The 136,124-nt window shown below is 58.0% G+C and overlaps 5 protein-coding genes and 1 long non-coding RNA gene across 32 annotated transcripts in view; 4 read left to right on the plus strand and 2 right to left on the minus strand.

The window, feature by feature from the left end:
- Positions 1-3,560, minus strand: part of CKAP2L (cytoskeleton associated protein 2 like) — a 6,892-nt gene extending 3,332 nt beyond the window's left edge. For 2 of the 3 annotated variants that reach the window (XR_012657392.1, XM_075074626.1), the window contains exons 1-4: positions 3,469-3,560; positions 2,436-2,502; positions 1,118-1,184; positions 1-794 (exon numbers count right to left, since the gene is read on the minus strand). The exon at positions 1-794 is cut by the window's left edge and continues 339 nt beyond it. Coding sequence is in view for 2 of the 3 variants with exons in the window: in XM_075074626.1 (XP_074930727.1) it covers positions 1-794; positions 1,118-1,184; positions 2,436-2,502; positions 3,469-3,496 (956 nt within the window). In the remaining variant the exon portion in view is untranslated. The remainder of the gene's footprint in view (positions 795-1,117; positions 1,185-2,435; positions 2,503-3,468) is intronic. The other variant, XM_075074627.1, reaches the window with a different exon arrangement.
- Positions 3,561-13,157: 9,597 nt separating this feature from the next.
- On the minus strand, positions 13,158-22,279 carry LOC142048066 (interleukin-1 receptor antagonist protein-like). Of its 7 annotated transcripts, none has more exons than XM_075074592.1 (8): positions 22,164-22,277; positions 17,042-17,110; positions 15,288-15,528; positions 15,146-15,194; positions 14,875-15,064; positions 14,609-14,779; positions 13,770-13,915; positions 13,158-13,683 (listed from the first exon to the last, which is right to left on the minus strand). In XM_075074592.1, exons 3-8 carry the CDS (start codon positions 15,326-15,328, stop codon positions 13,471-13,473), a joined length of 810 nt encoding a protein of 269 aa, XP_074930693.1. In that variant the 5' UTR covers positions 15,329-15,528; positions 17,042-17,110; positions 22,164-22,277; the 3' UTR covers positions 13,158-13,470. The 7 variants fall into 7 exon arrangements, with proteins under 7 accessions (XP_074930693.1, XP_074930694.1, XP_074930696.1 ...); XM_075074593.1 differs by having other exon boundaries at positions 15,288-15,473; positions 22,164-22,257; XM_075074595.1 differs by having other exon boundaries at positions 15,288-15,336; positions 22,164-22,248.
- Positions 22,280-23,870: 1,591 nt separating this feature from the next.
- Positions 23,871-59,407, plus strand: OGDH (oxoglutarate dehydrogenase). 18 transcript variants are annotated; one of them, XM_075074610.1, is made up of 25 exons: positions 23,926-24,024; positions 25,199-25,370; positions 27,230-27,478; positions 34,264-34,452; positions 40,108-40,198; positions 45,382-45,426; positions 47,619-47,734; positions 48,936-49,090; positions 49,525-49,671; positions 50,169-50,259; positions 51,245-51,424; positions 52,542-52,670; positions 53,176-53,355; positions 53,708-53,860; positions 54,558-54,660; positions 54,878-55,006; positions 55,921-56,071; positions 56,167-56,294; positions 56,381-56,559; positions 56,740-56,811; positions 57,283-57,405; positions 57,973-58,045; positions 58,657-58,820; positions 58,930-59,084; positions 59,177-59,407. In XM_075074610.1, the coding sequence occupies exons 3-25, from the start codon at positions 27,257-27,259 to the stop codon at positions 59,295-59,297; spliced, it is 3,096 nt and encodes a 1,031-aa protein (XP_074930711.1). In that variant the 5' UTR covers positions 23,926-24,024; positions 25,199-25,370; positions 27,230-27,256; the 3' UTR covers positions 59,298-59,407. The 18 variants fall into 18 exon arrangements, with proteins under 18 accessions (XP_074930714.1, XP_074930701.1, XP_074930706.1 ...); XM_075074613.1 differs by lacking the exon at positions 45,382-45,426 and having other exon boundaries at positions 23,871-24,001; XM_075074600.1 differs by lacking the exons at positions 25,199-25,370; positions 40,108-40,198 and adding an exon at positions 40,328-40,430 and having other exon boundaries at positions 23,900-24,001.
- An 898-nt stretch (positions 59,408-60,305) lies between these two features.
- On the plus strand, positions 60,306-66,896 carry ZMIZ2 (zinc finger MIZ-type containing 2). 2 transcript variants are annotated; one of them, XM_075074618.1, is made up of 19 exons: positions 60,306-60,424; positions 61,263-61,387; positions 61,485-61,599; positions 61,700-61,902; positions 61,989-62,181; positions 62,262-62,516; positions 62,600-62,773; positions 62,867-62,932; positions 63,009-63,180; positions 63,853-63,997; positions 64,269-64,479; positions 64,567-64,672; positions 64,849-65,006; positions 65,103-65,170; positions 65,259-65,327; positions 65,420-65,637; positions 65,746-65,921; positions 66,021-66,239; positions 66,357-66,896. In XM_075074618.1, the coding sequence occupies exons 2-19, from the start codon at positions 61,347-61,349 to the stop codon at positions 66,462-66,464; spliced, it is 2,697 nt and encodes an 898-aa protein (XP_074930719.1). In that variant the 5' UTR covers positions 60,306-60,424; positions 61,263-61,346; the 3' UTR covers positions 66,465-66,896. The 2 variants fall into 2 exon arrangements, with proteins under 2 accessions (XP_074930719.1, XP_074930718.1); XM_075074617.1 differs by having other exon boundaries at positions 65,420-65,664; positions 66,357-66,615.
- Positions 66,897-67,474: 578 nt separating this feature from the next.
- On the plus strand, positions 67,475-69,705 carry PPIA (peptidylprolyl isomerase A). Its single transcript, XM_075074620.1, has 5 exons — positions 67,475-67,686; positions 68,668-68,698; positions 68,806-68,894; positions 69,090-69,262; positions 69,388-69,705. The coding sequence occupies exons 1-5, from the start codon at positions 67,618-67,620 to the stop codon at positions 69,521-69,523; spliced, it is 498 nt and encodes a 165-aa protein (XP_074930721.1). The 5' UTR covers positions 67,475-67,617; the 3' UTR covers positions 69,524-69,705.
- A 7,331-nt stretch (positions 69,706-77,036) lies between these two features.
- LOC142048012 (uncharacterized) lies at positions 77,037-80,589 on the plus strand. The gene is made up of 3 exons (XR_012657362.1): positions 77,037-77,483; positions 77,938-79,199; positions 80,453-80,589. It is a non-coding gene; the product is annotated as an uncharacterized LOC142048012 (long non-coding RNA).
- The last annotated feature ends 55,535 nt before the right edge of the window (positions 80,590-136,124 follow it).

Below are 136,124 nucleotides of genomic sequence, written 5' to 3' on the forward strand. Positions count from 1 at the left end.
GGGGGTCTGCTGTGGTGCTTCAGACCTCCCATGGGCAGTACGCCGAGTGGCTTTCCTACAGGCTCCCTTGTCTTATTAGTTTTTTCCTGGTTTGCCCCTGGTTTTTTATGTAGCAAATTAGTAGAACCAGTAAGTAACCGAGGGGGCTGCCATGGCTGGGTTTTGACACTTGGTTTTTGAGACGCAATCTTTGAGACTGGCAGGGTTTTCCTGAATTTATCATGAATCGGCTCTTCTTTAGCCTGGTGGCTTTTAGTTCTGTCCTTTGGACCCATGATGGTTCTTGACAACGTGGCCGAGCTTTGCAGGTGAGCCAAGACTCTCTTGTTCCTGAGACTGTTTCCATCAGACTGAAAAGGTCTGTTCAGCACAGGGTGCGTGGTGGCTTGTGCTTGGACGTTCTCTTTGTTGCAGACCAACCTGTCCTGCAGGTCCTCATCCAGGGAGCGAGGTGCCCCAGGAGGGGGGTGGTCACTTCCAGACCGAGGTGCTGCAGTGGTGACAGTCTCCTGTCCAGGTTCCTTGTTCGATTCTGCATTTAGGTGACCAGAGTTTGAAGTTGGCAGCATCCCTCTGGCCTGCATAGAGTGGCTCATCCTTGGCACAAGCCCCACGGGAAGCTTTGCCCTCTTCTTCGGCTCCTCTGAATGCACCACAGCTGCTCTCTGGGACGTCTTTGAAGCCTTCTGCTGAGCAGCGTGGCCAGTGTGCTGTGTGGATTTGGCACCAAGCTTGCCATCCCTCTGAGCACCCTTCACCACGTTTCCAAGAACATCCTTCTTGTTCCTGTCAACCTGGAGAGACAAAGCGAACCCCAGCCCCGCGGAGAGCTCAGCTCAGTCAAACCCTGACAACTCGCTCCTGCTCCAGCGCCACTAGCACAGGGGACGTGCATAGTGACAAAGCAGTTGTCAAGAGAGCAATAACACAAGACACACCAACGCATGGGCAGAAGAGGAGTCTCCCACACTAAGTTCCTCTGAAAAATAATTTGTTGACTTATTGCCAGCTATTTAGCAGGGGTCAGGAACTCACTGCCCTGATCTGGGTACCCTGTTCTGCCCAGACTCGCTTCAAGCGTGAAATACAAAGCTAGATTCAAAAGATTTCTACTTACATGCTGTAGTTTAGAAACTGGTTCTGAGTGTGGATTCAGGCGATTCATCTGGTCCTTTAAAAGGGGTCTGCAGGAAGCCAAAAAAAGTATCAGGTTATTTAACAGCTGTTGCAGAAAAGGTTAAATATCTGAACTGCTGCTGGGTGTCTCAGTCACAGGGGCTTACAAGTCTTTGGAAAAAAGCTGTCAAGGAAGTACAATGTAGTATCCTTTTTCTTTTGCGTGGCAAGGGAAAAAATTGATACCCAAGGTTGTTACAAGACCTACGGCTTCCACTGACAGCAAAAGTAACCAAAATGAATGAAACGAATCAAAATGTTGTCTGTGGGCAGGGGGGCCTGGCAGGCAAGAGACCACAATAGGTTTGGAGGCTCCTGGGGCTGCTGCCCCCGGCTGGCATCCCAGTTTGCCCCACGTGCTGCAGACAGCTGAGGTGCATCAGAGTCAGCCGCTGCTGTGCTGCCAGTCTCAGCGGCATCTCAGAGTGCTTTGGCCAGGGTTCACTCTGCCGCGGGGAGCCACGGCGCTGCGGTGGCTGATTCACGAGCCCCTCAGCTGCCCAGGCGCTGGCAGCGAAGCAGGGAGGTGGGGCAGCAGCACGAATCTTCTCTCCTTGTTTCTATTATATTAGTCTTTCGAGTGTTTGGGTTTGCCAAGCACATCAGTGATTTTGATTAAAAGCTTTGCAGAAAGGTGCCTCGCTACCCGCAGCCTGTGCTCACAGCAGCACGGCCGCATGCAGCCTGGCTCCAGAGGAACCGAGCAAGGCAGCGAAGGGGTCCCAGAGCCAGGTAACTCATTTAACAGGTGGTTGTATCTATTTCCTTTGAAATGCACTGAAAATGCCCCTTGCTAATATTAACCTGTCCCGGAAGGCCACTAAAAGCTGCCATTAAAAAGCAGTGGTGAGACTTGAATCACCCTTTCTTCAAGGCCCAGTTACAAAGCTGAGCTGCTGGTGAAAAGCCCTGTTCTGTCAGACCCGAGACCCGAGATGAGAAAGTTTTGTGGAGACTCAGAAAATAGCCAGAAGAAACAATATAAAGCAGCAGGAAACGTCACCACTCAAACCATCCCTTTGCTCCTGCTGCCAGTAACCCTGCAGAGTGCTGCTCGGGCAGAGCCGTCCCCAGTCGCTGCCCTGACATCGAGGCACTGGGAGGAGGTGATTCATTGTACACTGGGGAATCGCTACGGAGAGAAGGCAGACACTAGGAAGCTGGGAAGGCAGCTTTACCTCAGAGAATCACCGAGTGATTTGGGTCAGAAGGGACCTTTACAGATCATCTAGTCCAAGCCCAACATCCTCCTGACTTACTTTGCACTCAGGCATTTCAGCTTTTCTTTGGCCGCTAGGCACTCCTGGAACTGTCTCCTCTGCTGCTCTGCAAAGAGATAGTAGGAAAATGCAGCGCCTGCACTGCAACCTCGGTGTTGGCAGGATTTCTTTTGCATTCACAGCATTACTGTGCGGGTCCCCCACACTCCCTGCCCAAGCCCTGCAAGGCTGGTCCCAGAAGTCCCCAGAGCGTTTCCATGCAGGTGATATTGCCCAGAGACTCGCCGGCCCATAAAGCTCAGAGCTCTCCGGCGCTTGGGGCGTGATACCACCCAAAACCCCGGCTGTGCGGCGCTTAGTCAACGTGCAGAAGGCAAGGGGAGATGCCGCCGATGGCCCTGCTTCGGCCACGTATCCCATAAGCCGGACCCAGCTGCGGCCAAGCCCTCTGCTAACGCAGGCAGGCGGGAAAGCGAGGAGCATCTCAGCAGCGGGGCAGGCGATACCCCTGACACCCCCGGTTTGGCTGAGGGCTGGGGGAACGGGGGCACCCTATGGCGGGGCAGCCCGTCCCCAGGCCCTCGCCCCGTCTCTAGAGCTGTCCCAGCCCCACCTGACAGCCCACACGCCCGGGGCTCTGAGGGCCCCCCCGCCAGCCGCCTGCCCCCCAAGGCTTCCGCAGAGCCCCCAGAGAAGCGTGGCACCCCCGGGCGCCCCCCGCCTCCCCAGCGCTCCAAGGCACCCCCAGACCCTGCCCGCCCTCCCAAACCACGGAGCCGCGCCCGTTTCACGGGGACCCCCCGCTCACCCTTTGGGGTACGCAACACCCTCACCCCCAAACCGCCCTCCGGGTCACCCCCGAGACCCCCACCCCACGGGCGCTCGCGATCGCCTCTGTCACCGCAGGGTCCCCCCGGATCGCTCCCCGCTCCTGCCCGGCGGTGTGCCCCTCCCCTCACCGACCGACCCACCGCAGGGCGCCTGCCGCGTCCCTGCACACAGGGTTCTCCGACCGCCCGCAGCCCTCCGAGGGACCCCGGGACCCCTGTGCCCGCCGCCCCCGGCCCCTCACCCCGCGGGGCCGCCCCGGCCCGCTCCATGCCGGGCGCTCGCCTCAGCGCAGCCAACGGCCCACCCGCTGCCGCCAGCAGCCGCGCCGCACTCTTCAAAACGACCAATGGAGAGCGCGAAGCCGGCGGGGGGGAGGGGGCTGGGGGAGAGAAGAGATGTGATTGGCTAGAGGGGGCAGGGGGGCGGTGACAACGCGTACCCTCCGCCAGCCCCACTTACTGGGGGCGGGGCGGGGGGCGGGGCGGGGGGCGGGGCCAGCGCTGCCCCCTCAGTCAGACCCGGTTTCCCGCAGCGAGCGTGCGGCGCGGCGCGCTGTGGGGGAAGGGGCGCTCGGGGGGAAGGGCCACTGGGTATGTCTGGGTAGTGCCAGTCTAGGCTCCCTTCTTTTTGATCCAGCCCGGTTTCATGTTTCAATATTTAACCTGTGCTTAGGGGTGGGGCACCTTGGCCATCAGCGATTATCCATTTAATCAAGGACAAGTGTTCCTTTTGGAAGCAAATTAAGAAGAGTTGGCAAGAGAAAATAGCCTTAAATTGTCCTGGGGTGCCACGCGACCAGATATGGGTGAAAAGGGTTGGGGTACTTCATCTGTAAAGACCCCTGAGGACCCTGAATCGAGGAAGGCATGCGCAAGAGGATCTGAAGCAGAGCGGAGTGACTTAATGCTGTTATGCAACCTATGTAGATTAGAATGCATATGTATTAGATAGGCAGATGGACTTACTGTATAAATATAATGAGGTAGCCGGCTTCGGGGTGCTTGATTTGTGGAAAACCACCGAGCACCCAGGCTCATGCAACCCTGAAATAATTCAGCATAATCCCGAGTGTGTGATTACGAGCTCATGGCACAGCAGGCGACGGATTTGCTTTTTGGACAGCAGTTTTTGGCGAGCCAGGTGGGATGGCTGTGAAGCCCTGCCCGGATTGTCTTGCCAGCGGCTGGTGGGGAGAAGCTGCTCCTTGGACCCCAAGCGCGCACCGACCTGTCATTCGGAGGACACCGTGAGTGGCCGCCCCATCAGAGCGGGCAAGAGACTCAAAGGTGCAACGTGTGATAAAGAGGCATTGCGTGGGGTAACAATGGGTGAAGGTAGAAGTGTTTGTATGCCCTGTGCACGTGTGGACAGTGATGACCGGAGTGCGTGAAACTGTGGTTGGTAGAAACGTTCTTTTTGGATAACGTCATGGGAGCAGGACAATCTGCGGAGGTTTCCCCTTGCTCTCCATTAGGATGCATCCTGAAACATTGGGATAAGTTTGGTGGGGATCCCCTAACAAAAAGGAAAATAAAAGAATATTGCACTCAGTGGTGGCTGAAGTATAAATTGGAGGATGAGGAAAAATGGCCAGAAATGAGGTCTTAGAATTATAATACAATCTTACAACCTATGTTGTTTTGCAAAAGGCAGGATAAATGGGCTGAAATCCCACGTGTGGATTCATTCTCTACTTTAAGAAAGCATCATGAAACAAGGAAGGAATGTAAATTGTTGATATGTGATTCGACTGTATTAATGATGATGGATGACATGAACAAAAGCCTTCGCTATGTTGTTCTGCCTGTAGCATAGGAGCAAGATCAGTGTGCTCTTTGCAAGGAAAAGGGACACTGAAAAATTGCACGTCCGAAAGGACAGCCTGACAGGGCTCCCACCCCAGCTAAGACCCCTGCACCTGGGGAGTTGATCGGGACCGTGGGAGAGGATTCAGACTCATGGGGACTGGGGGTTGAGGAAATGAAATCCCCAGCTGAGCCCCTGGTTGCTGTTAAGCTGGGGAATGATGTAGTTAAATTTCTAGTTGACACAGGAGCAATGTGCTCTGTACCGAATAGTTGCAAAGGACCCATGAGGAAATATTCCATGGCTGTGGTTGGTGCAACAGGAAAGCGGGAGGTTAGACCCTTTTTCCAACCGACTGAATGTAAAATTGGCAACAAGGTGTTTGAACATGAATTTTTATACACACCAGAAGGCCCAATAGCTCTAATGGGAAGGGACTTGTTAAATAAATTAGGTGCTCAGACAGCCTATGATGAAAACAAAATAAGAGCCTGTATCCTGAAAAATAATGCCTGGAAAGCACAAATATATGTATTACAGGAATTAGAATCATAGAATCATTAAGGTTGGAAAAGACCTTTAGGATCATCAAGTCCAACTGTCAACCCAAAATATATGTATTACAGGAATTACTTGAGACAGTGGAAGACAAGGGGAAGGAAGGACTGAGCAACTCCTTTTTGGAGATGGATGACACTGTAACCCATTTTGTGTGGGCAACCGAGAGTCCTGGAAGAGCCAAACCAGCTGAACCAGTAAAAATAGAATTAAAGCAGGGAGCTAAACCAGGAAGACGAAAACATTATCTCATAAAAATGGAGGCCCATATTGGACTGGAGCCTATGATTAATAACTTTCTAAAATATGTACTGTTACAAGGATGTGAATCAGAATATAACACCCAAATTTTGCCTGTTAAAAAGCCACATTCACAGGAATACCATTTAGTACAAGATCTAAGAGCTATTAATCAAATAGTGACTGATGTATACCCGGTGGTACCCAACCCTTATCCTTCGTTAACGATAGTTGATTCAAATGTCTGTTTGACTGTTTTGGACTTAAAGGACGCCTTCTTTTGCATTCCATTCAAAGAACAATGTCAGAAGCCATTTGCCTTCGACTGGGAAAGCCCAACAAGAGGAGGCAAGATGCAGTTGTGCCGGACGGTGCTCCCCCAAGGCTTCAAGGACAGCCCCACGATTTTTGGTACTTGTGAGAGAGCCGGGACAACAACAAGGTGAAGGAACTGACATTGCCTTGTTACAGTATGTGGATGATATACTGCCGGGGCGGACACAGCTGAGGAGTGCAAGGAAGCCACCATAAGCTTATTGAACTTTTTTGGATTGGCAGGACATAGAGCATCAAGGAAAAAGGCACGAGTTGTTCAGACAAATGTGATGTGTCTGAGGTTTGAGCTTTCCCAGGGAGGGAGAAAGCTAGGGACCAAAAGGGAAGCAGCGATATGCCACATTGCACCCCCTGATCAAAGAGAGAACTTAGAACATTTTTAGGAACGGCTGGGTGGTGTCATTTGCGGATTCCAAATTTCGGATTAATGGCCAAGCCTTTATACGAAGCTGTTAAAGGGCCAGGAGAGCTGCTAGAATGAAGTCCAGACTGCCGGAAGGGGTTTGATGCTATGAAAGTTGCTCTCATGAGTGCCCTGGCTTTAGGTCTTTCAAACCTAACAAAGCCCTTTCAGCTTCGTGTGCATCAGAGAGAACATCACGCACTGGGAGTACTTGTGCAGCTTTTGGGGAGCTGGAGAAGGCCGGTGGCTTACTTTTCAAAACAACTAGCTAAAGTACTCACCGGGTGGCCCGGATGCCTGAGGGCAGTGGCAGCCACTCTATTGCCGATCCAGGAGGCACGGAGCCTGACTTTGGGGCAGAAACTCACCATTTATGTGCCACAGGCTGTTAGAGCAGTGTTGGAACAGAGGGACACCACTGGCTGTCCCTGAGCAGAACGGTACAGTATCAGGCGACACTGCTCGAACAAGAAGATGTAATAATGAGAGTGTTTAGTGCCTTAAATCCGGCACCTCTATTGCCTTTACATGAAGAAGGTCGGCTCATGGCTGCTTATGGACTTATGGACTTACAGGAGGAGTGCTCCAGCGTGCAGACCTGAGAGATGTCCCCTGACAGGACCCTGCCTGGGAATTGCTCACTGATGGGAGCAGTTTTGTCACCAAAGCTGGACATGCTGCTGTCACTTTGGAGAAGGAAATAGAGGCAGCATCACTGCCAGTGAACACTTCTGCACAAAAAGCTGAATTAATTGCATTGATTTGAGCCTTGGAAATATCGGAAGGAAAGCGAGCTAACATCTATAAGGACTCAAAATAGGCATTTTGGGGTAAAACGTGCACATTTACAAGGAGAGAGGCCTTAGTCCCTGAAAGAACTTTTGATATTAATGTTCCTGAATATACAGGGAAGGAAAATCAACTGGCTGAGTTTCTAAATTTTATCAAGACCCCTAAAGGATGGTGGAAAACTCCAGGTGGACAATGTGTAGTTACTCATCAAATAATGAGAGAATTTATGAAAAAAACCACATGGTGCCACTCATGTGGGCACTGAGGCATTAGTAGAAGGGACAAAACCACGTGCAATAGACATCAATATGCTAAAAATCGATGAAGGTATTAAAAAAGGATGTGAGACTTGTTTAAGGAATAATCCAAAAATTCAAAAGAGACCCTTACCAGGAGAGATAAAAAGAGGCTCTGTACCTGGGAGTTACTGGCAAATTGATTGTTCAGAATTACTGAAGTGCAAAGGATTTAAGTATTTATTGGTAACTGTCAACCCCTTTCAGGCTGGCCAGAGGCTTTCCCGTGTCACACCAACAAAGCCAGAGAGTAAAAGTGCTTTTAACAGAAATAATACCTAGCTTAGGAGTCCCTGAGGGATTTTCATCAGACATGGGACCCCATTTTGCAGCAGAAATTATCTGAGAAATTTCAAAATTTTTGCAGATTAAATGGGATTTAGACACTCCGTGGAGACCGCAGTCTAGTGGGAAAGTGGAAAGGATGAATCAACAAATTAGAAAATTATGTCAAGAAACCCAGATGAAATGGACCAAGGTTTTGCCCTTGGCATTACTTAGAATCAGAATAATGCTGTGAATGGAAGAAAAAGTTAGCCCATTGGAGCACCTCGTAGAGTTTCACACCAAAGGGACTCTTGAAATTAAAGGTAAATCGTATTCAGTGTTGCATTATTTGAATAAGATTGTATCCAGGGAAAATAGTTTTGTATGATATTGGATAATTATTTGTGAAACTAATAATGAAATGGTTGATTGTTGTAGGTGTTCTGATAAAGTGGATGGGAAAAAGTGGTTCACAGATTATGCTGCTGCAATAGAACAGAAATAAAAATCTATGGGAATTACTAGCCTGAGAGGTAACCAATAGACCCCAGGTTTTAATATGTAACCTAAGCTTAGGGATGGAATATATTGGTGTCGTGGTTTAGCCCTAGTCAGCAACCAAGCCCCACGCATCTGCTTGCTCACTCCCCCGCACCCCGGTGGGACAGGGGAGAGAATCAGAAGGGCAAAAGTTAGAAAACTCGTGGGTTGAGATAAGAACAGTTTAATAATTAAAATAAAGTGGTAATAGTAATTATAATAATAACAACAGTAAGAATATAAGGAAAAGGATAATAATGAGAGAGAGAGAGAGAGAGGTGAAACCTGGAGAGGTTTTGGACTGACGCCACCCATCCCCAAGCCACTATCGCTGCTTCCCCCGGCCAGCTCCCCCCAGTTAACATACTGGGCATGACGTTACATGATATGGAATATCCCTTTGGCCAGTTTGAATCTGCTCTCTTGGCTGTGTCCCCTCCCTTCCCAGCTTCTTGTGCCCCCGGCAGAGCATGGGAGGCTAGAAAAGTCCTTTACTAATACAAGCACTGCCCAGCAACAGCTAAAACATCGGTGTGTTATCAGCATTATTTTCATACTGAATCCAAAGCACAGCACTAGGCCAGCTGCAGTGAAGAAAATTAACTCTATCCCAGCTAAAACCATGACACCTCCTTAGGCTCACTTTGGCCTCTGTCACAAATACAGATTTGTGGATCTGGCTGACTATGCCAAAATTGTCGTGAATTCAACCTTGTGTATCAGCCGACTACACCAAATGGTCAGGAATATGACTGGTTACACAGCTTTGGTTAGCAATTTAAGATTTATTAATATTTTTGAGATAGATCACAGCATTAGGTTGTATAATTCTTACCAGCATCAGACAATTTAAAACAGCAGTTTGATGGAATTTTTTACAATCAACATAGCGATTTAGTTAAGATTTGAGAATGGCAAAGTTCACTCTGTTACTTATATGGAAGAAGTGCACAAAGAAAAATTCAGTTATGCTCAAGTTAGAATGATTCAGAGGGATTGCAGATGCAGGGGATAGGGAGGACCCTCCCGTTGAGTCACGAGATTCAGAATAGAACACCTTGCTTTCTAAACTTCTTTCAGAGAGGAGTCTAGGGATGGCTGGATCCGATCTTAGTCTCAGATTTGGCCAACAGTTTATGTGAATAGGGATAATATATGTATGTATATAGTCAAATTGCACACACGCACACAGACACCAAGGTTAACCTGTGAATAAAATTTCCCTTTTTGTGAGTTTTATAAATTACTCACTTTTTTGTGCTGGCATTCATCAGTGCATGGCTGGTGAACCTCACAAAATCAGGCCTTTGAGTCCTTGCAAAATTGTCAGCTGATGATCCTTCAATCCTTGTGAAATCTGCCCTGAGAGGCGTCCCAGCCCAGGGGGAGATACAGTCTCACACAGTGTGCTGCAGTCCTGGAGAGCTCAAAGGGTCTCTCTCTTGGATCGCTAGTTATAGGATCAGGATGATTGGCTTTGGTCAATAACTTACATTCTGACCACAGTTCTGGTACACAAGTCAGGGAGCAGATGGCCCAGCGGTGGACAGAGATTGCCTGAGGCCCAAGTCACCATGACGAAGATAACGGCACAGCAGGGCTCATCCTGGGATCCCAGAGTGGCCCGGGGGGGCTGCACGACCGCAGCCTCCAATACAGTTAGCTCTTGGGATCCCCCTGAACCTCTCAATCACACCCCCCACCGTTGGTGCCTCATCATCTTTCCAGGCCAGTACCACGAATGAGTGTACATGGGACAATGTCATGCTCCGTACAAGCTTCTGTCACATGGCTCGTGTGCACTGGGCTTCATCTGGACCTTTGGGTGTCTGTTCATTGTCCAGGTCACCGTATATCACCTCAAGCACTGCTAATTCCCTCAGGTACTGGATACCTTTCTCCATGGTCACACCAACCCCAGGCAACGCTCCAGGCCTGGGGCAGAGGGGCTGGGAAGTGCCCGGTGGAGAAGGCCCTGGGGGTGCTGGCTGACAGCCGGCTGGGCATGAGCCAGCAGTGCCCGGGTGGCCAAGGAGGCCACCAGCCCCCGGGCTTGTGTCAGCGCTGGTGTGGCCAGCAGGAGGCGGGCAGGGATGGGGCCCCTGTGCTCGGCCCTGGGGAGGCCCCACCTCAAATGCTGGGCTCAGGTTTGGGCCCCTCGGGACAAGAAGGCCCCTGAGGGGCTGGAGCGTGTCCAGAGAAGGGCAGCGGGGCTGGGGCAGGGTCTGGAGCACAAGTGTGCTGGGGGGCGGCTGAGGGGGCTGGAGGGGTTTAGCCTGGAGAAGAGGAGGCTGAGGGGAGACTGTATCTCTTTCTACAACTACCTGAAAGGAGGTTGTAGTGAGGTGGGGTTAGTCTCTTCTCCCAAGTAACAAACAACGGAATGAGACGAAACAGCCTCAAGCTGCATCAGGGGAGGTTTAGATTGGATATTAGGAAATTTTTTTTTCCTGACAGAGTGGCCAGCCACTGGCACAGGCTGCCCAGAGAGGTGGGGGGGGTCACCATCCCTGGGGGTATTTAGAAGACATGTAGACATGGCACTTCAGGGTATGGTTTAGGAGACATGGGGTTGTTGGGTTGATGGTTGGACTTGATCATCCTGGAGGTCTTTTCCAACCTTATTGATTCTATGATTCTGTGATTCTATGGTTGTCCGTTTTCCTGGGCGATATATAACATCTTCCTTGAAGGGGTACCTTTCTCTCACTCCGGACAGGAGTTGCCTCCAAAGGCTGAGGGCTTATGTCCCTTTTCCAATAACTTTGTCAATGTCACCTTCCTCAGAAAGGGATCCCAGTTGCTTGGCTTCCTTCCCCTCTAATTCCAGGGTACTGGCCCTGTTGTCCCAGCATCAGAGCAGCCAGGTGGCAATGTGCTCACCTAGATGATGGCCGACATTTTTTTGCATATCTCGCAGCTCCCTGAATGACAGGGATCGGGTGGTTTCCATCTTGTTTATGAGTTCTTCCTCTTCCTCCTCCTCTCCTCATGATTGTTACAAATCTGTAGGAGGAAAAACTCATCTACACAGTGTAGGTGAGCAGGCACTTCTTTATTCCAGCACTGGGATACGGGGGAAAAGCTCACACAGGTCCAACTTTGCATAAAAATTCACTAGTTTTAATCCCCTTTTTCTGTCAAGTAACTATTGCATAATTTTTTTAACATAACAATGCATACTATGTTTGCTATTAAATTTAACCTTTACATTGACTGGTTGCTTCGATTAGATCACTTCATCAATATTCATATCCCAAAATAATCATTGGTCACCTCTACTAATGTCCACTAATTGGAATGCTTGATATTCAAATCAAGGTGGGAAGGGTAAGGGGATTTCCAAGCAGTATCACTGGTGCCTAACAGGTTTCTAGAGCAAGTTTCCTTGGTTTTACAAGACTTAACAAATATAACAACTAATAAATATGGTTCCTAGAGTTACAGGATTCAAATGAAACTCCTCTATTCAGTTCTTCATTGTTTCACCTGGTTTCTATTATTTTCGTAATACAAAACAGTAAGTACCTTGTGAGGCTTCTATGCTTACAAATTTCAAAGCACACAATATTCTAACATTCTATTTCTACCATAATAAAATCTGGCGATTTTTGCAACATGGTGGCCCTGCTCTTCCGTCATCTCTTTCTAAACGACTTTTGCTTCCAAGATTTATTCTTGTGGATAGGGGCAACTGACACCGGCACGGGTTGGTTCTCTGGTTTAGCCACAGTGCCTGTTGTGGGGGTTTGAGTGGCCGCAGAGCCTGCTGCGGGGTGCCAAAGACAGCAGCCAAGTCTGCTGATCCAAACTGGCCAAAGGGATATTCCATATCATATGATGTCATGCCCAGTATATTAACTGGGGGCAGCTGGCCCAGGGAAGGAGCGATCATGGCTCTGGGACTGGCAGTGTCTGTCAGCAGGTGGTGAGCAGTTGCAGCACTTGTGTTTTTTTTTTTCTCTTCCCCCGGGTTTCATTTCTCCCTCTTGTTATTTTCCTTTTCATTATATTATCATTATTACTATTAACATAATCATTATTATCATTACCATTATTACTATTTCTATTTTATTTTCAGTATTAAACTGTTCTTATCTCAACCCATGAATTTTCTTGCTTTTGCTCTTCTGATTTTCTCCCCCATCCCACTGGGGTGGGGGGAGTGAGCAAGTGGCTGCGTGGGGCTCCGGTGCTGTCTGGGGCTAAAACATGATACATGCCATGCCATGCAATGCCATGCCACACCACACCACGCCACACCATGCCATGACATGCAACGCCACACCATGTTGCACCATGTCAGTCCATGCCATGCCACACCACCTGATGTCATGCCATGCTACGGTCCACCACGCTCAGTGGTGGGTGGTGGCAGTGGCTGGGGCAGAGGTGGCAGCCCTGGGTGGCTGCCAGGGGTTGTGGGTGACCCTCACCCATGGAATGCCCACCCCAGCCACCTCCCCGGCTGTGGGCTGGGCATGGGGACGGGGTGGCCAAGGGTCCTGCATGGGGCTGGCCAAGCCCTGGGTTGTGGGGTGGCCCCTGGGCTGTGGGGTGGCCCACCACCCCCTGGGCTTTGAGCCTAGGCCTGGAAAGCCCCCAAAAGCAGCTGAAAGAGCAGGATTTTCCCATCCATAAACCACCCCACATCATTTAACCCCTGTGAAAGCAATGAGCCGAGCAACACCATCCTGGGAAACCCTTTATTTCCACCTCCATCACTAACAAATACACCAACTCCTGATAACAAAACCACAAGATTTCCAATAAAATGTACAGAAGTTAAAAGCAAGAGGTGGACACAATAAATTAGTATAAAAACATGGGACAAACGCAATAAATATGTATAAATTGCAGTGTCTCAGGCCCATGGGGCCCAGAGCTCCTATTTCACCTGAAATAGATGGGGGGGATGGGGGTCCCAGCTAGGAGGGTTTGTACTTGGTACATACAGCCTGAAAACCGGTGACTGCCGGTTGGGTTGGGTTGGGAGCAGGGCTCCTCAGCGCCCACTCAGCTTGTAGGTAGCAATGTTGACCTGGTCAGGATGTTTGGTAATGCTAACAGGCTGCCGAGGCTGCAAGGAGTTGCAGATGAACCAGCCGGGGAAGGCGGCTGACTCGAAGCGGGTGGTGTCGTCAGCTGGGCTGTCCAGGCGGTAGAAGATAAAGCGGGTCAGCTCCGTGCTCTCAATGTCCCTCCTGATGTCAGCTTCCTACAACCAAGGGGGTGAAATGAGGTTCAGGGTAGGATGGAGCCCCCAGCCCCAAGGGGATGAATCCAGCGGGACCCCCTGCTCACCTCCAGCTGAAGCATGGGCTCAGCTCCACTCATCACGCATGACATGTAGAGTTGGTAGCCCTTGATGCCCAGTGCCACTGGCACCCTCCCAGTGCCCAAGCCACCCTGTGGTGACCGGGGACGATACAGAGCAATGTTGAGCTTCACTGCAGAGAGAGGAATGGGTTAATGGGTGGTCAGCCATGTCCTGGGGTACATCAAGCCCTGCATTGCAGCCAGGCGAGGGAGGGGATTGTCCCGCTCTGCTCCATGCTCATGTGGCCTCATCTCAAGTGCTGGGAGCAGTTTTGGGCACCACAGGACATGAAGGGTATAAAGCTACTGGAGAGTGTCCAGAGGGGGCCACAGAGCTGGGGAAGGGTTAGAGGGGAAACCGTACGAGGAGCGGCTGAAGTCCCTGGGTTTGTTCAGCTGGAGCAGAGGAGGCCGAGGGCAGCCCTCATGGCGCTCTGCAGCTCCCTCCCGAGGGCAGGAGGAGGGGCAGGGCTGGTCTCTGCTCTCTGGTGACCAACGCCAGGCCCCGAGGGAATGGCAGGGAGATGTGCCAGGGGAGGGTTAGGCTGGGCATTAGGAGAAGGTTCTTCCCCCAGAGGGTGGTGGAGCCCTGGAACAGGCTCCCCAGGGAGGCATCACGGCACCAGCCTGGCGATATTCAGCAAGTGCTTGGACAAGGCTCTCAGAGACACGGTGTGAATTTGGGGTGTCCTGTGCAGGGACGGGAGCTGGACTCGATGGTCCTTGTGGGTCCCTTCCAGCTCAGGACATTCTATGATTCTATGATTCCTGGGTGGTCCCAGGGATGGGGATGGGGACATTGGGTCGGGACTGTGTCCCCTCACCTTTCTGACTGGCAGAGGGTCCCTGCAAGTGCAGGGCCACCAGCTGGGTGGGCGACTCCAGTACGAAGCACCTGTGGGCAATGTCGAGGATGTCGAAGGACTGGGAGCGGGTGTAGCGGTAGATGGGCGCCCCGGAATAGCTCTCCTCAACCCGCTGGAAGGGGATGGGCTCTGCAGGGAGGGAGATGGTCAGGAAGATGCTGATGCACCTGGGTCCAAGAGAATCTGCCAGCTGGGGTGACACCCCTGATACCACCCTCCCATACCGAAAATTTCATCCAAGAAGCCACCAAGGTCACCGTCGGCAAAGTCCTCATGCATCGGCTGCTCCAGGAGCTTGGTCACAGTCACCACACGGATGGCGGACTGCCAAAAGGTTCTGGCAGGGTGTTCATTGGTCACTGTCATCTGGATGCCCACCCCAGGCGATGTCACGTCCAAGTCCAGGTGGGGTTTCTGGAGAGGAAAGGGGACGTGGGGTGAGGGCCCAGCTTCACCATCATGGGGGTCTCGCCGTTCCCACCACCCCAGTGGTACCTTCTGCAGGCAGAGGCAGTCAGGGCCATAAAATGTCTCCTCGTTCAGGCTGAAAGGCAAAGGGAGATGGTGAAGCCAGGGCTACTATGGCACCAGGGCAGCATCATGTCCCCAGTGTCCCTTCTGGCATGGCCATGCTTACCTGCTGCTCTCCAGTGTGTCCAAATCAGGGACGAACGCCATCTCTGCTGCTGAAGGCAAAAACGAGGTCGGAGACCTACTAGTATCTATCAAGTGCAACGACACTTGGCTGCGTGTCCTGCTTGTCCCACCTGCAGCGTCTCTTGGGTGCTCTCTGAGCCCGGCGCTAGCAGGTTTTCAAGAGCCACTGGAGGAAGTGCCGTCAGAGAGTGATTTCCAGCTTTCGCAATGTTCCCAGTTCCCTGCAAGACCGGGAGGACTGGGGGCCTGGCTGCACAGCTGAGTGACAGGCCGTGTGTGTGGCAGAGGAGGAGCAATGCACTGGGGTTGGTGTAGGGGGCAGAGGGCAGGGGCGATGCTCCGGGGCCGGTGTGTGGGGCACAGAGTAGGGGTGATGTTTGGGGTTAATGTGTGGGGCTGGTGCTCGTGTGCCAGACCTCTGGACAGCTGAGCTGACCCAGCTGGAACTTCCCCATCCCCTTCGAACCAGGGCTGTGACGATGACTACTTTCGTCAGGGCCAGGGACCGCAGCTGCCCCGGAAGCAGCTGGTGGTGCAAGCGCTGCCACTCTGCCATTTCGCCACAGCTACCTCCTGCGCAGCCCAGGCCTGCGGCGCCATGGCCACTCTGTCCCCACCACCCCAATATCAGAGGGCACAGGACCTGACTCCCCCCTCGATCCCTTTAGCCACCGTGGGGACATGGCGTCTGGGGACACAGTAGCTTTGAGGACACTCATTTTCATGACTCTGCAGCCAGTGTGGGGACGTGCGTGCCTGTGTTGCGTGGTCGCAAGTGTTGGGTTGTGCTCATTTCCTTTTTCACTTCTCCAAAGTGCTGGCCCAAAACCATACACTGCTTTTCTCAGCTATGACTCAGCCTTCAGGAAATTGCCCGAAACTTCCTGGGGCACCTCCCGCCTGCCCAGCCTTGCTGCGCCCCCTGCCAGCTCAGCCTGGGGCAGGGCCCACTGCCCGTCGCCCACACCATGATGCTCCCAAAAGCTGGAGGTTCCCCAGGCCACGAGGTCCCCCATGCCAGGGTGTCATCCAAACCATGGTGAGGGTCCCCAGGCCATACTAGGTGTCCCCAGGTCATGGTTCCCAGGCTGATATCCCAAAGAAAATAGATTTTTCTTCTAAGTAATAACAATGACCCATGTGAGCTAGCAAAATAGAATTTCGTGGCCAGAGAAGGCAGCTGAGAGACTGGGAAGCATTTGCTTTAAGACTATATCCTTGAGGAGAGCTGAGAGACTGATAAAAGGGAACATTCCGCCTCAGAAGACACAGAAAGTTGGGTGATAAAGCGTATAGTCACGGCAGACAACTAATTGGGATGTTGATAAGAACTAAAACTGAGTGTCCTTTAGATGAACTATCCTCATTATAATACTAAAAATCACACCCATAGGCCAGAAAACTCAAATAAGCCCCTCACTCTCTGAGCATGCGTGGTAAATTTAAAGGTCAAGTGAGAAAGAGACTACCCAGTTATTAGCAGAGGCATATGAGTACTGACTGTGACCAACACATTTAACCATACAAACGCCTCGTAGTGTCTTGGTGCAGGGTGCTAGCTTTGTGGGTTACCACCTAGCACCTTAGTTTGCGTTTTACACAGCGGGCGAATGGACCCGCTTTTCAGGATAACAGCTTTGGCGACCCAGACGGGACTGCGCGGACAGCCTTGCCTGGACCGTCTCACCGTGCCGATGAGAAGAAGCAACCGACTGGACTCCTGCGTGCACTGACCTGTTGATCAGGGGCTCCACCGGCTCCTCTCTCCTGCAGTCGGGCGGTGAGCGACACAGCGGTGCAATGCTATTCAGAGAGGTATTTTAAGGGGAAAAGGGGGGAAAAGTGAGATCTTAAGGAAGCAGCTGGAGGTGCTTTGGTATTTCCTCTGCATAAGACTCATCAAGAAAGGTATGCAGGAGCAGCAGCAGCGCGGTTTTGTTTCTACACGTTGTATCTGCATTTGGAATTCATGACGTAGGGAGAAAATCCCTCCCTCTGCATGGAATTCAGAAGCTGTTGTGTGTGAAACATTGGTTTGTGTTTCGGTACTGAACTGGTTTCTACTGTTTCCAGGAAGGCTCCTCTTTGTTTTCCCTTAGGACACATCCTAAAGAATTGGAGTAAATTTGGAGGGGAGCCCATGACTAAAGATAAATTAAAATGGTATTGGAATCAATGGTGGCCACAATATCAGTTGGAAAATGGTGAAATATGGCTTGAAAAAAGGTCTTTGAAATATAACACTATATTATAGCTAATGTTGTTTTGTCAGAAAAATGAGAAATAGGATGAAATACCACCTGTCGATTTGTTCTTTACATTAAGAGATGACTGGGATAATAGAAAGAAATGTGGTCTGGTGGATTTGAAACACCAGGATGGAATATATTCTTTAACTGAGAAAAGGGAAAAAAGGAAAAAGAGAGTTTCTGCTATACTGGCTGTAAGACAAAAAAGAAAAAAAAGAGGTTGGAGGATATGTAGGAAGGTACTTGGCTATTGGTAACCCCTCCGAAACAATTCGGATTGGCGTCCGTAAGTGAGGAGCATCATAAACCTGCTCAATTGACTTACAGCTGGGGTGTTGAAAAACACATATATCACACTAATTGTTGCTTGGCCCTGTGTGTCAGACAAGTAAAACATCTGTAAGATGATAACATAAGCCTTGGATAGGTTTAGAGGCAGCCTATTGAACATGCCTGAGATTCCTGCCCTGCCGTGGGAAAGATCATAGCACAGCGGTAAATTACGCCTGCGCGACTCCCTGAAATATGGGCGAACAGGGAAGTTTTGGTGATCCCCTCGGAAGGACGGAGCTCCGCAGTGCCTGCGCCCCCGCTTGTGTACCTCTGCCCGGGGCTGCTTCGAGGATCCCCCAGGGTGGTGATGTAACAAGAACAAATTTACTCTTTGCGTTTCAACCATTGTGTTGCGACTGTCCTGCCTGTGGTGGCGCAGTCGGCGGGATCCAGAAACACCCCAGCACGGCTGGAAAAAGCCAGGGACTGGGGAGGCCACAGTGGTGACTCCCCGTATTCCGGGATGGCCCAGTACAGAGCACTGGACCCCGCGGCCACTTTCCTGGCTACATTGGCTCCACCAGCAGCATGGCCTGAAATAGATGACAGCGGAGGTTACTGCTCCCAGACAATCGAAACGGCTGTGCATGGGCTGCCATGGAAAACGGCATCGAATTCTTCGCGCAAGTTAGTGGGGAGATTGGGATGGTTCTTAGTTACTGTTGGCTGTGAAGCAGTTGCGTTACAGAGTAAAATGAGAGAACTGGAAAAGGAAGTCGGGACTTCACAAGATGCAAAGGCGGTCACACAGGAAGTAACTACTATTCAAGCAGAGTGGTGCCTGACAGGTTTGATTGGAATGTGCTAGATTGAATTTATAGCTGATATTGCTGTTTAGCTATTAGTGGGCAGGCTTCTCTGCCGGCTGTGGGGCTCGCTTGCCTCACTGTATGGTAGAGTTTAGTGCTCGTTAGTGGCTGCTTTTTGCTTTCACTGCTTGCTGTACCACTGATCATCTGACTGCTGTGCCTGGGAACAGTTTGGTAACAGTGATGGCTTGTGTGTGGGTTACGGGATCCAATCGGACAGGGCAGCAGTAATGAGGAGTATCAAAATGCAGTTTTTGAGAGGAGCGCCTGCCTCACTAAAGCCCTTGATTATACCAGAGGCAGCAGGTAACGCAGGCACCCTAGCAAATACCCTGAGGGAAATGGGGGCTGTAATTTCGGGACCATCTGTTCAGGTGGTGAATAAAGGAAAGCCGGCAAAACCGAAAGGAGTTATGGCACGAGGAGTCAAATGTAGAATGATCTTTGTACAAGCTGGTGTCCCACAGTCAGAAATATATGGGATGATAACTAGTTGTAAGCGACCTTTAAGTGAGACTAAGGTAAGCATTGTTGGTGTTACAGGGGAAAGAACGTTGAGGCCATTTTCACAGGCTATGGAGCTCACAGCTGGGGATACTAAATTAACACATGAACTCCTCCATATGCCAGAATTTCCTTTCCCATTACTTAGATGGGATTTACTCTGTAAATTAAATGCACAATTAACCTTCTCTGAAGATTCTGTCCTGTTACATATTCCCTCAGAGAACACATGGAGAGCCCAGATATGCCTGCTGACTGAGAAGGATCCTGCAGAAGGAGATATTGCAGATGAGGTATCAGATGCGGTAATACCCATGGTGTGGTCATCGGGAATGCCAGGATGGGCCAAGAATGTGACTCTGATAAAGACTGAACTAAAACCGGGAACTCAACCAGTAAGAAAGAAACAATACCCTATTAAACTGGAAGCCCAGAAGGGATTAGAATTCCTTTTTAGAACAGGGACAATTAAGGGATTGTCAGTCTGAATAGAAGAGAAAATTAATGGAAGCCCCTGCCTTGGGGGTCCCGAATCTGAGAAAACGCTTTCAGTTATAAGTACACGAAAGATGACAAGTGGCATTGGGAGTGCTGACACAAAAGCTGGGGAGCTGGAAGGGACCAGTGGGATACTTTTCCAAATGACTAGATGAGGTCAGTAAAGGCTGGCCTGCCTGCTTGAGGGCAGCAGCGGCCACTGTAGCCTTAATCGAGGAATCTCGGAAACTGACAATGGGCCAACCGATTACTGTGCTTGTACCTCATGCTGTATCGTCTCTCCTTGAAAACAAGGGACACCACTGGATTTCCCTGAATAGGTTAGTGAGATATCAAGCCGTATTACTAGAACAAGATGATGTCATGCTTCCTCTAAACTCTACCTTAAATCCTGCCACTTTACTCCCAGTTTCTGAGGCTGATGAATTACAGCATGACTGACTAACCACCATTGAGCAAGTGTATTCCAGCAGAGCAGATTTACAGGACAAGCCTCTGCCCGACATGGAAGTGAAACTTTTCACCGATGGTAGCAGCTACCTGCTGGAAGGAAACGCAGAGCTGGATACACGGTGGTAACAAATACCCAGACACCAGAAACCAGAGCACTGCCTGGTAATACATCTGCTCCAAGGGTGGAGTGCATAGCACTGACTCGAGCTTTCGAACTGAGTCATGAGAAAGGAGTTAATCTATATACTGATTCCAAGTATGCATTTGGAGTGGTACCTGCACAGGGGGCAATTTGGGAAGAAAGAGGATTGTTAAAGTCACAAGGGGCTCCAATAAAATATGGAACAGAAATTATGAGACTTCTGCAAGTAGTTCTCCAACCAAAGGAGGCTGCAATAATACATTGTAAAGCTCACCAAAAGGGAAATAATGAAATTGTGAAAGGTAATTGAAAAACAGATATGTTAGCTAAAGAGGTAGCCCTGAAGGAACCAAAATTTGAAGGAGCATTAATTCCAGGATCTCATTTAGAATTATCACCACCAAAATATGCTGAGAAAGAAAACCAGTTAGCAGAACAATTGGATTGCTCCAAAAATGATCAAGGTGGGTGGGTGATGCCACTGAAACAATTATTGGTTCCTCAGAAAATGATGGAAACATTTCTTACGAGGCTGCACCAAGAAGAACATACAGCAGCAGATGCGCTGATATTAACTGCTAAGAGAAGCTTTTTGGGCCCAAGATGCAAACTATTGTAGTGAAAAGATGTACTTTCTGTTGTGCTAATAACCCCAAAATTGGGAAGAAGATAATGGAGGACTTGTAAGACAAGGAATAACTGGCGTATAGACGAGGAATACTGGCAGATAGACTTTTCAGTTACCTAGATGCAATCAGCAAAAATATTTATTGGTATTAGTACATACTTTCTCTGGTTGGCCAGAGGCTTTCCTGTGTCACACAAAGAAAGCTAGAGAAGTGCTCAGGATTTTATTGAAAGAAATTATTCCTAGTTTTGGTATTCCAGAGGGAATCTCTGAGACTTTTCTTTGTACAAAAATGAAATGAAGAAAATACCTCTGCTCTGTGTGTAGTTTGGTGTTTTCCACACTGGGCAAACGAACCTACTTTTCAGGATAACAAGACCATATGAGGGGTCCCCAGGCCATGGTGGGGGTTGCCAGGCCAAACTAAAAGTCCACAGGACATGGCGGGGTCCCCAGACCGTAGTGGGGGTCCCCAGACCATACTAGGCATCCCCAGGCTGTGGCGGGTGTCCCAGGCCATAATAGGGGTCTCCAGGCCATAGTAGGGGTCCCCAAGCCATACTGGGTGTCCCCAGGCCGTGGTGTGGGGTCCCTAGACCACAGTAATGGTCTCCAGTCCATACTAGGGGTCCCCAGGCCATGGTGGGGTCCCCAGGCCATACTGGGGTTCCCCAGGCAATACTGGGGGTCCCAAGGCCAGGGTGTGTGTTCCAGAGTATACTAGGGGTCCCCAGGCTATGGTGGGGGCCTGTTGTGTTAATGGTAGGAGTTTGAGGAGTGGCTAGGGAGAGACCCTACCATTGAGTCACAGGGTTCAGACAGGACCCCCTTGCTTTCTAAACTTCTCAGAGAGGAGTCTAGGTGCAGCTAAGTCCAGTCTCAGTCTCAGACTTGGTCAATGGTTTATTTTCTAAGGGTTGTAGATGTAACCACTCATCAGAGTATTTGTTGTTAGTAACCAATTTGCCAGATGCCCCAGCCGGTGGCGTTCAGTGAGAATGATCACAGCTAGATTAATGAATAGAACAATTTATTAAAGCAACAGACACAGAGGTTCTTTGGATTACTGGTGGTAAGATTGATGGTTACAAGGCACACAAAAATACTAAGATGAGTAACGCTGCTAGGCTGCAAATGCATTAAACAAATATGAAGCATTGGAGATTTAAAGTGAAGCTATAGGGAGGTTTCTAAGTTTTCCCAGGGAAACATTTGGTATAACCAGATGTTTTGATCTTACCCAAAGGTGTCCCAGTGGGGGGGAAGGAGGCTCAGCCCGTCAACTGGTCCCAGAAGTCAGAGTGGTACGCGATGGTATTGTCCCCAACACCCTCTTTCTCTTCACACATTTTGTACTATTTTTTATCTTTCAGGTGGAGCTTGAGTGACTCTAGTCATGCATACCTTTATTACGATTGGTGTAAAATTTCCTCACTTTGCTTTTAAAAGCATAGACTAGAAGAAATTCCAAGCGCATGCCCAGTGAGGGGTTGTCACACCTGAGAGGCGGGTAACTTTTGGGATGGAGGTGTGTTTTGGTATTACAATGATATTAAAATGAGCAAAGTTCACTGAAAGGACAGCATTTCATCAGAAGTATGACGGACTGTTGGCTCAGGGTAGCAAATACGCAGCACACCAGCTCCAGGGTACCTCGAGTTCCCATTTATCACAGAGCCTGGCCGCGATGCCTCCACACCACTCCACCCTCCGGACACTCCTCTTAGAGTCAGGACGCCAAGTTCTCCTGGCATTGCTGACATCTGTGGTTACTGGGGAACTTCCATAGAATGGATTCCTCACATAGCAGCTGCACTTCACCTGGACAGCTTCTTCAGGGCTGTACCTTTTCTAAAATCATGTTTAATTTCTAAGTCACCTCCAGCGATTATTCCACAGAGCCCCAGCCCATACTAGGGGTCCTCAGGCCATACTGGGGGTCTGCAGGCCATACTAGGGGTCCCCAGGCTGTGGTGGGTGTCCCAGGAATGTGGTGGGTTTCTCAGGACATACTGGTGGTCCCCAGCCCATACTGGGGGTCCCAAGGCTGTGGTGGGGACCTCAGGCCATGCTAGGGGTCCCAGGCCATACTAGGTGTCTGCAGGACATACTGTGGGTCCCCACGCTGTGGTGGGTGTCCCCAGGCCATGGTGGGGGCCTTCAGGCCATACTGGGGGACCCTGGCCATACTGAGGTCCCCAGGCTGTACAGGGGGTACCCAGGCTGTGGTGGGGTCCCCAGTCCATACTGGGGGTTCCCAGCCCATACCAGGGGCCTCCTGGCCATCCTAGGGGTTCCCAGGCCATACTGGGGTCCCCAGGCCATGCTAGGGGTCCCCAGGCCATACTGGGGTTCCACAGGCAATCCTGGGGGCCCCAGGCTGTGGTGGGGGACCCTGGCCATTGTGGGGGTCTCCAGGCCATACTAGGGGTCCCCAGGCCATACTGAGCTTCCCCAGGCAATACTAGTGGTCCTGAGGCCGTGGTGGGTGTCCAAGGCTATACTAGGTTCCCAGGTGATGTTAGGGTCCCCAAGGCATTGTGAGGGTCCCCAGTAAATACTAGGGATCCCCAAGACATAGCATGGTCCCCAGGCCACACTGGGGGTCCCAAGGATGTTGTGGGTGTCCCTGGGCCGTGGTGGGGTCTCCAGCCATACTGGGGGGCCCTGTCCATGGTGGGGGTCCCCAGGCCATACTAGGGGTACCCCAGCTCTGGTGAGGTCCCGAGGCTGTGGCAGGTTCTCTAGGCCATACCGGCGGCCCCCAGGCCATACCGGGGGTCTCCAGGCCGTGGCGCCGAGGCCGGAGGCGGGGCCCCGCCCGGTAACCGCGGCAACCGCCCCTCCCTCGCCCGCTCCTCCCAAGCCCCGCCCCAAGTCCTGTACCCGCCCCTGGAGACCCGCTCCGCCCGGCGCGCGGAGGCGGTGGCGCAGGCGCGTTGGGCGGGGCTGTGAGGGGGCGTGGCGGCGGGCGGTGGGGCGTGGCGACGCGGTGACGCAGCGGGCGGGGCGGGGCGCAGCCGGCGGTTGCAGCCGCTGTCAGAGTCGGGGCCACGAGCGGGGCGGACGGACGTGCCGGTGGGTCTCGTGGCGGGGCTGAGGTGGGCAGCGGGGCCGGGGCGGGGCCGGGCGGGCAGGGGCGAGGGCCGGGGCGGGGCGGGGGGCGCGCGCGCGGGCGGGCGATGGGGGGGCCGCAGCCGCACCTCGGTGTCCTTGGCGCCGCCGCCCGGGCGCCTCGGGGCGGGGGGGGGCGGGATTGCTGCTAGAAGGGCAGCCCTGCGCGGCCAATGAGATGGCGGCTCGGAGCCTCACGCCGCTCCGATAGGCCGCGAGGGTCGCAAACCCCGGCTGGCGGCGGCGGGCGCTGATTGGCGGACGCCGAGCGGAGGCGGCCCCGGCGCCCGCGCGCGTCTGTGTGTGTCTGGGGGGCCGGGCCGCGCCCCCTTCCCGCGCCCCCTTCCCGCGCCCCCTTCCCGCCCAGCCTGCACGTGGGGCGCACCGGGAACCCCGGAATCCCCCGGCCCCCCGCCCGCCCCGGCGGGTGGGTCCCTCGCTCCGGCCCGGGGCGGCCTCGGAGGGCAAGAGCACGCGGGGGGGGTCACCGGTGTCCCCCCGCCCCGGAGGGGGTCAGCGCCTGCCTGCGGCTGCTCGGGGCCTTCGGTGGGCGCGGCCCGGCAGCGGCTGGTGCTGGAGTAGCTGGGCCGGGACCCCGCGGCCCTGGGCCGGCCCCGGCCCCGCCGCTGCCTTACCGCCGAATTTGTTCTGGTTTTAACCCACCCCCCCAAAAAAAAAAGCGCAGTTCCCGGCTAACCGCCTTCTGGGGCGGGTGTCACAGGTTCCGGCTGACAGAGGTCGAATTTAGTACCTTAATCTGCTTAACGGTACGCTCTCCCAGCCGTTAATCTGTTATGAATATTTGTGCTGTTTGACCTCGCAGTGAAATTTGGGTTGTGTTGCCACCAGGCCCCAGCTGACAAGCCCGGGCTGCCTCCCTCTCCTTAACGCCTCTTCTGCTGTAACTCAGTGTGTGAACTTTGTGTTCATGTGTGACCCCTGTATCGGTTATCTTGGGCTCAGTTTCCTACGTCCTTGTTCCCGGTCATCATGCGCTATTTCGATTTACCTCGGAACCATCCCTGCTCTGAGGTTGCCTGGCACCACAGCACGGGCTCCGGCGCCGCTGGGAAGCCAACCCGTTCTTCGAGAGGCCCTCAAAGATCGCCTGGTTCTGCTCATTTTGGGTCAAACCCTGGCATTAACCCTGCTTTTTTTCAGAGAGGTCACTGGGACGCTGCCGAGTGCAGCACAGAAACCGGACACCAAAGCCGGAGACGCCGCTGCTGCTTTCATCCTAAAGCTTTTCCCCTGCTGCGTGCGTGCTTGTGCACCCGATTCAGTCGGCCCTCTAAAATTTCTGCATGTGTTGTCCTGCTTAAATCTGAGGAGGGTAAGCTGGGAAAACACCTGGTGCTGCCCCGCTTGCTGTCCTGCGCCTGCCTGCCATTTCTTGCCTGTTACGGTCTTGGTTTGAGTGCGGGCAGAAATGAGCAAGCAGGGTGGAAAGGATGAGAGGTCTTCCCTTTTCCCCTTGGGTAAATCTGTAAAACGCTTCGGCTGAATTAGAGCGATCCCAGATCTTCCTCAGGCTCTTTGGACCAAAATCCTGTGTTTTGAGGCAGGAAGCGTAGCCGCTGCCGTGCCGAGCAGTCAGAACTGGATCCAGCAATGCAAATCTGGAAGCCTGGCAGATGAAATGCTGGTAATGAAGGTGTACTTTTTTTTTCTCCAGTCCACTGTGAAACTTAATTTCAACGTGGTGAATGTGCGATAGCTGCTTTGACATCGGGCTGCTGCTCGTTAAACTGGTCGGGGATATGGACACCGGCCAGTTGGGTCGCCTCTAGCCCTGGGTCCTGCCTCTTGCAAGAGGAGCTGGGTTGAAAGGGCGGCTCCAAGAAGACCTGCTTCCAAGTGGCAGTGCTTCCTCAAGATGCTTGTGCTCCAGCGCTTTCCCTTGGGCTGCGGCTGTCAGTCGGGTGTGTGTAAAGGGAGCGTTGTTAACCCCAGGCCTCCCTTGACACGCGGGGCTGCGCCCTGTCAAGAGCTGCAAGGTGGAGGTTGCTGGGGGACCTTTGAGAGGTCCTGTGCCGGCTCCGTATTGCTTTTCTGGGCTCTCTTCGCAGGGGAGAGCCCACCTCAGGGTCTTCCAACTGCATTGGCCTTCTTGGGCGTGAGCTTTCAAGAAGCAGCGCTGAAGTGGTCTGTGCTGGAGCCCACATCCCAAGTGCTTTGCGCCACCATACCTCTACCTTGCAAGGGGTCTTCCTGTAGGCGGTTTCTTTCCCAGCTTTATTGTGGTGCGTGTAACACAAACTGGTGAGAAGAAAACCTTGGCCAAGCAGAGTAGTCGTGGGGTGAGTAATGCAGCAAAAATTGAAGCCAAGACCCTTTACATGGGAGAGAGACTGATCGAAAGAACTTCCGTACTGGGTTGGCGTAACAAGAGTTGTCCTCCTGTGGCTTGCGCAGACCTGGAGGAGCATGCCCCACTAGACTGGATCAGCTTGACCTGAAGGAAAATGTGATCTTTGGTGTTAAAATCCAGCTGGTAACAACTCTTTTTCCAGCACCCTTCTGAGCACGGTGCTTGAAATTGCTTTTCTTTAAACTTGTACGGCTGAGTGCAGTTCTGCAAATGGGAGATTGAAGAGCCGAAGTGTCCAGCTCCTGCTGGAACCTGAGTTTTGTAGAGAGGATTTTCCTGTTTAAAACAAAGACAATTCTTGGAGGAAAAATCAGAAAATGAAAAGACATCAAAGAATAGTTTATGGACTTATTAATGGAAAATGAGTAGATGATGTTGGCTAGGAACTAAAGAGGAAAGCACTGGGGGAACCTGATACCTTATACTGTTAATCCGGGCTACGCTTCACTACCCAACGTTGTGTATTTTGTACGAAGGTGGTGATACAAAAAGGTGCGCGTGGCTTTGACGTGCAGCGGCTTGTTTGAGGCTGGTATTGGGCACCCCACCGAGTGGCTCTGCTTTTCACCGTCGTGCCAGGGGAGGTGGTGGTGCTGTGCTGGCAGGGGTTGGGGAGGCAGCCCCGGCTGCGCCCAGCATCTTGAGCAAAAATGCGTTTCCCAGCGACTGGGGACTCAGCCATGGGACGGGTGGGTGGATTAATCTGAATTAAAAACTGATCTGAAGCTCAGTTCTCCGTGCTTGGGGCGGAGTGGGGATGGTCTCTGCTCTGCGCTCTCCTGCAAAAATTTTTAACCCACTTTTCCCTTCTCTCCTGACAGGAACTTGTGTGAGGCGACAGAACAAACATGCTTAACTTAAGGACTTGTGTGGCAAAGCTGAGGCCGTTGACGGCCTCGCAGACTGTAAAGACAATTTCCCAACACAGGCCGGCAGCACCCAGGACGTTTCAACAGATCAGGTGCTACAGTGCACCAGTGGCTGCTGAGCCTTTTTTGAGCGGGACTAGTTCAAACTACGTGGAGGAAATGTATTATGCTTGGCTGGAAAATCCCAAAAGTGTACATAAGGTAAGGAGCAACCTCGCCAGGAATTCGCCTTCGCTTCTCTCTCTGTGTGTCTGGGCAGTGGGTTCAGGTAAGTGCACGTGCCTCAAGGATTGAATCCAGCTGGAGGGGCCAGGCAGTTATGGATGGTCCTTCTGCCTCGCTTTGCACGAAAGAAACACCAGTGGTTCCTTGAGCAAGAGCCAAGAGGAGTTTCTCTGTTCAAGAGGGAACGCCGTGGGCTTGTGGGACGCGGGCAGCACCCTGGATCGCAAGCGGATACAAGGAATGCCTTCTCCTGGGAATCCACCTTTAACAAGCTCCCAATGCTTTATTTTTTCCATCTCTGATGGCTCATCAGGAGGGTTCATTCTGGAGCAGAGGATGTGGGGGAGGCCGGGAGGGTATGCTCTACATCGTGGCTGGTTTCCTTTTTGCTTCAGGCATGGGTGGTGTTACGTGTTGGGTAGATGGGCTTTGCTAAGCTTGGCTCTGAGCTTGTGTGCATAAAGCCAGGCTGCTGATCTGCAGCCTGGGGAGGGGGACTGGCTCTGGTGGCCAGAGGAATTGCCACGAGCTTCTCCCAGACTTAAAATTGGGAAAGCAACCCAGCCGTGGGCAGTATGCGCAGAGGTCTGTCTTGATCTGAGTTACTGAAGCTCCACCAGCGAGGAGAAGGCCGGCTCTTTAAGCCCAGTAGATGAGGGCTCAGCTGGGAAGAGGATTTCTGAAACCCGACTGCATTCCCCATCCCTAGTGTTTCACAAGTAAAATGTTCCTTTAGTGACTAAGTGTCAGCAGGGGATTTTTAAGACAGTTTCATACATGTCCTGATGTAGAGCAGGGCTCTGTTCACATGTATATTTATTATTCGGTAGCATATGAGCAGTCTGCAAACCAGAACATGATGGTTAAATGAGCAGTCGAGGGTGAGTAAGGAATCTCATGCTCCAATGCTTGCATCAGTGTTGAGCTTGTTTTTGATGGCACGGATCCCACGCACCCAAAACGCATTGTAAGGGCGCTGTAAAGGTCTTAAGGTAGGATCAAAGCTGGATTTTCACAAACAATGTTGACTTTATGCTTCTTTCGAGGCAAACGGGGGGCTGAGCCAAGCAATTCAGACTCGGAAAGCACGAAATATGCTGATTTGGGCTGTGCCCTTTGTCAAATAGTGACTTGAAAGCTACCTGAGCACTTGCACGTGGTGCAACCCGGTCCTTCAGAGGCGGGATATGGAATTAAAAGCCGTGAATCTAAATGCTGTAGGCTCATTTTAAAACAAGTGAGGGTGACACCATGCTTGTCCCAGTGACAGGCACAGTTGTGTCTTTGGCAGAGTCTTCACGATTTGATACTGGCTCTTTGATCTACAGACCCTGCTCGGTCTTGAATGTTGCTCTGAGCAGATGTGAGAGTAAACATCGAGACTAACTGGGGCAGCTGGCTGGGAAGAGTATTTGGGTTCTGAGACCAGACCTCTGGGTATCTTCTGGTCTTGTCTCCTCTTTAATGTAGCCCCTGTAGCTTCATTAGCGTGTCTATAGGTAGGCAGTGCACGCGGTGCTGTACAGGAGTCCTCATGCATGCTTGGCTGAAGAGATTGGAGGGGAGTTCAGGTTGGAAGGAGCTTCTACCAAGGTGTGGTTGGCTTGGAGGTGACATCTAGCTTCATGGCTAGACCAGGTGACTCAGGGCCTCGTGTGGTCAAGTTTTGAGCACCTACAAGGCAGGAGCCTGCCCCCCGCCCCCGGCCCCCAGTCCAATGTTTATGGTGAAGAATTGCAAGTGTGTATTAGCCACCCCTGGAAATCAGTGTCCCTTGAAGTACTTTTAAGTGCTTAGAGAGCAGTGCAGGAGTTGCAATAAGATTTTGCCTCCAGCATGGCTGGGATTGGTTTGTGGCAGTAGGAAAATCGGTGTGAAATGAAACAGGGTCTTATTGTTGCCAGAAAGTGAACCTGACAGATGTCAGTATTGTAAAAAGAAGGTCTTAGGGAATGCTTTTGAACCAAAACCAAGCTGGCATCCTGCTTGGCAGAAAGGTGTTTGGACCAGGGGGGTTGGACTTATATGGTCTTTGAAAGTCCCTTCCATCCCAAACCATTCTGCAATCCTATGAAATCCAGCTCCAGGTTACAGAAGTCCTGGTGGGGCTGATACCTGAGGTTTGATGTTGACTTTGCTGTTGCCCCCTGACTCACTTGACCCTCGTCCTTGACTCATCTCTCCTGGGTGGGTCCGACATCATTCCAGTGACCACTTTACCAAGGTCCCTTCCCAGCTCCTAGCTTTGCCCCTTTCTCCTCTCCACACTTTCATGGCTCACCCTGTCCCCTCCGGGATGCTGAGCTGCTGCGGTGGGATCGGGGTCACAGCCGTCCCTGGTCTCAGCTCGCAAGTGGTCCCCGTCAGCCTCTCCAGCGCGGCAGTGGAGCGTGTCATCCCCTGATAAGTGCTGGCCTCCATCCCATTAGACACAGGGTCAGATCTGAGGATAGAGTTCCCATAAACAGCTGGGCTGTCGCACAGGCCTGGCTGTGGCTTATCTGTTCCCTGCATGGAACGGGCTGGCTGCACCTCGCCGTGCTGCCTTTAGCTGGTGAGGGCGAGACCTTCAGCCAGGCAAGAGCTGGGGTGTCTTTGCTGCTGTCACCAAAAACCCGTGAGAACTCCAGCTGGCACGGCTGTCCTGGCTGAGCACAATGAATTCACTTGCTTTGTGCAGACACTGGTGGCTTAAACTGCAGAAAATGCTTAAGTGTTTGTTTAGAATAGGGAAGGCTGTGAAAAACAAACAAACCAACCAACCCAAAACCCCAATAAGCTATTTCAGGCTTTTTTATCCTGTGTGTAGTCCTTCAGCTGAACTTGTTTCTGAGTCTGATGGGCAAAGAAGAGCAGAGCTGGGGAAAGAGGAGGCGAGGGTGCGGGGATTGGTGCCGGTGGGCTGCCACAGGGTCAGTGCTGCTTTCTTCTGGGACCTCTTCCCAAGGGAGCGGGGACGCCCTCCTCCTGCCCCACATGGTCCGGTGGCTCTTTGCCAGCTCGGGCATGGTGCTGGCTACTAGCAATGCTTGGCACAGCCCATGCCGTCTCCCCAGGACCCCGAGCAACTTGCTTGCTTCAGGGCAGGTGGCCAGAGAGCTTCGGCTGCAGGTGGATGATACCTGCAGTCACATACCTGCGACAAGTTTAGCCTTCTTAACCAGGAGCCCCTGCATTCAGGTTGAACTGGTGTGGAGGGATACAGCTCTCCTCTTTAACATGGGTTCTTATTGTGCCAGTGTTTTGATTTTTTTAATATTGAAAGTGGTTATATGGCAACGCGTGTAGCCTGTGCAGCGTAACGCCAGCCTCGCTGACATGACAGCAGGAACCCACAGCCTTGAGCGAGGCCAGAGCCCTGTGCCTGGCCCAGGGGGTGCCTTTGGCTGCGTCCTTTGCGCTCGTGCTCCCAAATAGGGGCCCAGGCTGAATTTCTAGGAGCCTCACTTGAGAGTTTGAAATGCTTGCATTTCATTCCCCATCTCCAGAAGTGTGTACCCTGGAGAACTGCACGGTTTTTTTTGTGTTGATAAGGGCCAAGGTGATGTGCAGAGCACAAACCGATCAATCTCTGCTTGGCCTCCTACTCTTAGCAAAGATTACCTGCCATGAATTTGGTTCGGGCTCTTCCAGCGTGAACTCTGAATATACCTCCTCCCAGCTGAAGCACAAGGTTCTGCCTGGCTTGCCGACCGCGTGGAGCAGGTCTGCTTGGTGCTTTCTGTCCCCTGGAGTCCATGGCAGGAGAAGGAGCAGGAATGCAGCCTGAGGTGGAGGTAGGGTCTGTGTCTCCCTTGTGCACCTCCCAGCCTGGAGCAGCCCCAGCCCAATTTGAGGTGCCCTGTGGCGGGTAGGAGATGTCGATCCTCTCCCCTTGCCATACGTGCCTGTCTCTGAGCTGGCTTTGTGGTAGAGGCTGTGACCCACAGCCTTCTCCAGGAACCAAGTCTGATGCACGAAGTGAAAGGCGCTGCTTTCACTTGGTGAGCTGCTTTCGAGGCTGTTCTCAAAATCCCTCTAAAGCCTGAACTATCTGGGCTTGCTGCAGCCAGCTGGCTGTCCTGTCCTGCTTTGCCAGCACACGAGCAGCGGCACAGAGGAGTGGTGGGAAAGCTGGTCTGGGCTAATGCCTTGTGCTGTGGCCGCGGTGGGACGTGTGGCCATGGGACGGTCACAGCAGGGACCTGGTGTTGAGAGCGTTGAGGGTACTGAGACCTGGTGGCTGCCTGTGCCCTTAGGAGCTTTGAGCCCTCTTGGTAAAAATGAGGTGAATCTGAGCTCTCTTATACCCAATATATATATATTATACCCTATATAGAGAGGGTATAAGAGCCAGAGGAGCACTTGCAGGGCTGCCACCGGCACGGAGAGGATCGGAGGGGAATAACCTGATAAGCTTTATTACTGCTGTTACCTTCGGCAAGTGCTGGATTAAGGCAAAGTCCTCCTTCCCGTTATAAAGCAGGATAATGCTGATGGGGGTGTTCAGCCTCTCCCATGGGATACGTGAGCTCCAGAGGCACCTCCATGGGTCATCAGAAACTCCCAGGGTGGCCCTTGAATTTGAAACCGTATCAGCAACTTGGAAGCTGATGTTTTTATAGTGCTTATCAGGGCCCAGCCTTCAGCGGGGGCAAAGCCTGCGGTCAGGTAGCCTGAAATACTCTGGAATTACATGGGGCAATAAAGCATTTAGTGAAAGTGCCCGAGCTGTCTGAGCCAGTGCCGTACCTTGTTTGGAGAGCTTAAAATGAACTCAGGAGCAAATTGCATCTCTGAGAGGTTAATATTATTGAATGTCAGAAGGGAGGAGGTCATAAAGGCAACACTTCTGCTTCCTGGCTCTGTCCTGGTCTCCCCAGCACCGCTGCCAGTCCCCTTCCCTGGGCTAGCAGATGCTCCCTTTCACTCACCTGTCCTTATTTTCCAGTACATTAAACAACCTTAAAGCACCAAGCAAAGCATCCAGCCAGATTCCTTCCCATCCCAAGGGCACAGAGCCCATCCCGGGGTACTCGTCCCGCTGGCTCGCAGGAGCCGATGGCTTCTGGGGCACCTGTGAGCTCTGTAAGCCTGCGGAAGGGAAGGGGCTTTGGCTGCTCTCACCAGTGGCATGGGAGTAAGGATCAGACAAAAAGCAGCTCTCCTTCCTTCCCTACTGAAATTTCCTCTAGCAGACAGCAGTCAGAATGGGGTTGGGTGTTTTCTGTCTTTGCTTTTCATTTTTTGGTTTGGGTATTTTGGGGGGGGGGGGGGGGGTAGGCGGAGGAGCTATTGTTTATGAGTTACAGTGTCAAATTGTTCCAGATTTTATTTATGTTCCTTCAGCATGACCTGTTTCTAAATTTAATCACCTTGCGCAGCCGTGTGATGGGGCGTCTGGGTAAATCCAGGCTGGAAATAGCTCCTGGGAAAGGGGAGAGCTGGTACCCCTCTGGCAAAGGTCAGGTTTTCAGTCCCCTCCACTCTACTACTAGGGTGCAAAAGCTGCTTTTTCTGCCCCAAACCACCACTGGAGCTGTTCTCACAGCTCTTTTTGACTTGGTTTGAACGCGGTGGGCTTGGCTGGGCAGCGCTTTGCCCATCTCCGCATCACCGAGGTCGGGTTTGGTGCTCTCCGCAGACAGGATGTTCAGGGGTGTGCAGGGTGCTGAACGCTGGGCTCTTGCTCCTGGTCGGTGGAGACACCCTTGGGCTGAAACCAGCGTGCCGATCTGATGGGATTTGTTTGCTGTGGTTGGCATCTCAGGTAGGTGCTGGCACACAGATGCTGCTCTGCCTTGCCCTCGTCATTTGCTATTGCTCTGTGGCACGTGGGAAGCAGGAGGGGTGGGAACGTGATGGGAGGACGTGGCTTGGACTTCGCTCTGCTGGTTTCTCCCCTTCCCCACGTCTTTTGCTCCCTCTCCATGTAGGCAGAATTAACCTGGGTTTGGCCTGGGATGCTCTGGGCTCTTCAGGCAGTGCTGGATAAGTACCACAAAGTTACATGATGTCTGTCCAGGGCTTTTTTGGGGGTTTTTGCTTTATTTTCTTAACACCTAGAAATGCCCATCTGCAGAGGAGAACAGGAGCAGAGGTGCTATATGCCTTGCCACAGGCACGGGAGAGCTGGCTCAGGAGGGAGTATCCATATAGTGCTGTCATTGGTGTCACTGAAAGGATGGGGAAAAAATTGAAGAGGGGACAGAAAAAGCCATTGCTGGTCGAGGGCTGCACAGCAGGGCTTATACTGGGACTTGGGTCTCAGGCCATTTAGACCATGGGAAAGAGGAAGAGCTGTATTTGATTACATGGCAAAAATATTTTTCAGAAAATATTGTGGGTATTTAGAGGGCAGTCTGCTGCCCTGGAGAGAGGGAAACAAGATCCTGAAGGCCAGGCTGGGGCTCATTGCTCAGAGTAGCGGTTTCAAGAGATGAGCTGGGCAAGGGGTGTCACCCATGCCCTGTCCTCAGCGCGGCCCCCGAGGATGGGGTGCCTTTGGGGACAGTCTCATGCCAAAAGAAACAATCCAGATGGATGGGAAGTAGGATAATGGTGTAACTGGAGTAGTGGGAGAGCTTTGGTGTTCTGTCCAAGGCAGGTGCCTTTGGCAGCAGCTGCATGGAGCTGGGGCGCAGGGGAGGATGCAGCTCTGTCCCCTGGGGATTTTACTCCCTGCTGTGGCAATAGGGCAGAGACCCCAGTAACCTCCAGTGACAAGGTGTTTTTGGTCACAGGTGATGACCCTGATGCCTCTTTTCTTTCTCTTTTCCTAGTCGTGGGACATCTTCTTTCGCAACGCCAATGCTGGAGCTGCTCCAGGCACCGCTTACCAAAGCCCCCCTCCACTGAGTACCAGCCTTTCCACCCTATCCCAAGCCCAGTTCCTGGTTCAAGCACAGCCCAATGTAGATAAACTGGTGGAGGACCATCTTGCAGTGCAATCTCTCATCAGGGCATATCAGGTAAGGAGATGGGCTTTGCACCGAGGAGGAGCGTGTCCTCCTCAGGGAGGCACGCAGAGGCCGAGGTGGGCTGGAGCCAGTGCGGTTGATGCGCGCGCTGTGCGTGGACAGCGTGCAGGACGCGTGCTGGGCTGTCTGGTTTTTAACAGGAGCTGCTGATCTGTTGGGGCAGACGCTCAGCTGATGTTTTGCTGGACAATAGGAAGATTAACGCTATTGTCACCCAAACAGAGCGATTACGGTGATGGGGAGGGGGAGGTCTCTGCACAGGGTGGTTTGCTGCTTTCTGGAATGACGTTCCTGTGCTGTGGGCTCCTGCCACACTCAGCAGCGGTGTGGGACACCCATCCTGCTTCCCTTGTGTTGCTGAGAGAACTTCTGAGGTCTTGAAATAAAAGTTCAGGAAACATTTCCTTGAGATTTGTGATCAGGAAGAATGCTGTGGTGCCACTGGGCTGCAACTCAGACTGATGCTGCCAAAGTCAGCATGTTGGAAGAAACAAGTTTTGAGCAGGAAGGAAACATCCTCTGGCTAGAGGATGGCCAGCCAATATTTTAACTTGAGAGAACATTTAAATGCATTTCTACATCTGTGTCACTCTTTCACCTTTGGTTGCGCTCTGGTTTGTCAAGTGTGGGGGCTTTAACTGGGGCTGTGGTGAGAAGTTAACAAACCCAGCTGCCGTGGAGGTGCAGCCATGGTCTTCTCACCTATTCCTGCAAAGAAGCACCCACTACAAGTCATGTTTCTGCTCAGGTATGGGCAAAATCCAATGTACAAGGCCACAGATTAAGGCAAGAACTGCAGCACTGGGCAAGTCCAAGGGTCTGCCCAGCCTTGGCCCTGCTCTGTGGCATGAAGAAAGTGCCCCGGCCCTGCCTGCCTCTGCAGCCGAGGTGCTGACACCAGTGCCGGGGCACTGCTCTGCCCTTCTGTAAGAAGGGGAAGGTGGGACGTGTTTGTAAGGACCTGTATCTTCCCTCGTGGCTGATTCCGTGGGAGGTGAGCACCCTGCCAGCTCTCTCCAGCTTGGGCGGATCCTGGCAAGCCGTTTCTAAAGGCCGTGCAGCTCTCGCTGGTGGAACAAGCGGGCAGATGCCAAGTTCAAACAAGTGGTGACAGATTTAGTTGGAGGCAGCAGCTCCAAGTCAGTGATTTGAACAGAAAAATTTGTAATCTCTTCTGCATTCCCGTCACTTCCTCAGTCTCCGAATGGCAGCGCTGTGAGGCGATTGCTCTTAGATGTATTTTTATAAGCTGTCTGCAGTGAGAAATCCATTTCCCTTCCTACCCTGGTATTACTGTGGGGCGGTAGCTACTACAGGTGTCCACGTGGGGAAGTTCAGCACAGTGTACGGAGGTACAAAAGAGTAGGAAGGCAGGAGGAAGCCCTGCCAGTGATCAGTAACCTACTTAAAACACCAGGCAGTTTCTTAATTGGATCGTCCCTGTGGATTGTGATTGGATTGTGAGCAGTGACCCTGCCCTGCTGCGGTATCAGCGATGGCTTCTTAATTGAGGCTGTGGCTGCATGTCCAAATCATTATTTCTTTTCGAATCGTAGAACAGTTTGGGTTGGAAGGGACCTTAAAGTGCATCTAGTTCCAACTCCTCTTGCCATGGGCAGGGACACCTTCCAACTGGGTTGCTCAAAGCGCCGTCCAGCCTGATCTGGAATGTTTCCAGGGATGGGGCATTTACCACCTCTCTGGTCAACCTGTTCCACTGCCTCACCACCCTCACTGTCAAGAATTTCTTCCTAATATCTAATCTAAATCTACCTCTTTCAGTTTAAAACTGTTATCCCTCGTCCTGTCAGTACACTCCCTTATAAAGCAGCGCTCTCCATCTCCTACAGCCCCCCTTTAAGCACAGGAAGGCCACAATAAGGTCTCCCCGCAGCCTCCCTTTCTCCAGCTGCACAACCCCAGCTCTCCCAGCCCGGCCTCGCAGCAGAGGGGCTCCAGCCCTCGGAGCATTTCTGTGCCCCCTCTGGCCCCGCTCCAACAGCCCCGTGTCTGTCCCGTGCTGAGGAGCCCCGAGCTGGAGGCGACGCTGCAGGGGGGTCTCACAGAGCGGAGCAGAGGGGCAGGACCCCCCCCTCGCCCTGCTGCCCACGCTGCTGGGGATGCCGCCCAGGGCACGGTTGGCTTCTGGGCTGCGAGCGCATGTTGCCGGCTCACGTCCAGCCTTTTGTCCCCCAGCACCCCCGAGTCCTTCTCCGCGGGGCTGCTCTCAATCCCCCCATCCCCCAGCCTGTGCTGATACCGGCGGCTGCCCCGACCCAGGGGCAGGACCTTGCACGTGGCCTTGAGCCTCACGAGGTTCTCCCAGGCCCACCTCAAGCTTGTCCAGGTCTCTCTGGATGACATCCCTCTAGAGTATCAACCATACCACTCAGCTTGGTGTCATTGGCAAATGCACTGAGGGGCCACTTGGTCCTACTGTCCATGTTGCCGACAAAGATGTTGAATGATACTGGTCCCAGTACGGACCCCTGAGAGCCCCCACCTGTCACTGGTCTCCACCTGGACACCGAGTCGTTGACCACAACTCTTTCAGCATGATGATCCAGCAAATTCCTTATCCCCCAGGTGATCCACCCTCCAAATCCGTGTCTCGCCATTTTAGTGATGGGATGCTGTGGGGGACCGTAGCAAATGCTTTGCACAAATCCAGGTAGATGCCACCAGTGTCTCTTCCCTTGCCCACCAGCACTGTAACCCCATTGCAGAAGGCCACCAAGTTTGTCAGGCAGGACTTGCCCTTAGTGGAGCCATGCTGGCTGTCACCAGCCATGTCTCTGTTTTCCGTGAGCCTTAGCGCAGTTTCCAGGAGGATTTGCTCTGTGATCTTCTCCAGCACAGAGGTGAGACTGACTGGCCAGTAGACCCGCCCAGTCTTCCTTTTTTTTTCCTTATTAAAAATGGGGGTTATGTTTCCCCTTTTCCGGTCACTGGGAACTTCACCAGTCTGCCACGGCTTTTCAGATATGATTGACAGTGACTTAGCAACCTGACCTGCTAGTTCCCTTAGGATCCTCGTGCATCTCATCAGGTCCCATGGCCTTGTGCCCTTTCAGGTTCCTTAGGTGGTCTTGAACCTGATTTTCTCCTGTGGTGGGTGGTACTTCATTTTCCCCGTCCCCCCCGCCTTTGGATTCTGTGAATTGGGCAATGTGGCTAGAGCACGTGCCGGTGAACACCGAGGCAAAACAGTTGTTGGGTACCTCAGCCTCCTCTATGTCGGCTGTAGCCAGGTCTCCTGTTTCAGTCATCCGGGGGTACAGTTTCTTTTGTCTCTCTTTGTTGTCGTACATACCTGAAGAAACCCTTCTTGTTATTTTTCACGTCCCTAGCCAGGTTCCGCTCCAGCTGTGCCTTGGCTTTCCTGATCCCCTCCCTGCACTCCTGGGCCATATCCCTGTCATCTCCCCAGGATGTGTGTCCCTGCCTCCACCGCCTATGCATTTCGGCTTTGTGTTTCAGTTTGGCTAAGAGGCCTTGACTTAGCCAAGCTGGACTCCTGCCTCCCCTGCCCAAATTCTTGCATGTCGGGACTGAGAGCTCTTGTGCCCTAAGAAAAATGTCTCTAAATATCTCCCCGTTCTTGTTCGCTCCTTTGCCTCTGAGGGCAGTTTCCCAAGCGATCCCACACACTAGCTCCCTAAACAGCCCAAAGTTTGTAGTTTGGAGGTTTAAGGTCCTGGCTCTACTTTTTACTCATCCTTTACCCCTCAGGATTGAGAATTCCACCAGGGCATGATTGCTGCAGCCTAGGCTGCCTCCGGGCTTGACCGCTGTGATAAGTTCTTCCACATTAGCGAGCAACAGGTCCAGCAGCGCCTCTCCTCTGGTCGGGCTCTCCATCATCTCTGCTAGGAGGTTGTCCTCAATGCACTCCAGTAGTTTCCTGGACTGCTCGCCGTTTGCTGTGCTGCTTTTCCAGCAGACGTCAGGTGGTTGAAGTGCCCTGTCAGGATCAGGACCTGTGAGCATGCTTCCTGCAGATACCTGCTGTGGTCTTGTTTTGGGTTGGGGGGAAAAAATCTGCCTGGCTTGCCTTGTGTGTGGAGAACAACAAGCAGCACAGCTCCTGTTGGGGAAAAGACCTTCTCGCTTCTGCACCGATTTGAGGATTTGCTGCGTACCTGCAAACTGTTGAGCTGACCTCGAAGCCACGGGGTGCCCCCAGCTCAAAGCTGTTTGCCGGACAAAGTGGCCTTCTGGTCCTGGTGGGAGCATCTTGGCTGTGGGAAACAGTGTGGTGAGCTTGCGTCCTGCCGACTGCTAAATAATGGGCTAGCCCCTGTGCTTTGTTGCAAGATGGACAAGCAAATAGTTCCCAGACAAAGCTGGCCCAGAAGAAGAGCTTTCCGTGTGGCCACCACTCCTCAAACGTGTCGTCATCTGGCCCTGCAGAGAGCATGGGGGGGATCGGTGCCTCAGCATCGATGTCTGATTTTTCAGGCTCTTTGGCTGGTGAAACAACAAAAATCCTTTCCTAAAACCCCCTTGGGATAGTCTGAATAGGATTGCTTTTCTGGTAAATAAGGTCAGATCAGTATGTCTGGTTTGTACAAGAGGTTTAGTAATCCCCTCGTATATGAGTGATATTTCTAACTGGTAACAGATTTGATGGCCGGGAGTATTGTTTTCACAGCACAAAGAAGGCACCGCACCCCGAACCATGGCAGTAGTGTTTCCTGCCCCACTCCCAGCATAGCTGAGCCTGAAGCTTTGAGAGCAGGAGCTGTCAAGAAATAAACTGTGGCTTGCCAATGGGAGGGTGCTGGCCGCTGAGTTTAGTTGAGTTTGCCCAGTGAGGTGTGGTGGGGTCTGTCCGTGGGATCTCCACCTGTGAAGGTGAAAAGGAAGACCCCTCATTACCTCTCATGATTCTCTTTGGTTCGCGATGCGGATTCAAACCCAGCGTGGTGACTCCTGGCCTGACTGCTGCCACCAGGAGCCATCAAGGTTCTCTGGGTGCCAAAGCTCTTTAGTGTTTCCACGCCTGCCCCTTCCCAGAAGAGCAACGTCGGTGTTCCAAGTCCTGCTGTAGGCTCCTCTCTCCAAAAGGGTGCTGTGAGCTGCTGACCTCTAACAGCGCAGACAGGCAGATGTTCCTCAGACATGTTCTTCTGCCTTTCAGGAGCTACCGCTGCTGGTGGTGACGCTTGTTTTCACTGCCTCATTGGCAGGAGAGCACCTAGATCTGCCAAAATCTGGAAAACCGCCTCTTCATTTGCTATGATGCTTAGGAGGAAACCATCGATGTGGAGTTATTTCACCCGTAGAGAGGAGGTGCTTGGGTTGGACACCAGGCAAGCAGTGGGAGACCTGAGCACCTCAATTCTGGAAGGTCTGCTGTGAAGATGGCCTTCCCCCTGCCTGCCCTGCTGAGGGCTGACTTCAGGGAGAGCAGGGTGGGCCTTGCAGCAGGTGGCACTCACACCTACATGCTGTAGTTGACAGTAAACCCAACTTCTCCAGGCTTTAGTTGCAGACAGAAATTGGGGTGGCTCTGCAGAAAATGTGGAGGGAAACTGTGCATGACTTTTTTTTTTTTTTGTTGGGTTTGTTTGTTTTTGTTGTTGTTAAGGAAGGTCTCTTCAATTAACTTGTTTTAATGCTAATCTGTGTTGTTGCTTCCAGGTCAGGGGTCATCACATTGCAAAGCTTGATCCTCTCGGCATTAGTTGTGTAAATTTTGATGATGCACCAGTAACTGTTTCGCCAAACGTCGGTGAGAATTACTCTGCAAATTAATTCTAATGTAATTTAACTTTTTTACCCCTCCCCTCTTTTGTTTTTCTCCTTTTCTGCTCTCCCTCTTGGTTCCTGTTCTCCTTGCCATTCCTGGCCCATTTCATAGATTCGAGGGCATCATGTAGCACAACTCGACCCACTGGGCATCTTGGATGCAGATCTGGACTCCTCCCTTCCAGCCGATATTATCACATCCACAGACAAACTGGGTGAGGGCTTGGAGTGTAGTTAGTGCTGCATTGCTTGAGCTCCTCCCTCTTTCACAGCTTTGTAGGTAGATTGCTTCACCAGTAAGGGGGGAAAGGTCTTAAGTTTCCTTAGTAATGATCACTCTAAATTTATAGTCGACCAGTTGACCGGCCACCGCGGAGCAGTTCTGCCCCCCTCTGGCTGTCACGGTGAATGGGTCTTGTGCCAAAACCCTATTGCTCAGCTCATGTTTCTCCTCCAACCAGCGCCAATTAATTATGTCATTGAACTCACTCATCCAGGGGTGGAAGCAATTGCATCTTCTGGAAATGCAAAGCAGAGAGGTTTTGTGTTGGTGAGAGCTGGCGGTCTCTTCCCTCAGCTCCTCTTGCTGCTCTTGGGGGCCCCAAGAGCTGGGGGGAATGGGCTGGCTTCATCTCTGCAGGGCTGAGAAGCACCCCTTGGTGTGCCGCTGCGATGACGCCCTGCCTTTCTTCGCTCGCAGCTTGCTGCAGCATCTGTAAATCCCTTAATTGCCCCCTTTTTTCCAAGACTGAGCTATGAGTCCCTGCTGGTGATCATGACAAGGAAGCTTTGGGATGCATTCCCATCCGAGTAGAGAGGTGGAAATCCCAATGCCTTTGAGCGAAAGATGCATGAGTGTTGCACAGAAGTGTGTGTGGTGCCTAGGACTTGAAATCCTAATGTAAAAGTGCTTAAACTCAGCACCTCTGAACGTGCTTTAGATTTGATCTCTGTAGTATGCTGCCATTCTTCTAGCTAGAACGAGGTTGCGGCACTGAGCTCTTTCACCTTGCTGGTGCTTTCCAAGGGTTGTTACCCTGGCACTACGAGCGCTCGAGAGGCATGCTTCTAACTTAGAGTAGAGCAGCAGTAATGATACTAACCTCGCACAACTGAAACAGCTGATCAGAGCGTACGGTGCATGTAAACGATCTTGATTCCTTGTTCAGCTACCAGTGCAGGGACGCCAGCCCTGGACCTGCTGGACCTTCGTACAGGATTACGTGTACTGGGAGCGGTAGGGAAGGATTAGGTTTTGGTTGTCCCGGCTCGCTGGATGATGGGAAAGCTGCTTCATCCCGAGGTCTGGACTTCTGACATGCTTGTCTGGAGGACCAAGCCCTGACTGTGCCTTGGGAGCCAGCCAGCTCTGGGGTGGAGCAAGCCCTGTGCCTGGGTGGTTTAGGTGGGCAGAGGTGGGGAGATGATGGCCATGAACCCAGGTGCAGGAAAGGACACAAGTACTCATAGCTAGCATTCCGAGGGGAGCAGGGAGACTATTTTAGGTGACTTTGAAGCTGCTCCCAGTGGCTGGGGAGAGGGAAGGGTGAGGAAAACCTTTTCTAGCTCAGGGTTTTTGGCCTCTGCTGTGGGCACTACTGTCAGCAGAGCAGCAGAGGAGAGACCTGAAGCCCTGTGCCAGATGGACATGTTTCCTTTTGAGAAGAGAGCAGGGTCTGCATGAAACCGAGAGCTGGCTGGCTTCAGGTGGTTGCAGTGACAGCTCTCCCTCACAAGAAAAGGGAGCCAGAGGTGGGGAGCAGAGTTACCATGCTGCTCAGTAATTCATAGACTCACAGAGTGGTTTGGGTTGGGAGGGACCTTCAAAGGCCAACTAGTCCAACCCCCCTGCCGTGGGCAGGGACATCTTCCACTAGATCGGGTTGCTCAGAGCCCCGTCCAGCCTGACCTTGAACACTTCCAGGGATGGGGCATCCACAGCTTCTCCGAGCAACCTGTGCCAGTTTCTCACCAACCTCCTTATGTGCAGTCTAAACCTACCCTCTTTCAGTTTAAAACCCTCACCCCTTGTCCTGTCACTACAGCCCCTGGTAAAATGTCTCTCTGTGTCTTTCCTACAAGTCCCCTTCGTATGCCGAAAGGCTGCAGTAAGGCCTGCCCAGAGCCTTCTCTTCTCCAGGCTGAAGACCCCAACCCTCTCAGCCTGTCCTCACGGCAGAGGTGTTCTATCCCTGGGATCATTTTTGCAGCCTTCTCTGGACCTGCCCGAACAGGTCCATGCCTTTCTTGTGCTGGGGACCCAGAGCTGGATGCAGTGCTCCAGGTGGGCTCTCAGGAGAATGGAGTAGAGGGGGAGAATCACCTCCCTCGACCTGCTGGTCATGCTTCTTTGAATGCAGCCCAGGAGATGCTTGGCTTTCTGGGCTGCAATTGCACGTCGATGGAGTATGTCGAATTTGTCACCTACGAGCATCCCCAAGTCCTCCTCCGCAGGGCTGGTCTGTCCATCCATCCATTTCTCAGTCTGTGCTGGGACTGGGGATTGCCTGACCCTTGCATTTGACCTTGTTGAACTTCATGAACTTCACATGGGCCCACTCCTCCCTCTGGATGGCATCCCTTCCCACTAGCATATCAGCTGTACCACTCAGTTTGGTGTCACCTGCAGCCTGGCTGAGGGTGCCCTTGACCCCACTGTGCCATCGACGAAGATATTAAACCGTATTTGTCCCAATATGGACCCTTCAGGGACACTGCTTCTTACTGGCTTCTACTTGGCCTGCTTCAGTGGGGAAAGTCAATTCAGAGGGTTTTTCTTCTACTTTGACCGTGTGGTTCCTCTGAAGCAAGGTGTGCTCCAGCAGCGTCCTCGCTTCAGATGCAGAAGAGCCCAGGAGCCCTAAGCAGCCCAAGAACAGGTCCTCCGTTGGAGCCCCAGCTGCAGAGCTGGGCTGACAGTGTCGTCACGGCTGTAACAGAATCTGGGTAAAGCAGTAGCATAAGCTCCATTTTTCCTGCTTTTCCAGGGTGAGCGGTCACGAGCCCAGCAGCATGACCTAGCCCAGCTTGCCGCAGTGGGAAGTGTTCAGGCATGGCTGGTCTGTAGTCATCAGCTGGAAGAGAATCTCAGCCTGTGACCTCCATGACTGAGCCAGGCGTTAAGTTTAATTTCTTTTTCTTTGGGGCTTTCAGACTAAAATACATGCCATTGTGGCTCCTGGTATTGATTTAATTACCAGGAATCCATGAATTCGTAGGAAGTAACAAGTGCTGAGAACAAGCTATGCTGGTATCAGCCGCTAGTGCATGCTGGGGTTACGTCCCATGGTAGGACCCCAGACTCAAATGCTGTGTCTAATCAAAGGAGGCTTTATTATCTTGCTGCAAGTATTATTTATACTGAATAGACTGTCCCCTGGTATCCTTATCCTGGAAAACCTCATCTAGTCAATCTTAAAATACAGCTTGAAAACAGCGCTCTGCAAGAGGGGAGGAGGGCAGCGCTGGTGCAGAGCATAGGCAGAGCTCTGGCTGAGCCTAAGATCGGGTGTCACTTGCTTGTGGCAGAGAAAGCCAATTTCTAAGCAGATCCTGCTGGCTTTTTGTGCTTTGAAAGAGTATTTCTTAACACTTGACAGAACAGTTAATAACAGGAGTGGTTTTGAAACTTGGAAACAATCTTGTTTCCTCTTTCTGAGCAGTGAAATCCTTAAAGGTCAGCTTTTGTGGTGCAAGCTCTGCTGCCAACAGCTTAAACCATGGCTGGGCAGCACTGTAATACAAAGGAGTTGCACGGTTAATCTCAGAAATTGATCTTTCTTCTCAGTTGCCTTTTGTTTAGCAACTGGTTTGTGTCTGGTTTGGAAGATGTCTTTGGATTAAGCAGTGTAAGCTCTGGAGAAAATGCAAGGAGGGGAAAACCCGCCTGGGGGTACTCGGTCTGATGAGTGGTGGGGCTGGAACCACCAAATTCCTCTTTCTCTTGTCTTTTCTTTTTAAAACCAAATAATCTCGTCCTGGTCTTCTTCTGGAGCTGATCTGGCATGGTAAGTGGTGTAAAACAAGGGCAAAATGACTGCAGGAACTTGATGTGACCTGTCCAAGGAAAGAATACCTTAGCACGCTGAAATGCAGGTGGTGTGTGGAAGGTGGTGTGTGGAAGGGGGTGTGTGTCTGAGGGTCCCTCTGTCTGTCTGTCTGTCTCTCTCTTTCTGTGTGGAAGGCAGCTGCTCCTGCCTCTTGCCCAGGGGAGTTGATGGAAATTGTCTTCCAGCTCGAGCAGGGCCAGGCAAGCCCCTGCGGGGAGATGGGCAGGGAGTGCTGCCACCTCCCCTTTCCCCAGTCTGAGGCCTTGCTAACGAAATGTCTCAAATTGACATATGATTTTTCCCTGCTGACCAAAAAGAGGAGTGTTTCCAAAGCCTTTCTTGTAACCCAGGTGAGATTGAGGCTCTCGGGTTACCTAACCTAGCCAGGGAGCGCGGCTCCGGTGACGCACGCTGCCCGTTGCTCCGGCAGCCCTGCCTGCATCCGGCACGGTGTCCTGGCACCCGCGCCTGCACCGAGCATGCTCGAGAAGTGATGGCGTTGTGCGTGCCTGCCTCGCCGTTGGTCTTCCTCATTAACAACGTGCTCGCTAGAACCCCAGTCCCCCTCCTGCCTGTGTGTAGGCAGCAGCAGTGCTTCCTTGGAGGTGACCTTGAAATCTTCCTGGTAGCAACGAGCAGAGCAAAACCCTCTGGGAGCAGACGTCGGTGGGAGGCAGCTCCCTGCTCTGCAGAGGATAATGCTCCTCTCGACGCAGCTTGATGGGAAGATGCCTTTTGGTTGTAGCAGGTGAAGTCGCTGTGCTGGGCAGGCTCCCTCTCATGTCCGAGATGTGCACACGAGAGGATGACTCAAACCATGCAGCTCAACTACTCCCCAGTATCTGATGCCCCCCCTCACCCCCCGTTCCCCTCCCTGCTCCTCCCTCCTCTCACCAGACTTTCTTTCTTCTGGGATTTCTTTTCCGCCTAGTACATAGTCATCCTCCATCCCAACCCTTTTGCCTCTGATAGTTTTTGACTGTATTTTAAATACTCTATTGTTTGACTTGTGCTTTCCATTACTAGTTTTCACAGTTCCAGGTTTTTTTTTTTTACTAACTTTGACTGCGCCTCTCTATCTTCTCCCTTTCTGCACCCCTTTCCCTGCCCACCCCAGATCTCGCAGTGTTCAAGGAGCGGCTGAGAGTGTTAACAGTAGGAGGTATGCAATTAATGAGCCTTTAACCCTCTGGAGTGCAGGACTCTCTTTGAATAGGTTATTCTGGGCATGAACCAAGCCAGTAAAGCGGTCCCCTCCCATTTTGCCACCACTTTTTGAGTTTTGTAATGTGTTTATTTTTGTCACACTAAAAGTCTCGATGTAGGCACTTGGTTAGTGATGCTACACCTCTAGAGATCTGCAATTTAGAGCCCTGCTGGCCTTTTCCGTACTGCATGTTTGCATGCCTAGCTTGCTCGAGTACAGGTTTTGTTGTGAATGCTAATTTTACGAGGCCTCAATCTCCCCGATTCGTTTGAGTCTCCTAAAAATCCAAGCTGTCTTCTGACTCTGCCCTGGTTTTGTCCCAGTGCAATCTGGCAGCTGCCCCCTAGCCTTTCCCCCATCTGATGGTGTTGCTGCCTATAAGTACTCAGCAACGTCAGAAAAGCTGGCAGGTTGCAGCAAAGCAGAAGCAGAGATGCTTAGAGCCCTGAAAAGTCCTTGTAAAATCTGATACCCCCAAAGCGTGCCTGGGTCTTCAAACTGGCATGGCAGGGCGAGACAAAGCCCTGTGCTGTGGGGCTGGGAGCCACAGCAAATTACTGAGGCTTCTCTGAAACCTCCAGCCAGCAGCTTATCTGGGATGTTCCGTACTAATACCGCCTCTCTCCAGGACTTCAGTTTGGGTAGGAACCCCAGAGAAGTCCTGCAGACACAGAGTCAAAACGCTCAGCTCCTGCCAGGGTTAAGCGCTGCCAGGCACGACTCCAGCGGATCTGTCTTAATCCCTTCCCCTGGGACTAGCAGCGTCCAGGAGGGCGATGTGGGCAGAGGAGGGGTTGGACGGCAGTGGCAACCAGGATAGGCTCCGGGCTTGCTGTGGGTCTTCCCCGCCTGTGGCAAGCGCTGTCCTTGAGGCTCTACAGGGATGAGCTGTGGCCAGCCCCGTCTCCAGCTCATCTTCCACTCCTGACCAGAGGGTGAGGGATAGACTCTTTAAAGGTTAAGTTCGAGGAGGGCCAGCTCTGGAGGGGCCAGTTTTTGCCTCCGATTGCCTGGAGGAAGGTGGGTTACACTGCCCTGCAGCGTTTAGAGGCCGGATCCCCCATACCTTCCCAAAGAGACCCTGGCTGAGGTGCTGGGCTGGTGTGGAGCTCCTGCTTCAGAAGGGTCTTGGGGCTCCCCAGTCCCCTTCTGCCTCTGCTTCTGCCTTGCTGCATCAGTTCAGCAAGTTCATCGTCCCTCCTCCTCCGTGCCTCAGTTTCCCCAAAGACAACCATGAGCTTCAGCAGGTGCTGAGGCACCTCCAATGGCTCTGGGGTACTGTGGAGCTGCTGCAGGCCCTGGCAGGGACCTGCTGATGCTGTAGCAGCAGCAGGCGGCGGCAGGGCTCATCTGCAGCTCTAAAACCTGTCGTTCGGCTCCGAGCCCTGCTTGGCACCTTCTCCAGGCGCACCCAGCTCCCCGCAGCCCCGCAAGCAGGAGCTGCCTACGAACCACGAGGTGCCAGCACTGAAAAGGAAGGGGTTTGCTGAGCAGAGCTAGGCTCAACCCCGCATTAAATGGCTGTTAATTGGGTGAGGGGGAATCTGGGCAGCAAAACCCCTGAGGGGCCGGCTGGCTGCCCCACTCTCGGGATGAGCTATTCAGGAGAGTCCGTTGCAGAGCCCTGATGCCTTTTTTTTTTTCTTGCTTCTCTTTCTCTCCCTCTTTGGGGTTTATCTGTTTTAACTGTTTCCTTCTCCGTGTTGACTCTTCATTTTTAATTCCCACCATGTGACAACACCTCCATTGTGCTCGGTGACTCCTCAATTCCTCTGTTTCTTTTCTCTCCCCTCTGTTATAATTTGTGGTATATTTTTTGTGTTCTTGGGGCTACAAACTTCCTGACTCTCACCGTGGATTTTAATTACTGATTTATATGACATATATATTGCTTTGTGTTTCATTTCCTGCATTACCTTTTGTAATAACCTTGTTGTTCCATGCTTAATGTCTTTTTGTTTAATTACGGCTTGGTTTTTATCCATATAAAACCTCCTTCATGCTTATTTTTGGTTTTATGCTGCTTTTTTTGTCCCTTCCCCACCTCGCCCAAACACACCCTGTCCCTGTGTGATGGTGCCCCCCCATCCCCTTTCCTTCCTTCTCTCTCTTGCTTTTGCTTGTCCCACCCATGAAAAATCCTGCAGGCTTTTACGGGCTGGATGAATCTGACCTCGACAAGGTCTTCCACTTGCCCACAACCACTTTCATCGGTGGAAATGAATCGGCTCTTCCACTCCGGGAAATTATCCGTCGGCTGGAGGTGAGGAGGGCAGGGAGGGCTGTGCGAGGCCTTTTTGCAGCCCGGGGTGGGGGCAGAGCAGTTGCTTTTTGGAGGTCCTGGGCCCTGCTGCTGCCCGCAGCCTGGCCCAACCCTCAGATTTTAAGCTTTTCAGGTTGGGAGCTGCTCCTCGGCGCTTGCCCCACTCGTAGCAGCTGCCCTGTGTTACGTGGTTATCTCTGATCACCTCCAGCTTCATGCTGCACTGGGGCAACACATTTGGTCTGCCCAAGGTGGAGGAAACCCCAGGCAACTAAATATTGCATTTTTGGAAACCTCCCCAGCTACATTTTCCAGTTTAAAGCAGCAAACAGTGCTGGGAGAGCACAGGAGCGGGTTGGAGGCAGGTGATACCCCTCTCTGTGCACTGCTGTGGTGCTGCTACCCTGCGTGGTGGCCCCTTGGAAGGTCTCGGTGCAGGAGCAGCTCCAACCTGGTGCTGAGGCTTCCAGGTCTTGTGGCCGGTTCCCCTTTGCTGCCAAATTTTGTACCCTACCCTGCCTGCTGTGAGAGTGCGGACGGCTCCCAGGCAAGCTGCAGGCTTGCTCAGTCTCTGCCGAGACAGGCTGACCTTGGGAGAGGCAAAGCCGCGTCCACATCTTACATAAGTTGCAAGAACAGGCTTCTTATTTTTTTGGGGAGGTTGTTTTGCTGATTCTCTCCCTGCCATTCAAAGTGGCGTTGTGGACCTGGTCACAGCTGAGAGGGAAAATCTTGACTCTGAGGTGGATGTAAAGGACTCAAGGGTCTGATCCTGGGCCCCTTGGGAAAAGGGAATTAAACATTTTTATGTTGGTCATGTGCAGGGTCCGAGCTGCCGTACAGCATCCCGGGACTTCCCCTGCAGCGTCCCCTTTCCCAGAAAAACAGCTCAAACCAGGCTCCCAAAATGGGGCTGGCGCGGTGCTGGCTGCCGGACGCTGCTCCTGGGCCCCCCCAGGCTGCCATCGTGGGCAGCGCTTGCGGGTGTTCGGGCAGTGTGGTGTGGCTGCCAGGCAGGAGGGTTCATGTCTCTGCTGGTGCAGGAGGGCTCTTTGTCTTGCTGAAAGTTTAAAAAGGGGAACGAGAGAGTCTCTGGCCCCGTGGTCCGATGTGATGCCTCGTGTGCCTGTCTTTGTGGGGGGTGAGGAGGTGTTAAAGCTTCGTCTGTTGTCTCACGGCCCTTCTTCTCCTGTTGGGGCAGATGGCATACTGCCAGCACATCGGCGTGGAGTTCATGTTTATCAACGACCTGGAGCAGTGCCAGTGGATCCGGCAGAAATTTGAGACTCCAGGCATCATGCAGTTCACCAACGAAGAGAAACGCACGCTGCTGGCCAGGCTGGTCCGCTCTACCAGGTACCCTGGCGGGTGGTCTTCACCCTCCCCTTGCCTTCGCTTGCTGCACAGGGTCGTTTGCTCCCAGCCAGAGCAACGTGGTCACTGCCTGAGTCAAATCTTGATGTCATCTGTCATGGTTGGCGTAATCTGCCAGGTGATGCCAGTGAGCTGCCGGGCTGGCAGGCTCAGATGCTGGCAACGAGCCCAAAACCATAGATGATGCTGAAACAAAAGGTCTAAAAATAAGGTTTAGTGCAGGACAGTGTCGGGGTGGGGGAGCAGTCAGCTGCGCTCTGCAGGAGTCTGGGGTGACTGGGAAGGCTGTCAGGCTGCGGCGTGGTGCTGCTTAAGCATCACTGGGTGCTGTGGCTCCCTTGGTGCAGCCCCTGTCCTTTGGTTTCTGCCCTCACCTGTAGCTCTGGCACTGATCCCTCTCTCCCTTTGCCTTCCAGATTTGAGGAGTTCCTCCATCGGAAATGGTCTTCGGAGAAGCGTTTCGGTCTGGAGGGCTGCGAAGTGCTGATCCCAGCCTTAAAGACCATTATTGATAAGTCGAGTGAGAAGGGAGTGGATTATGTTATCATGGGGATGCCCCACAGGTAACCCTGTCCCTCTCCATGGCGGTGCTTGGGGTGCGGAGGAGGGGGATGCTGCCGGTGTTCGGTACTGGAGGGGACACTGGTTTCTGCCATCACCTAACTGTTCTTGGCTGGTGGTGAGCCTTAGCTGGAGAGCTCAGGCCTGGGCTGCTCTCTGCTCATCGCGGTGTTGTCAGCTGCAGCTCATTTGTAAATTCATCTGGAGTGGGGTGGTGGCTCGAGTGGCAGAGCTTGAATCCCAGAGCAGGATTCAGTCTGCCCACCCTGGGGCAGCTGTCGGGACGCGGCGGCGGCCGGTCCATCCCTGTGCTGAGGGGTCTGCAGTCTCCTTCTCAGGTGAAACCACAGAGCCCCCTCCCCGCTTAACCCTACAGCCGTTGCCAGAGGTTGTGGGGTTGTTGCACTGCCCCTGCTTGATGGTGGGGCTGGTGGGTCACCATTGGCGCTTGATGCCAGGCTCGTGTTGCTGGTTGCCAGCAACGGTCTTGCTTTTGCAGGGGGCGCCTGAATGTTCTTGCCAATGTGATCAGGAAAGAGCTGGAGCAGATCTTCTGCCAGTTCGACTCCAAGCTAGAGGCTGCTGATGAGGTGAGTTTCCTCCTCGGCCTGTAGCAGGTTGCTGTTGCTTGTCCCCGTACGGTCCCTGGAGGCTGTGGCCATGCAGCGTGAGCTGGGTTGTGCCACTGCTCGTGGTGTCACTCAGTGACATTGATGTCGCAAGGATTTCCACGTCACACACATGCTCATGTGACTGAAGCCTTCGTGTCGGTGCTGGTGCTGGTCTGTCCTTGCCTGTCCCAGGGGTGATGTGTGCCCTGGCCACTGCTGGTGTGTCCAGTGCAGGCAGGTGGTCAGCAGCTCTTCATGGGCCTAAAGCAGCCTTGGAGCGAACAGCAAGGTGAGGGGAAGGCAGCCAGGAGCAGAGGTTGGCTTGTACCCTTCCAGCAGCCCCTGGTCCCCATATGGGGCCCTAAAGCAGCCCCAAAAGCCCCAAGGCTCAAATCGCTTGTGCCGCGGGTTCTGATGCTGCGATGCATTTGTGCTTCAAAGCTTCCCGCATCATAAGCCGGGATGATTTGGCTTTCGGAAAGCTGGGCTGGGCTGGCTTTGTCCTGCCGTGCCCTTCAGGTGGGGTTTTGAGGTGAGAACGCAGCAGCCTGGGGCGTTGACATGCCCCAGCTGGGAACTGCAGCATATTGTGAGTGGTGCCAGGCATGGCTGTACTGCAGCAGCGTGGGCAGAGCTTGGGTGAGCCTTATCCCAACTCTGTTTTCCAGTGTCTTCCTCAAACCCACACACTTGTTTCTTCCCCTGCACCTACGACCTTACCTAGATGGGCTTGATGTGCGTCTGAAGTTTGTTGGTGGTTTGGCACCTGGAACAGGCTGCTTTTGCTTTGCTGGATGCCAGGTTGGCTCCTAAAGTGAGTGCTTGTTGCTTCCTGACAGTGCCTCCAGAAACTGCCCCCCTTTTCCAGCCCCTGGGGTCAGCGCCGCCCTGCCTCAGGTCTCCTATGCCCCAAAAGCTGCTCACCTTCCTGGGGGTGACTCTCCTCTCCTCTCCACTCTGTCAGGGCTCCGGTGACGTGAAGTACCACCTAGGAATGTACCACCGGCGGATTAACCGTGTCACCGACAGGAACATCACCCTTTCCTTGGTGGCAAATCCTTCTCACTTGGAGGCAGCTGATCCTGTTGTTCAAGGCAAGACTAAAGCAGAGCAGTTTTACTGTGGGGACACGGAAGGGAAGAAGGTGAGTTGTGCTGAGATGCCTGCAGTGAAGTGTCCCAGGCTGGACAGGGTTTGGTGGAGGCAGGCTGGTGGGAAAGCGAAGAAACCCAGCTGGTTTTTGTTTGCCGTGCCCTTTCCCTTGCCGTCACCCTGCTGTCACCCTGACTTTGCTCCCCCCATCCTTCCCCGCTGCCTTTGGGGATAATTTTGGTAGGGGCTTGCCCACCCTGGGCTCCCATTGCCGATTCCTCTGTCTCTGAACGACCAGCTCAGCCGGGCCGTGGGGAGCAGCAGACACCCAAACCCCAGGTTGGAAAGCAGGGAAATGAGGGGCTCTCCTGAAAGCCAACCCGAGCTGCACGGCTTGGGGTGCTCGGCAGCAGGAGCATCAAGCTGAAGGATCTCAGTGTGACCAGGGATAACCATTCCTGGGGCTGGGAAAGGTGAAGTGGGCAGCAGGAGGCAGCTTTCTGCACCCAGGTGAGAGAGCAGGCGGGGAACAGGCTGCGGGGGCCGTGTTTATTTGTGGTCTGATTCATTGCAGACCTGTTTCCAACACCAAGAAGTGGAAGGGTGAGATCAAAAGTGCTTCCCTTCCTCCTACACCCCACGGGCTAGATATAAATAGACAAACTCTGTCCTTGTCTGACAGGCGGCATCCTCAGCCAACCCCTGGGTATGATAGTAAAATAACGTCACAGAAGCTGGAGTGAGCTCCTGGCCTGGCTCCTGCCCAAAGGTCTTCTGGGGTGAAAGCGTGAGGGAAAGGGGCATTTTTCTCATCTTCTCCCAGTTAGAAAAAGCCTTTGCTTTGGGATGTGTGTGTTTGGGAATGGGACTTGCCTCCTAGCCGCTGTGCACCAGGTGCCATCCTGCTGCCCGACTGAGGCACCCTGTGTGTGCCGCTCTTGCTCAGGGGGACAGCTGGTGGCCATGGCCTTCTCCTGGCAGTCACGCCAACTGTGGCCGGCTCCACTCTGATCCCCTGAGAAAGCATCGGATGCATTGACGAGCTGCTCCGTGTCCTTTCTGGGGTGCCAAGGCTCATGGGGATGAGACTTGGGCCATCTCCTCGTGGCTTTCCCTGCCCACCGTCCCTGCAGAGCCCCTGCTGACCGCTGTGGCTTCGTGTCTCTCAGGTGATGTCCATCCTCCTGCATGGAGATGCCGCTTTTGCTGGGCAGGGCATCGTGTATGAGACGTTCCACTTGAGCGACCTGCCCTCCTACACCACCCACGGCACCGTCCACGTCGTGGTGAACAATCAGGTGAGGAGCAAATCCCCTGCGTCCATGGGGGTCCCTCGCAGACCAGCCTCTGCCAGCTCAGGTCTGGGTGGTAGCTGGCAGCAGCTGTTTCCCAGCTGATGTTCTTGGCATGAGCCATAATCCTGGGGTCAGCAGGGGGTACTTTATACCCAGTTGCTCAACAGTAGCAGCTTTTGAGTCCAGGCTGGCACAGAGGTGGTGCAACCTGATGCTCAGTGTGCGAGATCAGGCAGGGCTGCTCCATTCTGCCCGCACGTAAACCAGAGACATTTCACTGGGACCAGCCCATCCCACGGGTGCAGCAGGACGACAGCCCAGGCACAGGGTCCAGGGTGGGCTGCGGTACCTGGGGTGCAGGAGTTGGGTAGGTTGTGCTACGACTGAGCAGTGCAGCCGTGGGGAAACCGCGAGCTCGGTTCAGCAGCCGAGCTGCCCTCAAAGCTGCATGTGCTGCTTTCCAAATCCTTACCACTGCACTGGTCCTGTTCCCTCTCACCTGCTACAGATCGGCTTCACAACAGACCCCCGGATGGCCCGTTCCTCCCCGTACCCGACCGATGTTGCCCGCGTGGTAAACGCGCCCATTTTCCATGTCAATGCGGATGACCCAGAGGCCGTCGTCTACGTGTGCAACGTGGCAGCAGAGTGGCGAAGCACCTTCCATAAAGACGTGGTGGTGGATTTGGTAAGAAACGTGGCATGAGGCTTTATCTTAAAGCTGTGGCTCTGCTGTGGGTGCTTGCTGATACCTCTCAGGTGTATTTTCTGAAAGCTGAGGTTTCTCTTCAGGGTTTGTCTGGCCCTTTTGACATGAGGGGAGGGGGAGGTGTTGTAAAGCAAGGCAACGAGGCTGTAATAGCACTTGGAGAGGTGACACTGTGTATGGAGCCTGCCCTTGCCTCCACATTGGGGAGGAGACGCTTGGGTTTCAGGCTGTTTCAGACCCTTCCTAGCACAGAGATGCAGGTACCTCTGACTGTTTTTGGAGCCGCGAGTTGCAAGCAGCTGCTTTCAAAGGCCCTTTCCCTTCTTGGCAGGTTTGTTACAGGCGCAATGGTCACAATGAGATGGATGAACCCATGTTCACACAACCCCTGATGTACAAACAGATCCGGAAACAGAAGCCGGTGCTGCAGAAATATGCAGAGCTGCTAATTTCCCAGGGGGTGGTAAATCAGCCAGAGTATGAGGTACTGTCTCTTGGGGCCTGGGAGGAAAACTGCACATTGCCTCTCTGGGGAAAGCTATGTTTGGTTCAGACCTGGGTGTGAACTATATGACAGGGCCTATTTCTGCTTGTGCTTGTCACCTAAAGGTGGCAGAGCTGTGCTAGGGTTGGGCAAGCACTGCAGTCCTGGCAGCGACGGGTTAGGTGCCGAGGCTCGTCCTTGGACTGTGCCAGCTCTGAATAGCGCAGGAACATCTAGTTCAAGGACTGCCCCATGATCAGTGCAGCACAGGCCACACAGCGCTAGGCCACTGCAGCATGGCTGGACCCACGGGAGGGTTGGGCTCTGCAGCACTCGGGCTCGCTGGGGCCTGGGGGTATCTGGGGCAGGTCCCCTGCCCCAGTTCTGCCACCCTGGCAGCAAGCGCGGCAGCGGCTCTGCTGCCTCTTCCTTGCCCTGGTACCACTTTGCAGCATCTTCGGGTTGAATGCGAGCTGTCAGTTTGGGCTACAGCAGAGCTGTGCCTTGGGGGACAGGCCGCCAGCAGCAGCTCTGCTCTCCAAGGTTGAGAGAGGCAGCCTCTCTAAGGCTCCCTCGCTGTGGGGACCAGCTGTGCCCACCAGCACCCTTGCAAGCTTGAGTTGAGGCCCCCAGGCTCAGCACCCTTGTTTGGAGGCCCCTCGCTGATGCTTTTCTGCCTCCTGGTTCTGCCTCTCAGGAGGAGATTGCCAAGTACGATAAGATCTGTGAGGAGGCCCATGCGAGATCCAAGGATGAAAAGATCTTGCACATCAAGCACTGGCTGGACTCACCCTGGCCTGGTAAGACACTAGGAACATTTTGGAGGACCCTAGCAAAGAGCCTGGCTTCTCTAGAGCCATGCAGCTATGTTCTAGTAAATCACCCTGGTGGGGTAGTGGGGTGCTGCTCTCTGCTCCTGGCAACCCCGCCCTTGCTTGAGGGTGTCCATGACCTCAGCTCTTCTCACCGAGCTGAGCACGGCTCCCAAAACACAGTGGACTGCTCCTGCTCCTGCAGGTTTCTTCACTCTAGACGGCCAACCCCGGAGCATGACCTGCCCTTCCACCGGTCTGAACGAAGAGGACTTGACGCACATTGGTCAAGTGGCCAGCTCGGTGCCGGTGGAGGATTTCACTATACATGGAGGTAGGAGCTTGGGGAAGTTATGCCAGACTGGGCATTTGTTCCAGAGAAGATGTGGGATAGGGCTGGAACGTGGCCTGGAAGGAAGGGACCTGTTACAGTACTTCGATCTGTGTGGCCAGCAGGTCGAGGGAGGTGATCCTCCCCCTCTACTCCATTCTCCTGAGAGCCCACCTGGAGCACTGCATCCAGCTCTGGGTCCCCAGCACAAGAAAGGCATGGACCTGTTCGGGCAGGTCCAGAGAAGGCTGCAAAAATGATCCCAGGGATAGAACACCTCTGCTGTGAGGACAGGCTAAGAGGGTTGGGGTCTTCAGCCTGGAGAAGAGAAGGCTCTGGGCAGGCCTTACTGCAGCCTTTCGGCATACGAAGGGGACTTGTAGGAAAGACACAGAGAGACATTTTACCAGGGGCTGTAGTGACAGGACAAGGGGTGAGGGTTTTAAACTGAAAGAGGGTAGGTTTAGACTGCACATAAGGAGGTTGGTGGGAAACTGGCACAGGTTGCTCGGAGAAGCTGTGGATGCCCCATCCCTGGAAGTGTTCAAGGTCAGGCTGGACGGGGCTCTGAGCAACCCGATCTAGTGGAAGGTGTCCCTGCCCACGGCAGAGGGGTTGGACTAGTTGGCCTTTGAAGGTCCCTCCCAACCCAAACCACTCTGAGTCAACAAGAGCTAATTCACGAGGGAGCTGTGGTTCAGGGAAGTGAACTGTGGAGTAGCTCTTCTTCAGAGCTGATCCTTCCTGCAGTCCTGATTCCTTGTCCCTGGTTCATCCCTCTGGCAGAGGTGGATTTGTTCCTCTGCCCCTGGACATTTGCAGTCTGTCAGTCTGTGGGCAGGTTGTGGGACAAACGCGGTGTTGCTGGAGCTCTCTCCTGTGCCGGCCACAAAGCGGCTTCTGTCCCGTCCTGGCAGGTTTGAGCCGTATTCTGAAAACCCGTGGGGAGATGGTGAAGAACCGGACGGTGGACTGGGCCCTGGCAGAGTACATGGCGTTCGGCTCCCTGCTCAAAGAGGGCATCCACATCCGCCTGAGCGGCCAGGACGTTGAGAGGGGGACGTTCAGGTAAAGCTGTGCTTTCGGTGGCCATGAAGGCAATTCCAGCCTTTCCAGAAGGGATCCAAGGGGTGATGACAGAGTAACGCTTTCCCCTCTTCCAGCCATCGCCACCATGTCCTGCATGATCAGAATGTGGACAAGAGGACTTGTATCCCCATGAACCACCTCTGGCCCAACCAGGCTCCTTACACCGTCTGCAACAGCTCTCTGTCAGAGTATGGCGTCCTTGGTGAGCGAGGAGGTCTGCGCCTGCCGCCCGGGGGGGGTGAGGCTGCTCCAGGGTGATAACCGCCTCGCTTCTCTCCCATCCCTCAGGATTTGAGCTGGGTTTTGCCATGGCAAGCCCCAATGCCCTGGTGCTTTGGGAGGCCCAGTTTGGGGACTTCCACAACACCGCTCAGTGCATAATCGACCAGTTCATCTGTCCCGGGCAGGCCAAGTGGGTCAGGCAGAATGGCATCGTCCTGCTCCTTCCCCACGGCATGGAGGGCATGGTAAGGACCCCCCCCAGCTTGTGGGTACCCGGGGGTGCCCATTGGCTGGCCTGCACCTGAAGCAGAGCCGAGGGCAGCAGTGGCAGGTAGCACTGCTCGCAGCGTTGGCTGTGCCCAGCATCGGCTTCTTGTGCCAGCTTTGCCCCCCACTGCTCACTCCCCCCTGCTTGGTCCCTGCAGGGTCCTGAGCACTCCTCCGCCCGCCCAGAGCGATTCTTACAGATGTGCAATGATGATCCCGACGTCTTCCCCGTGAGTGGCGGCTGCGTTGAGCTCAGCTCGGCCCTCCTGTGTCCTGGATCTGACCGCTGCCTTGAAATGGGGAGGGGGGCAATTACACCCGGGTGGGCTCAGCACAACGCTGCGGTTGGGGCAGGTGTCAGAGCCGGTAGCAGGAGGCATGGGATGCCCTGGGCTCGTACTGCAGCTGGGAGGGTTTGGGGGAAGGAGGTGAACCTTCTGCGCTGGCTACACATGGGGCTGCTGCAGCGTGAGGCGGTGTCCCCAAAAGTGGAACAGGAGGGGGCTGCTGGCCACCCCTGTGGCTGCCTCAAGGTGGGGGGACACAGACCTGCGGCCTTTCCCAGGTCTCCGTGGGTCTCAGTGTGCTCTGGAGGGGGGGGGGGAGGGCTGGGTGCTGCTCCTCTCCCCACTGCTGGAGCTCCGAGACCAAGAGGCACTTTGTGTTTCTTGAAATCCCCTCGACTGCGCTCGCTGAGGCAGAAACTGGACGACTTTGACGTGCGCCAGCTCTACGACTGCAACTGGATCGTCGTGAACTGCTCCACTCCAGCCAACTTCTTCCATGTCCTCCGGCGCCAGATCCTCCTGCCCTTCCGCAAACCGGTCAGTGCCGGCAGCTCCATGCCTGGCTCGGTGCCAGGGCAGGGCAGCCCCACATCCCTTCCGAGCCTGGGGATGGGACTCGGGGTGTGCTTGCTCTTGCACCTCGGCAGCAAACACGGGCAGTTTGCAGAGTCCAAGGACCTCTTGGTGCTCGGGGCTGGCTCAGTACATGACGTGCCGTTGGCTGGCTCTTGCAGTCCGTGGTGGCTGCAACCCCTTCCTGTACTATATGGGGAGGTCTGAGGCGTCGGGGCCAGTGGGCATCGGTCAATAACCCACTCGAGCCGCCTGCCTTCAGCTCCGGCCGTGGGGCTGGCAGGTCCCCGGCAGCACCTCATCTTCTTCCCCGGTGGAAACCCAGACTGGGAAAGGCAGTGCTGTCAGAAACTGGTGCCCAATCTGGCAGCGCATGGCAGCTGAGCGAGGAGCAAATCTCCTGTGGCTGCTCCCATGCTTGGGCAGGGGAGGGCAGGCAGGACAGGCAGGTCAGCGCTCTGGCCTTTGCTTGCAGCAGGGTGTTTCTGGTGAGCCTGACTGCCTTGCTCTGCCTCTTCTCCCTACCTCCAGCTGATAATCTTCACTCCAAAGTCACTGCTGCGCCACCCTGAAGCCCGCTCCAGCTTTGATGACATGCTGCCAGGTAAGAGCAGCGCGGTGGCATGTGTTTACCCCCTGTGCTGCTCTGTGGGATGAGGGTGAAGGGCAGGAGCTGGCTGTCTTGGGTAAAGTCCGCTTGGCAGCAGCCTCCCCATGCCAAAGAGCGGCCGAGCGAGGCTCATGCCACCGGCTTCGGGGCATCGCAGACAGCCCGTGTGGGGAGCTCTGATTCTGGCACAGTACCTGGGCTGCCTTCCTCCCTCCCTGCTCCCCTCCAGTGCTGAGGCAGCATGGTCGCCCCTGCCGCGGCCAGGGTGCGCTGGCTGTGGCCATCTACCCAGCCAGTCGGAGTCACCCCTTGTTCATGCCAAGTCTGGCACCCCAGGGAGACGGGACTTGGCTTTCCAGGCATTGCCGTGGTGCTTCTTCCCTTGGCAGCCGCTCCCCACCGGAGCGGTGCTGCCGGGGCTGGGCAGCTGCGAGTCCCGGCGAGCCATGCTAGTTTGTGGAGGGAGTTGGACCCAGTACCAGCTGGTTTGGCTCTGCCTCTCTGGTCCACCCGCCCTAGCTAGGGCCCCAGCGGGGGCTAGCATGGGAATGGGGTACAGTGCCCCAGGCTGCTGCAGGTGACGGCAAGGTCCTCTCTCTTGGCAGGGACCCACTTCCTCCGCGTCATCCCTGACAGTGGCCCCGCGGCACAGAGCCCCAAGCAGGTGAAGCGAGTCCTTTTCTGCACTGGCAAGGTCTACTACGACCTGACCCGCGAGCGCAAGGCCCGGCAGATGGAGGCCAACGTGGCCATCACCAGGGTGGAGCAGGTAAGCCGCAGGTCTGGCTTACCAGAGGGTCTGGCCACCTCCAAGCCTGCAGAGTGGGAGTGCCGTGGCCCCCGTGACGTCCTGTGACACCGCTCTGTGTCCCCTGCAGCTCTCCCCGTTCCCCTTCGACCTCCTTGAGCAGGAAGCCCAGAAGTACCCAGCTGCGGAGCTGGTGTGGTGCCAGGAGGAACACAAGAACCAGGGCTACTATGACTACGTCAAACCCCGGCTCCGCACCACCATCAACCGCGCCAAGCCTGTCTGGTAGGGACTCTGGGGGAGGGGGCCGTGATGCTGGGGGTGGGGTCTGGGGGCTGCAGACCCCCCTCTCACCCCACCCCCCTTCTCCCCTGCAGGTACGCAGGGCGGGAGCCAGCAGCAGCCCCTGCCACTGGCAACAAGAAAACCCACCTGACGGAGCTGCAGCGGCTTCTCGACACAGCCTTCAACCTCGACGCCTTCAAGGACCTGGCCTAAGCATCAGCTGGGCGACGGCAGCATGCTTCTGTCCGTCTGTCTGTCCATCTGTCTGTCCCTCGCTCACCTTCCCCTCCTCCCTCCTTAACTACAGACCTTGTAAAACCCCACACCGGCGCCTGGAGTCCTTGTCTGGCTGGTGCCAGGGCCAGCACGGTGCAGCTGCCCTGGCGGGTGAGAGGGGCTGGCTGCTGCCTCCCTCCACGCCCGTGGGTGAGACCCTCAGAGCCCCCCAAGCCACCGGGAGGCGCCGGGCCCTGGGCGGGGGGTGCCCAGCCACCTCCCAGTTCCTCCCAGTCTGGTGTGGTGCAGCCCTGCAGTCGCCGCCTCTCCGGAGGAGGGAGATGGGGTCCGGGGAGGTCTGGGGGTACTGCCCCCCCACCCCCAGCCTGTCGGGCACCCGTGGGGTGGTTTGAGGGTCCCTGGGGGCACCGTGGGTACTGGGGACTGCGTCCTGGGGGGGCCCTGGGTGCGGGGCGACCCCCAGCGGGGGCTCGCTTTTGGCTTCCCCAGTGAACACTGCGTCCTCCCGGCCCCACGCGGGTCCTCCTTCGGCGGGGATGAGGGGGGGCGGGTGCGCACACCCACGGCTGCTTGCACACACGTGTGCGACCTCTCGAGGCTGTCGCACAGCCGTGCTACCGTCACACGGTCACCCCGCCCCGGCGCCTGTCACGCCGTCACACACGCGGGTGACACCCTGTGAGCGCGCGCTGGGGCCGCGCGCCGTGTCACACCTGCTTCCCGCACGGGTTGTTGCACGCCGGTCACGCACGGACCCCCCACCCCCAAACCACCCCCCGCGTCACGCACGGCCCCTCCCGCTCGGTGCTCAGCTGCCCGCGCCTGGCGGGGCGGGGCGGGGCGGGCCGTGCATACTGATGAGCTCGCGGCCCCATTGTGCGCGGCGGCGGCGCGGGCGCGGGCTCGGCTCGGCCCGGCCCGGCCCGGTTCGGCCCCGCGCGCCCCGCCCCGCCCCCGCGCGGCCCCGCCTCCCCCCGCGCCGCCGCCGCCGCCGCCGCCGCCGCCATGGAGCCGGGGCCGCGCGCGGGCTGAAAATCCCGCGCAGCTTCCGCGCAGCCGCGCGCGCCCGGCGCCGCCAGGGCCATTTTGGGCCGCTCGCGACGGTGAGTGCGGGCAGCGCCGGGCGGGCGGGGGCGGGCGGGCAGCGCGCGCAGGGGGTCCCCGCGCGCAGCCCCGCGCCGCGGCTGGAAGTGGCCCCGCGCCCCCCCACCCCGAACACCCCCTTTTGCGCCGGGCCGGGGGCGGCGGGGGCAGTTGCCATGGCAACGGCGGGGGGGGGGGCAGGCGCGGCCCCGCGGCCTGTCCCCGCGGTGCCACCGGGGCGGGGGGCGGGGGCGGCTGTCACCAGCGGCGGGGGGGGCGCCGTGGGATCGGGGCTGGCGGCCCCGCTGTGGCATCTCCCGGGGGGCCGGGGCAGGCCCTGCCGCCTTCCCGCGGGGCCGAGTGGGGAACCGAAAGCGCCGGGGTGACTCCGCGGGCCCCGCCGCAGCCGGGCCGGGCTGGAAATACCCCGGGCGGCGGGCGCTGAGGGCGATGCCGGGGGGCCGCGTGTCCCGTCCACCCCCCGCCCCCCGGAAAGTCCCCGCGGCCGCCCCCACCCACAGGCGGGGGGAAAGCCCACGGCCCGGGGAGGGGACACACACACACTGTGCCCGCGGGGATTTCTGGGGGGATGCCGCGGTGGGCCGGCACGGGGCGGGGGGGGGGCTTCCTGAGGGGGGGTGGTGTCCATGGACCCCTCCCCCCGCCCGGGGGCGGGCGCGTGCCGGCCGTCCCGGTGCCAGGCCCGGGCAGGACACCAAGTCCCGGTGCCGGGGGGGGCCGCGCTGGCTCCGGGCCGTCCCCCCCGCCCCTGCCTCAGCCCCCCTCCCCCCTGGTGCCCCGGAGCCTCCTCCTGGGGGTGGCCGCCCCCTCACCCGCCGTTTCCTTTGCCACCCGCAGCCCCGGTGACGGTGACGCCGTCCCGCAGCGCCCGCCGCGGCCTCGGAAGACCCAGCTTGCGCCCGCCTGCTGCCGCCGAGCTCCATGAATCCCATGAAACCCTCCCTGCCGCCCACGCCCCACGGGTGAGCCCGGGCACCCCGGGGCTGCACCTGCTGCTGCCCTGCCCCGCGGCCTCCCTCCCTCTGTCCTTCCTCTTAATTAATTTGTTTTTCTTTCTAGTGATGGTTCATTTGCATACGAGGCTGTTCCTTGGCAACCGAGCACCAATCAGCCGGCGGGATCCCTCTCCGTAGTAACCACCGTCTGGGGTGTCAGCAACACCTCCCAGAGCCAGGTACCCCCAGCATCCTTGTCCCCCACCCCATGGACCGCACCGCAAACGGGCCTGGCTGCCCCCACCTTGACCCGCTGCCTCCCCCTCCCCTATCCCCCAGGTTTTTGGCAGCCCCATGGGCCCCGGGGGGAGCAGCTCCAGCACCCCACTGCTGCCGGGTATGGCCGGCACTGGCTCGGGCATGAGCTCGCCGCAGTTCCTACCGCAGCAGCCCTTCGCCGAGGGGGCGCCTGGGAAGGGCTACGTGCAGCCAGGTGTATACGGCCGCAGCGCCTACCCTGGCGGGCCGGGATTCGCCACCAGGTAAGGCCAGCCCTGCACCCCCCATCCTGGCATGTGGCCCACCGTGGGGCCACTGCATGCCCCTTCCCCGCCTCTCTGTCCTCCAGCTACGCCGGCAGCCCTGGCGGCCCCGGTGGGATGGGGCTCCCCTCGCACACCGGCCGAGCCCCTGCCGACTTCACCCAGGCAGCTGCTGCCGCCGCCGTGGCCGCTGCAGCTGCCACAGCCACGGCCACGGCTACGGCGACAGTGGCAGCGCTGCAGGAGAAGCAGAGCCAGGAGCTGAGCCAGTACGGCACGGTAAGAGCCCGGCTGCGACAGAGGCGGGGGTCCAGCAGGCGCCCTCACCCCGCCGTGACCCCCTTCTCTCCCCACTGCAGATGGGTGCGGGGCAGCCCTTCAGCAGCCAGTTCCTGCCCCACACCGGCCCCCGCGGCCCCGCAGGCATGAGCCCAGCTGGCATGGCAGGTGTCATGGCTCCCTCCGGCGTCTCCCCCGTGAGCATGAGCCCCGCACGGGCACCTGGCTCCAGCCCCCTCTATGGCGGGCAGAGGATGCCCCAGCATGCCTACCCTGGCCCCCCTCCAAGCCAGCAGCTCCCCCGTCAGGGCCTCAAGCGGGCATACTCCAACGAGGTGAGCATCCGCGCTGGTGGGGGCCATGGAGTGCTGGGACCACGTCCCCGCCACTGCCAGCGCTGACCGTCCCGGCCCTGCAGGGGTACTCAGCGCAGCAGTACCTCCAGGGCGGGCAGTATGCTGCGGCCGGTGCGCAGTACGCCCCCAGCGCCCCCCAGCCCTCCGCTCCGTCCGCCTCCTACCCTGGCCACAGGCTGCAGCAGGGCATGGGCCAGTACCTCTCCACCTCAGGCAGCGCCGGACCCTATTACAAGGTACTGGAGAGGGGACGGCAGGCAAGGGATGCCTGCAGGGGTGTGTCTGCGGGCCCCTGGTGCCAACCCCCAGAGACCTTCCTCCTCCTGCAGCCAGCTGACCAGTTCAACGGGCAGAGCGCTGGCTTCGGCACGTACAGCCAGGCAGCCATCAATGGGGTGAGTGCCGGCACCGGGCACGGTGGGGGGCAGTGCTGGCCCGGCCGGGCACTGAGGGTGTGTGGTGCCTCCGCAGCCAGGCCGGTCGCTGCCTGGGTACCCCAGCTCACCGCTAGCCGGGAACCCTACGCCACCCATGACGCCGGGCAGCGGCATCCCCCCTTATGCATCCCCGGGTCAGGACGTCAAGTCACCCTTCCTGCCGGACATGAAGCCCAGTGTCACCTCCCTGCACCCGTCCCCCTCGGGTAGGTGCCTCTGCTGGGGATGGGGGCGCTGACGGACAGGGCACATCGCAGAGATGCCCCCTACCCGTGCCCCGGCGTGGACCCGCCTGGGGGCTGCTGCCCCTTTAAGGGCAGGGTGCCGTGGGGAGGAATCTAAGGAAAAGGGCGGGGCTTCAGGGCAGGGGGCGTGGCCACTGCCAGGGCTTTGTGGAGGGGTGGGGCCGCGTTATGGGTGTTGCCCAATGGGAGGGCCCATTGAGACAGTGGCAGGGGCTTCCTGTGATGAGGAAGGCCTGTGGTTAGTGGGAGGGGCTTGTGAAAGGGTGGGGCCTCTTGGGATGGGAGGGGCCTCTTGGGTAGTTGGGGGGCTTTCAGTGGGTGGGGTTCCTGCCTGAGGGGGTGTGGCCGCCTATAGTGGGAGGGGCTTCTTGCACAGGGGTGGGCCCTCCCGGAGTAGGAGGGGTCTCTGGCATAGTGGGAGGGGCTTCCTGAATAAGGGTGGGTGTCCTGGAGTGGGGGGGCCTCCCCTGTGGGGGGTGGGGCCTCTTTGAGCAGGTGGAGCTTCTTGCATGGGGTGGGGCAGTGTAGTGGGAGGAGCTTCGTGTATGGGGCGGGGTGCCCTGGGGGGGGTCGTTGGTGCGGGGTGGGGGTGGGGGTGGGGTGTGTGTGTCCTTCCTGATGTGTCCCTGGCAGGGCCGGCCCCCGGGGAGGAGCTGCGGCTGACCTTCCCGGTGCGGGATGGCGTGGTGCTGGAGCCCTTCCGCCTGCAGCACAACCTGGCCGTCAGCAACCACGTCTTCCAGCTGCGTGACTCCGTCTACAAGACCCTCATGATGAGGTGGGGGCGGTGGGGGGGCAGGGGGCCGCGCAGGCGGCACGGCGTCTCGCTGCGTGGTGTTGTACAGCGCTGCTTGGCATGGTGGTATGTGGCATGGCGCGGCTTGGCACAGCGCTGCATTGCACGGCGGCACACGGTGTGGTTCAGCACGGCGTCATGCGGTCATACCCAGCGTGCCTCGGCATCGCATGGTGGGACCCGGTGCAGCAGCTCGCGTGCGGGCAACGCCGGCTGCCCGCACCCCTGCCCACACCCCTGCCTGCCCCGCCAGGCCTGACCTGGAGCTGCAGTTCAAGTGCTACCACCACGAGGACCGGCAGATGAACACCAACTGGCCGGCCTCCGTGCAGGTGAGCGTCAACGCCACGCCGCTCACCATCGAGCGCGGCGACAACAAGACCTCCCACAAGCCCCTCTACCTGAAGCACGTCTGCCAGCCCGGCAGGAACACCATCCAGATCACTGTCACTGCCTGCTGCTGCGTGAGTGACCGGGGGGTGGGGGTGTCACAGGGCTGGGGGGGGGCATCAGCAGGGGCCATGGCTCAGCCCCACCCTGTCTCTCCGCAGTCCCACCTCTTCGTCCTGCAGCTGGTGCACCGGCCCTCGGTGCGCTCAGTGCTGCAGGGTCTCATCAAGAAGCGCCTGCTCCCAGCCGAGCACTGCATCACCAAAAGTGAGCACCGCACCAGCACTCCTGGCCTGCAGGGTTCTGAGGGGTGGGGGGGACGCACCCTGGTCTGGGGGCTCCAGCACAGTGGGGGTGATGGGGCACCACGCCCAGATGCGACTACGGTGCCACCCTCATCCCGGCATCTGAGTTCTGACCCTTGGTGCCCCTCCACCCCACAGTCAAGCGCAACTTCAGCAGCGGGACCATCCCGGGGACCCCAGGGCCCAACGGCGAGGATGGTGTGGAGCAGACAGCCATCAAGGTGTCCCTCAAGTGTCCCATCACCTTCCGGAGGATCCAACTCCCGGCCAGGGGCCACGACTGCCGGCACATACAGGTAGGGGGGGTGGTGGCTGGGGGCTTAGGGGTGTCTCCCACCCTGTGTGTGTCCCCCCTCTTCCGCTGCCAGCTCAGCTGTTGCTCTCCCCCACAGTGCTTCGACCTGGAGTCCTACTTGCAGCTCAACTGCGAGAGGGGGACATGGCGGTGTCCTGTCTGCAAGTGAGTGGGGGCCCAGCAGGGCCATGCCCCTATTTCCCTGCCTGTGGGGGGCTTTCCCTGCCCTCACCCTGCCTCTCCCTGCCTGCAGTAAGACGGCTCTGCTGGAGGGGCTGGAGGTGGACCAGTACATGCTGGGCATCCTGATCTACATCCAGAAGTAAGTGTCCCCACTCTGTCCATCTGTCCTTGGCCAGCGCTGTGCCACCCCTGGGGGGCCATGCAGCTGAGCCCTCTCACCATCACGCGCAGCTCAGAGCACGAGGAGATCACCATTGACCCGACCTGCAGCTGGAAACCCGTCCCGGTCAAACCCGATGTCCATGTCAAGGAGGAGCCCGAGGGGCCGGCGCTGAAGCGGTGCCGAACCCTCAGCCCCACGCACATGGTGCTGCCCAACATCATGGAGATGATCGCAGCCCTGGGGCCCAGCTCTGCGCTCTTCCCAGCACTACCGCCTCCATCGGCAGGTGCTGCCGCCGACTATGGTGCCCCGGGTATGGGGGGACCTGGGGGGAGACATGGGCCCTGCATGCATCGTGTTCCCCCTCACCCATTCGCCTCCTTTCCTCCCACAGGTTCCAGCTTTCCGGGACCCGGGGGCTTCCCAGAGCCATTTCCCCCGCCCGGTGCCCCCGGCACGCCAACGCTGAGCGACTTCGCGCCGGGTCCCCCCCCCATCTCCTACCAGTCTGACATCCCCTGTGGCCTCCTGGCCCCCGAGAAGCCCCCCGCGCCCCCTCTCCCCACTCAGGTCAGCTGGGCTGCGGGTGGGGGGGCTTCCCCTGGCACCACATCTCCCTGTTTGGGGGCCAGCAGATGGAGGGTCTAACTGCCACGTCTCCTCCCACAGCTACCCCCGCCAGGGCGGATGGACCCGTCCCACCCCCCAGTGCAACCGGCGCTGCACAACCCCCCCCAGGGCAGCCAGCCGGTACAGCCACTGCACCACCGGAGTACGCCAGCACGGCCCCCCCTGGGACCCCCCGGCCCAGCACACTCCACCGACCTCGCCTTCCCCCCTGCACCTGGCATGGGCGGGGCGGGTGATGGGTCGGAGCCTGCCCTCGACGTGAGTACCCCAGGGGTGGGTGGCTGGGGGTCCCGCTGCTGGTTCGGGACCCCAGCTGCTGTGGGGTGGGTGTGGAGGAGCTCGGGGGGACTGGTCGTCACATGCTGCCGCCCCCAGCTCCTGCCTGAGCTGACGAACCCCGACGAGCTGCTCTCCTACCTGGGCCCCCCCGACCTCCCCAGCAGCAGTAATGACGACCTCCTCTCCCTCTTCGAGAACAACTGAGCCATCCTCACCCCCCCCACCCCGCCAGGGGGGCAGCGCTGGCATACCCCTGCCCGCCGCAGAGCCAGGACCACCCCCCAACAAGGAGGCTTCCCCTGAAGGGACATGATAGGACTGACAGACAGATGGGCTCAGCCCCCGCCCCCCTCCCCCTTCCCCCCAGAAGCACAAGGCTGTACATAGTGTAGAAACACTACTGCCCTCCCCCGCCCCCCCAAGCCCCCTCACCCTGTATTTAAAGGCAAGTGTGTTGTTGCGGGGCCGGCCCGCGTTCCCTGTATAAATGTGCATACGCTGCTTCCCCTTGTAACATACACGCTGGGGGGTGTGGGGTGGGGCTCGGCCCCCAGCTGCTCCATGGCCGCCTCCACCGTTGAGCTCCCTGTACTGTCTCCTTATCACTGGCTATTAAAGGATTCCTTTTTGGCGGGGCTCACGCGTGTCACTGGGCAGGGGGCACCCCCTGCCTGTCCTCCTCGGTCCTTTGTCACCCAGCTGTGGGGCTGACCCCACGCCCCCGCCCTCTCCCCCAGACCCGGGCAGGGGGTCCCGGCGCCTGGTTGGAAGGGTCCTGTCGTCTTAGGGGGGCTGCGGGCAGGGAGCCGTGCCCGCCATCAATCATTAACCGGGGCCGGGGCGGCCCCTGACCGGGGCTGGGGTGTCGCTGCAGCTCCCCCAAGGCGGGGGGGGGGGGGTGCGCCCCAAAGAGAGCTCGCAGCTCCCGACCTCACACGCCCCGTACCGCAGGGCCACTGCAGGCCTCCCCGCCGCCCCCCGGGCCCGCCCCACGCATCCCGCCTCACGCATCCCGCCTCACGCATCCCGCCTCACATCCCTCGGCCCTAACCCGGCTCCCCCACCCCACCCCGCCGCAGGCACCGCGCATGCGCGCCCCGCCCTGCCCAGCCGCCGGACCGGCGCGCCCCCCGCCCCCGCTTTTTTCTTTCCCCCCCTCCCCGTTTTCAAATGCGGTGCCGCCGATTGGTCGTCCGCCACGCCACTCCGCCACAGCGCCGGCGACCAACTGGCCGGAGCCGCGGGGGAGGCGGGCCCTCCCCGGCCCTATATAAGTGGCGGCAGGCAGCCGCGCTCCTTCTGCTGCGCCGCGCCCGCGCCCGGAGCTGGTGCTGCCGCTGAACCGCTGCGCCCCGCCATGGCTAACCCTGTCGTCTTCTTTGACATCGCCGCCAACGGCGAGCCCCTGGGCCGCGTCACCTTCGAGGTGCGGGGGGGGGGGGGGGGGGGGAAGGAGAGGTTCTGGGGGGGAGGGGGCGGCGGTGCCGCCATTTCCCAGCCGGGGGCTGGGGGGAGGGGTGGTGGGCAGTGCGCCTGCGCGGGCGGCGGGGTACGGTGAGGGCCTCGCGCGTCCTCCACGTGGCCGCGACTCCCGCGCTCGGTGCGGGGTGGGGGGGAGGGGGAAGTGGAGCGGGGCCGGTGCCGCGGCGGCGGGGCGGGAACAAAGGCCGCGCTGCGGGCCGAGCCCTGTCCCGCGCCTCGTCCGCCGCCTACCCACGTCGCCATTTTGTGCCCGCTCCCCTGGGCCGGGGCCGCCCCTTGGCGGGTGGCGGCAGTCCCCGGGGCCGCCCGGTGCATCCGAGCGAGCCGCGCCCCCCCAGCCGGCGGCGGGAGATGCGCCCGAGGCGCTCCCCGTTCTGGGGATTCCGGCGGGGAGCGAGAGCGGCAGCAACCGGATCGCCGCGGGATTGTCACTGCGGAAGCAAAGCATTTGGCGGCTGGCGGAGCGGGCATCCTGGTGCGCGAAGCATCCCCGGTATGGCGGGCACTGCGCTCCAGGAATGGCCGCGCTGCGGCTGTCGCAGAGCCCGCGGGGAGCGCTCCCTCCCCGTGCCGCGCAGATGGCCGCTGGCTGCTCGGAACCTTCCGGGAGGACCCGGGAGGCGGTGTGCACGCTGCCTGGGGTGGCTCGGGTTTTAATTTAATCCCAGCCAGCAGAACGGATGCACATCTGCCCTGCCGACGAGACATGCGGCATATTTAACCTCGTTTGGATGCTATGTCTTTTAGTTCAGAGTTGCCAGATGAAAGCGTGAGGTGGGGAACGCTCCGCGTCCCCAGTCGTGGCCATGATCCCCTGCTCCCGGAAGGGGTCCCTGGGCTCTGAGCAGTGGTGGAGGGGGAATCCCCCGGGGGAGTTGGCCAGTCTTCACCCCAACCTGACTAACAGCCTCTCCTCCCTTTGCAGCTGTTTGCAGACAAGGTCCCCAAGACAGCAGGTTAGTAAAAGAAGTGCCGGCCACACTGTGGCCGCACCAAACACCGATGCTCTCCCTAATTCCAGACAAAACGAATAATTTATTGCGGTTTTCCTGTTCTGTTGCAGAAAACTTCCGTGCCCTGAGCACTGGTGAGAAGGGATTTGGCTACAAGGGTTCCTGCTTCCACAGAATCATTCCTGGGTTTATGTGCCAGGTGCGTGGCACTCCTGCTGCAGCAGGGAGGTGGGTGGGTGAGGAGATGTGGTGCTTGCGTGGGTTTTTGGAGTTGGATGCTGGCAGATTCAAGGTGGGAAGGTGGCTCTGCCTCCTGCCTGCAGCCTCTGCAGAGCTGCTGTGCCTGGCTCGAGAGTCTTCTGTGCCTGAGGCCTGAAAAGCTGCTTTTTCACAGGGTGGTGATTTCACGCGCCACAACGGCACCGGCGGCAAATCCATCTATGGGGAGAAGTTCCCCGATGAGAACTTCATCCTGAAGCACACGGGCCCTGGCATCCTGTCCATGGCCAATGCCGGCCCCAACACGAACGGCTCCCAGTTCTTCATCTGCACTGCCAAGACCGAATGGTGAGTTGGGGCCAGCGGGAGCATGAGCGTGGGTGTCCCTCCACCCGTGCTGGTGGGGAGGTGATGTGTCTAGATCCCCACCTGGGGATGGCAGGCATGTACTGTGACTGGTGCTTCTCCTGCAGGTTGGATGGCAAGCACGTTGTCTTTGGCCGTGTCAAGGAGGGGATGAACGTGGTGGAGGCCATGGAGCGCTGTGGCTCCAAAGATGGCAAAACAAGCAAGAAGATCACCATTACTGACTGCGGGCAGCTCTCGTAAACCCTCCCTGTAACAACTGACCATTCCTTTGGCAGCCTGGGTGCCATGCCCTGCTGCAGCTCACCCTTTCCCACCCCGCTCCTGACTTACTGCTGCGTTTCTACTGGGTCTCAGCCCCATGTGCATGGTCCAGCTGGGCCGCAGTTACCTTTATGAGTCTAAATAAAACGAGTTAAACCACAGTGACTCCCTTCTCTCCACTTTACTGTGGTGGGGGGGAGGAAGGATGGGGTGCTGGGGGGTGGGGGTGAGGACTTCTGTAGTGTGGCTACAATCAGGTTCTCAGCAGGGTCCAGAGTGAACAGGTGCAGGCAGCTGTTCCTGCTGCAGCTGATCCCTGGGGGTGTCAAATGCTGCAAATGGTGAAGGGCTGCCCTTTGTTCCCCCCTTTTCCCATCAGCTTCCCTGCAGCTGTGGGGCTGCAACACCTGCACTCAGGCATGGGCGGGGTGGTGCCCCCACCTTGGGGTGCCTTGTGGGCCTGTGTCAACAGGTGGCACTAGGGACTGCTGGTCTGTGCTGTGCTGGAGACATAGGGGTCCCAGTAAGGGAGAGTCCAGCTCTGGGAGAATCCCACCACTCCCAGTCTGGGGGAGTTATGTTTGGAGGATCCCAATGGTCCCAGCTCTGTTAAGAGTCGTGGGGTGGGGTGGGTTGGTGCCTCCTGTTCAAGGGTCCCCAGTTCTAGGAGGAGCCCAGTGCTTCCAGTTTGAGGGTGCCTGGGTAGGGGCAGACTCCTGTACCCTGAGGGACCATGCCCCTGCCCCCCACCCCCAGTTTTGGGGTGCACCCATACCCCCTGCCTGAAACTGGTGGTGCTGGGAGCTGCACCCTGCTGCCTGCACCCAGAGCTGCACTACCCCATGGCCCTTTGTGCAGCGGGCTGGGGTTGGTTACAAAACTGGGCTCTGGTGTGGGTGAGGGGTCAGGGTGAGTAGAGTCCCAGTGTTGGTGTGTCTGTGAAAGGGCTGCCAAGTGCCGGTGAGGCCCAGCGACAGCTTTTAGTGGTGGCACCTTTGGTGTGGGAGCCTCAGGTGGTGGGTGTGTGATTTGTACCTGGGCTCTTCATAGAACCATAGAATGGTTTGGGTTGGAAGGGATCTTTAGAGGCCATCCGGTCCAACCCCCTGCAGTGAGCAGGGACATCTTGAACTAGGCCAGGTTGCTCAAAGCCCCATCCAACCTGACTTCGGATGTTTCCAGGAATGAGGCATCTCCCACCTCCCTGGGCAACCTGGACCAGGGTTTCACCATCATAGTAAAACATTTTTCCTTATATCCAGGCGAAATCTACCCTCCTTTAGTTTAAAACCATCACCCCTTGTCCTGTCACAACAGGCCTGGCTAAAGAGGTCGCCCCCATCCTTCCCACAGCCCCCCTTCAAGCACAGGAAGGCCGCAATAAGGTCTCCCCGCAGCCTCCCCTTCCCCAGCTGAACACCCTCAGGTCTCCCAGCCCGGCCTCGCAGCAGAGGCGCTCCAGCCCTCGGAGCATTTCTGTGCCCCCTCTGGCCCCGCTCCAACAGCCCCGTGTCTGTCCCGTGCTGAGGAGCCCCGAGCTGGAGGCGGCGCTGCAGGGGGGTCTCACAGAGTGGGGCAGAGGGGCAGGACCCCCTCCCTCGCCCTGCTGCCCGCGCTGCCGGGGATGCCGCCCAGGGCACGGTTGGCTTCTGGGCTGCGAGCGCATGTTGCCGGCTCACGTCCAGCCTTTTGTCCCCCAGCACCCCCGAGTCCTTCTCCGCGGGGCTGCTCTCAATCCCTCCATCCCCCAGCCTGTGCTGATACCGGGGGCTGCCCCTGACCCAGGGGCAGGACCTTGCACTTGGCCTTGTTGAGCCTCACGAGGTTCTCCCAGGCTCACCTCAAGCTTGTCCAGGTCTCTCTGGATGACATCCCATCCCTCAGGAGTGTCAACTGCCCCGCTCAGCTTGGGGTCACCTGCAAACTTGCTGAGGGGCCACTCGACCCCACTGTCACATATATGAAGGTATGAAACAGCACTGGTCCCCGTATGGACCCCTGAGGGACACCAATCGTCACTGATCTCCAGCCATTGACCACGACTCTCTGGAGTCCATGGCCATCCAGCCAGTTCCTCATCCACGAACAGGCCACCCATCGAATCCGTATCTCCCCAGTTTAGAGAAGGATGCTGTGGGGGGCCGCGTCAGAGGCCTTACAGAAGCCCAGGCAGATGACAGCCATAGCTCTTCCCTTGCCCACTGGTGCAGTCACTCCGGCACAGAAGGCTGCTCGGTTGGTCAGGTGGGACTTGCCCTTGGTGAAGCCGTGCTGGCTGCCTCGAATCACCCCCCTGTCCCCCGTGTGCCTTAGCGTTAGCTTCTAGGAGGACCCGCTCCGTGATCTTCCCCAGCACAGAGGTGAGGCTGACAAGACGGTGGTTCCCTGGGTCCTCCTTTCTACCCGTTTTAAAGATGGGCTCAACGTGTCCCTTCTTCCAGTCCCCAGGGACTTCACCTGGCTGCCATTGACTTCTCAAGTCTCATGGAGAATGGCTTGGCAGCTACATCAGCCAGTTCCCTCAGGACCCTGGGGTGCATCTCATCAGGTCCCACAGACTCGTGTATGTCCAGGCTCCTCAGGCTGTCACAAACCTGAGCTTCTCTTACAGGGGAGGCACTTTGCTCCCCCAGTCTCTGCCTTGAGGCCCACCCATTCAAGACGTGTTGGAAGAGAGGTTGCCAGTGACTGAGGCAAAAAAATAGTTGAGTAACTCAGCCTTCTCCTTGTCTGCTCTACAGTCGCTGGGCTCTAGCGAGGGTGAGGTGCCAGAGCAAGCACAGAGCCCCAGTGTTGGTGTGTCAGTGCAAGGGCTGCCAAGGGCCTGTGAGGCCCAGCGATAGCTTTTAGTGGTGGCCCCTTTGGTGTGGGAGCTTCAGGTGGTGGGTGTGTGATTTGTTTGGATTTTTGGGAGGCTAGGCAGGCGCAGAGCCCCAGCGTTGGTGTGCCTGCACGTGCAGTGCCGGAGGCCGGTGAGGCCCGGCAATAGCTTTTGGCGGTGGCTCTTTTGGTGTGGGAGCAATCCTGCGACGTTCGGGATTTTGGCGGCCGTCTGGGCGAAAAATGATAATCGGCTGAGAACGGGAATGTTTGGATTTTTGGGAGGCTAGGCAGGCGCAGAGCCCCAGCATTGGTGCGCCTGCTTGTGCAGTGCCGGAGGCCGGTGAGGCCCAACGATAGCTTTTAGTGGTGGCCCCTTTGATGAGGGAGCCCGAGGTGGCGGGTGTCCTTCTCAGAGATGGGCCGTGCTGCGGGTGGGTGCTGGAGGCCGCGCAGAGGTCAGTCCTACCCCCTGGGGGAAGCCGCCCTCTGCCAGCTGGGGGACCATGCGGGAAGCCTTTCCGTCTCGCACTGAGGCAGCATGGGAGAAGCCTTTCTGTGGTTCACCAGTCGGGCATGGGAAGCCTGTCAGTGCTGCACCACCAGTGCAGGGTGGCTCCTGAAGCACCTGGCAGGTGAGCGGGCATCACTGGCCAGGGCTTGCATGCCGAGAGCTTAGAGCTGGTGCTGCACTGGTCACCCAGCTCACTCAGCCCCCGCCACAGCCTCTTCTGGTGCTGCCTGGGCCTCATCTGGCAAAACCCCCTGCCCACAGGTGAGCCCTGAGACACTGTCACAAATAATTTGTAACCGGGCTGACTGAGGCAAGAGGCTGGGGCGCAAAGTATAGAATTACAAGGGCAAATATATTTTAATGCGTGTGCTGTGTCCCAGCACAAGTGGGGCACCCCGAATGTGCCTTTACACAGGGTTATTATGCAAGGGTCTTCAAGTGTTCTGGTACAAGACAACATGACTAATCACCAGTACCTATGCTACTGATTATTAATCAGAGTAGAACTTTGCAAAGCAACTCTAGTTTTACAGCATTCTTGCTGCCTGAAGCAGGCCAAGCAGCCTGTGCCAGCCAGCACCCACGAGGCAGAAGGGGCTTCGCCACAGGACAATATTCTAGCCAAAAAGAAGAAGATGGTGGTGTGCTGGTAAGACAATGGAAAACACTTTGGGAGGGGAAGCCAGATGGGAACAGTACAGTGTCAGGCAGCAGTGGCCAACAAGTGGGCAGAAGCAAGTGGAGCACATCTGACAGCAATAATATGCCCACCAAGTGAGCCAGAACCCTGGGGGACATGGGGCAAAGTGACCCCCATCCCATCACATGCTTTTGATGGAGAAGGTGCGGCCTTGGATCCCCATGACATATAAAACCTGGACCCACCCACAGCCACAGTCCTCTGCCATTTCCCTATTTATTGCTTAACTCATTAAAAGTTTGTTGTTCATTTCACAGTGCCTCTGCTTGCACTCATTGGCGCAGCAGGAGGCGGGGGGTTAAAGCTGCCCCTTGTGCATGCATAGATCTGCCCCCCACTTCTTCACCCCAGTATATGAGGAACCCCCAATGATTCCAGATGGAGTAGTTTAATATGAACCTTAATTCCCAGACTTGGGGTAAATGATGTAGAAAGAGCTCTTATAAATCTATCTGCTACCGTGGAAGCCACAGACAATTGCAGAGTAGATGCCATTTGAGCCTTGCAACAAGAAGTTTCTTCTTTAGCATTATAGTAGAACAAAATTGTCTACTACTTGCAATGCTTACCCTGCAACAAGGAGGTACCTATACATTCATTAATTCCACCTGTTGCACTGATTGAACAAATCTTGCCAAATCAGTGATGACATCCATGTTATTTCTGAACATTTACAACTGTTACATCAAATTGTAATATCTCCTGACAGATTTTCACTTTTTGATCTGTTTAGTTGGAGACTCTCCTTAATTATGCAAAAAATATTAATGAAAGCTCTTACTATTATACTATTATTTACCCTATTAATAATTTTTGTTTGGATTGTGGCTTGGTTTTGCTTTGCTATATGTCATATAACCAAATGATCGAACACACCAATAGTGATTAATCTTGCATTTGCCACCTGCTTGGGAAAGTCCTTCACCATCAGGCTGTTCATTTCACACATGTAGAGGCAAGAGAGCTTCGCACCCGCACTGTTACCCCAACCCCTGGATCATGCCATTAGCCATGCCATAAGGCATGGAGCATGGCCAGACACTCCTGACCTCAGGTATGGCATGGGGCTGTGGAAAGCGCTCACACAGTGTACTTGTGGTGCTCACACAGCTGCACGGACCCACTTGCACACAGAAAGCAGTGACCAGCCACATATAACTACTTGCAGATCACCAACCCTTTTGAGACATGTCCAGCTTTGTATGTAAAGGATGTGTCTACGTGAACCTGTCAGTCATACGACTGAACAGAGGAGGTGCAGCCCCATAAATAAGGTGCCAGACGCTAACTAGGTGTAGCTCCTGTTGGCTGGTCCATGGGTGCTCCACAGTGAAGGAGATGCCCTTATGTCATGACAGAGAACATTGCAGGTCAACAATTTCCCTAACTGTTGCTCATCAGCTGGTAAGATTAATCGTTAACAGAGCTGTACCTTGCCTACACAACAAGTGAGGTTTCCCCTTCTCTCTTTTGCTCATGCTTAGATTTCTCACACTGCACTCAGGCTTAATTATATTGATTGTCAACTTATATTATTGTCATAAAGTTGATCAGACTTGGTCCTTAGACCGTTGCTCTTTTATCACGCGATACTCAAAAAAACTCTTGTGTGTGACAGTCATCCAATGCCTCTGATGCAAGTTTTAAGCAGTAGCCTGTGTTTAGCAAAGAAAGCTGGCGAGAGAAGCACCAGGATGTAGGCAAAGAGAAAGCTCGACAAAAGTTTCTTCTGCCAAATTAAAAATTGATGGGGAAAAAAGACTCAGAGACTGGAGTGGTCTTTTCCATCACCTTGATTTAAGCCAACTTCTGAGCCTGGAGTGCTCTGGTGAGACACTTGGCAAGCAGCCTGTGCAAGCAGAGCAAGCAGCTTTTATTTTAACACTGTTGAAGAAATCCCTAATAAGGCCTCCTCCAGAACACCACTTTGGGGTTCAGGAGACTCAGGAAGATCAGATTAAATGCTCAGCGCTACAAACACAGAACAGGAAATGAAGAGGCTATTATGTAAAGTAATATTTGTACAAGGGAAAACCACATGTACAAGATGTAATGGAACAAAAATTCAGCCTTTTCGTGATTATCACAACAGTGATGTTTCCTTCAGAAAAAAGATGGGAATGAGAAAAAAGAAACCTGCCTAGGCTGAAGGTAGAGCGTGACCAGTTAAGGGATGACTAGGGATTACGCTGCCCAGAGAGGGCAGGAAAGACATCCCAGGGCTATCTATGGCGAATGTTACCTCTGATGAAACAGCATCAATACCCTGGCAGCATGTTGTGTTAATAGGTGAAGAAATTTGGCAGAAAATAAACCCCCTTGCGACCCAGCTGGTCCTCAGATGTCAGAGGGGCTGGGGATGGCTGGGCTTAGATTCTGAGTGATCCCTGATTCAGCACTGTCAGTCCGTGAGGGATTCACTAACAGTATGATCACTATTAGTCTAGTTGTGCCCAATAACCCTTCATGGCCAGATTCAGTAATAGTGCGGTTTATTGCAGCAACAGAAGTACAGGTCTGCGTCGGATTGCCGGTGATAAATGCACTGTCTGCAAAGCACATGTGAGTCTAAAGCCCTGAAACACAAACCACAAAATAACGAGCTTGTTCTCTCGATTTCCCAGGGGATCAGTAGGTGTAACCAAGTGTTCAAGTCTCACCCAATGGCGTTGCTATGGGGGGAGGAGAGGTTCAGCCCTCAGACTGATCCCAGCAGCCCACAACGGGATCTTCCCTCACGTCTCTCTCTCGGAGGTATTTTTATACTATTGTATGTTTAGGTGGAGCTTGGGTGGCTCAAGTGATAGAGACCTTCGTTATTGCTGGGTGTAGGAATTCCTCGCATTGATTTCAAGGTATAGACTAAGAGAAATTCAGAGCGCAGCTCAGTGAGGGGTGGTTGTACCTTGGAGGTGGGTAGCTATTGTGGTTTAGCGGGCAACTCAGCCCCACACAGCCGCTCGCTCACTCCCCCACCGGCAGGATGGGGAAGAGAATCAGAAGGGTAAGGTTTGTGGGTTGACATAAGAACAGTTTAATAATTAAAATAAAACTATAACAACAACAGCAACAATAATGCAATGGAAAGGAAAACAATGAGAGAGGTGAGAAACCCAGGAAGGGGGAATGAACAACCAAAACAAACCGCATGTGACGCAGCCGCCCACTGACCTGATGCTGCCAGTCCCCAAGCCACAACTGCCCTGCTGCGCACCAACTCTCCCAGTTAATATACTGGTCATGGCATCACGTGATATGGAATGAATAGCCCATTGGCCAGCTGGGGTCAGCTGTCTTGGCTGTCGCCCCACCCCTCCCGGCCTCTTGCCCATGTGGCAGAGCATGGGAAGCTGGAAAGGTCCCTGGCTACTTACAGACACTACAGTGATGACAGTTAACTCCTTCTCAGCCAAATCCAGCTAATCCAATTCAGGTCTCTAGAGGGAAAGGAAGGTAGCCAGAGGCACAGAAATCAGACTGCGAGTTTGCTGGACTTTGGCCGAAGTAAGCGTGGGAACAGACTGTTTTCCAAAAGTGTTTCCTGACCAGCAAATTTCAAGGGCAGTGTCAGGCTTCCCCTGATGTTTCTGTGTTGGAGGTTAGGGCTGGTTGTCCTGGGTGCTCCTGTACAGAACTCGACTTCTAAAATAGGCTTTTGTGCAACAATTTCTTCTCATCTCTTTTCAAATGTAATTTCTCTGCAGTCATTGCTGAGGGAATGGCGCCTCCACAAAGGATCCTCTTTTCCCTGGAGAAGATTTGCATGGCCTGGCAGTGACGACAGGGAGCTGGAGCGGGACTCCACAACCTGGGCAATACGTGCTTCCTCAACTCCATCCTGCAGTGCCTGACCTACACACCCCCTCTGGCCAACTACCTGCTCTCTCGGGAGCACCGCCAGTCATGTGAGTCCTTTGAGGAACACCTCCTTGTCAATCTGTTGGGCTCTTCCCCAGGGTTCCCAGAATCTGGAATTTGATTTAGGGGGGCAGCAGCCCTCCTTTCTCAACCCCCTGAGTTGGTGTTCTTTGAACACTCGAGCCTAGAAGCCACTTGTTGTATCTAGGTGTATTCATCTTCAGAAAGGCAGCTCTTTCTAGCCCCGGGACTTGATCCCTATTCATGCAAGTTGAACCCTCCTTGCTTACTGCATAGAAAACGTCTGTCTGTTAAGCAGCACTCTGAAGAAAGTTCTCTATGCACTAAAATGTCCTGGGCTTGTTGGGACCTTGGCACCTTGGGAGAGGAATAGTGGAGAGTGTTCTTGTAACTTTCAAGATCTCCATTAGGTTTCCCATTGCTATGGGTATTTTGCTAACCTGAGAAATTCCTTCCCTCCCTCTCTCCCTCCCTCTTCAGGTCGTCAGCAAGGCTTCTGCATGATGTGCAGAATGGAAGCGCACGTTAACATCGTCCTGCGTTCCTCAGCCAGCGCCAGCCTAGGGCTGTCGTCAGTGTTCTCACACGTAAGTCACTTCAGGTGCCTTGACACGTTCCCTTCTGTTCTGGTAGGAGGGAACTACTGACTTCTTTCTTAGGAATAGGAGAACATTTCCAGCTTGGCGTGCAGGAGGATGCCCATGAGTTCTTATGCTATACTGTCGATGCCATGCAGAGGACTTGTCTAAGTGGCAGCAGCGAGTAAGCACAAGCAAATTACCTTTCCAATGCTCCCGAGCCCTTTGGACTCCTTGAGGTGCTCCCATCAAGGAGAACCTACGCCCAGGGTTTTCAGGCCAAATAAAACTCCTGGAGGAGATAACTCTGCCTTACCATTTATTTCCAGCTTGGGCATCTCTTCTCAATCAACTACCATCGTCCATCAAATCTTTGGGGGCTTTCTGAGATCCAGAGGTACTTTTCCACACCTATCGCTCTCCTTGGACTTGTCTGTGCCCTTCTGCCTGCCTGTGATAAAGAGCAGCTTGTGTGACTGGCATAGTAGTTACAGAGAGCATAAACCAGTACGGTTGGTTTCCCCTGTTGCTGAGGATTTTGATTTGTCTTCTAGGCATGTGCTTGAGCTGCAAAGCAGTTTCCGATCCCTATGAGCCCTTCCTGGATGTTCCTTTGGATCTCCCGGTGAGGTGTTTGGAAATTGTGGTGCAAAATAGTCCCTGCAGGGGCCCTAGTTTATCTCCAGTAAACTACGTTGACTTGAACCTGTGGGCTGTTACCACGCAAGAGCTTGGTGTTGGATGGGAAGGGTCCTGGACTTCCGTGCACTTTCTGTGGAAGCCCCATCAATGGTCTCCCTGTGCTGTGTGCTGGGTTTCAGCTGGGCAAAGAGTAAGGAGGGTATCTACAGCCAAGATGACTCTGTCATACCGCCCTGCTCTGGACTTCCTCAATATGTGTCTGATCGCTGGATGGACAGGCCTGCTTACTTTTGTTATTTTTGACCATGCGTACCGCAGGCAACTCTGGTGCTGCCCAGGGGTAGCTGTTTGTTGGGATAATGCTGGTACCCCAAGGGGAGCTATTTCTTGGGATGCTGCATTTCCAGGAGCTTAGCTCTCTGCTTTCTTTCTCATCCAGGAACGCTACTCTGTCACTGAAGCTCTGGAAAGCTTTGTCAGTCCTGAGCAGCTGGGTGGTGAAAATGGCTGCAGATGTAGCAAGTAAGATTATGCCTAATGACAGCTTTCCATTAGATCCTGGCTTATGGGGTTGCGTGTCTGGGAACACTAGTTATGTTTTGACTTATTTGGGAAACCCACTCATGCGACAGCTTGGGGTTTTTCTTTTTTCTTTTTCCTGCCCCATACAACTATTCCACCTGAATCCTCCAGATTTTGGAAAATAATGCATTTGTTTCTAAGACGGGTATTTTTTCCCCCTTCTGCCTGAATGTTTGGAAAGATTTGATGAGAATTTTGTTCCTGGCATTGCCTGCCCTGGAGGTGGTCAGCCTCCCTAGCTCTGAAGCTGCCCACTGAACTAGCCCTATGTCCAGAAGGGAAAAGACACGTCCCCTGTGCGGTGGTGAGCCAAAGCCAGGAGGAGCTCTGCAGAGTGATTTGACAATGGCAGCTTCCTCAAGAAAGCAGTCAACAGTTTCATTTTGAAGGCGTTTTGGATGCTTGGGTCTCTGTGTGGGAGGCCTCAGTCCTTGGAGCCGTAGCAGCCCTGCTGGCTCTCTGAGCAGTGTCGTGGCTAGTTCTTGTCATGTAAAGACTGTTGCCTGCTGCTCTCCAGAGTGAGGCACCCTAGCCCGAAGGTACCTTCAGTGAGAGCCTGTGGGCTGAAGGGGTCTGCAATGCAAACACGGGCATCCGACAGCTGGGCAAAGCAAGCCATAACTCAAGCCTACCTGGAGGAGGGTGGAGCAGGGAGAAGATAGGTTGCAACATCTGGGTCTGTGCTTGTTTTCAAGGTGTGACCAGCTGGTCACTGCATCCAAGAGGCTTACAATACATCGTTCCTCCAACGTCCTGATAGTGTGCTTGAAGAGATTCAGTGTTTTCACTGGCAGAAAGATTAGCGAAGTATGTAGACAAGCGCACTGCGACTTTGTCTGCTTGGAAGGAGACATTTCCCAAAGAAGGATCCTTTTTTGGAAGTTGTTAGCATCTGCATGAAATGACTGTCGAATGCAGCCATCTAAGAACAATCAATGCCATAGCTATGCCTTGCTCTGTCCCTTGTAGTAAGAGGAAAGTTCCAATGTGAAGATAAGCTCTACTGTGCTCGTAAAGAGCTGGTTTGGCCGAGCAGAGTTTTCTGCCACTTCAGTGATGAAATGGCAACACCTGCTTTTGATGAAGCGAGACCTATTTCTAGACCTCTAGCCTGTGTTTGGTGAGCAGGTTTTCTCAGGCTGTCTCCTAAAGGCTCTCAGGATAATTTCCGCATCTTCTTCATCTCTCTTTAGGATGTGGAGTATCTGGAATATTTGGACCTTGGCGCATACACGTCTGAAGCACCTGGAGAACCGCTGCTCTATTCCTTGTATGCTATTCTGGTGCCTGAAGGTTTCAGCTGTCAGGCAGGACACTATTACTGCTTCATAAAGGTAAAAGTCAACTTTGTGATTTGCATTGGTGTATTGAGTGTCATTCAGTGGTGTCCTGCCTGCGTTTTTCTTTTCAAAACCCTGCAGTTCATCTAAAGATAGTGTTGCCTTTCTTTGCAGGGCAACAATGGACAGTGGTACAAGATGGATGATGACTGTGTGGGTCTTTGTGACATCAAGATGGTTCTGTGCCAGCGCGCATATTTGCTCTTCTATGACAGGTAATAACAGGTTTGAAAGGGTGTTCAGAATACGCTGCCTCTCCTGTTACTGACCTTGTTGTTGCTCTTTGCTGCCAGTGGGTTTTGCTTTCTGTCCTAGGAGAGCATGACTGTTTGTCTGGTTGAGTTCTGTCTGTTGTGCAGTTTGCCAGGTCCTTCATTCTCTCTTCTTGCTTGGAACTGCAACAAGCTGTTGCGCTCGTGTAAATTGCCAGCTGCCTGCTCTCTGAGACTGGCTAGCTGTGACAGGAGGCAAAATGGAGGTCCGAGAGGGTGTAATGATGAGTTACTGCTCTGAAAGGGACAGACGTGGCTGGAAGACCATACCCTAATTTCCAGCTGCTAGTGCTGGTTCAGGCTTCTGCACGTCATGTCAAGTGCTGCTGGAAAATGATAGGAGGAGACTGAAGTAATGAGGAGGCTGCAAGAACAACCTGAGACTAAGATGACACTTGTTTCTCCAGGCACCATGATTTGACCCCTGGAGCAGGCGCTGGATGGCAAGAGAGAAAGAGCACTTCTGTGGTGAGGCTTGGTCAGGTGCTGAAGAGTCCATTTTCTGGAGGCATGGTGGGACTGAGAAATCAAAAACATAGAGGAAATATGCACAAGATCCAAGGGAAGAGAAAAAAGCAGGGCTCAGCAGGAACTCCCCTTCAGCACCATGGCAGGAAGAGAGCACGGTCTGACACTGAGGAGGGTGAGAAGCTGAACGGAAGCCAGCCAGAGTGTCGGCCTCCCAAGCGGCGGTGCACTTGGAAATGCAGAAGCGCACTCAGCACCAGCTGGTGCAAGGCAGCAGGAACCTGCACAGCTTTTTCCATGGGAAGAGAAATGGCCCTGGTGAGAGCAGAAGCTCAGGAGGGGAAGGTGTGCACGGCGTGAGCAGCCACAGAACAGGCCCACATCATGGTTCAGTAGGTGACCAGCAGCCTGGGAAATACTTGCTTGAACGACGTGTGCTCCCACCAGTGCCAGTTCACCCAGAGGCTGCAGGTTCTTGCCAGGCAAGTGTAAAACAAACACACAGAAGGAGGAAACGCTCCTCTGCGGAGGATGAAAGTGCACCCAAAAGAAGGCACAGAAGGACAGAAGCAAGCATTCTGGTGATGTGAAATTGTAAAAGAAATGGAAGGAAGTGAAGAAGGAAGAGAAATCCAAAGAGTTCTCTGTAGAGGAGGACTAAAAAGTAAGCAAAGTTTGCAGCATCACCAGGAAGTGTTGCCTCACTCTTTGCCAGGTGTTTCAGATGTGTGGCTTATGGACAGATGCATTCAGTACTTGTACCTGAGCTTGCCATGGCAACCTGCGACTGACCATCAAAGGCCACAGGCGAACATTCTCAAAAGAATGCTGACCATCAAACTTGTCATTTAGATTGAAACAATAAAATTGTCGTCATAACCAAACCCAGTCCAAAGTGGTGTTGCTGATTTCTGTGGAGAGTTTGACCATGCAAGAAATAACAGAGGGGTTCAGGGTTTTTTTTGAAATTTTTTAACTCAAGACTTCCTTTGCAAAAGGTGAAGCTTCAGCCAGAGCTGTGGATCACTTGATACTCATTTCTGCTCTCTTTAGCAAGGTGACGGCATGTGGAATGTTAGGTTTCATTTTGACATGACTTTTTCTTGTAAATCTCCCTCCCCCTTCTCTTTCAAAGAAGAGAGGCTGTGCACCTTTTTGTGTATTTCTTTCAGTCTTACAGAGGTGAGTCAGGGGCTCCTGAGGTAATAAGAGCCAACAGGGAGACACCAGTGCAATACCTCAAAGGAGCTAAGGGCTGTTCCTCTAAGAAGGTGACACGGCCACCAGCCCAGCTGAAGTGCCTCTACAGCAATGCACACAGCATGGGCAACAAACAGGAGGAGCTGGAAGCCACCGAGCTGCTAGAAAGGAATGGCCCAGTTGCCACTACTGAACTGGGTGGGACAAATCCACTGACTGGAGTGCAGCTATCGATGGCTACATGCTGTTCAGAAGCGACCTCTACGTCAAGAAAAGGATAGATTGTGAAGAGCTGTCTCTGAAGAATAGGCACGAGCAGGTTGAAGCTTATGTGTCGGTGAGGAGCTTGGCGGCGGCAAGAGCAAGTCCCATGGCTCAGCGCTAGATCAGGGGCAGGCAAAGCGGTTCCTCATACCCGAGAAGCCCGGGGGTGAGCAGAGGGATCCGTCAGGAGCCGGTAGCTCTCACGAGGCTGACGTGCAGCTGGCATGGTGTGGGTCGTTGCCAGAAGCAACAGCGGGAGATTTAAATGGCCCCTAGGGAGCACGAGCGACCAGGAGCACGGTGAACAGGATGGGCAAACAGGGCGTGGCGTGTCAGAAGGACGTGGGGTGGCAGTTTGCATGGCAGTTCGCGCAGGAATGGTGAGCAGGAGGGACGCCACAGCCCACTTGTAGGTCTACAGCTCAGGCAAGTGCTTCGGCCTTGGGCAAAATGGTGAGCACTCGCCTCAGAGCTAAAACCACTGTTTGTTCAGTGAAAGCCCCCGAGATGTCACACTCATCCACCCAGACGGGTCTGGTAAGAAAGGACACACCAGTACAGGCCGTGGGTTGCGGCAAATGCCCAAACACCCCTTCTGATGAAAAGGTAAGTACCTGCACGAGGTGTGCACAGGTTGATGACCTGTCACATCAGGTGGCCGAACTGCAGGAAACGGTTAAGAGGCTGCGCAGTATTAGAGGAGCTGAGGCAGAGATAGGCAGGTGGCTTCAGAATCACGTTCCTGTGGCAGACACCGCCGAGAGTGAGGCACCATGGACCCTGGTGACTCACAAGAGTGGGATTCCACATCAGCCTGCACCCTCCACCATCACAATTAGAAACAGATATGAAGCCTTAATGACTGAGGATAACCATGAGCAAAGGCTGCAAAGTCCCCCACAAGGGGAAACTGTACCAGCAACACACAGTGGATATTGTAAAAAGAAACGACGAGCGCTCGTGGTGGGTGACTCTCTGTTGAAGGGCACTGAGGCACCCATCTGCCGACCTGACAGGGAGTCACGAGACATGTGCTGCCTCCCAGGAGCCAAGGTCCGAGACGTTGCTGAGAGGGTGCCACAACTCATCAGGAAAACAGACTACTATCCGCTATTACAATTTCATGTAGGCATGAACGACACTGAGAGCTGCAACCTGGGTAAAATCAAAGAATATTTTCGAGCCTGGGGGGAGCAAGTGAAAAGCATTGGCGCCCAAGTGATCTTCTCTTCCATTTTGCCAGTTTGAGGGAAGGGAGCAGCCAGAAACAGGCGCATAATGTGTATCAACTCCTGGCTACGTGGTTGGTGCCATCATGAGGGGTTTGGCTTTTATGACAATGGGCTGTTCTTCAATTACGACAACATGCTAGGGAGGGATGGAATCCATCTGCTAAAAGGGGTAAGGGAATCTTCAGCAATAGGCTGGCTAATTTGGTGAGGTGGGCTTTAAACTAAAGGACTTGGGGGGTGGGATCCGTGGAGAAAACACTCACACCAGCACATTCAATGGGGGAGTAAGTCAGGCCAAGCAGTGTGGTGATAAAGGTTCCTTAGCTGTCTTCCAAGAGGTGAAACAAAAGAGTAAACACCTCAAGTGTATGTACACAAATGCATGCAGTCTAGGCAACAAACGGGAGGAACTGGCGCTCCGTGCCCACTCAGAAGGGTACGACATCATAGGAGTAACTGGAACATGGTGGGACACCTCAAACGATGGGAGGATCGCAATGGACGGTTACAAGCTCTTTCGTAAGGACAGGCAAGGTAGAAGAGGTGGAGGAGTTGCACTCTACATCAAGGAACACCTCGAATCTATCGAAGTCAACTATGGTGATTGCGACTGCTCTTTCAAATGTCTGTGGGTTAAAGTCAAAGGGGTCATATCCAAGCAGGACCTCACAGCGGGCGTCTGCTATCGACCTCCTAACCACGGTGACGAAGCTGACTAAGTGATATTTGGGGCACTAAAGCAAGCTTCTGGCCAACAGAACCTGGTCCTGATGGGTGACTTCAACTACCCAGACATCTGCTGGAAGAACAATACGGCAGCTTGCATGTCATCCACCAAGTTCCTGGAATGCGTAGAGGACTGTTTCCTGATGCAAATGTTAGATGTGCCAACCAGGAAGGAGGCGCTGCCGGACTTGCTATTCACTAACCGAGAAAACCTGCTTTGTAGTATCTCGGTTAGTGACAGCCTTGGCTGCAGTGACCACAATATTGTGGACTTTGGGATCCTGCTGAGTGTTCCTAAAGTCACCTCTAAGACAAGGATTCTTGATTTTAGAAGAGCAAACTTCAGTGCACTCAGGGCTCAGTTGGGAGGGATTCGATGGGAAGCTTCCATGGAATACAAAGGAGCTAGCGAGAGCTGGGAGTTCTTCAAGAACTCTCTATTGGAAGCACAAAGCCAGTTTATACCCTACAATGGAAAGGGAAGTAAGCGGAGCAAGAGGCCCCCATGGCTCAACCATGACCTCCTGGGTCTACTCAAATCCAAAAGAGAAGCACACCAGAAATGAGGAAGTGGAGGATTGTCCTCTGAGAACTACAAGGGCATAGCCAGAGAGTGCAGAGACACAGTCAGAAAAGCAAAAGCCCAATTTGAATTGAAACTGGCTGTAGACATAAAAAATAACAAGAAAGGGTTCTTCAGACATGTCAACCATAAGCAGAAAAAGAAGGAAAACATAGGCCCACTGTTAAACAAATAAGGAGAATCAATCACCAATAATGCAGAAAAGGCAGAGGTCCTCAACACCTTCTTCACCTCTGTCTTTACCAGCACTGTCGGGTCCCAGGCTTTGGGAAAAAAATTGCCAATTGAACCAAACACCGACCCACCATCGGTGAAGGAAGAGTTAGTACATTAATTACTACGGGAGCTTGACCCCCACAAATCAATGGGCCCTGACGCCATCCACCCGAGGGTGTGAGAGAGCTGGCTGATGTCATCGCAAGGCTGCTCTCCGTAATCTTTGAGAAGTCGTGGAGAACGGGGGATGTCCCAGAGGACTGGAGGAAGGCAAATGTTACCCCACCTACAAGAAGGGCTCAAGGGAGGATCCGGGTAACTATAGGCCCATCAGCCTTACTTCAACCCCTGGGAAAGTTATGGAATGAATCCTCCTGGGGGCCATCACAAGTCAAATGAAGCACGTGATTGGGAAAAGCCAACATGGCTTCACTAAAGGCAGATTGTGCTTGACTAACCTGGTGGCCTTCTATGACAAAGTGACTTGCCTGGTTGACATGGGGCGGGCGGTGGACATTGTCTACCTGGGCTTCTCCAAGGCTTTTGATACGGTCCCCCACAGCCTCCTCCTGGAGAAATTGATGCGTTATGGCCTAGACAAGTGGTCTGTGCAGTGGGTGGGGAACTGGCTGACAGGCCGCACCCAAAGTGGGGTGGTAAATAGCATTTTCTCAAACTGGCAACCTGTCACACGTGGAGTCCCCCAGGGATCGATATTGGGCCCAACGTTATTCAATATCTTTATAAGTGATCTGGATAACGGCATCAAGTGTGGCCTGATGAAGTTTGCTGATGACACCAAGTTGAGTGGGGAAGCAGGCACTCCAGAAGGGAGAGCTGCTCTGCAGGGAGATCTGGATAGGCTGGAGGAGTGGGCCAGCAAGAACCTTATGGAGTGCAACAAGGAGGAGTGTAAGGTCTTGAACCTGGGAAAACATAATCCGGGAGTGCACCACAGACTGGGATGCACCTGGCTGGAGAGCAGCTCTGTGGAAAGGGACCTGGGGGTCCTGGTGGGCAGGAAGCTCAACATGAGTGAACAGTGGCTGCTGCGGCCGAGAAGGCCAACAGGGTGCTGGGTTGCATCAACAAGGGCATCGCCAGCAGAGAGAAAGAAGTCGTTAGCGCTTGTCAGGCCACACCTGGAGTCCCGTGTCCAGTTCTGGTCCCCGCTGTACAAAAACGATGTGTCCAGGCTGGAAGGGGCCCAAAGAAGGGCCACCAGGATGATCAGAGGACTGGGAAGCTGCCATACGAGGATAGGCTGGGAGAGCTGGGTTTGTTCAGCCTTGAGAACAGGAGGCTCAGGGGGGATCTCATCACTGTGTACCAGGACTTAAGAGGTAGCTGCAAAGAAGATGGAGACTCCCTTTTTACACAGAGTCCCATGGAGAGGACAAGGGGGATGGACACAAGCTGCTCTTGGGGAGATTCCGATTGGACACGAGAGGGAAATTTTTCACACTGAGGACAGTCAACCATTGGAATAATCTCCCCAGGGAAGGGGTTGACTCGGCAATGTTGGACACCTTCAAGAGTCGTCTGGACAGGGTGCTGGGCTATCTTGTTTAGACTCTGCTCTTCCCAGAAAGGTTGGACTAGATGATCCCTGAGGTCCCTTCCAACCTGTGATTCTGTGATTCTGTGAATAAGAATTAGAGACTGACGCAACAAAGGCTGCCCAATCGATGGGAGCCTATTGACCAAGGCTTCTTCCTCCAACTACAGGAGGCATCACGCTTGCAGGCTCTCTCGTTCTGCTGGGGGACTTCAACTACCCTGACATCTGCTGGAAAGGTAGCATGGTGAGCTGCAGGCACTCCAGGAGACTCATGGAATGCATGGAGGTTAGGGATGCAAGATAGGACCTGATGGTCACCAAGTGAGCTAATTGGTGATGGCAAGATTGGAGGCAGCCTGATCAAGTCCAACCTCCTCTTCACTAAATGCCTGCAGAAGATGGGAATAGTTTAGAAATAATCCTGTAAGTCCTGTCCCTGGATCCCAGGGAGAAGAGACCAGCACCTCCCTCTCCATGTTCCCTCCTCAGGAAGCTGCAGAGAGCAGAGCAATGAAGTCATGCCCTCAGCCCCCTTCTCTCCAAACGAGACAAGCCCAGAGTCCTCAGCCACCCCTCTCAGGACATGCCTTCCAGCCCTGTCACCAGCTTTGCTGCCCTCCTCTGGACACATTAAAGTACCTTCACATCCTTCTCAAATGACAGGGCCCAATTTATGGGATTGCATTCCCACACTGTGTTCCCCCAGTATGGGAATGCAATTAGTAGAGTTATAGCTAGATGTTTCAGGATCTGCTGTGTCAGCTTTCATTTGCCTTGCATGGCCCTTTGCAGAGAAGAAAGCATGGTCTTCAGATGTACTGGCTACCAGTTCATTTTCAAGCATTTATTTTCTCTATTTCTGTTGTTTCCAGAATACACAGATGATAATGCCCTGATTCCAAAGAACTCCGTGGTAATTGGTAGAAGAATCCCTGCTGGAGGAGTTAAAGCTACCAGCAGAACATCTGTTATGTGAGTATCCATAAAGCATTGATTCTTTGTTAGGACTTCAGTGTGTAGACATTTTTTATGGGTATTAGCTTACAGAGACATTCCGATTGTATCTTTCTTGTTAAAGCTGCTGTTAGTTTTTGTTGTCCTGGGGTAGATTTTAATGGATCTGTCCCCAGGTAGACTGACATTTTTAGGCCTGCTGGGACATGGGGTTCGAACTCCAAAAATAGTAACTTTAAAGCTGATTCTTTTGAGTTTGTTTTGGGGGTTGATTTTTCTGAGGCCCAAGTTGTAGATCCTGTTTCCTGTATGTGGAGAGATTCCTTATTACATGTGTTTGCTTGTATTGCTTTTAGGGTAAAGACAGACAAACACAGTAGTGTAAACTTGTAATTTGGGAGGGTAGGCAAGTGCAGAGCCCCAGTATTGGTGTGTCTGTGAAAGGGCTGCCAAGGCATAGTAAGGACCAGCAATAGCTTTTAGTGCTGTAGTTTTCGATTGGGAGCAATCCTTGTACGTTTTGCATCTTGGAGCCTGGCTTTGGCGCAAATGAGAGGCAGAGAGGGAGAGAACGTTTGGATTTCTGTGAGGCTGGGCAGGTGCAGAGCCCCAGTTTTGGTGTGGCTGTGAAAGGGCTGCCAAGTACCTGTGAGGACCAGCAATAGCTTTTAGTGGTGGCACCTTTAGTATGGGAGCAATCCTTGGACATTTTGAATTTTGGAACTCGTCTCTGTCTGTCTTGTTTTAACCCCAGTCAGGAACTAAACACCATGCAGCTGCTTGCTCGCTGCCCCTACCCCTGTGGGATCGGGGGGAGAATAGGAAAAACAAAACCAAGAAAACTCATGGGTTGAGATAAGAACAGTTAAATTATTAAAATAAAATTGTAATAGTAATAATGGTAATGATAATTATGGTAATGATAATAACAATAAATGTTATATCATTAAAAGGAAAATAACAAGATAGAGGAACGAAATCCAGGAAAAAAAAAGGGAAAAACCCAAAATGGATGCAACTGCTCTCCACCTGACGACCCACGCTCCTGGTCCCCGAACCGCCATTGCTCTATCCTCAGGTCAGCTCCCACATTTAATATACTGGGTATGGCATCATAGGATGTGGAATATCCCCTTGGCCAGTTTGGATCTGCTCTTTTGGTTGTGCCCCCTCCCCTCCCCGCTTCTTGTGCACCTGGCAGAGCATGGGAACCTAGAAAAGTCCTTGACTAGTGTAAGCAGTACCTAGCAACAACTAAGCATCAGCTTGTTATCAACACTATTTTCATACTAAGTACAGAATAAGGGGTGGATATTGTCATGGTTTTAGCTGGGATAGAGTTAATTTGCTTCACTGTAGTTGGTATATTGCTGTGTTTTGGACTCAGTATGAGCATAGCATAATCTGGCTGGGGATCATGTCATTAGGTTGGTCAAGTGAAGATAGGAAAGATATTGCTGAATTGTGTTAGACCACTAGATCTGGACCGTTTTGAAGTCTCTGCCCACCATCCCGCTTTGCTTCCCCCAAAACAGAGATTCCCTCTCCTACTGCCAATGGCATCAGGGGTGCCCAGCTTCTCCACCTAAGCCACGCCGCTACTGGTCCGTGCCTGTGTGCTGTCCTCTGTCTCAGGACTGGCGGTGTCCAGTGAGCCTGCCCAGCTCCACACCATCACCCACCAGCTGGCCCAGCCCACCAGCTGGCAGGGGGTACCAGGGCCCCACTAGGGCCCTGGGGCAGGTGGTGCAGCTCCCCAGTGGGGTGCTGCTTTCCACCATGCCTGCTCCTTGGCTCCCTGCTGACGGCTGGGAAGAGCAGGTGGTGCCACGGATGCTGGTGCCCCACCAGGACACAGGGCCTCCAAAATTCACAACGTCCCAGGATTGCTCCCACACCAAAGGGGCTACCACTAAAAGCTATTGCTGGGCCTCACCGGCCTTTGGCAGCCCTTGCACAGACACACCAACACTGGGGCTCTGCTGAAAGGGGGAAGGGGCTTTTAGGATGCAAAACCAAAACGGTTCTGTTGTTGAAGTTTAGCTAGCTGAAAGTTAATTGTTGTGGAATGCTTATCTGGATACTGTGTAAAATGATTAGCAAGGACCCCCAGGAATCCGCCAGTGAAGGATGAGTTCTTGATAAGGACAGAAACTTGTCTCAAAAACCAGCTAAAACTGACTTTGCAGTTTGGACAAGAGCCAAGGGATAACTGAGTCTGCACAAAACCAAAAGGTTACTAGCAGTGATGAAGAGGAGCCATCAGCATTCACCTCTACGACCCCCAATGACCACCACGAGGAGGCACAGTGCAAGCGCAGTTGGGAAAGATTTATAGAAATAACTCTTTTAGGCTACTTCTAATACGAAGCGGAAAAGGTCATGCATATGTATATGGGTGTTGGGAAATCTTATGTAGATGTAACCCTTTACAAATCCAGAAAAACTATCATGTGAGTGCGCATGACTTTGGTGGGCCTATCCCCTGTGCTGCCCAGTGATGAATAAACATACCTAATATACAATCTTCCAGATTGTGGAGTCCGCTTTCCGCACGTCACTGCACCTACCTAGACTCCCAAAAATCCAAACGTTCCCGTTCTTGGCTAGTTGCATTTTTGGCCCAGACGGCCGGCGAAATCCCGAACGTCGCAGGATTGCTCCCACACCAAAGGAGCCACCGCCAAAAGCTATTGCTGGGCCTCTCCGGCCTCCAGCACCGTACGCGGAGGCACACCAATGCTGGGGCTCTGCGCCTGCCTAGCCTCCCAAAAATCCAAACGTTCCCATTCTCGGCTAATCGCATTTTTCGCCGAGATGGCCGCCGAAATCCCGAACGTCGCAGGATTGCTCCCACACCAAAGGGGCCACCGCCAAAAGCTATCGCTGGGCCTCACTGGCCTCCGGCACCGCACGCGGAGGCACACCAACGCTGGGGCTCTGCGCCTGCCTAGCCTCCCAAAAATCCAAACGTTCCCGTTCTCGGCCGAGTCACAGTTTTCGCCGAGATGGCTGCCGAAATCCCGAACGTCGCAGGATTGCTCCCACACCAAAGGGGCCACCGCCAAAAGCTATTGCCGGGCCTCACCGGCCTCCGGCACTGCACGTGCAGGCACACCAACGCTGGGGCTCTGCCAAGTATGACACCGTTAAATGTTGCACCGACAACCAAAAGTGCCCGGCCAGACGCCATTAAGTGTTGCGCAGATGACCGGAAGTGGCCGGCCGGACCCCATTAAGTGTTGCGCAGATGACCAGAAGTGCCCGGCTGGAACATATTAAATGTTGCTCCAATGACAGGAAGTACCCAGCCGGACCCATTAATTGATGCGCCGATGACCGGAAGTGCTCTACCAGATGCCATTAAGTGTTGCACAAACGACCAGATGTGCCTGGCCGAAGCATATTAAGTGTCGTGCCAACAACCAGAAGTGCCCGGCCGGACCCCATTAAGTGTTGTGCTGACGACCGGAAGTGCCTGGCCGGACGCCATTAATTCTTGCACCGACGACTGTATATACCCGGTCAGACGCCATTAAGTGTTGCTCCAACGACCGTATGTACCCGGTCGGACACCATTAACTGTTGCACCGACGACCAGAAGTGCCCAACCGGACCCCATTAAGTGTTGCGCCAACAACCGGAAGTGCCTGGCCAGATGCCATTAAGTGTTGCGCTGACGACCAGAAGTGCCCGGCCAGACAACATTATGTGTTGCCCTGACTACCGGAGGTGCCCGGCCGGACGCCATTAAGTTTTGCGCCAATGACCAGAAGTGGCCGGCCAGACCCCATTAAGTGTTGCGCCGACGACCGGAAGTGCCTGGCCGGACCCCATTAAGTGTTGCGCCGACTACCGGAAGTGCCCGGCCAGACGTAATTAAGTCTTGAACCAACGACCGGAAGTACCCGGCCGGACCCCATTAAGTGTTGCGCCGACAACCGGAAGTGCCCGGCCAGATGACATTAAGTGTTGCACCGACTACCGGAAGTGCCCGGCCGAAGCATATTAACTGTTGCTCCGACGACTGGAAGTGCCTGGCTAGACCCCATTAAGTGTTGCACAGATGACCGGAAGTACCCGGCCGAAGCATATTAAGTCTTGTGCCGACGACTGGAAGTACTCGGCCGAAGCATATTAACTGTTGCTCCGACGACTGGAAGTGCCCGGCCGGACGCCATTAAGTGTTGCTCCGACGACTGGAAGTGCCCGGCTGGAGCCCATTAAGTGTTGTGCCGACGACTGGAAGTGCCCGGCCGGACCCCATTAAGGGCTGTGCTGACGACCGGAAGTGCCCGGCCGAAGCATATTAACTGTTGCTCCGACGACCGGAAGTGCCTGGCTGAAACCCTTTAACTGTTGCGCAGATGACTGGAAGTGCACGGCCTGACTAATTAAGTGTTGCGCTGGCGACCGGAAGTGGTTGGCCGGACCCCATTAAGTGTTGCTCCAACAACCGGAAGTGCCCGGACGGACCCCATTAAGGGTTGCGCTGATGACCGGAAATACCCGGCCGGACACATTAACTGTTGCTCCGACAACCGGAAGTGCCTGTCCAGATGCCATTAAGTGTTGCTCCGACAACCGGAAGTACCCGGCCGGACCTCATTAAGCGTTGCGCAGACGACCGGAATTGGCAGGCCGGACCCCATTAAGAGTTGTGCCAACTACCGGAAGTTTCCATCCGGATGCCATTAAGTGTTGTGCCGACTACCAGAAGTGCCCAGGCGTACCATATTAAGTGCTGCGCAGACGACCGGAAGTGCGCAGCAGGACGCCATTAAGTGTTGTGCACACGGCAGGAAGTGCCCGGCCGGACGCCATTAACTGTTGCACCAACGACCGGAAGTGCCCGGACAGACGCCATTACCTCTTGCGGCAACTACAGGAAGTGCCTGGCCGGACCCCATTAAGTGTTGCGCAGACGACTGGAAGTGGTCGGTCGGAACCCATTAGGCGTTGCGCCAACTAGCGGAAGTGGCCGGCCGGACTACATTAACCGTTGCGCAGATGCTCGGAAGTGCCTGGCCGGACCCCATTAAGTGTTGCTCCGATTACCGGAATTGCCCGGAAAAACACCATTAAGTGCTACGCTGACGACTAGAAGTACCCGGCTGGACCCCATTAACTGTTGCGCCGACAACCAGAAGTGCCCAGCCAGAACCATTAAGTGTTGCTCCGACGACCGGAAGAGCCCGGCCGTACCCCATTAAGTGTTGCAGCGACTATCGGAACTGCCCGGCCGGACGCCATTAACTGTTGTGCCAACGACTGGAAGTGCCCGGCTGGACCTCATTAAGTGTTGCGCAGACGACCGGAAGTGCCCGGCAGGACGCCATTAAGAGTTGTGCACACGACAGGAAGTGCCAGCCCAGACGCCATTAACTGTTGCACCAACGACCGGAAGTGCCTGGCCGGAGCCCATTAAGTGTTGCGTGCTGACCGGAAGTACCCGGCCGGACCCCCTTAAGTGTTGCCCCGATGACCGGAAGTACCTAGCCGGACCCCATTAAGTGTTACGCAGACAACTGGAAGTTGTCGGTTGGACCCCATTAAGCGTTGCGCCGAATACCGGAAGTCGCCGGCCGGCCGACATTAACTGTTGCGCTGATGCCCGGAAGTGCACTCCATTCCGGGGGTCGGATCCGGTCCGGGTTTTCCCCGGCAGTCCATTCCGGGGGCCGGATCCGGGCCGATATTCCCAGCAGTCAATTCCGGGGGCCGGATCCAAATCGGGTTTTCCAAGGCAGTCCATGCCGGGGGCCGGATCCGGTCCGGGTTTTCCCTGGCAATCCATTCCGGAGGCCAGATTCGGTCCGGGTTTCCCCCGGCAGTCCATTCCGGGGGCCGGATCCGGTCCGGGTTTTCCACAGCAGTCCATTCCGGGGGCCGGATACGGTCTGGGTTTTCCCCGGCAGTCCATTCCAGGGGCCGGATCTGGTCCAGGTTTTCCCTGGCAGTCCATTCCGAGGGTCGGATTCGGCCCGGGTTTTCCGCGGCAGTCCATTCTGGGGGCCTGATCCGGTCCGGGTTTTCTGCGGCAGTCCATTCTGGGTGCCGGATCTGGTCCGGGTTTTCCCCTGCAGTCCATTCTGGGGGCTGAATCCGATCTGGGTTTTCCCCGGCAGTCCATTTCGTGGGCCGGATCCGGTCCGGGTTTTCCGCGTCAGTCCATTCCGGGGGCCGGATCCGGTCCTGGTTTTCTGCGGCAGTCCATTCCGTGGGGCCAGATCCGGTCTGGGACTTCCCTGGCAGTCCTTTTTGGGGGTCACATCCGGTCCGGGTTTTCCCCGGCAGTCCATTCCAGGGGCCGGATCCGGTCCGGGTTTTCCACGGCAGTCCATTCCGGCGGCGGATCCGGTCCGGGTTTTCCGTGGTAGTTCATTCCGGGAGCCGGATCCGGTCCGGAATTTCCGCGGCAGTCCATTCCGGGGGCCGGATCCAAATCGGGTTTTCCGCGGCAGTCCATTCGGGGGCTGGATCCGGTCCGGGATTTCCGCGGCATTCCATTCCGGGGGGCCGGATCTGGTCTGGGATTTCCGCGGCATTCCATTCCGGGGGGCCGGGTCCGGTCCGGGTTATCCGCGGCAGTCCATTCCAGGGGTCGGATGCGGTCCGGGTTTTCTCCGGCAGTCCATTCCGGGGGCCGGATCCAGTCTGGGTTTTCTCCGGCATTCCATTCCGGGGGCCGGATCCGGACCGGGTTTTCCGCGGCAGTCCATTCCGGGGGCCGGATCCGGTCTGGGTTTTCCCTGGCAATCCATTCCGGGGGCCAGATTCGGTCCGGGTTTCCCCCGGCAGTCCTTTCCGGGGGCCGGATCCGGCCCGGGTTTTCCCCGGCAGTCCATTCCGGGGGCCGGATCCAGTCCGGGTTTTCTGCGGCAGTCCATTCTGTGTGCCGGATCTGGTCTGGGTTTTCCCTCGCAGTCCATTCCGAGGGTCGGATCTGGCCCGGGTTTTCCGCGGCAGTCCATTCTGGGGGCCTGATCCGGTCCGGGTTTTCCGCGGCAGTCCATTCTGTGTGCCGGATCTGGTCCCGGTTTTCCGCGGCAGTCCATTCTGGGGGCTAGATCCGATCTGGGTTTTCCCCGGCAGTCCATTTCGTGGGCCGGATCCAGTCCGGGTTCTCTGCGTTATTCTATTCCAGGGGCCGGATCCGGTCTAGGTTTTCCGCGGGAGTCCATTCCGGGGGCTGGATCTGGTCCGGGTGTTCCGTGGCAGTGTGTTCCTGTAGGCGATCCGGTGGGTTTTCCGCGACAGTCCATTCCGGGGGCGGGATCCGGTCCGGGATTACCCTGGCAGTCCATTCCGGGGGCCGGATCGTGTCCGGGTTTTCCGCGTCAGTCTACTCCAGGGGCCGGATCCGGTCTAGGTTTTCCGCGGCAGTCCATTCCGGGGCCTGGATCTGGGCCGGGTGTTCCGCGGCAGTCTATTCCGGTAGGCGGATTCGGTCTGGGTTTTCCGCGACAGTCCATTCCGGGGGCCGGATCCGGTCCGGGATTTCCGCGTCAGTCCATTCCGGGGGCGGGATCCGGTCCGGGTTTTCCCCGGCAGTGCATTCTGGGGCGTGATCCGGTCCGGGTTTTCCGCGGCAGTCCATTCCGGGGGCGGGATCCTGTCCGGGTTTTCCGCGGCAGTACATTCCGGGGGCCGGATCCGGTCCGGGATTTCTGCGGCAGTCCATTCCAGGGGGCCGGATCCGGTCCGGGATTTCCCCGGCAGTCCGTTCCTGGGGGCCGGATCCGGTCCGGGTTTTCCACGGCAGTCCATTCCGTGGGGCCAGATCTGGTCTGGGACTTCCCCGGCAGTCCTTTTTGGGGGTCACATCCGGTCCGGGTTTTCCCCTGCAGTCCATTCCAGGGGTCGGATCCGGTCCGGGTTTTCCGCGTCAGTCCATTCCAGGGGCCGGATACGGTCTGGGTTTACCGCGGCAGTCCATTCCGGGGGCCGGATCCGCTCTGGGATTTCCCCAGCAATCCTTTTTGGGGGTCAGATCCGGTCCAGGTTTTCCCCGGCAGTCCATTCCGGGGGCTGGATCCGGTCCGGGTTTTCCTCGGCAGTCCATTCCTGGGGGCGGGATCCGGTCCGGGATTACCCTGGCAGTCCATTCCGGGGGCCAGATCCCGTCCGGGTTTTCCCCTGCAGTCCATTCCGGGTCCCGGATCTGGTCCGGGATTTCCGCGGCAGTCCATTCCGGGGGCCGGATCCGGTCCTGGTTTTCCGCGGCAGTCCATTCTGGGGGCTGAATCCGATATGGGTTTTCCCCGGCAGTCCATTTCGTGGGCCGGATCCGGTCCGGGTTTTCCGCGGCAGTCCATTCCGGGGGCGGGATCCGGCCCAGGTTTTCCCCGGCAGTCCATTCCGGTGGGCCAGATCCGGTCCGGGATTTTCGCGGCAGTCAATTCCGGGGGCCGGATCCGGTCCGGGTTTTCCGCGGCAGTCCATTCCGGGGGCTGGATCTGGGCCGGGTGTTCCGCGGCAGTCTATTCCGGTAGGCGGATCCGGTCTGGGTTTTCCCGGGCATTCCATTACGGGGGCCGGATACGGTCTGAATTTTCCACAGCATTCCATTCCGGGGGCCGGATCCGGTCCGGGTTTCCCCCGGCAGTCCTTTCCGGGGGCCGGATCTGGTCCGGGTTTTCCCTGGCTGTCCATTCCGAGGGTCGGATCCGGCCCGGGTTTTCCCCTGCAGTCCATTCCGGGGGCCGGATCCAGTCCGGGTTTTCCGCGGCAGTCCATTCTGGGGGCCGGATCCGGTCTAGGTTTTCCCTGTCAGTCCATTCCGAGGGTCGGATCTGGCCCGGGTTTTCCGCGGCAGTCCATTCTGTGTGCCGGATCTGGTCCCGGTTTTCCGCGGCAGTCCATTCCGGGGGCTGGATCTGGTCCGGGTTTTCCCCTCAGTCCACTCTGGGGGCTAGATACGATCTGGGTTTTCCCCGGCAGTCCATTTCGTGGGCCGGATCCAGTCCGGGTTCTCCGCGTTATTCTGTTCCAGGGGCCGGATCCGGTCTAGGTTTTCCGCGGCAGTCCATTCCGGGGGCCGGATCCGGTCCGGGTTTTCCCCGGCAGTCCGTTCCGGGGGCCGGATCCGGTCTGGGATTTCTGCGGCAATCCTTTTTGGGGGTCAGATCCGGTCCAGGTTTTCCTCGGCAGTCCATTCCTGGGGGCGGGATCCGGTCCGGGTTTTCTCGGGCAGTCCATTCCAGGTGCCAGATCTGGTCAGGTGTTCCGCAGCAGTCCATTCTGGGGGCTGGATCTGGTCGCGGGTTTCGCCGGTAGTCCATTCCGGGGGCCGGATTCGGTCCGGGATTTCCGCGGCAGTCCATTCCGGGGGCTGGATCTGGTCCGGGTTTTCCCCTCAGTCCACTCTGGGGGCTAGATCCGATCTGGGTTTTCCCCGGCAGTCCATTTCGTGGGCCGGATCCAGTCCGGGTTCTCCGCGTTAGTCTACTCCAGGGGCCGGATCCGGTCTAGGTTTTCCGCGGGAGTCCATTCCGGGGGCTGGATCTGGTCCGGGTGTTCCGTGGCAGTCTGTTCCTGTAGGCGATCCGGTCTGGGTTTTCCGCGACAGTCCGTTCCGGGGGCCGGACCCAGTCCGGGATTTCCCTGGCAGTGCATTCCGGGGGCGGGATCCGGTCCGGGTTTTCCCTGGCAGTGCATTCTGGTGGCCGGATCGTGTCCGGGTTTTCCCCGGCAGTCCATTCCGGGGGCGGGATCCGGTCCGGGATTACCCTGGCAGTCCATTCCGGGGGCCGGATCCGGTCCGGGTTTTCCGCGTCAGTCTACTCCAGGGGCCGGATCCGGTCTAGGTTTTCCGCGGCAGTCCATTCCGGGGGCTGGATCTGGGCCGGGTGTTCCGCGGCAGTCTATTCCGGTAGGCGGATTCGGTCTAAGTTTTCCGCGACAGTCCATTCCGGGGGCCGGATCCGGTCCGGGATTTCTGCGTCAGTCCATTCCGGGGGCGTGATCCGGTCCGGGTTTTCCGCGGCAGTGCATTCTGGTGGCTGGATCCGGTCCGGGTTTTCCGCGGCAGTCCATTCCGGGGGCCGGATCCTGTCCGGGATTTCTGCGGCAGTCCATTCCGGGTCCCGGATCCGGTCCGGGTTTTCCGCGGCAGTCCGTTCCTGGGGGCAGGATCCGGTCTGGGTTTTCCCGGGCATTCCATTCCGGGGGCCGGATCCGGTCCGGGTTTCCCCCGGCAGTCCATTCCGGGGGCCGGATCTGGTCCGGGATTACCCTGGCAGTCCATTCCGGGGGCCAGATCCGGTCCGGGTTTTCCGCGGCAGTCCATTCCGTGGGGCCAGATCTGGTCTGGGACTTCCCCGGCAGTCCTTTTTGGGGGTCACATCCGGTCCGGGTTTTCCCCTGCAGTCCATTCCAGGGGTCGGATCCGGTCCGGTCTGAGATTCCCCGGCAGTCTATTCCGGGGGCCGGATCCGGTCTGGGTTTTCCCTGGCAATCCATTCCGGAGGCCAGATTCGGTCCGGGTTTCCCCCGGCAGTCCTTTCCGGGGGCCGGATCCGGCCCGGGTTTTCCCCTGCAGTCCATTCCGGGGGCCGGATCCAGTCCGGCTTTTCTGCGGCAGTCCATTCTGGGGGCCGGATCTGGTCTGGGTTTTCTGCGGCAGTCCATTCTGGGGGCCGGATCCAGTCCGGGTTTTCTGCGGCAGTCCATTCTGGGGGCCGGATCTGGTCCGGGTTTTCCCTGTCAGTCCATTCCGAGGGTCGGATCTGGCCCGGGTTTTCCCCTGCAGTCCATTCTGGGGGCCTGATCCGGTCCGGGTTTTCTGCGGCAGTCCATTCTGTGTGCCGGATCTGGTCCCGGTTTTCCGCGGCAGTCCATTCCGGGGGCTGGATCCGGCCCGGGTTTTCCCCTCAGTCCATTCTGGGGGCTAGATCCGATCTGGGTTTTCCCCGGCAGTCCATTTCGTGGGCCGGGTCCAGTCCGGGTTTTCCGCGTTAGTCCATTCCAGGGGCCGGATCCGGTCTAGGTTTTCCGCGGGAGTCCATTCCGGGGGCTGGATCTGGTCTGGGTTTTCCGCGACAGTCCATTCCGGGGGCCGGATCCGGTCCGGGATTTCCCTGGCAGTGCATTCTGGTAGCCGGATCGTGTCCGGGTTTTCCCCGGCAGTCCATTCCGGGGGCGGGGTCCGGTCCGGGATTACCCTGGCAGTCCATTCCGGGGGCCGGATCCGGTCCGGGTTTTCCGCGTCAGTCTACTCCAGGGGCCGGATCCGGTCTAGGTTTTCCGCGGCAGTCCATTCCGGGGCCTGGATCTGGGCCGGGTGTTCCGCGGCAGTCTATTCCGGTAGGCGGATCCGGTCTGGGTTTTCCGCGACAGTCCATTCCGGGGGCCGGATCCGGTCCGGGATTTCTGCGTCAGTCCATTCCGGGGGCGTGATCCGGTCCGGGTTTTCCGCGGCAGTGCATTCTGGTGGCTGGATCCGGTCCGGGTTTTCCGCGGCAGTCCATTCCGGGGGCCGGATCCGGTCCGGGATTTCTGCGGCAGTCCATTCCAGGGGGCCGGATCCGGTCCGGGTTTTCCCCGGCAGTCCGTTCCTGGGGGCAGGATCCGGTCTGGGTTTTCCCGGGCATTCCATTCCGGGGGCCGGATACGGTTTGAATTTTCCCCGGCATTCCATTCCGGGGGCCGGATCCGGTCTGGGTTTCCCCCGGCAGTCCATTCCGGGGGCCGGATCCGGTCCGGGATTACCCTGGCAGTCCATTCCGGGGGCCGGATCCGGTCCGGGATTTCCGCGGCAGTCCATTCCGTGGGGCCAGATCTGGTCTGGGACTTCCCCGGCAGTCCTTTTTGGGGGTCACATCCGGTCCGGGTTTTCCCCTGCAGTCCATTCCAGGGGTCGGATCCGGTCCGGTCTGAGATTCCCCGGCAGTTTATTCCGGGGGCCGGATCCGGTCTGGGTTTTCCCTGGCAATCCATTCCGGAGGCCAGATTCGGTCCGGGTTTCCCCCGGCAGTCCTTTCCGGGGGCCGGATCCGGCCCGGGTTTTCCCCTGCAGTCCATTCCGGGGGCCGGATCCAGTCCGGGTTTTCTGCGGCAGTCCATTCTGGGGGCCTGATCCGGTCCGGGTTTTCCGCAGCAGTCCATTCCGGGGGCTGGATCCGATCTGGGTTTTCCCCGGCAGTCCATTTCGTGGGCCGGATCCAGTCCGGGTTCTCCGCGTTAGTCTATTCCAGGGGCCGGATCCGGTCTAGGTTTTCCGCGGGAGTCTATTCCGGGGGCTGGATCTGGTCCGGGTGTTCCGTGGCAGTCTGTTCCTGTAGGCGATCCGGTCTGGGTTTTCCGCGACAGTCCATTCCGGGGGCCGGATCCAGTCCGGGATTTCCCTGGCTCTCCATTCCGGGGGCGGGATCCGGTCCGGGATTACCCTGGCAGTCCATTCCAGGTCCCGGATCCGGTCCGGGATTTCCGCGGCAGTCCATTTGGGGGTCGGATCCCGTCCGGGTTTTCCGCGGCAGTCCATTCCGGGGGCCGGATCCGGTCCGGGTTTTCCCCGGCAGTCCGTTCCGGGGGCCGGATCCGGTCTGGGATTTCTGCGGCAATCCTTTTTGGGGGTCAGATCCGGTCCAGGTTTTCCGCGGCAGTCCATTCCTGGGGGCGGGATCCGGTCCGGGTTTTCTTGGGCAGTCCATTCCAGGTGCCGGATCTGGTCAGGTGTTCCGCAGCAGTCCATTCTGGGGGCTGGATCTGGTCGCGGGTTTCGCCGGTAGTCCATTCCGGGGGCCGGATTCGGTCCGGTATTTCCGCGGCAGTCCATTCCGGGGGCTGGATCTGGGCCAGGTGTTCCGCGGCAGTCCATTCCGGTAGGCGGATCCGGTCTGGGTTTTCCGTGACAGTCCATTCCGGGGGCCGGATCCGGTCCGGGATTTCTGCGTCAGTCCGTTCCGGGGGCGGGATCCGGTCCGGGTTTTCCGCGGCAGTCCATTCCGGGGGCCGGATCCGGTCCGGGATTTTCGCGGCATTCCATTCCGGGGGGCCGGATCCGGTCCGGGTTATCCGCGGCAGTCCATTCCAGGGGTCGGATGCGGTCCAGGTTTTCTCCGGCAGTCCATTCCGGGGGCCGGATCCGGTCCGGGATTTCTGCGTCAGTCCATTCCGGGGGCGGGATCCGGCCCGGGTTTTCCCCGGCAGTCCATTCCTGGGGGCCGGATCCGGTCTGGGTTTTCCCTGGCAATCCATTCCGGAGGCCAGATTCGGTCTGGGTTTCCCCCAGCAGTCCTTTCCGGGGGCCGGATCCGGCCCGGGTTTTCCCCTGCAGTCCATTCCGGGGGCCGGATCCAGTCCGGGTTTTCTGCGGCAGTCCATTCTGGGGGCCGGATCTGGTCCGGGTTTTCCCTGGCAGTCCATTCCGAGGGTTGGATCTGGCCCGGGTTTTCCGCGGCAGTCCATTCTGGGGGCCTGATCCGGTCCGGGTTTTCCGCAGCAGTCCATTCCGGGGGCTGGATCCGATCTGGGTTTTCCCTGGCAGTCCATTTCGTGGGCCGGATCCAGTCCGGGTTCTCCGCGTTAGTCTATTCCAGGGGCCGGATCCGGTCTAGGTTTTCCGCGGGAGTCCATTCCGGGGGCTGGATCTGGTCCGGGTGTTCCGTGGCAGTCTGTTCCTGTAGGCGATCCGGTCTGGGTTTTCCGCGACAGTCCATTTCGTGGGCCGGATCCAGTCCGGGATTTCCCTGGCAGTGCATTCCGGGGGCGGGATCCGGTCCGGGTTTTCCCTGGCAGTGCATTCTGGTGGCCGGATCGTGTCCGGGTTTTCCCCGGCAGTCCATTCCGGGGGCGGGATCCGGTCCGGGATTACCCTGGCAGTCCATTCCAGGTACCGGATCCGGTCCGGGATTTCCGCGGCAGTCCATTCCAGGTCCCGGATCCGGTCCGGGATTTCCGCGGCAGTCCATTCCGGGGGCCGGATCGTGTCCGGGTTTTCCCCGGCAGTCCGTTCCGGGGGCCGGATCCGGTCTGGGATTTCCCCGGCAGTCCATTCCAGGGGTCGGATTCGGTCCAGGTTTTCCCCGGCAGTCCATTCCTGGGGGCGGGATCCGGTCCGGGTTTTCTCGGGCAGTCCATTCCAGGTGCCGGATCTGGTCAGGTGTTCCGCAGCAGTCCATTCCGGGGGGCTGGATCTGGTCGCGGGTTACGCCGGTAGTCCATTTCGGGGGCCGGATCCGGCCCGGGATTTCCGCGGCAGTCCATTCCGGGGGTGGATCCAGTCCGGGTTTACCCCTGCAGTCCATTCTGGGGGCCGGATCCGGCCCGGGTTTTCCCCGGCAGTCCGTTCCGGTGGGCCAGATCCGGTCTGAGATTCCCCGGCAGTCCATTCCTGGGGGCCGCATCCGGTCCGGGTTTTCTCAGGCAGTCCATTCTGGGAGCCGGATCCAGTCTGGGTTTTCTCCGGCAGTCCATTCCGAGGCCCGGATCCGGTCTGGGTTTTCCGCGGCAGTCCATTCCGGGGGACGGATCTGGTCCGGGTTTTCCGCGGGAGTCCATTCCGGGGGCCGGATCCGGTCCTGGTTTTCCGCGGGAGTCCATTCTGGGGGCTGAATCCGATCTGGGTTTTCCCCGGCAGTCCATTAATTGGGCCGGATCCAGTCCAGGTTTTCCCCGGCAGTCCATTCCAGGGGCCGGATTCGGTCCGGGATTTTCGCGGCATTCCATTCCGGGGGGCCGGATCTGGTCCGGGTTATCCGCGACAGTCCATTCCAGGGGTCGGATGCGGTCCGGGTTTTCTCCGGCAGTCCATTCCGGGGGCCGGATCCAGTCTGGGTTTTCCCCGGCAGTCCTTTCCGGGGGCCGGATCCAGTCCGGGATTTCCACGGCAGTCCATTCCGGGGGCCGGATCCAGTCCGGGTTTACCCCTGCAGTCCATTCCGGGGGCCGGATCCGGCCCGGGTTTTCCCCGGCAGTCCGTTCTGTGGGCCAGATCCGGTCTGAGATTCCCCGGCAGTCCATTCCTGGGGGCCGCATCCGGTCCGGGTTTTCTCAGGCAGTCCATTCTGGGAGCCGGATCCAGTCTGGGTTTTCTCCGGCAGTTCATTCCGAGGCCCGGATCCGGTCTGGGTTTTCCCCGGCAGTCCATTCCGAGGGCCGGATCCGGTCTGGGTTTTCCCCGGCAGTCCATTCCGGTGGGCAGATCCGGTCCGGGATTACCCCGGCAGTCCATTCCGGTGGGCAGATCCGGTCCGGGATTACCCCTGCAGTCCATTCCGGGTCCCGGATCCGGTCCGGGATTTCCGCGGCAGTCCATTCCGGGGGCCGGATCCGGTCCGGGATTTCCGCGGCAGTCCATTCTGGGTGCCGGATCTGGTCCGGGTTTTCCCCTGCAGTCCATTCTGGGGGCTGAATCCGATCTGGGTTTTCCCCTGCAGTCCATTCTGGGTCCCGGATCCGGTCCGGGATTTCCGCGGCAGTCCATTTCGTGGGCCGGATCCGGTCCGGGTTTTCCGCGTCAGTCCATTTCGTGGGCCGGATCCAGTCCTGGTTTTCCGCGGGAGTCCATTCTGGGGGCTGAATCCGATCTGGGTTTTCCCCGGCAGTCCATTAATTGGGCCGGATCCAGTCCAGGTTTTCCCCGGCAGTCCATTCCAGGGGTTGGATCCGGCCCGGGTTTTCCCCGGCAGTCCATTCCGGTGGGCCAGATCCGGTCCGGGATTTTTGCGGCAGTCTACTCCAGGGGTCGGATCCCGTCTAGGTTTTCCGCGGCAGTCCATTCCGGGGGCTGGATCTGGGCCGGGTGTTCCGCGGCAGTCTATTCCGGTAGGCCCGGATCCGGTCTGGGTTTTCCGCGACAGTCCATTCCGGGGGCCGGATCTGGTCCGGGATTTCTGCGTCAGTCCATTCCGGGGGCGGGATCTGGTCCGGGTTTTCCGCGGCAGTGCATTCTGGTGGCTGGATTCGGTCCGGGTTTTCCGCGGCAGTCCATTCCGGGGGCGGGATCCTGTCCGGGTTTTCCGCGGCAGTACATTCCGGGGGCCGGATCCGGTCCGGGTTTTCTGCGGCAGTCCATTCTGTGTGCCGGATCTGGTCCCGGTTTTCCGCGGCAGTCCATTCCAGGGGCCGGATCTGGTCCGGGTTTTCCCCTCAGTCCATTCTGGGGGCTAGATCCGATCTGGGTTTTCCCCGGCAGTCCATTTCGTGGGCCGGGTCCAGTCCGGGTTTTCCGCGTTAGTCTATTCCAGGGGCCGGATCCGGTCTAGGTTTTCCGCGGGAGTCCATTCCGGGGGCTGGATCTGGTCCAGGTGTTCCGTGGCAGTCTGTTCCTGTAGGCGATCCGGTCTGGGTTTTCCGCGACAGTCCATTCCGGGGGCCGGATCCGGTCCGGGATTTCCCTGGCAGTGCATTCCGGGGGCGGGATCCGGTCCGGGTTTTCCCTGGCAGTGCATTCTGGTGGCCGGAACGTGTCCGGGTTTTCCCCGACAGTCCATTCCGGGGGCGGGATCCGGTCCGGGATTACCCTGGCAGTCCATTCTGGGGCCGGATCCGGTCCGGGTTTTTCGCGTCAGTCTACTCCAGGGGCCGGATCCGGTCTAGGTTTTCCGCGGCAGTCCATTCCGGGGGCTGGATCTGGGCCGGGTGTTCCGCGGCAGTCCATTCCGGTAGGCGGATCCGGTCTGGGTTTTCCGCGACAGTCCATTCCGGGGGCCGGATCCGGTCCGGGATTTTTGCGTCAGTCCATTCCGGGGGCGGGATCCGGTCCGGGTTTTCCCCGGCAGTGCATTCTGGTGGCTGGATCCGGTCCGGGTTTTCCGCGGCAGTCCATTCCGGGGGCAGGATCAGGTCCGGGATTTCTGCGGCAGTCCATTCCAGGGGGCCGGATCTGGTCCGGGTTTTCCGCGGCAGTCCGTTCCTGGGGGCAGGATCCGGTCTGGGTTTTCCCGGGCATTCCATTCCGGGGGCCGGATACGGTTTGAATTTTCCCCGGCATTCCATTCCGGGGGCCGGATCCGGTCCGGGTTTCCCCCGGCAGTCCATTCCGGGGGCCGGATCTGGTCCGGGATTACCCTGGCAGTCCATTCCGGGGGCCGGATCCGGTCCGGGTTTTCCCCGGCAGTCCATTCCGTGGGGCCAGATCTGGTCTGGGACTTCCCCGGCAGTCCTTTTTGGGGGTCACATCCGGTCCGGGTTTTCCCCTGCAGTCCATTCCAGGGGTCGGATCCGGTCCGGGTTTTCCGCGGCAGTTTATTCCGGGGGCCGGATCTGGTCTGGGTTTACCGCGGCAGTCCATTCCGTGGGCTGGATCCGGTCCGGGATTTCCGCGGCAGTCCATTCCGGGGGCTGGATCCGGTCTGGGTTTTCCGCGGGAGTCCATTCCAGGGGGCCGGATCTGGTCCGGGATTTCCGCGGGAGTCCATTCCGGGGGCAGGATCCAAATTGGGTTTTCCCCGGCAGTCCATTCGGGGGCCGGATCCGGTCCGGGATTTTCGCGGCATTCCATTCCGGGGGGCCGGATCTGGTCCTGGTTATCCGCGGCAGTCCATTCCAGGGGTCGGATGCGGTCCGGGTTTTCTCCGGCAGTCCATTCCGGGGGCCGGATCCGGTCCGGGTTTTCTCCGGCAGTCCATTCCGGGGGCAGGATCCGGCCCGGGTTCTCCCCGGCAGTCCATTCCTGGGGGCCGGATCCAGTCTGGGTTTTCCTGGCAGTCCATTCTGGGGGCCTGATCCGGTCCGGGTTTTCCCCGGCAGTCCATTCTGTGTGCCGGATCTGGTCCCGGTTTTCCGCAGCAGTCCATTCCGGGGGCTGGATCTGGTCCGGGTTTTCCCCTCAGTCCATTCTGGGGGCTAGATCCGATCTGGGTTTTCCCCGGCAGTCCATTTCGTGGGCCGGATCCAGTCCGGGTTCTCCGCGTTATTCTGTTCCAGGGGCCGGATCCGGTCTAGGTTTTCCGCGGGAGTCCATTCCGGGGGCTGGATCTGGTCCGGGTGTTCCGTGGCAGTCTGTTCCTGTAGGCGATCCGGTCTGGGTTTTCCGCGACAGTCCATTCCGGGGGCGGGGTCCGGTCCGGGATTACCCTGGCAGTCCATTCCGGGGGCCGGATCGTGTCCGGGTTTTCCGCGTCAGTCTACTCCAGGGGCCTGATCCAGTCTAGGTTTTCCGCGGCAGTCCATTCCGGGGGCTGGATCTGGGCCGGGTGTTCCGCGGCAGTCTATTCCGGTAGGCGGATCCGGTCTGGGTTTTCCGCGACAGTCCATTCCGGGGGCCGGATCCGGTCCGGGATTTCTGCGTCAGTCCATTCCGGGGGCATGATCCGGTCCGGGTTTTCCGCGGCAGTGCATTCTGGTGGCCGGATCGTGTCCGGGTTTTCCCCGGCAGTCCATTCCGGGGGCGGGATCCGGTCCGGGATTACCCTGGCAGTCCATTCCGGGGGCCGGATCCGGTCTGGGTTTTCCCTGGCAGTCCATTCCGGTGGGCAGATCCGGTCCGGGATTACCCCTGCAGTCCATTCCGGGGGCCAGATCCGGTCCGGGTTTTCCCCTGCAGTCCATTCCGGGTCCCGGATCCGGTCCGGGATTTCCGCGGCAGTCCATTCCGGGGGCCGGATCCGGTCCGGGATTTCCGCGGCAGTCCATTCTGGGTGCCGGATCTGGTCCGGGTTTTCCCCTGCAGTCCATTCTGGGGGCTGAATCCGATCTGGGTTTTCCCCGGCAGTCCATTTCGTGGGCCGCATCTGGTCCGGGTTTTCCGCGTCAGTCCATTCCGGGGGCCGGATCCGGTCCTGGTTTTCCGCGGGAGTCCATTCTGGGGGCTGAATCCGATCTGGATTTTCCCCGGCAGTCCATTAATTGGGCCGGATCCAGTCCGGGTTTTCCCCAGCAGTCCATTCCGGGGGCCAGATCCTGTCCGGGATTTCAGCGGCAGTCCATTCTGGGTGCCGGATCTGGTCCGGGTTTTCCCCTGCAGTCCATTCCGGGGGCGGGATCCGGCTCGGGATTTCCCCGGCAGTCCATTCTGGTGGGCCAGATCCGGTCCGGGATTTTCGCGTCAGTCTACTCCAGGGGCCGGATCGGGTCTAGGTTTTCCGCGGCAGTCCATTCCGGGGGCTGGATCTGTGCCGGGTGTTCCGCGGCAGTCTATTCCGGTAGGCGGATCCGGTCCGGGTTATCCGCGGCAGTCCATTCCGGGGGCCGGATCCGGACCGGGTTTTCTCGGACAGTCCATTCCTGGGGCCGGATGCAGTCTGGGTTTTCCGCGGCAGTCCATTCCGGGGGCCGGATCCGGTCTGGGTTTTCCCTGGCAATCCATTCCGGAGGCCAGATTCGGTCCGGGTTTCCTCCGGCAGTCCTTTCCGGGGGCCGGATCCGGCCCGGGTTTTCCCCTGCAGTCCATTCCGGGGGCCGGATCTGGTCCCGGTTTTCCGCGGCAGTCCATTCCAGGGGCCGGATTCGGTCCGGGTTTTCCCCACAGTCCATTCTGGGGGCTAGATCCGATCTGGGTTTTCCCCGACAGTCCATTTCGTGGGCCGGGTCCAGTCCGGGTTTTCCGCGTTAGTCTATTCCAGGGGCCGGATCCGGTCTAGGTTTTCCGCGGGAGTCCATTCCGGGGGCTGGATCTGGTCCGGGTGTTCCGTGGCAGTCTGTTCCTGTAGGCGATCCGGTGGGTTTTCCGCGACAGTCCATTCCGGGGGCCGGATCCGGTCCGGGATTTCCCTGGCAGTCCATTCCGGGGGCCGGATCTGGTCCGGGATTACCCTGGCAGTCCATTCCGGGGGCCGGATCCGGTCCGGGTTTTCCGCGGCAGTCCATTCCATGGGGCCAGATCTGGTCTGGGACTTCCCCGGCAGTCCTTTTTGGGGGTCACATCCGGTCCGGGTTTTCCCCTGCAGTCCATTCCAGGGGTCGGATCCGGTCCGGTCTGAGATTCCCCGGCAGTTTATTCCGGGGGCCGGATCCGGTCTGGGTTTTCCCTGGCAGTCCATTCCGGTAGGCGGATCCGGTCTGGGTTTTCCGCGACAGTCCATTCCGGGGGCCGGATCCGGTCCGGGATTTTTGCGTCAGTCCATTCCGGGGGCATGATCCGGTCCGGGTTTTCCGCGGCAGTGCATTCTGGTGGCCGGATCGTGTCCGGGTTTTCCCCGGCAGTCCATTCCGGGGGCGGGATCCGGTCCGGGATTACCCTGGCAGTCCATTCCGGGGGCCGGATCCGGTCTGGGTTTTCCCTGGCAGTCCATTCCGGTGGGCAGATCCGGTCCGGGATTACCCCTGCAGTCCATTCCGGGGGCCAGATCCGGTCCGGGTTTTCCCCTGCAGTCCATTCCGGGTCCCGGATCCGGTCCGGGATTTCCGCGGCAGTCCATTCCGGGGGCCGGATCCGGTCCGGGATTTCCGCGGCAGTCCATTCTGGGTGCCGGATCTGGTCCGGGTTTTCCCCTGCAGTCCATTCTGGGGGCTGAATCCGATCTGGGTTTTCCCCGGCAGTCCATTTCTTGGGCCGGATCTGGTCCGGGTTTTCCGCGTCAGTCCATTCCGGGGGCCGGATCCGGTCCTGGTTTTCCGCGGGAGTCCATTCTGGGGGCTGAATCCGATCTGGATTTTCCCCAGCAGTCCATTCCGGGGGCCAGATCCTGTCCGGGATTTCAGCGGCAGTCCATTCTGGGTGCCGGATCTGGTCCGGGTTTTCCCCTGCAGTCCATTCCGGGGGCGGGATCCGGCTCGGGATTTCCCCGGCAGTCCATTCTGGTGGGCCAGATCCGGTCCGGGATTTTCGCGTCAGTCTACTCCAGGGGCCGGATCGGGTCTAGGTTTTCCGCGGCAGTCCATTCCGGGGGCTGGATCTGTGCCGGGTGTTCCGCGGCAGTCTATTCCGGTAGGCGGATCCGGTCCGGGTTATCCGCGGCAGTCCATTCCGGGGGCCGGATCCGGACCGGGTTTTCTCGGACAGTCCATTCCTGGGGCCGGATGCAGTCTGGGTTTTCCGCGGCAGTCCATTCCGGGGGCCGGATCCGGTCTGGGTTTTCCCTGGCAATCCATTCCGGAGGCCAGATTCGGTCCGGGTTTCCTCCGGCAGTCCTTTCCGGGGGCCGGATCCGGCCCGGGTTTTCCCCTGCAGTCCATTCCGGGGGCCAGATCTGGTCCCGGTTTTCCGCGGCAGTCCATTCCAGGGGCCGGATTCGGTCCGGGTTTTCCCCACAGTCCATTCTGGGGGCTAGATCCGATCTGGGTTTTCCCCGGCAGTCCATTTCGTGGGCCGGGTCCAGTCCGGGTTTTCCGCGTTAGTCTATTCCAGGGGCCGGATCCGGTCTAGGTTTTCCGCGGGAGTCCATTCCGGGGGCTGGATCTGGTCCGGGTGTTCCGTGGCAGTCTGTTCCTGTAGGCGATCCGGTGGGTTTTCCGCGACAGTCCATTCCGGGGGCCGGATCCGGTCCGGGATTTCCCTGGCAGTCCATTCCGGGGGCCGGATCTGGTCCGGGATTACCCTGGCAGTCCATTCCGGGGGCCGGATCCGGTCCGGGTTTTCCGCGGCAGTCCATTCCATGGGGCCAGATCTGGTCTGGGACTTCCCCGGCAGTCCTTTTTGGGGGTCACATCCGGTCCGGGTTTTCCCCTGCAGTCCATTCCAGGGGTCGGATCCGGTCCGGTCTGAGATTCCCCGGCAGTTTATTCCGGGGGCCGGATCCGGTCTGGGTTTTCCCTGGCAGTCCATTCCGGTAGGCGGATCCGGTCTGGGTTTTCCGCGACAGTCCATTCCGGGGGCCGGATCCGGTCCGGGGTTTTTTCCGTCAGTCCATTCCGGGGGCGGGATCCGGCCCGGGATTTCCGCGGCAGTCCATTCCGGGGGCGGATCCAGTCCGGGTTTTCCGCGGCAGTCCATTCCGGGGGCCGGATCCGGTCCGGGATTTCTGCGGCAGTCCATTCCAGGGGGCCAGATCTGGTCCGGGTTTTCCCCGGCAGTCCGTTCCTGGGGGCAGGATCCGGTCTGGGTTTTCCCCGGCAGTCCATTCCGAGGGCCGGATCCGGTCTGAATTTTCCCCGGCAGTCCATTCCGGTGGGCAGATCCGGTCCGGGTTTCCCCCGGCAGTCCATTCCGGGGGCCGGATCCGGTCCGGGTTTTCCCCTGCAGTCCATTCCGGGTCCCGGATCCGGTCCGGGATTTCCGCGGCAGTCCATTCCGGGGGCCGGATCCGGTCCGGGATTTCCGCGGCAGTCCATTCTGGGTGCCGGATCTGGTCCGGGTTTTCCCCTGCAGTCCATTCTGGGGGCTGAATCTGATCTGGGTTTTCCGCGTCAGTCCATTTCGTGGGCCGGATCCGGTCCGGGTTTTCCGCGTCAGTCCATTCTGGGGGCCGGATCCGGTCCTGGTTTTCCGCGGGAGTCCATTCTGGGGGCTGAATCCGATCTGGATTTTCCCCGGCAGTCCATTAATTGGGCCGGATCCAGTCCGGGTTTTCCCCAGCAGTCCATTCCGGGGGCCGGATCCGGTCCGGGATTTCAGCGGCAGTCCATTCTGGGTGCCGGATCTGGTCCGGGTTTTCCCCGGCAGTCCGTTCCGGTGGGCCAGATCCGGTCTGAGATTCCCCGGCAGTCCATTCCTGGGGGCCGCATCCGGTCCGGGTTTTCTCAGGCAGTCCATTCTGGGAGCCGGATCCAGTCTGGGTTTTCTCCGGCAGTCCATTCCGGGGGCCGGATCCGGTCCGGGATTTCTGCGGCAGTCCATTCCAGGGGGCCAGATCTGGTCCGGGTTTTCCCCGGCAGTCCGTTCCTGGGGGCAGGATCCGGTCTGGGTTTTCCCGGGCATTCCATTCCGGGGGCCGGATACGGTTTGAATTTTCCCCGGCATTCCATTCCGGGGGCCGGATCCGGTCCGGGTTTCCCCCGGCAGTCCATTCCGGGGGCCGGATCTGGTCCGGGATTACCCTGGCAGTCCATTCCAGGGGCCGGATCTGGTCCGGGTTTTCCGCGGCAGTCCATTCCGTGGGGCCAGATCTGGTCTGGGACTTCCCCGGCAGTCCTTTTTGGGGGTCACATCCGGTCCGGGTTTTCCCCTGCAGTCCATTCCAGGGGTCGGATCCGGTCCGGGTTTTCCGCGGCAGTTTATTCCGGGGGCCGGATCTGGTCTGGGTTTACCGCGGCAGTCCATTCCGGGGGCCGGATCCGCTCTGGGATTTCCCCAGCAATCCTTTTTGGGGGTCAGATCTGGTCCAGGTTTTCCACGGCAGTCCATTCCGGGGGCCGGAACCAGACTGGGTTTTCTCTGGCAGTCCATTCCGGGGGCCGGATCCGGTTCGGGTTTTCCACAGCAGTCCATTCCGGGGGCCGGATACGGTCTGGGTTTTCCACAGCAGTCCATTCCGGGGTGGCCGGATCCGGTCCGGTTTTTCCCCGGCAGTCCATTCCAAGGGCCGGATTCGGTCCGGGATTTCCGCGGCAGTCCATTCCGTGGGCTGGATCCGGTCCGGGATTTCCGCGGCAGTCCATTCCGGGGGCTGGATCCGGTCTGGGTTTTCCGCGGGAGTCCATTCCAGGGGGCCGGATCTGGTCCGGGATTTCCGCGGGAGTTCATTCCGGGGGCAGGATCCAAATTGGGTTTTCCCCGGCAGTCCATTCGGGGGCCGGATCCGGTCCGGGATTTTCGCGGCATTCCATTCCGGGGGGCCGGATCTGGTCCTGGTTATCCGCGGCAGTCCATTCCATGGGTCGGATGCGGTCCGGGTTTTCTCCGGCAGTCCATTCCGGGGGCCGGATCCGGTCCGGGTTTTCTCCGGCAGTCCATTCCGGGGGCAGGATCCGGCCCGGGTTCTCCCCGGCAGTCCATTCCTGGGGGCCGGATGCAGTCTGGGTTTTCCTGGCAATCCATTCCGGAGGCCAGATTCGGTCTGGGTTTCCCCCGGCAGTCCTTTCCGGGGGCTGGATCCGGCCCGGGTTTTCCCCTGCAGTCCATTCCGAGGGTCGGATGCGGTCCGGGTTTTCCCCGGCAGTCCATTCTGGGGGCCTGATCCGGTCCGGGTTTTCCCCGGCAGTCCATTCTGTGTGCCGGATCTGGTCCCGGTTTTCCGCAGCAGTCCATTCCGGGGGCTGGATCTGGTCCGGGTTTTCCCCTCAGTCCATTCTGGGGGCTAGATCCGATCTGGGTTTTCCCCGGCAGTCCATTTCGTGGGCCGGATCCAGTCCGGGTTCTCCGCGTTATTCTATTCCAGGGGCCGGATCCGGTCTAGGTTTTCCGCGGGAGTCCATTCCGGGGGCTGGATCTGGTCCGGGTGTTCCGTGGCAGTCTGTTCCTGTAGGCGATCCGGTCTGGGTTTTCCGCGACAGTCCATTCCGGGGGCCGGATCCAGTCCGGGATTTCCCTGGCAGTGCATTCCGGGGGCGGGATCCGGTCCGGGTTTTCCCTGGCAGTGCATTCTGGTGGCCGGATCGTGTCCGGGTTTTCCCCGACAGTCCATTCCGGGGGCGGGATCCGGTCCGGGATTACCCTGGCAGTCCATTCCGGGGGCCGGATCCGGTCCGGGTTTTCCGCGTCAGTCTACTCCAGGGGCCGGATCCGGTCTAGGTTTTCCGCGGCAGTCCATTCCGGGGGCTGGATCTGGGCCGGGTGTTCCGCGGCAGTCTATTCCGGTAGGCGGATCTGGTCTGGGTTTTCCGCGACAGTCCATTCCGGGGGCCGGATCCGGTCCGGGATTTCCGCGTCAGTCCATTCCGGGGGCGTGATCCGGTCCGGGTTTTCCGCGGCAGTGCATTCTAGTGGCTGGATCCGGTCCGGGTTTTCCGCGGCAGTCCATTCCGGGGGCGGGATCCTGTCCGGGATTTCCGCGGCAGTCCATTGCAGGGGGCCGGATCCGGTCCGGGATTTCCGCGGCAGTCCATTTGGGGGTCGGATCCCGTCCGGGTTTTCCCCGGCAATCCATTCCGGGGGTCGGATCCGGTCTGGGTTTTCCCTGGCAGTCCATTCCGGGGGCCAGATCCGGTCTGGGATTTCCGCGGCAATCCTTTTTGGGGGTGAGATCCGGTCCAGGTTTTCCGCGGCAGTCCATTCCTGGGGGCGGGATCCGGTCCGGGTTTTCTCGGGCAGTTCATTCCAGGTGCCGGATCTGGTCAGGTGTTCCGCAGCAGTCCATTCCGGGGGCTGGATCTGGTCGCGGCTTTCGCCGGTAGTCCATTCCGGGGGCCGGATCCAGTCCGGGTTTACCCCTGCAGTCCATTCCTGGGGGCCGCATCCGGACCGGGTTTTCTCAGGCAGTCCATTCTGGGAGCCGGATCCAGTCTGGGTTTTCTCCGGCAGTTCATTCCGAGGCCCGGATCCGGTCTGGGTTTTCCCCGGCAGTCCATTCCGAGGGCCGGATCCGGTCTGGGTTTTCCCCGGCAGTCCATTCCGGTGGGCAGATCCGGTCCGGGATTACCCCTGCAGTCCATTCCGGGGGCCAGATCCGGTCCGGGTTTTCCCCTGCAGTCCATTCCGGGTCCCGGATCCGGTCCGGGATTTCCGCGGCAGTCCATTCCGGGGGCCGGATCCGGTCCGGGATTTCCGCGGCAGTCCATTCTGGGTGCCGGATCTGGTCCGGGTTTTCCCCTGCAGTCCATTCTGGGGGCTGAATCTGATCTGGGTTTTCCGCGTCAGTCCATTTCGTGGGCCGGATCCGGTCCGGGTTTTCCGCGTCAGTCCATTCTGGGGGCCGGATCCGGTCCTGGTTTTCCGCGGGAGTCCATTCTGGGGGCTGAATCCGATCTGGATTTTCCCCGGCAGTCCATTAATTGGGCCGGATCCAGTCCGGGTTTTCCCCAGCAGTCCATTCCGGGGGCCGGATCCGGTCCGGGATTTCAGCGGCAGTCCATTCTGGGTGCCGGATCTGGTCCGGGTTTTCCCCGGCAGTCCGTTCCGGTGGGCCAGATCCGGTCTGAGATTCCCCGGCAGTCCATTCCTGGGGGCCGCATCCGGTCCGGGTTTTCTCAGGCAGTCCATTCTGGGAGCCGGATCCAGTCTGGGTTTTCTCCGGCAGTTCATTCCGAGGCCTGGATCCGCTCTGGGTTTTCCCCGGCAGTCCATTCCGAGGGCCGGATCCGGTCTGGGTTTTCCCCGGCAGTCCATTCCGGTGGGCAGATCCGGTCCGGGGTTACCCCTGCAGTCCATTCCGGGGGCCAGATCCGGTCCGGGTTTTCCCCTGCAGTCCATTCCGGGTCCCGGATCCGGTCCGGGATTTCCGCGGCAGTCCATTCCGGGGGCCGGATCCGGTCCGGGATTTCCGCGGAGTCCATTCTGGGTGCCGGATCTGGTCCGGGTTTTCCCCTGCAGTCCATTCTGGGGGCTGAATCCGATCTGGGTTTTCCCCGGCAGTCCATTTCGTGGGCCGGATCCGGTCCGGGTTTTCCGCGTCAGTCCATTCTGGGGGCCGGATCCGGTCCTGGTTTTCCGCGGGAGTCCATTCTGGGGGCTGAATCCGATCTGGATTTTCCCCGGCAGTCCATTAATTGGGCCGGATCCAGTCCGGGTTTTCCCCAGCAGTCCATTCCGGGGGCCGGATCCGGTCCGGGATTTCAGCGGCAGTCCATTCTGGGTGCCGGATCTGGTCCGGGTTTTCCCCTGCAGTCCATTCCGGGGGCGGGATCCGGCTCGGGTTTTCCCCGGCAGTCCATTCTGGTGGGCCAGATCCGGTCCGGGATTTTCGCGTCAGTCTACTCCAGGGGCCGGATCCGGTCTAGGTTTTCCGCGGCAGTCCATTCCGGGGGCTGGATCTGTGCCGGGTGTTCCGCGGCAGTCTATTCCGGTAGGCGGATCCGGTCCGGGTTATCCGCGGCAGTCCATTCCGGGGGCCGGATCCGGACCGGGTTTTCTCGGACAGTCCATTCCTGGGGCCGGATGCAGTCTGGGTTTTCCGCGGCAGTCCATTCCGGGGGCCGGATCCGGTCTGGGTTTTCCCTGGCAATCCATTCCGGAGGCCAGATTCGGTCCGGGTTTCCTCCGGCAGTCCTTTCCGGGGGCCGGATCCGGCCCGGGTTTTCCCCTGCAGTCCATTCCGGGGGCCGGATATGGTCCCGGTTTTCCGCGGCAGTCCATTCCAGGGGCCGGATTCGGTCCGGGTTTTCCCCTCAGTCCATTCTGGGGTCTAGATCCGATCTGGGTTTTCCCCGGCAGTCCATTTCGTGGGCCGGGTCCAGTCCGGGTTTTCCGCGTTAGTCTATTCCAGGGGCCGGATCCGGTCTAGGTTTTCCGCGGGAGTCCATTCCGGGGGCTGGATCTGGTCCGGGTGTTCCGTGGCAGTCTGTTCCTGTAGGCGATCCGGTGGGTTTTCCGCGACAGTCCATTCCGGGGGCCGGATCCGGTCCGGGATTTCCCTGGCAGTGCATTCCGGGGGCGGGATCCGGTCCGGGTTTTCCCTGGCAGTCCATTCTGGTGGCCGGATCGTGTCCGGGTTTTCCCCGGCAGTCCATTTCGGGGGCGGGATCCGGTCCGGGATTACCCTGGCAGTCCATTCCGGGGGCCGGATCCGGTCCGGGTTTTCCCCGGCAGTCCGTTCCTGGGGGCAGGATCCGGTCTGTGTTTTCCCGGGCATTCCATTACGGGGGCCGGATACGGTCTGAATTTTCCCCTGCAGTCCATTCCGGGGGCCGGATCCGGTCCGGGTTTCCCCCGGCAGTCCATTCCGGGGGCCGGATCTGGTCCGGGATTACCCTGGCAGTCCATTCCGGGGGCCGGATCCGGTCCGGGTTTTCCGCGGCAGTCCATTCCATGGGGCCAGATCTGGTCTGGGACTTCCCCGGCAGTCCTTTTTGGGGGTCACATCCGGTCCGGGTTTTCCCCTGCAGTCCATTCCAGGGGTCGGATCCGGTCCGGTCTGAGATTCCCCGGCAGTCTATTCCGGGGGCCGGATCCGGTCTGGGTTTTCCCTGGCAGTCCATTCCGGTAGGCGGATCCGGTCTGGGATTTCCCCGGCAATCCTTTTTGGGGGCCGGATCCGGTCCTGGTTTTCCGCGGCAGTCCATTTTCAGGGGCTGGATCCGGTCTGGTTTTTCTCCGGCAGTCCATTCCTGGGGGCGGGGTCCGGTCCGGGTTTTCTCGGGCAGTCCATTCCAGGTGCCGGAACAGGTCCGGGTGTTCCGCAGCAGTCCATTCCGGGGGCCGGATCCGGTCCGGGTTTTCCGCGGCAGTCCATTCCGTCGGCGGATCCGGTCCCGGTTTTCCGCGGTAGTCCATTCCGGGGGCCGGATCCTGTCCGGGTTTTCCGCGGCAGTACATTCCAGGGGTCGGATCCGGTCCGGTCTGAGATTCCCCGGCAGTCTATTCCGGGGGCCGGATCCGGTCTGGGTTTACCGTGGCAGTCCATTCCGGGGGCCGGATCCGCTCTGGGATTTCCCCAGCAATCCTTTTTGGGGGTCAGATATGGTCCAGGTTTTCCGCGGCAGTCCATTCCGGGGGCCGGAACCAGACTGGGTTTTCTCTGGCAGTCCATTCCGGGGGCCGGATCCGCTCTGGGATTTCCCCAGCAATCCTTTTTGGGGGTCAGATCTGGTCCAGGTTTTCCACGGCAGTCCATTCCGAGGGTTGGATCTGGCCCGGGTTTTCCGCGGCAGTCCATTCTGGGGGCCTGATCCGGTCCGGGTTTTCCGCAGCAGTCCATTCCGGGGGCTGGATCCGGTCTGGGTTTTCCGCGGCAGTCTGTTCCGGGGGCCGGATCCGGTCTGAGATTCCCCGGCAGTCCATTCCTGGGGGCCGCATCCGGTCCGGGTTTTCTCAGGCAGTCCATTCCGGGAGCCGGATCCAGTCTGGGTTTTCTCCGGCAGTCCATTCCGGGGCCTGGATCCGGTCTGAGGTTTTCCCCGGCAGTCCATTCCGGGGGCCGGATCCGGTCTGGGTTTTCCGCGACAGTCCATTCCGGGGGCGTGATCCGGTCCGGGTTTTCCCCGGCAGTGCATTCTGGTGGCTGGATCCGGTCCGGGTTTTCCGCGGCAGTACATTCCGGGGGCCGGATCCTGTCCGGGATTTCTGCGGCAGTCCATTCCAGGGGGCCGGATCCGGTCCGGGTTTTCCCCGGCAGTCCGTTCCTGGGGGCAGGATCCGGTCTGTGTTTTCCCGGGCATTCCATTCCGGGGGCCGGATACGGTCTGAATTTTCCACGGCATTCCATTCCGGGGGCCGGATCCGGTCCGGGATTACCCTGGCAGTCCATTCCGGGGGCCGGATCTGGTCCGGGTTTTCCGCGGCAGTCCATTCCGGTAGGCGGATCCGGTCTGGGATTTCCCCGGCAATCCTTTTTGGGGCCGGATCCGGTCCTGGTTTTCCGCGGCAGTCCATTCCGGTGGGGAGATCCAGTCCGGGATTACTCCTGCAGTCCATTCCGGTAGTTGGATCCGGTCCGGGTTTTCCCCTACAGTCCATTCCGGTGGGCCGGATCCGGTCCGGTTTTTCCGCGGCAGTCCATTCCGGGGGCCGGATCCGGTCCGGGATTTCCGCGGCAGACCATTCCGGCGGCGGATCCGGTCCGGAATTTCCGCGGCAGTCCATTCCGGGGGCCGGATCCAAATCGGGTTTTCCGCGGCAGTCCATTCCGGGGGCCGGATCTGGTCCGGGTTTTCCGCGGCAGTCCATTCGGGGGCCGGATCCGGTCCATGATTTCCGCGGCAGTCCATTCCAGGGGGCCGGATCTGGTCCGGGTTTTCCCCTGCAGTCCATTCCGGGGGACGGATCTGGTCCGGGTTTTCCGCGGCAGTCCATTCCGGGGGCCGGATCCAAATCGGGTTTTCCGCGGCAGTCCATTCAGGGGGCCGGATCTGGTCCGGGATTTCCGCGGCAGTCCATTCCGGGGGGCCGGATCCAAATCGGGTTTTCTGCGGCAGTCCATTCCGGGGGCCGGATCCAGCCCAGGATTTCCGCGGCAGTCCATTCCAGGGGGCTGGATCTGGTCCAGGATTTTCGCGGCAGTCCATTCCGGGGGGTCAGATCCGGTCCAGGTTTTCCGCGGCAGTCCATTCCGGGGGCCGGAACCAGACTGGGTTTTCTCTGGCAGTCCATTCCGGGGGCCGGATCCGGTCCAGGTTTTCCACAGCAGTTCATTCCGGGGGCTGGATACGGTCTGGGTTTTCCACAGCAGTCCATTCCAGGGGCCGGATTCGGTCCGGGATTTCCGCGGCAGTCCATTCTGTGGGCCGGATCCGGTCCGGGATTTCCGCAGCAGTCCATTCCGGGGGCTGGATCCGGTCTGGGTTTTCCGCGGCAGTCCATTCCAGGGGGCCGGATCTGGTCCGGGATTTCCGCGGGAGTCCATTCGGGGGCCGGATCCGGTCCGGGATTTTCCCCTGCAGTCCATTCCGGGGGCGGATCCAGTCCGGGTTTTCCCCTGCAGTCCATTCCGAGGGTCGGATCCGGCCCGGGTTTTCCCCGGCAGTCCGTTCCGGTGGGCCAGATCCGGTCTGAGATTCCCCGGCAGTCCATTCCTGGGGGCCGCATCCGGTCTGGGTTTTCCGCGGCAGTCCATTCTGGGAGCCGGATCCAGTCTGGGTTTTCTCTGGCAGTTCATTCCGAGGCCCGGATCCGGTCTGGGTTTTCCCCGGCAGTCCATTCCGAGGGCCGGATCCGGTCTGGGATTTCCCCTGCAGTCCATTCCGGTGGGCAGATCCTGTCCGGGATTACCCCTGCAGTCCATTTCGTGGGCCGGATCCAGTCCGGGTTTTCCGCGTTAGTCTATTCCAGGGGCCGGATCCGGTCTAGGTTTTCCGCGGGAGTCTATTCCAGGGGCCGGATCCCATCTGGGTTTTCCAGGGCATTCCATTCTGGGGGCTGGATCCGGTCCGGGTTTCCCCCGGCAGTCCATTCCGGGGGCCGGATCCGGTCCGGGTTTCCCCTGGCAGTCCATTCCGGGGGCCGGATCCGGTCCGGGTTTTCCGCGGCAGTCCATTCCGTGGGGCCAGATCTGGTCTGGGAGTGCCCCGGCAGTCCTTTTTGGGGGTCACATCCGGTCCGGGTTTTCCCCTGCAGTCCATTCCAGGGGTCGGATCCGGTCCAGGTTTTCCACGGCAGTCCATTCCGGCGGCCGGATATGGTCTGGGTTTACCGCGGCAGTCCATTCCGGGGGCCGGATCCGCTCTGGGATTTCCCCAGCAATCCTTTTTGGGGGTCAGATCCGGTCCAGGTTTTCCGCGGCAGTCCATTCCGGGGGCCGGAACCAGACTGGGTTTTCTCTGGCAGTCCATACCGGGGGCCGGATCCGGTCCGGGTTTTCCACAGCAGTCCATTCCGGGGGCCGGATACGGTCCGGGATTTCCGCGGCAGTCCATTCCGTGGGCCGGATCCGGTCCGGGATTTCCCCGGCAGTCCATTCCGGGGGCTGGATCCGGTCTGGGTTTTCCACGGCAGTCCATTCCAGGGGGCCGGATCTGGTCCGGGATTTCCGCGGGAGTCCATTCCGGGGGCCGGATCCAAATTGGGTTTTCCCCGGCAGTCCATTCGGGGGCCGGATCCGGTCCGGGATTTTCGCGGCATTCCATTCCGGGGGGCGGGATCTGGTCCGGGTTATCCGCGGCAGTCCATTCCAGGGGTCGGATGCGGTCCGGGTTTTCTCCGGCAGTCCATTCCGGGGGCCGGATCCAGTCTGGGTTTTCTCCGGCAGTCCATTCCGGGGGCGGGATCCGGCCCGGGTTTTCCCCGGCAGTCCATTCCTGGGGGCCGGATCCAGTCTGGGTTTTCCCTGGCAATCCATTCCGGAGGCCAGATTCGGTCTGGGTTTCCCCTGGCAGTCCTTTCCGGGGGCCGGATCCGGCCCGGGTTTTCCCCTGCAGTCCATTCCGGGGGCCGGATCCAGTCCGGGTTTTCTGCGGCAGTCCATTCTGGGGGCCGGATCTGGTCCGGGTTTTCCGCGGCAGTCCATTCTGGGGGCCGGATCTGGTCCGGGTTTTCCGCGGCAGTCCATTCTGGGGGCCTGATCCGGTCCGGGTTTTCCCCTGCAGTCCATTCTGTGTGCCGGATCTGGTCCCGGTTTTCCGCAGCAGTCCATTCCGGGGGCTGGATCTGGTCCGGGTTTTCCCCTCAGTCCATTCTGGGGGCTAGATCCGATCTGGGTTTTCCCCGGCAGTCCATTTCGTGGGCCGGATCCAGTCCGGGTTCTCCGCGTTATTCTATTCCAGGGGCCGGATCCGGTCTAGGTTTTCCGCGGGAGTCCATTCCGGGGGCTGGATCTGGTCCGGGTGTTCCGTGGCAGTCTGTTCCTGTAGGCGATCCGGTCTGGGTTTTCCGCGACAGTCCATTCCGGGGGCCGGATCCAGTCCGGGATTTCCCTGGCAGTGCATTCCGGGGGCGGGATCCGGTCCGGGTTTTCCCTGGCAGTGCATTCTGGTGGCCGGATCGTGTCCGGGTTTTCCCCGGCAGTCCATTCCGGGGGCTGGATCTGGGCCGGGTGTTCCGCGGCAGTCTATTCCGGTAGGCGGATCCGGTCTGGGTTTTCCGCGACAGTCCATTCCGGGGGCCGGATCCGGTCCGGGATTTCTGCGTCAGTCCATTCCGGGGGCGTGATCCGGTCTGGGTTTTCCCTGGCAGTGCATTCTGGTGGCCGGATCGTGTCCGGGTTTTCCCCGGCAGTCCATTCCGGGGGCGGGATCCGGTCCGGGATTACCCTGGCAGTCCATTCCGGGGGCCGGATCCGGTCCGGGATTTCCACGGCAGTCCATTCCAGGGGGCCGGATCCGGTCCGGGATTTCCGCGGCAGTCCATTCCAGGTCCCGGATCCGGTCCGGGATTTCCGCGGCAGTCCATTTGGGGGTCGGATCCCGTCCGGGTTTTCCCCGGCAATCCATTCCGGGGGTCGGATCCGGTCTGGGTTTTCCCTGGTAGTCCATTCCGGGGGCCGGATCCGGTCTGGGATTTCCGCGGCAATCCTTTTTGGGGGTGAGATCCGGTCCAGGTTTTCCGCGGCAGTCCATTCCTGGGGGCGGGATCCGGTCCGGGTTTTCTCGGGCAGTCCATTCCAGGTGCCGGATCTGGTCAGGTGTTCCGCAGCAGTCCATTCCGGTGGCTGGATCTGGTCGCAGGTTTCGCCGGTAGTCCATTCCGGGGGCCGGATCCGGCCCGGGATTTCCGCGACAGTCCATTCCGGGGGCGGATCCAGTCCGGGTTTACCCCTGCAGTCCATTCTGGGGGCCGGATCCGGCCCGGGTCTTCCCCGGCAGTCCATTCCGGTAGGCCAGATCCGGTCTGAGATTCCCCGGCAGTCCATTCCTGGGGGCCGCATCCGGTCCGGGTTTTCCGCGGCAGTCCATTCTGGGAGCCGGATCCAGTCTGGGTTTTCTCCGGCAGTTCATTCCGAGGCCTGGATCCGGTCTGGGTTTTCCCCGGCAGTCCATTCCGAGGGCCGGATCCGGTCTGGGTTTTCCCCGGCAGTCCATTCCGGTGGGCAGATCCGCTCTGGGATTACCCCTGCAGTCCATTCCGGGGGCCAGATCCGGTCCGGGTTTTCCCCTGCAGTCCATTCCGGTCCGGGATTTCCGCGGCAGTCCATTCCGGGGTCCGGATCCGGTCCGGGATTTCCGCGGCAGTCCATTCTGGGTGCCGGATCTGGTCCGGGTTTTCCCCTGCAGTCCATTCCGGGGGCGGATCCAGTCCGGGTTTACCCCTGCAGTCCGTTCCGGTGGGCCAGATCCGGTCTGAGATTCCCCGGCAGTCCACTCCTGGGGGCCGCATCCAGTCCGGGTTTTCTCAGGTAGTCCATTCTGGGAGCCGGATCTGGTCTGGGTTTTCCCCGGCAGTCCATTCCGGTGGGCAGATCCGGTCCGGGATTACCCCTGCAGTCCATTCCGGGGGCCAGATCCGGTCCGGGTTTTCCCCTGCAGTCCATTCCGGGTCCCGGATCCGGTCCGGGATTTCCTCGGCAGTCCATTCCGGGGGCCGGATCCGGTCCGGGATTTCCGCGGCAGTCCATTCTGGGTGCCGGATCTGGTCCGGGTTTTCCCTGGCAGTCCATTCCGAGGGTCGGATCCGGCCCAGGTTTTTCCCGGCAGTCCATTCTGGGTGCCGGAACTGGTCCAGGTTTTCCCCTGCAGTCCATTCTGGGGGCTGAATCCGATCTGGGTTTTCCCCGGCAGTCCATTTCGTGGGCCGGATCCGGTCCGGGTTTTCCCCAGCAGTCCATTCCGGTGGACCAGATCCGGTCCGGGATTTTCGCGGCAGTCAATTCCGGGGGCCGGATCCGGTCCGGGTTTTCCGCGGCAGTCCATTCCGGTAGGCGGATCCGTTCTGGGATTTCCCCGGCAATCCTTTTTGGGGGCCGGATCCGGTCCTGGTTTTCCGCGGCAGTCCATTTCCGGCGGCTGGATCCGGTCTGGTTTTTCCCCGGCAGTCCATTCCGGTGGGGAGATCCGGTCCGGGATTACTCCTGCAGTCCGTTCCGGTAGGCAGATCCGGTCTGGGTTTTCCCCTACAGTCCATTCCGGTGGGCCGGATCCGGTCCGGTTTTTCCGCGGCAGTCCATTCCGTGGGCCGGATCCGGTCCGGGATTTCCGCGGCAGACCATTCCGGCGGCGGATCCGGTCCGGGTTTTCTGAGGCAGTCCATTCCGGGGGCCGGATCCGGTCCGGGATTTCCGCGGCAGTCCATTCCAGGGGGCCGGATCTGGTCCGGGATTTCCACGCAGTCCATTCCGGGACCCGGATCCGGTCTGGGCGGTCCGGGTTTTCCGCGGCAGTCCATTCCGGGGGCTGGATCTGGTCCGGGTTTTCCACGGCAGTCCATTCCGGGGGCCGGATCCAAATCGGGTTTACCGCGGCAGTCCATTCGGGGGCCGGATCCGGTCCGGGATTTTCGCGGCAGTCCATTCCGGGGGGCGGGATCCGGTCCGGGTTATCCGCGGCAGTCCATTCCGGGGGCCGGATCCGGTCCGGGTTTTCTCGGACAGTCCATTCCGGGGGCCGGATCCAGTCTGGGTTTTCTGCGGCCGTCCATTCCGGGGGCCGGATCCGGTCCGGGTTTTCCCCTGCAGTCCATTCCGGGGGCCGGATTGGTCCCGGTTTTCCGCGGCAGTCCATTCCAGGGGCCGGATCCGGTCCGGGTTTTCCGCGGCAGTCCATTCCGTGGGGCCAGATCTGGTCTGGGACTTCCCCGGCAGTCCTTTTTGGGGGTCACATCCGGTCCGGGTTTTCCCCTGCAGTCCATTCCAGGGGTCGGATCCGGTCCGGTCTGAGATTCCCCGGCAGTCTATTCCGGGGGCCGGATCCGGTCTGGGTTTTCCCTGGCAGTCCATTCTGGGGGTCGGATCCGGCCCGGCTTTACCCATGCAGTCCATTCCGGGGGCCGGATCCGGCCCAGGTTTTCCCCTGCAGTCCATTCCGGGGGCCGGATCCAGTCCGGGTTTTCTGCGGCAGTCCATTCTGGGAGCCGGATCCAGTCCGGGTTTTCTGCGGCAATCCGTTCCGAGGGTCGGATCCGGTCCGGGATTACCCTGGCAGTCCATTCCGGGGGCCGGATCCGGTCCGGGTTTTGCACGTCAGTCTACTCCAGGGGCCGGATCCGGTCTGGGTTTTCCGCGGCAGTCCATTTCGTGGGCCGGATCCGGTCCGGGTGTTCCGCGGCAGTCTATTCCGGTAGGCGGATCCGGTCTGGGTTTTCCGCGACAGTCCATTCCGGGGGCTGGATCCGGTCCGGGATTTCTGCGTCAGTCCATTCCGGGGGCGTGATCCGGTCCGGGTTTTCCCCGGCAGTGCATTCTGGGGGCTGGATCCGGTCCGGGTTTTCCGCGGCAGTCCATTCCGGGGGCCGGATCCGGTCCGGGATTTCTGCGGCAGTCCATTCCAGGGGGCCGGATCCGGTCCGGGTTTTCCCCGGCAGTCCGTTCCTGGGGGCAGGATCCGGTCTGGGTTTTCCAGGCCATTCCATTATGGGGGCCGGATACGGTCTGAATTTTCCACGGAATTCCATTCTGGGGGCCGGATCCGGTCCGGGTTTCCCCTGGCAGTCCGTTCCGGGGGCCGGATCCGGTCCGGGTTTTCCCTGGCAGTCCATTCCGAGGGTTGGATCTGGCCCGGGTTTTCTTCGGCAGTCCATTCTGGGGGCCTGATCCGGTCCGGGTTTTCCCCTGCAGTCCATTCTGTGTGCCGGATCTGGTCCCGGTTTTCCGCAGCAGTCCATTCCGGGGGCTGGATCTGGTCCGGGTTTTCCCCTCAGTCCATTCTGGGGGCTAGATCCGATCTGGGTTTTCCCTGGCAGTCCATTTCGTGGGCCGGATCCAGTCCGGGTTCTCCGCGTTATTCTATTCCAGGGGCCGGATCCGGTCTAGGTTTTCCGCGGGAGTCCATTCCGGGGGCTGGATCTGGTCCGGGTGTTCCGTGGCAGTCTGTTCCTGTAGGCGATCCGGTCTGGGTTTTCCGCGACAGTCCATTCCGGGGGCCGGATCCGGTCCGGGATTTCCCTGGCAGTGCATTCCGGGGGCGGGATCCGGTCCGGGTTTTCCCTGGCATTGCATTCTGGTGGCCGGATCGTGTCCGGGTTTTCCCCGGCAGTCCATTCCGGGGGCGGGATCCAGTCCGGGATTACCCTGGCAGTCCATTCCGGGGGCCGGATCCGGTCCGGGTTTTCCGCGTCAGTCTACTCCAGGGGCCTGATCCGGTCTAGGTTTTCCGCGGCAGTCCATTCCGGGGGCTGGATCTGGGCCGGGTGTTCCGCGGCAGTCTATTCCGGTAGGCGGATCCGGTCTGGGTTTTCCGCGACAGTCCATTCCGGGGGCCGGATCCGGTCCGGGATTTCCGCGGCAATCCTTTTTGGGGGTGAGATCCGGTCCAGGTTTTCCGCGGCAGTCCATTCCTGGGGGCGGGATCCGGTCCGGGTTTTCTCGGGCAGTCCATTCCAGGTGCCGGATCTGGTCAGGTGTTCCGCAGCAGTCCATTCCGGGGGCTGGATCTGGTCGCGGGTTTCGCCGGTAGTCCATTCCGGGGGCCGGATCCGGCCCTGGATTTCCGCGGCAGTCCATTCCGGGGGCGGGATCCAGTCCGGGTTTACCCCTGCAGTCCATTCTGGGGGCCGGATCCGGCCCGGGTTTACCCCTGCAGTCCGTTCCGGTGGGCCAGATCCGGTCTGAGATTCCCCGGCAGTCCATTCCTGGGGGCCGCATCCGGTCCGGGTTTTCCGCGGCAGTCCATTCTGGGAGCCGGATCCAGTCTGGGTTTTCTCCGGCAGTTCATTCCGAGGCCTGGATCCGGTCTGGGTTTTCCCCGGCAGTCCATTCCGAGGGCCGGATCCGGTCTGGTTTTTCCCCGGCAGTCCATTCCGGTGGGCAGATCCGCTCTGGGATTACCCCTGCAGTCCATTCCGGGGGCCAGATCCGGTCCGGGTTTTCCCCTGCAGTCCATTCCGGGTCCCGGATCCGGTCCGGGATTTCCGCGGCAGTCCATTCCGGCGGCCGGATCCGGTCCGGGATTTCCGCGGCAGTCCATTCTGGGGGCTGAATCCGATCTGGGTTTTCCCCGGCAGTCCATTTCGTGGGCCGGATCCGGTCCGGGTTTTCCGCGTCAGTCCATTCCGGGGGCCGGATCCGGTCCTGGTTTTCCGCGGGAGTCCATTCTGGGGGCTGGATCCGATCTGGATTTTCCCCGGCAGTCCATTAATTGGGCCGGATCCAGTCCGGGTTTTCCCCAGCAGTCCATTCCGGGGGCCGGATCCGGTCCGGGATTTCAGCAGCAGTCCATTCTGTGTGCCGGATCTGGTCCGGGTTTTCCCCTGCAGTCCATTCCGGGGGCGGGATCCGGCCCGGGTTTTCCCCGGCAGTCCATTCCGGTGGGCCAGATCCGGTCCGGGATTTTCGCGTCAGTCTACTCCAGGGGTCGGATCCGGTCTAGGTTTTCCGCGGCAGTCCATTCCGGGGGCTGGATCTGGGCCGGGTGTTCCGCGGCAGTCTATTCCGGTAGGCGGATCCGGTCTGGGTTTTCCGCGACAGTCCATTCCGGGGGCCGGATCCGGTCCGGGATTTCTGCGTCAGTCCATTCCGGGGGCGGGATCCGGTCCGGGTTTTCCGCGGCAGTGCATTCTGGTGGCTGGATCCGGTCCGGGTTTTCCGCGGCAGTCCATTCCGGGGGCGGGATCCTGCCCGGGTTTTCCGCGGCAGTCCATTCCGGGGGCCGGATCCGGTCCGGGATTTCCGCGGCAGTCCATTCCAGGGGGCTGGATCCGGTCCGGGTTTTCCCCGGCAGTCCGTTCCTGGGGGCAGTATCCGGTCTGGGTTTTCCTGGGCATTCCATTCCGGGGGCCGGATACGGTCTGAATTTTCCACGGCATTCCATTCCGGGGGCCGGATCCGGTCCGGGATTTCCGCGGCAGTCCATTCCGGGACCCGGATCCGGTCCGGGATTTCCGCGGCAGTCCATTTGGGGGTCGGATCCCGTCCGGGTTTTCCCCGGCAATCCATTCCGGGGGTCGGATCCGGTCTGGGTTTTCCCTGGCAGTCCATTCCGGGGGCCGGATCCGGTCTGGGATTTCCGCGGCAATCCTTTTTGGGGGTGAGATCCGGTCCAGGTTTTCCGCGGCAGTCCATTCCTGGGGGCGGGATCCGGTCCGGGTTTTCTCGGGCAGTCCATTCCAGGTGCCGGATCTGGTCAGGTGTTCCGCAGCAGTCCATTCCGGGGGCTGGATCTGGTCGCGGGTTTCGCCGGTAGTCCATTCCGGGGGCCGGATCCGGCCCGGGATTTCCGCGGCAGTCCATTCCGGGGGCGGGATCCAGTCCGGGTTTACCCCTGCAGTCCATTCTGGGGGCCGGATCCGGCCCGGGTTTACCCCTGCAGTCCGTTCCGGTGGGCCAGATCCGGTCTGAGATTCCCCGGCAGTCCATTCCTGGGGGCCGCATCCGGTCCGGGTTTTCTCAGGCAGTCCATTCTGGGAGCCGGATCCAGTCTGGGTTTTCTCCAGCAGTTCATTCCGAGGCCTGGATCCGGTCTGGGTTTTCCCCGGCAGTCCATTCCGAGGGCCGGATCCGGTCTGGTTTTTCCCCGGCAGTCCATTCCGGTGGGCAGATCCGCTCTGGGATTACCCCTGCAGTCCATTCCGGGGGCCAGATCCGGTCCGGGTTTTCCCCTGCAGTCCATTCCGGGTCCCGGATCCGGTCCGGGATTTCCGCGGCAGTCCATTCCGGGGGCCGGATCCGGTCCGGGATTTCCGCGGCAGTCCATTCTGGGTGCCGAATCTGGTCCGGGTTTTCCCCTGCAGTCCATTCTGGGGGCTGAATCCGATCTGGGTTTTCCCCGGCAGTCCATTTCGTGGGCCGGATCCGGTCCGGGTTTTCCGCGTCAGTCCATTCCGGGGGCCGGATCCGGTCCTGGTTTTCCGTGGGAGTCCATTCTGGGGGCTGAATCCGATCTGGATTTTCCCCGGCAGTCCATTAATTGGGCCGGATCCAGTCCGGGTTTTCCCCAGCAGTCCATTCCGGGGGCCGGATCCGGTCCGGGATTTCAGCAGCAGTCCATTCTGGGTGCCGGATCTGGTCCGGGTTTTCCCCTGCAGTCCATTCCGGGGGCGGGATCCGGCCCGGGTTTTCCCCGGCAGTCCATTCCGGTGGGCCAGATCCGGTCCGGGATTTTCGCGTCAGTCTACTCCAGGGGTCGGATCCGGTCTAGGTTTTCCGCGGCAGTCCATTCCGGGGGCTGGATCTAGGCCGGGTGATCCGCGGCAGTCTATTCCGGTAGGCGGATCCGGTCTGGGTTTTCCCCGGCAGTCCACTCCTGGGGGCCGCATCCGGTCCGGGTTTTCTCAGGTAGTCCATTCTGGGAGCCGGATCCGGTCTGGGTTTTCCGCGGCAGTCCATTCCGGGTCCCGGATCCGGTCCGGGATTTCCGCGGCAGTCCATTCCGGGACCCGGATCCGGTCCGGGATTTCCGCGGCAGTCCATTCTGGGTGCCGGATCTGGTCCGGGTTTTCCCTGGCAGTCCATTCCGAGGGTCGGATCCGGCCCGGGTTTTTCCCGGCAGTCCATTCTGGGTGCCGGATCTGGTCCAGGTTTTCCCCTGCAGTCCATTCTGGGGGCTGAATCCAATCTGGGTTTTCCCCGGCAGTCCATTCCGGGGGCGGGATCCGGCCCGGGTTTTCCCCGGCAGTCCATTCCGGTGGACCAGATCCGGTCCGGGATTTTCGCGGCAGTCAATTCCGGGGGCCGGATCCGGCCCGGGTTTTCCGCGGCAGTCCATTCCGGTAGGCGGATCCGTTCTGGGATTTCCCCGGCAATCCTTTTTGGGGGCCGGATCCGGTCCTGGTTTTCCGCGGCAGTCCATTTCCGGCGGCTGGATCCGGTCTGGTTTTTCCCCGGCAGTCCATTCCGGTGGGGAGATCCGGTCCGGGATTACTCCTGCAGTCCGTTCCGGTAGGCAGATCCGGTCTGGGTTTTCCCCTACAGTCCATTCCGGTGTGCCGGATCCGGTCCGGTTTTTCCGCGGCAGTCCATTCCGTGGGCCGGATCCGGTCCGGGATTTCCGCGGCAGACCATTCCGGCGGCGGATCCGGTCCGGGTTTTCTGCGGCAGTCCATTCCGGGGGCCGGATCCGGTCCGGGATTTCCGCGGCAGTCCATTCCAGGGGGCCGGATCTGGTCCGGGATTTCCGCGGCAGTCCATTCCGGGGGCCGGATCCGGTCTGGGCGGTCCGGGTTTTCCGCGGCAGTCCATTCCGGGGGCCGGATCTGGTCCGGGTTTTCCACGGCAGTCCATTCCGGGGGCCGGATCCAAATCGGGTTTACCGCGGCAGTCCATTCGGGGGCCGGATCCGGTCCGGGATTTTCGCGGCAGTCCATTCCGGGGGGCGGGATCCGGTCCGGGTTATCCGCGGCAGTCCATTCCGGGGGCCGGATCCGGTCCGGGTTTTCTCGGACAGTCCATTCCGGGGGCCGGATCCAGTCTGGGTTTTCCGCGGCCGTCCATTCCGGGGGCCGGATCCGGTCTGGGTTTTCCCTGGCAATCCATTCCGGAGGCCAGATTCGGTCCGGGTTTCCTCCGGCAGTCCTTTCCGGGGGCCGGATCCGGTCCGGGTTTTCCCCTGCAGTCCATTCCAGGGGCCGGATCTGGTCCCGGTTTTCCGCGGCAGTCCATTCCAGGGGCCGGATCCGGTCTAGGTTTTCCGCGGCAGTCCATTCTGGGGGCCTGATCCGGTCCGGGTTTTCTGCGGCAGTCCATTCTGTGTGCCGGATCTGGTCCCGGTTTTCCGCAGCAGTCCATTCCGGGGACTGGATCTGGTCCGGGTTTTCCCGTCAGTCCATTCTGGGGGCTGAATCCGATCTGGGTTTTCCCCGGCAGTCCATTTCGTGGGCCGGATCCAGTCCGGGTTCTCCGCGTTATTCTATTCCAGGGGCCGGATCCGGTCTAGGTTTTCCGCGGGAGTCCATTCCGGGGGCTGGATCTGGTCCGGGTGTTCCGTGGCAGTCTGTTCCTGTAGGCGATCCGGTCTGGGTTTTCCGCGACAGTCCATTCCGGGGGCCGGATCCAGTCCGGGATTTCCACGGCAGTCCATTCCAGGGGCCGGATCCGGTCCGGGATTTCCCTGGCAGTGCATTCTGGTGGCCGGATCGTGTCCGGGTTTTCCCCGGCAGTCCATTCCGGGGGCGGGATCCAGTCCGGGTTTACCCCTGCAGTCCATTCTGGGGGCCAGATCCGGTCCGGGTTTTCCCCGGCAGTCCGTTCCAGTGGGCCAGATCCGGTCCGGGATTTCTGCGTCAGTCCATTCCTGGGGGCCGCATGCGGTCCGGGTTTTCCGCGGCAGTCCATTCTGGGAGCCGGATCCAGTCTGGGTTTTCTCCGGCAGTTCATTCCGAGGCCTGGATCCGGTCTGGGTTTTCCCCGGCAGTCCATTCTGAGGGCCGGATCCGGTCTGGTTTTTCCCCTGCAGTCCATTCCGGTGGGCAGATCCGCTCTGGGATTACCCCTGCAGTCCATTCCAGGGGCCGGATCCGGTCCGGGTTTTCCCCTGCAGTCCATTCCGGGTCCCGGATCCGGTCCGGGATTTCCGCGGCAGTCCATTTCGTGGGCTGGATCCGGTCCGGGATTTCCGCGGCAGTCCATTCTGGGTGCCGGATCTGGTCCGGGTTTTCCCCTGCAGTCCATTCTGGGGGCTGAATCCGATCTGGGTTTTCCCCGGCAGTCCATTTCGTGGGCCGGATCCGGTCCGGGTTTTCCGCGTCAGTCCATTCCGGGGGCCGGATCCGGTCCTGGTTTTCCGCGGGAGTCCATTCTGGGGGCTGAATCCGATCTGGATTTTCCCCGGCAGTCCATTAATTGGGCCGGATCCAGTCCGGGTTTTCCCCAGCAGTCCATTCCGGGGGCCGGATCCGGTCCGGGATTTCAGCGGCAGTCCATTCTGGGTGCCGGATCTGGTCCGGGTTTTCCCCTGCAGTCCATTCCGGGGGCGGGATCCGGCCCGGGTTTTCCCCGGCAGTCCATTCCGGTGGGCCAGATCCGGTCCGGGATTTTCGCGTCAGTCTACTCCAGGGGCCGGATCCGGTCTAGGTTTTCCGCGGCAGTCCATTCCGGGGGCTGGATCTGTGCCGGGTGTTCCGCGGCAGTCTATTCCGGTAGGCGGATCCGGTCTGGGTTTTCCGCGACAGTCCATTCCGGGGGCCGGATCCGGTCCGGGATTTCTGCGTCAGTCCATTCCGGGGGCGGGATCTGGTCCGGGTTTTCCGCGGCAGTGCATTCTGGTGGCTGGATCCGGTCCGGGTTTTCCGCGGCAGTCCATTCCGGGGGCGGGATCCTGTCCGGGTTTTCCGCGGCAGTACATTCCGGGGGCCGGATCCGGTCCAGGATTTCTGCGGCAGTCCATTCCAGGGGGCTGGATCCGGTCCGGGTTTTCCCCGGCAGTCCGTTCCTGGGGGCAGTATCCGGTCTGGGTTTTCCTGGGCATTCCATTCCGGGGGCCGGATACGGTCTGAATTTTCCACGGCATTCCATTCCGGGGGCCGGATCCGGTCCGGGTTTCCCCCGGCAGTCCATTCCTGGGGCCGGATCCGGTCCGGGATTTCCGCGGCAGTCCATTCCGGCGGCCGGATCCGGTCCGGGTTTTCCCCGGCAGTCCATTCCGGTAGGCGGATCCGTTCTGGGATTTCCCCGGCAATCCTTTTTGGGGGCCGGATCCGGTCCGGGATTTCCGCGGCAGTCCATTCCGGGGGCTGGATCTGGTCGCGGGTTTCGCCGGTAGTCCATTCCGGGGGCCGGATCCGGCCCGGGATTTCCGCGGAATTCCATTCCGGGGGTGGATCCAGTCCGGGTTTACCCCTGCAGTCCATTCCGGGGGCGGATCCAGTCCGGGTTTACCCCTGCAGTCCGTTCCGGTGGGCCAGATCCGGTCTGAGATTCCCCGGCAGTCCATTCCTGGGGGCCGCATCCGGTCCGGGTTTTCTCAGGTAGTCCATTCCGGGGGCCGTTTCCAGTCTGGGTTTTCCCCTGCAGTCCATTCCGGGTCCCGGATCCGGTCCGGGATTTCCGCGGCAGTCCATTCCGGGGGCCGGATCCGGTCCGGGATTTCCGCGGCAGTCCATTCTGGGTGCCGGATCTGGTACGGGTTTTCCCTGGCAGTCCATTCCGAGGGTCGGATCTGGCCCGGGTTTTTCCCGGCAGTCCATCCTGGGTGCCGGATCTGGTCCAGGTTTTCCCCTGCAGTCCATTCTGGGGGCTGAATCCGATCTGGGTTTTCCCCGGCAGTCCATTTCGTGGGCCGGATCCGGTCCGGGTTTTCCGCGTCAGTCCATTCCGGGGGCCGGATCCGGTCCTGGTTTTCCGCGGGAGTCCATTCTGGGGGCTGAATCCGATCTGGGTTTTCCCCGGCAGTCCATTTCGTGGGCCGGATCCGGTCCGGGTTTTCCGCGGCAGTCCATTCCGGGGGCGGGATCCGGCCCGGGTTTTCCCCGGCAGTCCATTCCGGTGGACCAGATCCGGTCCGGGATTTTCGCGGCAGTCAATTCCGGGGGCCGGATCCGGTCCGGGTTTTCCGCGGCAGTCCATTCCGGTAGGCGGATCCGTTCTGGGATTTCCCCGGCAATCCTTTTTGGGGGCCGGATCCGGTCCTGGTTTTCCGCGGCAGTCCATTTCCGGCGGCTGGATCCGGTCTGGTTTTTCCCCGGCAGTCCATTCCGGTGGGGAGATCCGGTCCGGGATTACTCCTGCAGTCCGTTCCGGTAGGCAGATCCGGTCTGGGTTTTCCCCTACAGTCCATTCCGGTGGGCCGGATCCGGTCCGGTTTTTCCGCGGCAGTCCATTCCGTGGGCCGGATCCGGTCCGGGATTTCCGCGGCAGACCATTCCGGCGGCGGATCCGGTCCGGGTTTTCTGCGGCAGTCCATTCCGGGGGCCGGATCCGGTCCGGGTTTTCCGCGGCAGTCCATTCCGGGGGCCGGATCTGGTCCGGGTTTTCCACGGCAGTCCATTCCGGGGGCCGGATCCAAATCGGGTTTACCGCGGCAGTCCATTCGGGGGCCGGATCCGGTCCGGGATTTTCGCGGCAGTCCATTCCGGGGGGCGGGATCCGGTCCGGGTTATCCGCGGCAGTCCATTCCGGGGGCCGGATCCGGTCCGGGTTTTCTCGGACAGTCCATTCCGGGGGCCGGATCCAGTCTGGGTTTTCCGCGGCAGTCCATTCCGGGGGAGGGATCCGGTCCGGGTTTTCTGCAGCAGTCCATTCCGGGGGCCGGATCCGGTCCGGGATTTCTGCGGCAGTCCATTCCTGGGGCCGGATCCGGTCTGGGATTTCCGTGGCAGTCCATTCCAGGGGGTCGGATCCCGTCCGGGTTTTCCCTGGCAGTCCATTCCGGGGGCCGGATGCGGTCCGGGTTTTCCCCGGCAGTCCATTCCGGGGGCCGGATCCGGTCTGGGATTCCCCGGCAATCCTTTTTGGGGGTCAGATCCGGCCCGGGTTTTCCGCGGCAGTCCATTCTGTGTGCCGGATCTGGTCCCGGTTTTCCCCGGCAGTCCATTCTGTGTGCCGGATCTGGTCCCGGTTTTCCCCGGCAGTCCATTCCTGGGGCCGGCTCCGGTCCGGGATTTCCGTGGCAGTCCATTCTGGGGGTCGGATCCCGTCCGGGTTTTCCCCGGCAGTCCATTGCGGGGGCCGGATGCGGTCTGGGATTTCCCCGGCAGTCCATTCCAGGGGTCGGATCCGGTCCAGATTTTCCGCGGCAGTCCATTCCTGGGGCGGGATCCGGTCCGGGTTTTCTCGGGCAGTCCATTCCAGGTGCCGGATCTGGTCAGGTGTTCCGCAGCAGTCCATTCCGGGGGCTGGATCTGGTCGGGGGTTTCGCCGGTAGTCCATTCCAGGGGCTGGATCCGGCCCGGGTTTACCCCTGCAGTCCATTACGTGGGCCGGATCCAGTCCGGGTTTCCCCGGCAGTCCGTTCCGGTGGGCCAGATCCGGTCTGAGATTCCCCTGCAGTCCATTACGGGGGCCGGATCCGGCCCGGGTTTTCCGCGGCAGTCCATTCCGGGGGCCGGATCCGGTCTGGGATTTCCCTGGCAATCCTTTTTGGGGGTCAGATCCGGTCCGGGTTTTCCGCGGCAGTCCATTCCGGGGGCCGGAACCAGACTGGGTTTTTCGCGGCAGTCCATTCCGGTGCCTGGATCCGGTCTGAGGTTTTCCCCGGCAGTCCATTCCGGGGGCCGGATCCGGTCTGGGTTTTCCGCGACAGTCCGTTCCGGTGGGCAGATCCGGTCCGGGATTACCGCTGCAGTCCATTCCGGGGGCCGGATCCGGTCCGGGATTTCCACGGCAGTCCATTCTGGGTGCCGGATCTGGTCCGGGTTTTCCCCTGTAGTCCATTCTGGGGGCTGAATCCGATCTGGGTTTTCCCCGGCAGTCCATTCCGAGGGTCGGATCCGGTCCTGGTTTTCCGCGTCAGTCCATTCCGGGGGCCGGATCCGGTCCTGGTTTTCCGCGGCAGTCCATTCCGTGGGGCCAGATCCGGTCTGGTACTTCCCTGGCAGTCCTTTTTGGGGGTCACATCCGGTCCGTCTTTTCCCCGGCAGTCCATTCCGGGGGCTGGATCTGGTCCGAGGTTTCGCCGGTAGTCCATTCCGGGGGCCGGATCCGGCCCGGGATTTCCGCGGCAGTCCATTCCGGGGGCTGGATCCGGGCCGGCTTTACCCCTGCAGTCCATTCCGGGGGCTGCATCCGGCCCGGGATTTCCCCGGCAGTCCATTCCGGTGGTCCAGATCCGGTCCGGGATTTTCGCGGCAGTCCATTCCGGGGGCCGGATCTGGTCCGGTTGTTCCGCGGCAGTCCATTCCGGTAGGCGGATCCGGTCTGGGATTTCCCCGGCAATCCTTTTTGGGGCCGGATCCGGTCCTGGTTTTCCGCGGCAGTCCACTCCGGTGAGGAGATCCAGTCCGGGATTACTCCTGCAGTCCATTCCGGTAGGCGGATCCGGTCCGGGTTTTCCCCTACAGTCCATTCCGGGGGGCCGGATCCGGTCCGGTTTTTCCGCGGCAGTCCATTCCGGGGGCCGGATCCGGTCCGGGATTTCCGCGGTAGTCCATTCCAGGGGGCCGGATCCGGTCCGGAATTTCCGCGGCAGTCCATTCCAGGGGCTGGATCCGGTCCGGGATTTCCGCGGCAGTCCATTCCAGGGGCTGGATCAGGTCCGGGCGGTCCGGGTTTTCCACGGCAGTCCATTCTGGGGGCCGGATCCAAATCGGGTTTTCCGCGGCAGTCCATTCGGGGGCCGGATCAGGTCCGGGATTTCCGCGGCAGTCCATTCCAGGGGGCCGGATCTGGTCCGGGATTTCCGCGGCAGTCCATTCCAGGGGCTGGATCCGGTCCGGGCGGTCCGGGTTTTCCACGGCAGTCCATTCCGGGGGCCGGATCTGGTCCGGGTTTTCCGCGGCAGTCCATTCGGGGGCCGGATCCGGTCCATGATTTCCGCGGCAGTCCATTCCAGGGGGCCGGATCTGGTCCGGGTTTTCCGCGGCAGTCCATTCCAGGGGACGGATCTGGTCCGGGTTTTCCGCGGCAGTCCATTCCGGGGGCCGGATCCAAATCGGGTTTTCCGCGGCAGTCCATTCGGGGGCCGGATCCGGTCCATGATTTCCGCGGCAGTCCATTCCAGGGGGCCGGATCTGGTCCGGGATTTCCGCGGCAGTCCATTCCGGGGGACGGATCCGGTCCGGGCGGTCCGGGTTTTCCGTGGCAGTCCATTCCGGGGGCCGGATCCAAATCGTGTTTTCTGCGGCAGTCCTTTTTGGGGGCCGGATCCGGTCTGGGATTTCCGCGGCAGTCCATTCCAGGGGGCTGGATCCGGTCCATGATTTCCGCGGCAGTGCATTCCGGGGGCCGGATCCAGTCCGGGCGGTCCGGGTTTTCTGCGGCAGTCCATTCCGGGGGACGGATCTGGTCCGGGTTTTCCGCGGCAGTCCATTCCGGGGGCCGGATCCAAATCGGGTTTTCCGCGGCAGTCCATTCGTGGGCCGGATCCGGTCCGGGATTTCCGCGGCAGTCCATTCCAGGGGGCCGGATCTGGTCCGGGATTTTCGCGGCAGTCCATTCCAGGGGCCGGATCCAGTCTGGGTTTTCTCCGGCAGTCCATTCTGGGGGCCTGATCCGGTCCGGGTTTTCTGCGGCAGTCCATTCTGTGTGCCGGATCTGGTCCCGGTTTTCCGCGGCAGTCCATTCCGGGGGCTGGATCTGGTCCGGGTTTTCCCCTCAGTCCATTCTGGGGGCTAGATCCGATCTGGGTTTTCCCCGGCAGTCCATTTCGTGGGCCGGATCCAGTCCGGGTTTTCCACGTTAGTCTATTCCAGGGGCCGGATCCGGTCTAGGTTTTCCGCGGCAGTCCATTCCGGGGGCTGGATCTGGTCCGGGTGTTCCGTGGCAGTCTGTTCCTGTAGGCGATCCGGTCTGGGTTTTCCGCGACAGTCCATTCCGGGGGCCGGATCCGGTCCGGGATTTCCCCGGCAGTCCATTCCGTGGGCCAGATCATGTCCGGGTTTTCCCCGGCAGTCCATTCCGGGGGCTGGATCTGGTCCGGGTTTTCCCCTCAGTCCATTCTGGGGGCTAGATCCGATCTGGGTTTTCCCCGGCAGTCCATTTCGTGGGCCTGATCCAGTCCGGGTTTTCCACGTTAGTCTATTCCAGGGGCCGGATCCGGTCCGGGTTTTCCGCGGCAGTCCATTCCGGGGGCTGGATCTGGTCCGGGT

The sequence above is a fragment of the Phalacrocorax aristotelis genome, chromosome 24 (genome assembly GCF_949628215.1).
Source record: "Phalacrocorax aristotelis chromosome 24, bGulAri2.1, whole genome shotgun sequence".
NCBI classification, from domain to species: domain Eukaryota; kingdom Metazoa; phylum Chordata; class Aves; order Suliformes; family Phalacrocoracidae; genus Phalacrocorax; species Phalacrocorax aristotelis.

Bases quoted from the DNA above. Each gene is read 5' to 3' on its own strand.
- LOC142048066 (XM_075074587.1), bottom strand. From the start codon at position 15,328: ATGGCGTTCGTCCCTGATTTGGACACACTGGAGAGCAGCAG. The intron at 15,195-15,287 runs GTAAGCATGGCC...TTTGCCTTTCAG, and splicing joins GACACACTGGAGAGCAGCAG to CCTGAACGAGGAGACATTTT. The intron at 14,780-14,874 runs GTATGGGAGGGT...CCCTCCCTGCAG, and splicing joins CTTCTTGGATGAAATTTTCG to AGCCCATCCCCTTCCAGCGG.
- OGDH (XM_075074600.1), top strand. From the start codon at position 27,257: ATGCTTAACTTAAGGACTTGTGTGGCAAAGCTGAGGCCGTTGACGGCC. The intron at 27,479-34,263 runs GTAAGGAGCAAC...CTCTTTTCCTAG, and splicing joins ATCCCAAAAGTGTACATAAG to TCGTGGGACATCTTCTTTCG. The intron at 50,260-51,244 runs GTGAGTTTCCTC...CCACTCTGTCAG, and splicing joins AGCTAGAGGCTGCTGATGAG to GGCTCCGGTGACGTGAAGTA.
- ZMIZ2 (XM_075074617.1), top strand. From the start codon at position 61,347: ATGAATCCCATGAAACCCTCCCTGCCGCCCACGCCCCACGG. The intron at 64,673-64,848 runs GTGAGCACCGCA...TCCACCCCACAG, and splicing joins CGAGCACTGCATCACCAAAA to TCAAGCGCAACTTCAGCAGC. The intron at 66,240-66,356 runs GTGAGTACCCCA...TGCCGCCCCCAG, and splicing joins GGTCGGAGCCTGCCCTCGAC to CTCCTGCCTGAGCTGACGAA.
- PPIA (XM_075074620.1), top strand. From the start codon at position 67,618: ATGGCTAACCCTGTCGTCTTCTTTGACATCGCCGCCAACGGCGAGCCC. The intron at 67,687-68,667 runs GTGCGGGGGGGG...CTCCCTTTGCAG, and splicing joins TGGGCCGCGTCACCTTCGAG to CTGTTTGCAGACAAGGTCCC. The intron at 68,699-68,805 runs GTTAGTAAAAGA...GTTCTGTTGCAG, and splicing joins CAAGGTCCCCAAGACAGCAG to AAAACTTCCGTGCCCTGAGC.